Raw genomic sequence first — 143,328 nt, forward strand, 5'->3', positions numbered from 1 at the left:
TACAGGACTTGATCAAGATATGCATGAGCAATCAAAGTTGGTGCTTTTTTACTATACCCCTCTCTCTCTCTCTCTCTCTCACTCACTCACTCAAAATTTCCTTGATTTTGAAAATTCAACTATTGGGATTTGATTATTCTTTCCGTACATGCAGAACAACCAACTGTTGTGTTTGAGATTTCATAAGAAAAGAAACCAAATATGTCAGGTATTATTGGGGTTCCTTATAATATTTTTTTCTCGACAGGAGTAAATTTCATGGGCTTGGGATTTGAAATTGGTAATGACTATTTTCCTTCTCGTACACTGTAGGTTGATGCAAATAATCACAACTTTTATTGAGAGGATCTAATATTATGCAATTATGCACGTTTCTTCTTTGCCTCTCAACAAAATTTTTCCTTTACTCCCAACATTTGTTCGTCCAAGTTAAAAGGTAATTATTTTTTCTTAAATAAAATGTTTAATTCGAATATTATAAATGATAAAAAGTAACTTTGAGCGAGTTTTACCTTTTTAAATGATTTCATTTAACTAAATTTAAATTAGTTTATGATTAGAAAAAACTTATAATTATTTAAATTATAATTAAATTTTTTAATTAATTAACATTAAAGTGAACATAAATTTATAATTATTTAAACGTAAATCTAAACACACTTCTATTGTGTTAAGAAGTGAGTTAATTACCAATTAACAATGTTTGGTAAATATTATAAAATTAAATTTTTGTGTTATTGTGTAGACTCATCATAGAATCAAACACTTACTTAATCAGAGTTGAATATAATAAAATATTAAGGTGTCAAATAAATAAATAAAAAAAACCTTTATATGTTTCGCTGTACATGAAACCTAATTTATGATTTTTATTTTCAAATAAAAAAGATAAAGTGAATTCCACTCATTCTGTATTTCCTCTTGAAGAATAAATAAAGCAAGAAATAATACCTTGATTGTGCCTTCACTCTTCTGTAAAATTCCTTGAAAAGATGTCTATTTATGAACTATAAACAGAAAACATGATAAATAAAGCAAGAAATGAAATGTTCCCACTTCACTTGTGCCTTCACTCTCCTGTAGTTTCCCTACAATTTTAAAGATTTGTGATCATTTTCTTGTTCAAAAAACATGGATCTCTTGTCACAAAGAACAATATATTATATCAAGCAATCCTGTGTATTATATCAATAAATCATAAAAAATTTTAAAATATAAATCTAAACAATATCTATTAATTCTATGTATTTATTATATCTTTAAAATTTCTTTAATGTTTGCGTGTTAATTAAAAAACATTGATGGTCATCTAATCTAATTTAATCGTCAAGGTGAATAGAAAAATGTTAATAAGTTGTCAGTAATAAGCAAAGCAAAACATGGGAGTTAAGACTGAGAGAAGAGAAACTTGTCATCTCTCTCACCCATCACTATCCCCATAAAAGCTGAATGGCAATATAAATTCCATATATAGACTTCAACTTTACAAGCTTCCAAGATTTCAAAATTATGATGCGCATAAATCAGAACCACAAAATATATATATATATATATATATATATATATATATATATATATATATTTGTCCAATAATTGATTCTGAATCGTTAAGAAAAACATAGATTTTGCTATTTGAAATATCCTTTCATAGGCCTGTCTTTGTCTCTTACTTGTTTAGTTTCTGTCCGGAATTCCTCTCTAGTTTTGTATGGTGTAGCCTTAAATGCTACAATTGGTTCGGCAAATTGATCAATAACACGCGTGATAAGGTGTTCCTTGAATTAATTTTGTTGTCTGTTTTTCTTTTATTTTGGTCTGGGTAGCAGCAAAAGAGCAAATAATTGTAGTTGATATTTATAATTTATTATCCCTTATCCATTCTTCTTTGAAGTAACATTAATTTCTCTCATTTTATAAATCTTTTAAGGAGTTTATTGATTATAAAAAGTCACTTAATTTAATGTATGTATAAAACTATAGTTTCACTGTTTATAAAAATTAAAAGTTTTATTAAAAAAATAGTATTTAATTTAATACATTTTTTACAAAATTAACAGCCTAACTTATTTAATTGTTTTTTTTTAAACAAAACCCTTTTTATTTCGTTTCAATGGCATGTATATATACGAGAGACTCCTAATTTTATTTAGGAATTGGATCAACACTTTGAAAAGGATGAGAAATTTCTTCCACGTTTATTATATATGGTGAAATTGCCTAACGATATAGAGCCATGAAATACTTGATTGAAATTATAATTTCACTATTGTATAAAACATAATGGTTATTGAAGAATGTTAATTATTGTGCAGAAAGATTTTTTTGTAAAAGCTTCACGAATATAAAATGGTTAGACGGTAGTGAATAAAAGGTGGACGAAACTATTAATTTTCGAGTCATTTAATGTTTTGATGACCTATGTACTGGTATCAACATTTATCATTAAAAATGATTTTAAATATTTAAAAATAATATTTATTAAAAAACATATTTGATATTTATTATCAGTAACTAAAAAGCTTATGTTATTTCATTCTGTACGTTTTCAAATTGATGAGATATACTCATCATATTAAATGGCGCTTTCAGACTTTTATTTACCTTGTCATATTTATTTATATTTTAAAAATATATTATTTCTTAATATTAAATAATATGATTAAACATTTAATAATACTATTTTTATAAAATTTATTTATTTAATTATAATTGTTAAACTAACAATTAAATTAATTAATTTTATATTTTATAAAAAATTATTAAACACTATAAATATTCAAGTCTAACACCTAATATCAATAAATTTTCACTTTTTTTATTACAATATACTAAAAACTTAATGTGTCACCGTTGACTTTTGAATTATGAAACAAAAAGTTCATATAAAACAAATTTATTTTAAAAATAAAAATATTTTTACTTTGATAAATATTAACTAAAAAATTTTAAATATTGATAAGAGATAGAAAATAAAAAATATTTTTTAATTTTAATATATCTAGAGCTATACGTTATTTTTTTATATAAAAAAAGTTGCTTATTAAAATTTCAACCAGTGTCTTAAATATATTAATTAGCAAGACTTATTTTCAAGAAATTAAAGTTGTTTTTAATTATAATTTAACAGTACATTTTATTTAGAACAAAAGATAAATAAATTTTTAATAATTATTGTCATGTCTTAGTATGAACCTGACATGACAAATTAGCGAGATTATCAATGAGCGGCAAAACTAAGATGAGAGAGAGAGGGATGAGTTTCGATTTTCTTGGAGAGTGACGTTGTTGCCTATGTGATTCTCTATATCTGAGTAGACCAACGAATTTGTGGTGGACATCAAACATTGTCAAAATCAAAGATGAGATTTGCATCCATCTTCCCTGAAGAGGATCTTGTCTGTCATTAGCTAGTTTTTATTCTTAGCATGACGTACGGTAATAAAACCAAGCTCTCCCAGGTTTGAAAATCAGATAAACAGGTGACATGTACGTGGGCGTGACTCACCAAACTTAAATTGCTGAACAAGATTCCTACACTGAACTGATCTTGAGGATGTTTTGGTAGAATGACACCTGACCAATCCATAAATAACCCAAACCAACCCAGGTTTTGGTGTTGGAGCATAAAACAAAAGAGAACGAGAGTAAGGGTATGCATGATTAAAGAACAGTCCTGGATTTCACTTGCCGTAGCTTCTTCAATTAGATCAAGAAAGGCACGCGTTGTAGCCTTACTAAGGCCCAAGCCATCCGAAAGTAGACCCACCCATCACCACTCATCCATATGCCTTTTCAAATTCGCTTCAATTTGTACAAATTCTTTTTTTTAAAACACCTAAAATTGACACACATTATACACTCTTTTTTTTGTGTTATAAGTATGTCTACATTCTAAATTCTAAAGAGATATTTACAAATCTTTCTCCATTATATACTCTATCTTTACTTTCTACATTAGTAGAAATAGTACCGACACTTTTTATTTATTAAGTAGTTATCTTCATCTATCATGATCATACAAACCCATAAGAGATTCTTTTCTCAAGATAAATCCAAATAACTACATAGTCACTCGTCACATAAGCCTTTCCATCCCTAAAATGCTGCTTTGTTCCCTTATTTTCTTTTCTTGGCTTCTATCTGGATTAGTTCATGATTCTTATTAGCTTTAAGTCTTGTCAATTTCTATAAATAACATTTAACTATTCGATCATTATCGTATCCAGAGGTGGTCCTTGTCTGTCTTGTATTTGTCCCCCATCCTTATAACTTAAATTTTAATTTCACGGGTCTAAAGAAAACATGGTTAATTAATCAAAAGGTACACACTATCCCAAGATAATAAATCGTTTATTGGATCTCAATCTCGAGCATATTTTCATCTTCTGGATGCATCTGGTGGGCCCCATTTTATTATAAAAAAAAACGATTGTAAATGTAATTGGTCACTTCAAATTAGTTGCTTGAGTTTCAACAAATGGTTGCCACACTAAGTGCCGTCATGATCCGAAGATTCATAGGTCACATTCACACTTACATATTATATGGATTGTGATAAGGTATGACAAGAAAATGTTGTGATAAGGGGTCCAAAAATTATGGTGGTGACACTTGTCAGTCGCCCAACATGCATATGGTTCTTAGTATTCTTATCATGTTGTTTTCAAGCTCCAACCGAGTGTTGAGGATATAATGGTCAATTTGTGATTTGACCTGTTTTGGGATCAATTTTTTATTAGTTAGGATATTTTTTTCATGTGGCTTCCTAATAGGCCTTAAGTTAGCTGATTTAGGAAGCAATTGACTTTTGATTGAGCTTTTCTCTAAAGCATGTTTGGTTAAAAGCCTATTTAACTTTTCATTTATTGATTTAGGCCAAAGGAGCTCATTGCTTCAGATAGATTAATCCCATGAACCTCCTGCCTACTCTATTAAGCTCGAATAATTGTAGTTAAATAAAAGTAGAACTAACTTGTTAATCTTTAAGTTCTTTAACAATTTTTAAACAAATCTGTACTTTTTTAAAATTTATAATTATTCAAGTACATAAAATTATATATTCTTTTAATTATTTTTAAACTAATATATTTTAAAATACAAAAAATTTATTTAAATAATTTTAAAATATTAAATAATTAAATTAGAAATTTACACTCGCAATTATTTGAAACCTTTTAAATAGGTCCTTGCATTTTGACGGAACCTTAATAAAATTTCAGTTAAGATTTCGATTAAAAATAACTACAAATTAAAATGTTTAATAATATTTTATCAAGATAGACTTATTCAAAAACTTCAAAATAATTTGAGAAATAATTAATTAATTTAACCTTAAATAAAGTGATGTCACACTTGTATGCACAATATGATTAGTTCTGAATCTTCCATATTGGAAAGAGACTTGAGAGTTTGATTTATTTTCTCTTGTTACCGATCTTATTATTACCGATTGAAAAAAAAAAAGTTACCATGTTTATCTATGTCAAAAAATAATAAAATCAAGTAATACATATCTTCAAATATTTGAAAAGTTTAATTATGATTGTAATTTTTATATATTATTAGTGTAAAATTTTTACACTATAAATCAATTAGAATATACATTAAAATGATTTTGATATTAATTATTATAAAATTAATTATTTTACTAATATGGCAATCTATAATTAGATAATAATGGAAAAATTTTACATTGTTAGTGTATTTAAAATAATGTATTTTTTTATTTATATATAATTCAATTATTACCAATACTTTTGAGATACTAGTTAAAAAAATGAAAGAAAAAATTTATCATTTATAATACTATTAATATATACCAATCATGACTTTTAATAAAAATTTCATTTTTTAGTATATGTCCTTAAAACAGGATAAATATTTAATAAATAATATTTTTTATTAAAAATATATTTTTTTTATAATTTTTAACATATTATATATATTTTTTATTATTTAATTTTAAACATATATTAAAGAAATTAATTGTTTAAGTAATAAAACTAAAAATTAACAAATAAATACAAATGAACAAAATTAATAATAAAAAAAACATGATTTTGGGTAATTGACAAGGCAAATGAAAGATGCATATGAATTTGAAGAGTTGGCAAAACGATGACAAGTTTCGTTAAGTGAAGTTAATTTATTGAAAAAAATTTGTGTGTAATATATTTTAAGATAGAAAGATTATATTTGAAAGTTTAAAAATAAAAATAAAAAAAATTTGAAGGAAAAAGAAAGGGAAGTTAAATCTTTTTTTTATTTGAACATTTAATATTAAAAAAAGATAGTAAAGAGTGATAGAAGGTTTAATTATATAAATGATATTATATTTTATATATTTTATTTATATTTTTTATTTTTACAAAAATTTAAAAAATAAATATTTTTTTCTAAAAATTAATAATTTTAAAAAAAATATTTTAAAAAAGTTAAAATTTTATTTATAAAAGAGTATTAGAGAATGAGAGAGAAAAAATCTCAAAATAAAGAAACTCAAAAAACAAAAGTTGTGAAAGTTTAAAAAAGTTTAAAAAATTCATTAAAACTTGTTCTTCTTAATTAAACAAATTTTAAATAATAATTAATTTCTCTTAATTTCTCTTTCTCTTTTTTTTTTTTTTCTAAATACAACTTTCAAATATTAAAAAATTAATTTTAACTTGCTTTAAATTTAAGGACATGGCCTTTAATTTTATTTGAAAAAATAGAATCAAATTCAGCTGCCACATTCGATGCATCAGAATCGGTCTGACTTGGCGACCAATAAGATAAAAATAAAAGCGTGAAATGGATATTTAAAGGACAAAAGGAATCTCCCCATTTTGGACTAAGCCTTATCTCTTCTTAGGAGTTCGGAACCTTTACCCATTGCCCATTACCCTCTCTTCATTATTAATAATATCTTCATTCCCACGTTATTCTACTGCTTATTCTTATTATTATTATTATTATTGTTATGTTTTCATCCTTAATCCCCTAAATTATTCTTGCCAAAATTATTATGTTGTACTTTTCCTTATTCATTTTTGTTATTAGTAGGGATGAATGAAATATTATTTGTCAAAATCATTAACTTTATATAAGGTCATTTAAATTTAGTCTTCTGAGCCTAATGTGTCAAATTATTTGAACAAATATTAATAATAACATAATGTATACCATTTTTATATTAAATTTTAATTTAACACTTTAAAAAATTGTTATTTTGTTTCAAAGTTTAAGTTAGTTACTTTATAAATATATTGTGTTCATTAACTTATTTAATTAAGTAAATTTAAAAAATTATTTTAAATATCTTGTTAAAAATTATTTTTTAAGTTCAGCAGAATTTCAAAAAAGCCATATTCAGATTGTTTTATATCAAATAAATACAAAACTCATACCATACACTTAAAATATAAATCAAGCTCAAATCTCGTAGTAAAACTCCTCTTAATTTAATCAATTTCAACGCTTCAGCATTATATAGGCAATAATTGCATCATTTATGAGTTCATTTTTTTTTCTTTTTTTCTTTTTCTCTATCTCTACTCTTCTTATCTATTTCTTTATCCAATCATTTTGATATTTTTAAATTTTTTAAAGGACAATTTTTTTTTCATTTCTTTTGGAAAATGGAGAGAATCCAATTTTCATTTTACTTTCATATATTTATTCTGACATTTTCTTAAGATTACAACATTATTGGTAGAGAGAATTTTTTCTTTGATTCCCACCTTTGTTTGGTTAATTTAATGACTGAGTGTTATGAATTTCAGACATTTAAAATAGTTAAATCAAAATAAAACTTACAACATTTTATATTTCATCTCTTTCTAAGCTGCATACGTTCTTTTTTTCACGACTGGCTTATTATTTAGTTCAGATATAAGAAATAAAGAATTTTTTTGAAAGAACTGTTTTGTGCAATTCGCGAGTACTTATTTTATATTCTTATAATATAAAATCAATTTTCGAATAAATTTAAAAGGGAAAAAGAGGCCGTTATATGTGTGACATATAAAAATGAAATATATAATTTAAGATTTTGTTATTGTCAATAAAAATTGAGAATAAATAATATTTATTGTATTTTTATAACTTTAATATAATAACTGTATATTTTTTAATTTATGAATGCTTAAAAGTTATAATTTATTGAGATTTGTTTGACTTTGTAATTAAAATTTGAAAGTCCAAGTTAATTAGTAGGTGAAATATCTTTAAATAGAAGTTTGAAGTGCATTAAAAATTAAAAAAACGTTATCTAAACACAAGAATTTAATCGTGAACTGAAAGAGGAAAAGAAGACTATGAGATATAAATATGTATAATGCTATAGTTGAAATGAAAAGGAATGTTGATAAAAAAATAAAGTTGAAAAGAAAGGGGGAGAAGACTTTCTTTGGGTCGTATAAGATAAGATTGCTTTTTGTTAGAAAGTAGGCTTCCATGTCTTGGATTATCCCGTGCACGAGTATATTGAGATAAATTTATATATATATAATATGATATTTTTAGATTTAAACCTTTTTTCAAGCTTATCTAAATATTTGAAAGTTTAAAAGATTAATTTTATTTTGAAAAGATAGAAAGAAACATAGCGTAAATGGAATGTGAGAAAGTATAAGGAGGAAGAGTGGAGTGTGGGTCCGTTAGTTTTGATTGGGAGGTAATGCATTCATATTTGGTTGGTTTGTTATTGTGGCAAACCCCAGTGCGTGAGGAAACCAACCGCCATTTCTTCCTCATTTTCTCTATTATCACTATTTCTCATTCAAACTACCATTTTAATGTTATAATTGATCATTATTCTTAGCCCACTCATTAAGAAATTAGAAGAAAAAAATGTTTATTAAAAATTATAGAAATTTTTTTATTTAACATTTATCGTAACTAAAATATTAGTATACATTTAACAATTATGTTAACTTTGATTTTTAAGGTTGACTGTAACTATTTATAATAATAATTTTTTGCTAAAAAATATTATTATTATAATTTTATATGCTTAATTGTAGTTTTAAGTCACTATATTTTAACATTTCAGTCATTTTGGTCATCCTAATTTTAGTTGCTCAGATTTAATTTTTTAATTATATTTTGGTTAGTTATTAGATACAAATTTTAAGTGAAAATTTTAATTTAAATGTTTAAAAATTAAAAATAAAGAAATCGAAATCGTACGTGTTAAAATATAGGACTAAAAAGCAATTAAGTCTAAATATTTTTTCTAATGAAAACTTGTTAATTTGAACTTTAAACAACTTAAATTCAATCTTAAAAGATGATACTAATACTATTCCTAAAAATTAAGAGAAATCTTTCGACTTTCGGTCACCAAACACTTTGTAGATTTGTTCTGACGCCAATTCTAGGACAATCTACAAACACTCAGGCACAAATAAAGTAGAAAGACATTTGTGAGTTGTGACTACGACTAATAACTACCACAGTACACTCCGACTCTAACTTCTTTTGGTGACATTGACTTCCAACACTGTCCTCAAACTTTAAGGTGATTATTAGACTTTAATTACTTCATTCACAATTATTATTATTGTTCATACTTATTAGCGTGTACTGTACTCGCAGAAAGTTTCAGTTTCGTAATTCATTCATCATAAATTCATAATGTCTCCCTCTGATGGATCACCCAAATGAAATGGTTTGAAAAGCAAGCATAAAAATAAGAGCAAAATTTGTGTACAAGGAAATGGCCCAAAGTTGTCTTGGGTCTAACTCATCCAGCTCACTCCAAAACAAAGCTCAACCTAATTAATCCTATTTTTTTTGTGTAATGCATCAGCATTTTAAAAGGCCTTCTTTGACATCTATAATTTGTTACGCCCAAGTTATTTATTGAATATTGTAGTCAAATCAGCAATTTACTACTTTTTTTCACTTTCAAAGTCCTAATCATAGTTATTGTCATTATAGTTTTTAGTCTCAGTAATCTATACAACAAATTAAGGATGATATATTTTGAAAGTTTTGGTTATTGCCTCTCTTTTATTTTTGGAGTGTTTATTGGTCAAGTTGTTATTTGGATTTGTATAGAGTTAGATAAATATTTATCTGAAAACTTTGATGTTGTTTTGGAATTATCATCATTTTTTGTCAGGTATGTATTAGAATGAAGAACGAAAGTCAAGGTCTGAGCTGTTAGAATTGCAAGGTGTTACTTGGATTATGGTGATCCTCCATTCGATCGTCATATTCAACGGTTGGGATTTTGCAGGATATTGGCTGCACCAAAACCTTGCTGGAGAGGATCCAAAGTGATATGTACCGTATCAGGTGTTTTTGTACAAGGTAATTTCTAAACTATTTGTGGGCATAACACTTGTTGATGAAAATAAAAGACTCGTTGAGTTTCAGAAAGCTTGGCTATGATGTTAGAATATAATTACAACGGTTGATTAGAATACTAACAAATAAAATTATGATAAAATATATGAATATGTTTATCAAAATAATTTAAAATTTCACCTATTGATTACTTTGGAGGAATTAAATCCGCATGTTAGACCCAAAAGGCATAGATTTCCATGGTTGCCCATTTTTAGCTTGGTCTGGAATCCGGCACCACAGGTAAAGTCCATTCATATACAGTTCAGTTTGCCAATTAAGCCATACCTCTTGATTTGATTCATAGATTTCTGTTGAATTTCTATCTAGACACAAAATCCCATGTATTCTCCAATGGAGTCTTCATTAGATTTGCTTAAGTTTCAATTCAGAAGATTTTAAGCTAGCAGGCTTAATTAAATGAAAACATTCCTTATAGCACCCTCAATCGCCATTTCGTCCTATACATGCAATTTTCATACCTTCTGTCATGGGAGTTGGGAAGATGCTTTTTACGTTAACTCTATTGCATCAATATGACCTAGTGGATAAAGAATTAGCAGAATAACATAACAAATCTAAATGGTAACTCTCTGGACATAGCTTTCTCTCATTTCTTATTGCCATCAATCTTGAACGTCTGAAAAAATCAAGTTAAAGGGCTATGATTTGAATGGGCAAAATCTGATATTTTCTTGATTTTTTTAAACTAGTGTGAGTGAAAAACTTCCCCTGAATGAGTATGATGTATCTCTATGCATCTAAATCAGTGGATTAGAAAGCACATGAATGCTTCGCTTTCAAGTATGATGTCTCAAAATACATCAAATAATTAATTGGTCACCATGGTCATCACTCTGCCATTCCTATAAACATCTATTTAACACCCTCTCTCCAAGTATTAGAAAGCATTTTATACTGCTAGTAGTCATCATCTTCATCTCTTGACCCTAAGAACCTCCTCAAAACTGCAGCAGCAGCACCAAGAAACATAAACAGAAGAATAGTTTCAAATCCACCTCCAACGCCTATTGCTACACTGGGACCTGGTGCATAGAAAGAAAATGGAGACCATCCCCAGCCACCATAGAATGGCCCACCAAAACCATAGCCATAACCACCTAGCGGAGGCGCCACCGGAGGATTGACATAGATGTTGGTCCTATCAATTGACATGAATTTCAGATACAAGAACTTCATATGGTCATATAAGTGATACGTGTAATATGGAATTAGCGAACAAAAGTTCCAATGTTCTATCAAACTATCCAATCCAAAGTATAGAAGACATTTCTTTTCTTCCAATATGATCTCTAATGATACTCCAGGATATGGATATTACACATCAACTATAACTAAATAGAACAGTTCTATCCAGTATACTACTGAAAGATATATAACATTAACACCTTTGTGCCTATGATATATTTTTCAGAAATAGAATCCAACAGAAAGACTATTAATAATTGCGGCTTTGGTTATAACTTATAAGAGTATGATAAAGTAACTAAAAGCATAACAGAAAAGATGAGTATTGCAATAATCATAACAAGCAAAATAAAAAAAATTAAAAACAAACCTAGAATTGTTGTTGATTCTTGGTGAGGAGCGGGGAGCTGATGATTTGAAGGCCTGGCCACCAATTCTACCACCAGTTTTGGCAGCTGAAGCATCATGAATTGAGCCTAGTGTTAACACCCCAGCGGCCAGTGCAACCATTGCTAACTTTGCCAATTTGTTCTCATTCTTCCTGTTAAAACAATATTGAGTTAAATTAATCCTAATCCTAGGAAAACATGAATGAAAAGAAAAAAAAAAAACATGTTATGTTTGATGCCTTGGAGGTTGTTGGTCATGTGAGGGGCAACTGCGGCAAACAGTTTTAACTGAAGGGAGAGTAACAGTGGTGCTCCTAAACTTTGGCTTGTGGGTGAGTGGAATAAGGGCGTTGGTGAGGAAGCTATGGTGTGAGGAGGCTATGCTGGACATTTCTGGAATCAACCAAGATTTTGCTGTCAGATGTGAATCTTAATGTGAATTGTGATTGTTGTTTCGTAATTCTCTTGTGCTCAAACTCCAACAAACCCTTTTTTTTTTTATCACAAACCAAGCCAAGTTGTCTTTCCTCATCCTTTTTCTTGGTTCTCCAGATGCCACGCGGCACCTTTGCTTATTATAAATCTCTCAATATAATCCGAGTTCCATGAGAAGAATTATTAAATAAAGTATTTTTAAGAATTAACTATTTTTATCATGCGAAATATGTTTTATATTATATATAAATTTAAATTTAATTTTATAATTTATATTTGATTTTATTTAATATAATAAAATATTTATTATTAATCATTATATTTTATTTTTCAAAATTTAAAATAATTTAATAATAATTTTACACTATATAAAAAATACTACTTATTATTATGCTTCAATTTTAAAAATTCTTTTGTCTAGTATTTTCCTTTTCATCCCAAAAACAAAAAATACCCCTTTCTGAAAATCTTGGCCCAATTATGTTTTCTGTCCTAATTCAGGAAAGAAAATATTTCCAAAGCACCTACCCAACCCAAAGAATAAAATAGAATAAGATAAAATAAAAATGACTTAGTCAAAATGATGTGCTTACAAATCCAATATAAACTGGGCCTTCAAGCCTTTTCTGCTTTGTTCCTTTGTTATATGGGCCATAATCAACAATCCTACCAAAAACAAAAGTGCAAACCTTGCTAGGTGGGTTTTTTTCGCAAAACCCTTTGAAATATTAATTTTAAAAGTGATTTTAGACTTTAGTTTTTTAAAATAATTAATATATTTTAAAAATTTGTTTTAAAAGAATGTTATAATTGAAAAAAGGTTGTATAACAAGAAAAGCCTCTTGCTAGGAAACAGGAGCAACATGGAATGTATGGAAGTGGGCAGTGGGTGCTGTTTCCAGAGTGTCTCTCACCTCTGCACATTATTACATTGATCATCCGCTTTCCATCCATTTTGCATAAAAAACAAACTAATTTTATTAAAAATAAAAGCAATCCATTTTTTGTTCAACTTTTCTTAAAGAAATATTTATTCATTTCTTTTAGTTTTTGAGGGAACTTCAAAAGGATAAATAACAATTTCTCCAAATTTAATCTGAACGAAACATACTAATAAGAAGTGCTCTAACCGGTGATTAGAAACATTGTCTAGTACCAAAAGAAAAAGACAACCCCACTTGAACTAAAGTTAAAAGAGAAGAAAACCAGGACCATGACTTACATTTGACCAAATCAAATGTAAATGCAAATTCAAATCCTCCTGTTTGAAAACAGCACTGTTGCGGACAGTTCATAGAGACCACGAAACATATAGCCTTAAAAAAGCTCACAAATTTTTTAAACTTTCTTCCCCTTTAGCAAGCCTCTATGCTGTAGAATATGTTCCATAAATTGATAATCGCCAATCCAAGAGTGACATGACAGAAATTACCGGAGAAGAAATGCTACAAGGTCTCAATGTCTGCTTTGCAAAAGACGCAAATCGCTTCTGCTGAGAAGTGTTTACCTTCCTCTTAAGCAACTTGAGTTTTGTTGACTATCTATCAAACAAGTGATTTAACACTTCCACTTTTTTGTGAAACTGACAAAATTAAAGGTGGTGTGAATGCATGCAAATGTTACACGATGATAAGATTTTTTTTCAAAAAAAATAATTGTTATTGTGTTAACAAGAGGAAATTTCAATCAACAAAATCAGACACAATTAATAAATAATTCTATCTACGTTTTGAAGAAATTAATCTTTAGCTATCAGCTTTGGTTCCAAAAGAAAAGGTTACTGCATGATTTACAGTCACATGAATGATTAACTCTGACTGCAATTACAAAAGTTAATTATTAACTTTTTAATTCATTATTATTAACAGCACTCTAGTAATTTTAAAATGTTTTCATAATTGAAAAGATAGAATATTATAATATAGTTTAGATATGCATTTGTTCTAGTAGATTAATGATAAATGTTAATTTTTTATTTGAATATAAAGAAATACGTTAATATTTACCGTTGTACATATTCTCTTGTTAATGAATAATGAATGCGTGGTAGCTTTTTTCCTTTCTTTATGGATCTTAAAAGCTTAACACAAAAAATGATACTTAATCTTCAACCATTTCCCCTAGCTTTAATTTAAACCAATCCAACCACTCCACCTCCTTCGTTGCCTTACCGTTCCCGCAACTCTCATCAATGGCTTCCTTTTTTAATCTTCTTCCCATACACTATTACAAAAGATTTCGATATTGTTTAGTAGTCAAGAGATTGCAAGTGATTTTTTAATATTCATATTTTAACTAAGAATGAAACTAGTAGTAATAAAAAATATTGTATTGAATACATACTAAATAAAAAATTATCACATTACGCACAGTAGAGTATACAAAATTCTATGAAAACTTGACGTGTAAATAGAAACTTGCTTACGAGTTGAGTGCTAAAAAATTTTGGAATGTGAAATGAAGGAATATGACGCTGATAGCTTTTGAATGTGAAAAGTGATTGATAGTCGCAATCGAAAGATGTTTGGGGAATAAGGATTGATGTTGCTTCATCAAATATCCAAAGACTGCGATTCGAGCGTAGATATTTATTTATTGCATCACAAAAGTGTCGTAAAAAGAAAATGCCAATTCATGCCACTATCAAATTAGTTATCGTTTAGTTAAATAATTAATTTTATCCAATGCTTTTTTATTTTTTGATTTGATAAATTATCTTTCGGCTTATAATTTGTAATTAACTTTTAAGTTTGACAAATCTGTGGTGCCTTATTAAATAAATCTATTACTGTTTACAATTTTGGTGCATTAATTAAATAGTAATAAGCTATGTGCAAGTCAATCTTTCAGTTATTGTTTTGTTTATATATTTAAAAATAATCTTATATGACTTATATAAATATAATTTCAATAGATTATTTTGCAAAAATTGAACTGCATGCTAGGATAAATTTGGTAAAAAAAAAGAATATTTCTGAGGTTATTTGTTCAATTCTTGCCTTTGTCAAAGTTGATATTCCTTACACTTAATATCTTGCTCAATATTTATTATTGATTGAGGTTATGCCTTTGTCATTAAGTTATCTTACATCTTCTCAACGTTTGTGTTTGCTCACAAAGTGAATAGGCTTTTTAAAATTATGCAATAGACTTCGATGATTTTTTTTCCCATTTTTTAAAAATTAAAAATTATTTCAAATAATTAAATAAAGTTTAAATAATAAATGCGGTGACTAAATATTATCACATATTTAAATTTTATATACCTACTTATAAAATGTGCCAAAACTTTCTATAACCTAAATGTACCAAAGCAATCACCTCTAAATTTTAATTAACTTATCAATTATTAATTATTAAACTTTAAAATTCTAAATGTCGAAATAATGGAACTCCATAATTATCATTAATCAACTCTAACGCATGATATCTATTATTTGACACACAAATGGCTAATTTGCGCTTTCTCTTCTCTTATTTTGGTGCAGGAATGGACAACGTAAGTAACAACACGCATTGCAACAAAGAAACATTTATAGGAGAATTCTTCCAAAATCAGCTGGGACGAACTCATCCAAAATTGAGAGATAATTTACTTTTCGTTTTATTTCTAGTTAATAAGATAATATATAAATTAAAAAATCAACAATGTCTTTTTTTATATTAAAGTTACTCATGCTTTTTAATACAACATTTATTGTAGCCTTTTCGTTTGTGAAAAGTGTATGAATTATTTAAAATTATATAAAGATAAAAATATAATTAAAACTATCTTAATTTTTAAAATTTTCTAAAAAAACAGAGAAGTAATTTAATTTTCCCAATTTATCTTTTTAAATAATCCAATTTTTCCTACTCTTTATTTGAAACATTTCATCTTTTCATTCTCAATTTATATTATTATCTCACTTTCTCTCTCTCCTCCCCTTATCTATATTTTATACATTTATTATAAAGTAAAATTGTAGCGCAATCTCTCAAATTAACAATCTATATATTTAAATACACTATAAAAAGAATTCTGTTTCTATCTCTTAATTTATAAATAACTTTTTTTGCCAAAATTTAATGTTAATTAACTAATTTAACATTTTCCAAGAATATTTTATTTTATCCAAATTAAAAGTGTACCCCATACAATTGAAATAATTCACTCTTTCCACTGTTAATTCAAATAAAGAATTTTCACATCCTCACACTAGAATTTAATGTTGTTTCGTTACATTCTGTAACCATCACATATCTTGAAGATGCTTTTCTATGTAACTGGTTTGAAATCTAAAACCTTAGTGGAGTGGGGCGAATGCTTGATTCCTCTACCCTTCAGTTAAACATGTGTACCTTCTGAAACGCAAAATCCAAAAGTGTAGCCCCTCGGTCTCATTATGGAAAATTTGTCTAGTACTTGAGCATTAATGATATGTGTTTGTTCCTTTATAAGGGCCATAAGAAAATGTTGATCATTTGAGCAACTCGCGAAAAAGCAAGCCAGTTGTATCATAATTTTTTACCTGCTGGCAAGGGTCTTAATGATGCATGACTTTGCTGGTCCAAAAAGAACACTTCTTAGATTCCGTAAACAAGGCCAAAGCAAGTGTTCAGATGCAGTGGTTGTGAGAAAACAAAGCAGAAGATCATTGAACACAGTACCTTTTTGCGTTAACTCTAACATACAAATGAAAAATATGAAGTTACAGCTTTTAGTTTAACTGACATATCTTTTGCAAGTGTAAATTATTGCCCGTCTATATAAACTATACTAAAATAAACATTTTCATTCAATTGGAGATAATTGGAGAAAGAACCATTGTTATAATTACTACTTTCTTCTAGCCGTTTTTTTTTTCCATTCTCTTCTCCCTTAAACAGTAGGAAAAAAAATATGCATGTAAAACCATATTCAAATTATACAACAGTAAAATTAATTAATGTAACATAGCTTCTGGGAATTGAATTTAACATAGCTTATGGCGTAATTTTTGGAAATGCAAGACACATGTAAGTTAACGCGTTTCTGCCAGAAGGCACTGAAGAACATTCACCTGCATTTGCAAACAGCTTACATAACTCTCAAGCTCTGCAACCATTTGTTCATCACACATTTTTTCTGCCCCTCCAGGTATCAACCTTCTCAACCTCTTCAACTTGGTGTTGATGTCCTCATCTTTATCATCATCATCTTTTTCTTCGGCTAAATCCCTTTTAACTTCTGGCATGTCCTTGGATTCACACTTGCTCCCCAAAATTTCCACCTGGGACTTTGTGCTAGGGTTTGAAGAGAAACCCAGTGGAACATTTTCATTTTGGTCATAACCTCCTGTACCAGCCTCATTTGATTCAACAAAGCTAGTGTTCTTAACTGCATTGACATGATCCCTTTGGAGCTTCACGTTAAGGCCATTGCTCCATGCAAAACCTTGGGCTGACAGCACCATTGCCATGTCCACTTCATACTTAACAGCATTGTTAATATCACAATGGCCGTTATCTTCTATAGAACTCTTTTCCTTTATCTTCATCAATGCTGGAACTAAATAGTTCAAATAATTCCTAGTAAATATAGACTGTACTATTTTGCTTGGTTCAAGAGAGTAAACACGCCTGCGTTTAGCTCTTTGGGCCTCCATTCAATCCAGCAATTAAGTTGGACAAGAATGCTGCCAATGAAGAAATCAAAAAGACCTTTTTGTTCCCTAAAGAAAAAATTTAAACAGTAAAAGGGATTATAGAAGAGGATGAAGAAGGATGGTTGGTGTGATAGTGGAAGAAGATGTAGGATAAAGGGGCAAAGACAAAGCAAAATAATAATAGGACATAGTGAAAGTAAACGAGAGAAGGATACCGAAGAAGCTTGCTTGTCAGCTATATATGATAGGACATAATGAAGGTAAAATAAATAGGCCTTTAAAGTACTAGTGCTTGTTCTGGGGAGGTAACAATTGAAGGCAGTTGAAGTTATTGGTTCAGGAACTGAAGTTCACCAAAGTTTCCTTGACCAATGCACAAAATATTAATTGGAGTGATATTGAATTATGATTACTACCACAAGTAAGTAAGAATGAAGGCACAAGCTAGCAGAGAAATTAAAGATGGCCAGAGGCCTAGAAACTGAGTCCAGGGTGAGAGTGATTATAGGGAGTGAGTAGTGCACAGCACAAAGATTTGTGTGCAAAATGTTGGGAGTGGTCTATTTATTTAGAATGGCACATGGACTCACATGCTTCTTGCTTTCCACAACTGCCCACAGAAAGGAGTCTATCGCATCCCATGTGCACTGGAAGACAAAGACAACAAAACCCCACTATAAATGCCTTCACATGACTCCACCTCTTTAACTGGTACTCTTTCCCTTTGCTCTTCCACCCTCTCCCCTACTTACAAACCTTTTCTTCTCATTTCAAATCAACCAGCTCATCCTACTCCTACTCCTATATCAAGGATGCATCAAGCCACAACTATTCTTCTTAAAACCAGCAATTAAGAAATTTAAAATACAAATATTATTAATATATTTTATTATAATATACTTTTAGTGTAATTTTTTTTATAAAAGACTTTATTTATTATTTCATTTTAATCAGACCCAAACTTAGAATGATTAGTTTTAAGAATAAACTTTAGTAATATTACTACGTTGCAACGATTGTAAAACTCGGTGTCTCTTCATACATAAGGCCAAAACATATGTCCATTAGAAAAAGCGAAAATAAAAAAGTTTCATTTAGGAAGCTAGATAAGTTGATCAAATCATTGACCCTCTTGCTTACTAATATATATGATCATTTGCTCCTATGAAAATATCCTACCCCATTTAAGTATTCTTTAACCCAAGAGGAAACCATAAAATGATAAAGAATTACTAAAGATGAGAAAAGAAGAATAAGAAGAAAGTTAATTCAGAAGTTTTTCCTTTTTGCTTTAGAGGATCCTATAGCTGATAGATTCCAAGTCTAAAGTAAAACTAAATGCCAACCACCCTTTGAACGTTTGTGGGACAAGTATGCATGTGAAGAGTCTCAGAACTGGGATTATTAGTATAGGGTACGCTTCCGATTCTCATAGTTAATAATTGTTACTACTTATTGGTAATCGATCTTATTCTACCTGAGGCGGGAACAGTGAGGCTATGAATGACATAACCAAGTGTGTGGGTAGGGCCATTTGGCATGTCAAAGTTGAAAAGCAAGCATGTAATTAACCGTGGCAGGAACGAAATTAGGCACTAACATTAATTGAATGTTGGAGTAGTACTAGAGATTGCCTTGACGAGTCATACACAATTAACGGGTAAGTGAAATTGTCAGAGGGCGATTGATTGGTCTATAGTGGTATAGCTTTCTTGAATCGTGAATTGTGATGAAGATGGAGAAATAGTAATGCTGTACTCACATTATGGAGATGGAGAAGTTGGGGATATAAAAACTCCAAAAGGTGACAAGACATCATAGATGGAGAAGCTTGCTCATTTTTAATTATTTAATGTAAATTAAACCTCAATTATAGCTTCTAATTAAAATTGCACGTATCTTTTACTTTAATTTCTAATTTGATAACATGTTATTTTCTTTTATTTGTATTTACGGTATTATTTTATTAATATTAAAGATATTCAATAGGTTAAAAAAATGATTCTAAAAATGCATATAATTTCAAAATATAATAATAATAATAATAATAATAATAATAATAATAATAATAATAATGTCGTTATTATTATCTATATTTATTTAAATATTTCAGATTATTTAAATTAAAAAAACTCAGGGTGACTCGAAGTCTAACTAATATCACTGAATAAATTTTTTAAAAATATTAACTTGGCCTACTTAATAAATAGATATACTCTATTGGGTCTCACCAACAAATTATCTTATTTTCACTCCTAATAGTTACAGGAATTTGGTTTCAAGGCTCAAATGTATCCAAATAAATTATTTATGTCAGTAAACATTTACACGAAGCTATATATTAAAAAATACACCAAGCAAATAACATGCAACTACCCCACATACAGAAATACAAATGACGAAGATAACTTTGTAATAAGGATGTGCTTTCTTTATATTAATTAAACCTCTTTATATTTATGTTAATAAAAAAATTTTGCCTATAAAAGACTTTGTAATGTACCATGAGAATTATATTAATTTTGTAAATAAAATGTTGGGAGAAATATGCTCTTCTCATCTCTCGTTTTCCCTGTGTGTGTAAGATTTGTTAAAAGTATGCCTCAGTGAATAAAATAAGCACCATCAAATTAAGGAATTCTCTTAATAAAATTTGACAGAAGATATTATGACATGACCGAAGAACTTTTTGGCGAAATCCCTACCAACCTAATCGTATCTAAGATTATAATTCTTCCATATAAATAATATAACCAGTTAAAGTATGGGATACAAACAAAAGAGAAATAGCATGATCTCCAAAGAATGAATATTCAGCCAGGCTATATATAATTAATCTGGCTATGTATGTTGCTTATATAAACAAAAAGATTTAAAAGATATGGTTGGATTTTGAGGGGCACCACATGGGGACTTCACCCACGAAGAGTTTTGTACTTTAGCCTAATTGTAGGTAGTGTAGAGACGTATAGTTGAACAGTATCATCACGTGCAATCTATGCAGTTTGACTTATTTAATAGGAACAGTTTCAGCATATTCTACCTCAACACATATTCATGCTTCCCTAATACCCCTCCAAACCATAGGCACGGATGGATCCATGGCCTCTAATTCTGGATAACAAAGTTGTCTGTACGGACTCCACCCTTTGCTTTTTTTTTCTTACCTGAGGAAGAGGTTGAGAATGACATTGCAATGCTTTCTTTGTCACGAGTTGATCGATGTGAGAGGCCATAGAACCATAAAGAGGCAAAATAATATTTTCTCTGCGCAGTTTGATTTGCTAATGACTTCACATGAAGTTGGTTAGAGTGGCACCTATGTATATATATCCACATGTGCGCTTCTCCTTCAATATCTCAGATTTAACCATTGCCATAGCTCCTATATTTAGCTAGTTAACAACTTCCATGATTTATAAGCATGAGTTGTGATGTGAGATTGGTGTTACATTGATGTCCCACACATTATACATAGGATATTATTTAGAGCAAAAATAAAAGTACTTGTTATGTTTGTTTAATATTTATTTTTAAAGCAAGTAAAAATATTTAATAAATTGTAATTCTTAATCAATATCTTTTAACTTAAAGTACTCATTATCAGGATTTTATATGAATCTGAAATATGTCTTAAAAGTACTCAAATGATCTATATTATTTGTCAATTGTAATACTTCATTTCCTTAAACTTGAGATCGTGTTGATGATGATTTATTTTGATTTATTATCATATTAGTTTTTATTAATTTTTGACCCCCACCCCCTAAAAAATCCATCAAAACTCTTCTTCTTTTTTTCTAATTTTAAAATTAATATCAAACTCCACGTACCACATATGACTAAGCAAAGAATAAAATTAAGTCCTGTTATTAAAAAAAAAAAACAGACATCAAAAAACTCTAAACCAAGCTCAGCAACCATTTGCTGAATAAAATTTGGTTTATTTTCAGCATTCATAAAGTTTGATTTGATCAGGTTAGAAGTTCGTATGTTAATTTAATATCAAAGACTTAGACGAAAGTTATTTCTTTAATTTATGTGCTTTACCTAAATTGTAAAGTAAAAGCACAATGTTTGATTAGTTTGAAAAGAATGTCATTTTTATTAAGAGGGAGTTTGAATATATTTTTTCTACAAGAATATATTAGATGAGAGTTTACTCTAAGCTTAACCGTAAAATTTGCCGAAATAACTTTAAAAAACATTTTAATAAATTGTGCATGAAACATAAAAAGTTTCATAAAAGCTCTTATTAACGTACACGTACTTTGTTACCATAACTTAAAGTCGTGACCTTCACCATGTCTCCAGTATTTGCATTGCACCAAAGTGACTTCAAACATTTAAGTCTGATCAATATCATAAAACAAGGGGAATGGGTTTGCCATTCGTACGGACGAGGCTCCCATACTTCAGACTAAATATAATTAGTGATACAAACAGCAAAGCCATTCAGATGAACTAGATTAGATTTTGAGAATTAAAAGTTCTCGGGAAGCCTTGTGTGTAGACTTAAGGGTTAAGGAAAATCATTAAACAGCAGCAACTTGGGAGAATTGTCACTCGTAAGGAGAAAACGAAGCCAAACAATTAAGAATGTCAAAATCAGTTAAAAGCAAGAAAACGGATCCGAAAGCAATAATGAAATGGGAACGAGGTGAATTTTGATTTAGCAATTAAATAGGACATATATGTGTTGGGCCATACAAATTAAACTCAACTCTAAAATACCCGCAAAGCAACTTCAAATTGGGATCAATTTGAACAACCTTATCCTATTCGCTTGACTTAAGGCACACGAAATTGTGCATGTCAAAACGAAGTAAAATTGTCCATCAATAGTTTCATATGTTGAGTTTAATTGATTTAGTATAATGAAAAAATCATTTTTTTTGTGATTGACAATTTGATGTATTCAGTTCAACAACTGAATGGGGTCACATTTATTAAGGAGGGAATCGGCAGGTGTCTAAGTGGGTAATTAAACTTTGTGCCAAATCTTTTGACTTTATTAACATGATGACGAAAATCATTGATGGACTTATATTGCATTGAGGGGGTAGTTGTCCCTATTAAGAATATTTTTATTATTATACATCGTATATGGGAATTACTAGTTTTCGCACGCTCACGAATAGGTTAAGCATTCTTTACATTTTATTTTTGACTAAAAATCCACCCTTTTCTTTGTTAAAATGATTTTTAATTGTGGACAAATGTGTCTTTTGATTTTTCAAGTTGAATTACTTTCAGTTTCGGACTCTCCAATCTCTATTCACCTCTTCTATTCCTCAGATTGAGAAGTTCAATTCGTATTATGTGTTACTTTGTTTGCATATATTTGTACTAAGGTTGTTCGGGAAATTCTTTTGCAATATGAACATGTCAATACATGCATAGTTTGACAGCTTTCTTAAACTCACTCCTTTTCTTTTTTGAAAATTTATTGGACTCTTCTGTAATTTTTTTAACTACTCCATTTCTGAGCATGAGATTGATATACTGTAACCAATTGATACATTTACCTTGATGGATGGTCAAAAAACTACATTTTGCATTATTTGTCACAGCTTTAGCTGCATGCCCGCATGTAGGTGACTGAAACTAGAATGAACTTCACTACTTGTGACATATATCTCCACTAAAGAGAGATTAAATAAAAGTGTCTAATTGCGTATAGATAGAAGATATTTATACAAGCTAATTAAAGAATTTAGATACAGAAAAACCCTTAATTTTGTAATAACTTATAATACTCTCACGAGCATATTCTTATAAGAGGAAACAAATTTAATCGGTATTCATTAAAGTGACTTCGAAGTTCTAAGTTCTCGTTTGGCCAGGAATGTAACGTAATTTTAAATCACGTTTTATAACATGAAATGGAATTTGTCATTGAAATGAAAGGCTTGAAGAGAGAATATTTAATTGCACAAGCGGCCCAATAAGGAAGTGTCCCTTTATGTTTCATGAAAATCAATTCGGAATTTGTTAACTTCATGCATCAAAGGAAGAAGGAAATATATGTCAGACTTTTATAATACCCTCCACACAACAACTGGTAAGCACAATATTCCTATTTTCTTTAACTGTAAGCATTTATAAAAAGCACAATATCCCTTTACTTCATTACACTATCTTTTCTAATGAGTGTTTCCTATAGCTATAGGTAAGCAACTATATAAAACTGAAAGCAACTCATGGTTTTAAATTTTGCTTGATGCCGGATAAAAACTTCCAGATACTCTTATTTCTCTAAATTTAAAAAATCCCAATATTGACATAACATGATTGATCACTGCCACCTTGTGACATACAATTGAGAACACAGAAATGAGTAAGCACCCAAAGCTATACGAAAGCAAGGAAAAAAAAGCAAGAACTGAAACTAAACACTATTTTTTGGCCCTATCATCGAATCAAAAAGAAATCAAAGACATCCATTTAGCCAGAACTGAAAATTCATGGAAAAGGGTAAACAAATTGGAAAAGATATATCAAAGGCAAAGACATCTTTGTCTCTTTTTTCTGTTTGAGGTATGCCACTGAATTTGGGTGCTTTTGCTATCTACAATTGTCTACTGTTTTCTCAAACTGTGTAGTGCTGCTGGATTGTATCAATGTCCAAACCTTTCAGCTTCACCACAGACTCAACATGTCCCTTAAGTGTGTGAAGCTCACGAAGCCTGAAAGTGTAGTGGAAAAGAAAGAAATTTTATGTATTAGTTTCTCTTGAAAGCTTTCTATAATAGTGATTATAGTAATTTTCATAAGTGAAGGACTCAAGGGTGTGATTGCTTACCTTGCAACTTCAGCTCTTCTCTTGGCTTGCTCAGCAATCTCTGATAGTTCTCTATAACTGCTCTTCTCATTGAAAATACCAGAAGTTTCTGGGGGTTGCAGTCCATGCAGGGTCCTCTGAGCAAGAGCCCACTGGGCTTCCCTCTCCTCCTTACCATAGTCTTTCTTGGTGGTGAAGGCAGTCTGTAACACATTTTTGAAACAACAATTCATATCAGAACTATTCATGAAAACTTCCAACATTAAAGAGAAAAAGGTAATTAGCAAATACCTTATTTTCTAGCAGGTTTAACCAAGCCTTGCCACTCAATATGTAACGGATGGCAAACTTCATCAAGTCAAGTGGAACATAGAAGACAACACTGTAGAGCCAAATGACTCCTGCCCAACCCCAACCAATTCCTTTGACCTTTGCAAAGCCCCAGTCAGCATATACTGCTATGATTGTGGCAATCTGCATGACCATATGAGCATGAGTTGTAAAAAAAACATCCACTGTCTATTTGGAACACGTTTTGGTTGCATGACTCTAAACAATTCTGGGAGAATAAATGAGGCATCATCCTTACCAACTGAGCAATAATGAAGGCACCGACTAATAGCAATCCAGGGCGTTCAACAAAGGACCAGCTGCGAGAACGGGTTACAAATATCAGAGCCTGGCTGACTATACTGACTTGTAAATACAAAGCAGACATCATTTCATCGTGTGTCAGGTGTCTAACTCCAAACTTGTCCTGCAAAAAATGATCAAGGATATGTTATTTATATGAGTCTAAACAAGAACTTGAGTATATTCCAGTTGAATATTTCTTACAGGGAAGAAGTCGGTTTCTTTCATTGCCCAGAAGAATATGACAGTCATCAGTGCCAAGTAACTTCCAAGAACAATCCCAGTAGCAAATATTTCTTGCAGTTTCCAGCTATCAGGCAAGGGAGATGGCTTCACCCTGTCCTTTGAAATTGTCATGATTGTTCCTAATAGCAAGAAAATTAGTGTGTCAGACATCCATTGGCAATAACCATGATCAACTTAATTAATTCAAGTGTAATTCAGGGAAATATCTGATAAGAGCTTAAGAGCTTTACCGTCATTCAGAATGGCAATAATCAAAACCATGAAAGGAGAGAAGTCGAATTTCCAGATCAGGGCTATGAACATGAAGCCAAACTGCATTCAGAGAAAAAAGAGAAAGCAAACTAATGAATATTCACCCATTCATTATCATGATGATGTATTACATATAATCATAATGTTATCATCCACTTACCACTATACGGATAGTTATAGATACAGCATATATCTGGCATAAAAAGAAAATAAAGCTAGGTGTTAATTTAGAAACAATGAAATCAAAAGAGAATGTTTATGAAAAAAGCAGACAGCAACCAACCGTGTAGTTCTTCATTCTCTGAAAAATAGCTCTACTGGTTAAGACTGCACTAATAATAACACTCAATCCAGGTTCTGTCAGAACAATATCAGAAGCACTTCTTGCAGCATCAGTAGCATCAGCAACAGCAATTCCAATATCAGCCTTCTTCAAAGCAGGAGCATCATTGACACCATCTCCAGTCATTCCGCAAATGTGCTTCCTCTCTTGCAACTTCTTTACAATTTCATATTTGTGCTCTGAAGACATAATAAATAGGAGATGATGAGGACAGAACAATGTATACCATTTCAAAGAACAATAAGAAAAGGAAAGGAAAAATAAATCATTGTGAACTAGCAAGGAGTGTGAACCTGGAAATACTCCAGCAAATCCATCAGCCTTCTCAATCAGCTCTTCAACTGGAAGTGCAGCAATATTTGCATCTTTGTCTTGACCAAGCAATGAAGCAGATGGGTACATATTAGTTCCCATCCCAAGTCTTCGGCCAGTTTCCTTACCTATAGCAAGTTGATCACCTAGAAAATAGAACAAAACTCAGGATATCGAGGATGTTTGATAAAAGAGAGAGACTCTTTCTGAAAAAGCAAGGGGGAAAGAGTTAGATCAGTTACCGGTAATCATTTTGACATTGACACCAAGATGTAGAGCTCTACGAATAGTTTCAGCACTGTCATGTCTAGGGGGGTCAAACAGTGGCAACAAACCAACAAATTGCCATGGACCACCGGCGCTTTCTTTTGTTTTCTCCGGAACTTCCTGCAATAGTAGCACAGAAGGACCAATGAGTTTAGTGAAAGGAAGTGCAAAATTTCAACCCAAAATTCAAACATGAAGACTAGTCATAAAAACCTGTCTAGCAACAGCAAGTGAACGAAGCCCTCTGTCCGCAAACTTGTCAATAATACCATGGACCTTCTTCTTTGCATCTTCCCTAAGGTTACACAGGGTCATGATCTGTTCATCAAATAAAATTCATTAGCATCAATGGAGCAACTACAAATCTCACTAACTACTCAGAACAAACTGAGTTACAAGGTTACCTGCTCAGGAGCACCTTTGCTTGCCCGGTGCCAATTTCCTTCAGCATCAATGTAAGTCAATGCAGTTCTCTTGTCAACAGGATTGAATGGGAAGAAGTGCACCTCTCTTATCCCAGCCCTTGCCTGCAAAAGGCATAAAAATTTGTTAAAAACAATCAGTCACTTAAACATTTTTCTAACAATTAACTGAAGTATAGTAATTGAAGTAATAGAACTGAAGTTAAACCTCTTTTGGATCAGCAAGCATTCCAACAATGGCAGCATCTATTGCATCCTGGTTTTCAGTCCTGGAAGCCCTTGCAGCAAGAAGGATTACGTGTTCCTTGTCCACACCCTTTGTAAAAACCTCAATTAAGTTCTTGTCAACACTCAGTTTGTTAAGTGTGAGTGTACCAGTCTTGTCACTGCAAAGAACATCCATACCAGCCATTTCTTCAATGGCAGTCATTCGCTTTGTGATGGCACCTTGCTGAGAGAGCCTGTGAGAACCAATGGCCATTGTAACAGACAACACAGTGGGCATGGCAATAGGAATTCCTCCAATCAAGAGAACCAAAAGGTTGTCAATTCCGTCTCTGTACTTGCGGTGCTGAATTGGGTACATGACTATGATCTCAGCAAGCATACCAACTGCAATTGAACAAATACAGAAGTTTCCAATTGCAGTAAGCACTTTCTGGAAATGTCCAACTTGGTTAGTACTATCCACCAGATGAGCTGCTTTTCCAAAAAATGTGTGGACACCAGTTGCAATCACAACAGCTTCAATTTCACCTTGTTTACAAGTTGATCCAGAGAAAACTTCATCCCCAGGACTCCTAGTCACAGGAAGGGACTCTCCAGTCAAAGCAGATTGATCAACCTTCAATGGATCGCCCTCCAGAAGACGAGCATCAGCAGGAATGATATCTCCAAGTTTGATGCTAATGATGTCTCCAGGGACAAGAATTGAAGCTTCTTGCTCAGTCCATTTACCATCTCTAAGAACCTGCAATGATGAGAATTCAGTCAGTCACTAAAACAAGCTTAAATTTGTTACTTATAATTGTCCAAACAGCTCCATAGTATATAACCTTACAACAAAACCTTGACTTTAAAGTTCATAGTCATGACCAATTAGTTTTGTTTTTCAGTAAATGAGATGTAAGAACTCTTATTCATAGTTACAAAGTACAGATATTCTCTTAGTCTTAGCCTAACATACCTTTGTCTTAGGAGCAAGACCAGCCATAAGAGCAGCAGCAGCATTACCAGCATTATTTTCTTCAATAAAACTGATAGTTGAGTTGATCAGCAACAAACACACAATACCCACAAAATCTTGCCAATCTGGGGGCTTGCCATCACCATTTGCAAGAGCAATTGCCATCAAAGCAGCAGCTTCCATGACCCATGACAGAGGATTCCACATGAACCCAAGAAACTTCAGTATTTTGCTTTCCTATATCATTAAAATTGTTAACAATCAGCATTTGCATTTAATAATTGTGTCTTAGAGATAATTAGCCAATGCATCATAGAGAAAGGAACCTTTTTCTCCTCTAGCTTGTTTGGCCCAAATATCTGAAGCCGGTTGGCTCCTTCGTCCGATGACAATCCTTCTCTCGTACATTTCAATTGCTGAAACACTTCCTCAATAGGAATACGTTCCTGTGAATTAACAAATGAATTCCTTAGTACATTTCCTACATGCATAATAATGCAGCAAATTGAATCACTTCTTGACTACCATTTAGCAATTGCTTATTTTTTAAAGTAAAAAATTTATGAATGCAATAACAATGAGATTTAAGATTTTTTATACTTGAGGTTTAGACGTGGAGTTGCTTTTCTATACTTGAGTTGCATTTCAAACTTATTTTGCTACATCAAATTACTTATCTTCCATATTTTGACAATATTGACGTACCAACAAAAAAAAAAATAACAAAATACAGGAATATAATAATATAAAAAAGAAAATGTTAACATCATTTTAAACATTCAGAAGTAAAAATATTTTATTAATATTTTTTTTAATAAAACCCTACCACGTTTAAATGCTTAAAATCAGTCCTTAAACCCAAAAAAAAAATGTTAATAGTAAGATATGTAAAAGGCAACAAAGATAAAAGTAGGAATGCAGATCTATTTAGACAATATCTTACAAAATAATTAAAACCAGATTTGTTGTTAACAAGAAATCTTTAAGAAACCATTAAATCAGAAATAGCCATGTTGTTCCAAGAGAATAAACAAGTTTCTGCTTTTAACAATTAATTTATAGAAACAGAATCATTTTGATTTACGAGCGCCAAAAAGGGAAGCAAATTTATTTTCAAAACTTAGCTTTCTATTTCAACGCTGATTCTGATTGCAAAAGTCAGCAGTATGCAACTGCAACGGACAACTGTTGAATTAGAAAGATATAACATAAAAGCCAAACAGGTCCCAAGGGAGCGTGATTCACGACCAGTGGCTCGCGTTCCTCAGACGCCAGCAATCACAAAAGCGTTGACTGACACACCCCAAAAGGTATGTGTCAGACTGAACATTACAACGATCCCCATGTTCATGTGTAACACCTTGCACCGCCTTGGATTAACGCCAAAATTAACTTTGTATTCAAATAATTAAACAAATTAATAGAAATATTATTATACTTTTAATGAATTTTTTTATTTGGTATGCGGTACCCTCCATAGACACACAATGGAAGGTCTAGTCGAAAATTGGAAGAGAGGTGGAGGGCAAATTGGACATTTAGAAAAAGTGAAAAAGCTACTCTTGTGGTGTGGACCCTATTTGTGTCAGAACTGAGTATTCAGAATCGTTAAATGATAAATGTAAGAGTTACTATGGAAACCGTTCATCAATGAGCAGGATGATGCGCAGAAGCGAAGAAAAAAAATGGGGGGCCGAAAGTACCACGGAAAAGTACTTAAAATTCCCTCCTGCCAAACACGGCGCAGACATAGAAAGAGACAGATGATAGGTATAGAAAATAATCACATGTACACACTACACACCCTTGACAAATGAGAAAAATATAGAGCGTGTTTAATAAGGTACACAATAAAAAATTATTTTCTAAATTTTGAGAAAACATAAATTCATATTCATTTAAATACGAATATAAACATGTTATAACACATTAAGATTCACAAAAAATGAAATAAAAATTGAGTGAAGCTTTTAAAATTCATTTCTCGAAAAAATTAAGTAACATTGTATTGTTATTTTAATTCTCTAAAAATATATTATTATTATTGGCATCAGTCGATAACTATAAAAGCACTGACACGAGAATATTTTATAGCCTAAATTTTGAAAATTAACGTAACGTTTCAGACCATTAAAAAACTGACTGAGAGATTAAAGTATTTAAAACATTAATATAATCAGTAGTTTACAAGATTAATAATTTTTTGGTGCACTACATGAGTATTATTAAATTAAAACAAAATTTTTAATAAATAATTTTAAAATTGAAAGAAATACTTTATTGTATTAAATCAAATTAAAAAGGAAGTGATAAAAAATTAAATTGATATAAAGTAAAAGTAAATATATATTATAAAAAAATTACTTTAGTTTATAAATGAATACTAAAGTAGATAAAATTATCTGAAAGTGCTGTGTTTGAAAGTTAAAAAATGAAAGGGAAATTTTTTGAGAAAATATAGCATCCTGTAATTGCGGGTTGCTTTTGGAATCATACCGTGTCCCTTTCGGAGCATGTGGCCTCACCTAAACTCAGACCCCTCTACAAGTTGATTCCTTAATTTTTCCCCTCAACGTAACAGACAGAGTTATATCAGAAGATAATAATTTCTTTATTTTTAATTCCCTTTTCGTGTTATGCTAATCCCATTAAGAAATTAAACCCCTACTTTAACTTCTTTTTTTAATTTGAAAAAAAATTCCAAACACATACCGATGATTCAAGTGAACTGAGAAAGCAGATAAGTTAAACCGGGGAAAAGGAATGAGAAGAGAAAGAAGGGAGAACCAGAATTAACAAAAATGAGTTTATAAGAAGTTAATAAAAACTCAGACCTTTTTGCTCCTATCTTACAAACTCCGAAACCAGAGTTATTACTAAACGAGGTTAAGGAAAATCCATGTGATTTGAAAAGCGATTAAGGAAGGAGAAGCGAATGGAAAAATAAAAACAGGAAAACACGCATGAAAAGAGAGAGAGAGAGAGGTGGAATATACCAGATCAACGGTCTCGTTCTTGATTTCCTCGAGGCTGATGGGCTTGTCATTGGCCATGATTGTTGAGAGAGAGATGAACGGAGGAGAGAGAAAGGAGTGGCGCAGTGATGGAGAAGGTGAGGATGTGAAAAGAGGCACTGAGCTGTGCTTTTATAGCCAAAAGGGGCCTCACAATTAAGACTCAGAATTCCTACACAATTATGATGTTGACCAATCTCGTGCCTTGGACTTCTAAATCTTTCACTGTAATATAATAATCTTTTACGTTAATCCTTCATCAAGTTTATCACTGTTTAATAGTAGTATTTGCTAAGATTCATAAGTGACCATCACTCAGTTTTTTCACTTTCATTTTATTTTTAAATTTAATTTTATACGGTTTAAAATTTTAATGTATTGTATTCAATTAAAAATGTCTTTTTTATGTGAGTATATTTAAATAGCTACTTATTTAATTAAGTATTGATTTAATAAGTTTTTTAAAATATTGAATTAATAATTAAATTTATTCAAATAAATTTTAAAATATTATCTCTCTCTTTTTCCATTAAAAAAAATACAATTATCTCTTTTTAAAATATTAAACTTTGTACACGTCTTATAATAAAGATAATGTGTTTTGATGATATACAAATATTTTACGTTATTTTTAAAATCACAATATTTCGGGTTTTACTTTTGAAAATGTTGATAAAGGTTATCACTGTTAAACAGAGCATGAGGATAAGAACATTCTCTTTTTTTTGCTTTCGTCTTTTATTTTAATTTTTATACAAATTTTAATGTATTGTATTCAGTTGAAAACCTCTTTTTGTTTAATAAGTTAAATTTTAAATTTATCTCTCTTTTTTGCCAATAAAAAAATTATCTCTTTTTAAATATTTAAAGTTTTGACTTATTATTTTAAAATCTTATCTCTTTAATTAAATAAATTACTAACAGTATTTACCACACAAGATATATTCTTCTTACGCTCTATGAAATGTAAATGTTTTGTAAAAAAATCATATACGTAATGAAGACAATAGATTACATTAAAGAGTAGCTAGCATCTTATGTAACCACACATTGATATTATAGTGAGTTTTAGATGAATACTAATCAATGTTCTATGGACCATTGGTTAATAAAAACAGGATTTTATAAACAATAATATCAAACAAATTAGTATTTTAACTTTTAAAAAATACAAATATTAATAAAATAGGTTAAATGTCTGTTAATTAATATTTGTAAGACGTTTATCAATCGGACTTTTATCCGATTGTCACTTTATCAGAAAAAGTTTATATATGACAATAAATAAATTTAAAATAATAATATTGATGATATATTAAAACATGATTAAATAATGACGAAAATTTATACTTGAATTGTAATTAAAGTATACAATTGTAGCGGTGCCATTGTAATTTAACAAAAAAAAAATTTACATCCATATGTGATGCAATGAATATGAATTCTGTATTGGGATTTTTATTATATTTTTTTTCCTATTTTCTGATGATTCTGACGAGAAAAAGTGACATGGATCATGTAGGGACCGCTTGAAAGATCCTTTGAAGCACATAAAAGCAACTTATTTATGAATATTTTGCTTCAAAATTTGATTGGATTATTGACTATATTTATACATGATTATCAGCTATTTAGGGAGCTTGAGGCTTTCAGAAATAACAAGTTTATAAATTGTATTCAATAATTAAATTAATTACTTTATAATTTACGTCCAGTGCTGCTTTTCATGTCTAAATTTCACTGTCCATTATCTGGATTTGAACTCTGATTCACCCCTTAAAGTAAACTGAGCCCGGATACTCAGAATTACCAAAAAAAAATTTTTTTTAAGTCAATTAATGAGTTTCTCTATGTAAACACAAATTTAACCGATATTATTACATATTTGGTCAAAAATCATAAAAATATATAATTTAAAATTTAATTGATATATATTAACAATAAAAAGATATTTACACTATTATTCAATTATAAATTATTATGTTGAGAATTATTAACTTTTAAAGGTTGTGTCTACCATAATTTATAATATAAATATATTTACATTAATAGTGTATTGATGTTAAACTCTTATATTTATTTGTTTAAAATAAACAGTTAAAAATAATAAAAAATTTAATTAAAAGTATAAAAAACATATTATCATTTAATTATAAATTATTATATTAATATAAATATTAATTTTATAATAGTTTGTCTAATCGTTTTTATTTATTATATATTTTAATTAATTAATGTTATAAAAAAATTTATATTATTCATAATGACTACTCTTAAAAGTTTGTTAATATAATACTTGATTTTGTTTTTAATGAAATTTTTCATTTTAAATAATTTAAAAGTGCTTATTACTATATTTGTAAATTTTAGAAGATATTTTATATTTTTTAAATAATGTTATTTTTTTAAAATAAATTACTGATTCTATTATCCATTTATATAAAATTAACAATAATATTTATTTTATGTGTGAATTGTAATAAAATATGCTATAATTTACAAGATAATGTAAAAATTATCTAATTTAAGAGTTGAGTAATTTAACATATAATTATTTTAAATTAATTAATTATTTAAATCATTAATTTGTGGCCGAATAGATTAACATGTTAAAATAGGATATAATACTATATTTATAATACGTTTAGTTACAAAAGCATAAAATTACTTTTACAAGTTAAACGACCTTTTCTTGTTCCATTATCTATCTATCTTCATTTTTTACCATCGACCCAATCTTCATATCTCAAAACATTAGAAGTAATATTTGCATAATTAGAGTAAATCTCTAAATTTTTTTAAAAAAACTGCACCTCACCCATATATAGACAATTAACGTTTCACCGTAATTTTAAAAAGATTTTAAATGTTGATTGTATGATGTTTTCATGTTCCGGAGATACTAATTTTAGGGGAAATTTTATATCCAATTCCTAAATTAGAAAAAAGTTTATATGTAAAAAGCAAATACAATAAAAATATTAATTTTAATTTTAGAATTTAGTATTTTTTATATTATTATTTAATCATATATTGTTATATTAATATAAAATTTAATAATAAAAATTATACTATTAATGTATTTTAATTGACTAATAATATAAATTTTGTACACTAATAATAAATTGAACTATTTAAAAGGTAATGATAATTTATTAAAATATTTTGTAAATATTTAAATACTAAAATAAAAATATTTTTAATGTGTATTTACAAATTTATAATAAATTTTTATTAAATTAATAAAATAAATATATTATTGAATCAATAAATAACATTAAATATTGCAATTCTTAATAATAACTTTTTAACTCTTATTTAAACATAAACCGAGATTAAAAAACTGAAACAACGGGAGAGATTGACCCGAAACGGAGTTGGTCGACAAGGCGAATTGAGAGGTTTAATGTACAATAATGGAGGGTACGTGGGCCCCACTCATATCTGCGCTGAAGAAATTCAATGCAGCATATTCACACGAGTCACTTTGCTTCACTCCATTATTATGAACTATTCCAAAACATTTTTTAACAGTGTGTTTTTTATTATTAGTAATTTTTTATTTAAACTATGAAAGAGGCTAATTGAATTAAAAATAAAATTTATTGCATATTTTTCTATATATTTTTAAAATAATTATTTTAAAATATGTAATAGAAAGTACTACCATGCAAGCACTTCGTATTACTCCAATGCTACCGCTACCCACTCTACCGTTGATCTATCAGAATCAGATGCGCGCAAGCCCATCGTATGTGACTTGTGCTCCTTCAAAAGGGTATTGTTTTTTACTGGCTTTTTTTTTCAAAAGGTATATAAGTTAGTCTCATAAAGTTAGAATTTTATATTATGTTAATTTTTTATACAAACTCTATCAATATAAAATTTTAATTATAAGAGAATATAAAGTTTAAAAAATTTAAAATACTATACTAAATTATTTTCCTATTTACAGTCCATATAAAGGGAACCAAATTGTCGTCCCTATGAGAAATTGGGAACATGGCCGCCTCCCTTTTGCTTCAACGCACGTTTGCATCGCATCCTTTTGACTTCAGGAAATATTCTCTCCATCCTTTTTATAAAAAATAAAATAAATTTTTTAATTTTTATTATAAAAATAAATAATAAATTTAAAATACATTAATTATCAAATATTTTTTTATTAGTATAATTAAATATATAAATTATTAATTACATCATTTAATATTATGAATATTTTTAGAATAAAATTTATATTTATAAAAAGCATAACATATTAAATTACTTTCTTTAATAATGGTGATTTAGCATTTTGTTTTTTTATAAAAAAGATTGAAAAAACTAATATTAATTAAATAATATTTTTTAAAAAGCATAAAAATATATTTAATCTTATAGTTTTAGTGTATTTTAATAAATTATTTATTATATACTTTTTGTGTGTGATTAATTGCATGCATGCCATAACTTCATATGATTTAAATTTTCTATAACTTTTTCAGTTACCATACTTATCATTTTCCAACCTCTCATGTGCACGCAGCAACAATAGTCAATAGTACCAAGAAAAGATAGAAAATGAATTTGCATTTTCAATAAATCTAATGGTTATTCTATAATTTATGAGTTTGAAACGGGCAAAATTTTATGAAAAATGTTAAAGGAGGGTTAGTAATTTATTTTATAATATTTGTTAATATGTTTTAAATCATTGAATAAAATTTATTAAAAATTATAAAAGTATGAATACAAATTATTATTTTTTTATTTTTAATAGTTTTTAATTAAAATTAAAAATGTGTGTCTAACAATTTTTTAATGAACAAAAGTTAGATGCATTTTATAGATATTATTAATGTTATTTTCTAATTAAACTTAAAATTTTATTTTGATAACATATAAAAGTTTGCATTAAAGGTGTATCATTAAATATCAATACACATTACTAAAGTAAAAACTTTACTCCTCACGAAAGAATAACGCAAATAGTAGCTAGTACATTTAAAATTTGTCCTTTAAAAAATATAATATTATCATAATCACTTTGCATATAATGACTTATTAATTTTGTTCATATTGTCATTTAAATTTGAGTTTAAGTATTAAAAAATAGCAAATATATTTTTAAAAAGTAATAATCTAATGTAATAAATAATTTTTTAGAAAAAAAATACCTTTTTATACTTAAATTCAGTCATAAATATTAAAATAAAAAATTGATAAAATTAAATAATATTTATATTTAATTTTAAAAATTGTTAAATATCTGTCATAATTATTTGTCAATGTACAAGTTTACGGTACCATGAATTTCAATATTTTTATAATACTTTTTTCTCATATAAAATTTCTAAATTTACCCAATAAATTATTTATATGAATTTAATAAAATCATTTCCTTTTTCTTGAATAAATTCCGCTTCTAATTTTGGTGATAATTAAGACTCAAGGTTTTGAAAATTTTCATCAATTAAAACTGTTTATATTCAATTTATTTAAAAAGTATTTATAATTGAAAATAACTAAAATTTGAAAATCCATATGCATTTTTTTATCCTTTACACCTGGTGAAAAATAAACAAAGAATCACATTATAAAATAAAATATTAACCGTTGAAAACAAAAACCATTTAAGGATTATTTTTAAGGCAATTTAAAATATTAATGTCCCGTCTATAATCTATTTATTTGGAACATATGATTAAAAAAACATTTTAAAAATAACACTCCTTTTTTACCAGACAAAATCTTACATTTTCTTTTTAATGTAAATAAACCTGTTAACATCGGTGAGTAAAACCACAAACAAGTTTTTTCTCTCTACGTTGATTTAAAACATAACTACTAACTAATTTTAATAATCCTTTTATTAATTTTAATCTTTAAAAGATGGAATAAAATTTTAAATAGTCCATCAATTGATTTCAAAAATTCATTTAAAAATCATTTAATTTATGTTGATGTTTTCTGAATTTGATACGATGATTTAAAATTAGCTGTTATGCTGAAAGTTACAGAAAGAGATTTTTTTTAAAAAATATATAGATTGATCTGTATTAAAATATAATGCATATTAATTTTTTGCGTAAATGAAAGTGTAATTTTTTAAAATATAAAAACTTTATAATTTTTTGCTATTAAAAAATATTCATGAACAGAGTGGAAAGTAATATGCTACATTTATCTCAACTACCTTACATGTTTAATTTATTTATATTTAATTAATCTCCAAAGAGTTATTGGTTGAAAAAAAAATTGCTAGACGTACGTCTATATGTGGTACGTACACACTCTTTTAATGAATAGAAAATAAAGTAATTAATTAAAGTGATATATCCGTACATTAATTTTAATTTATTTTCGATAGATCCCATTTTAATATTTTATATTCGCGCGGATCTAAACTTGTTCCTTTTATTCTTTTTCATTTCAATAATTTTACATTGAGAATTTTTATCAAATGAAAAAGAAAAGGTAAAAAAAAAGAAAAGAACTTATAATAGTTGGTGCGATTTTAAAGTGAGATTTATTTTAAAAGATATAATCATTAATTAAAAATGAACAATTAAAATTCGAATAATTATATAATTTATCACATAAATGTATGTATTTAATTACAATTTTAATTTCGTTATTTTGTTAATCTTTACTCTTTAAAATGACTCTAGTTTAGTGGAGTCAAATATTATCAATACTATAAGTTTAACATTAAGTCTTATTGATTATGTTATACTAATATTTCTAAATCACACATTTTGTTTTTGGAATCCCTAGATGACAACATATTTCTAGTTACACCTACGTTTTTGTGACGCAGTGATTTTCTTTGCGTTGAACTCTTTCATTAACATCAGAGCATTTTTTTATTGACTTTGTTAATTTCAGATTTTAAAGCATAATATAACAAATAATCGATTCCTTAATCTGAAATTGGTTTATTTATTATATAAATGAGGGATAGTCCACACGCATAGAACAACAAAGAAGTAGATGGGGGAGGCAGTTCAATTGGTATAAAGAGGCATCACCATTTCACATTCATTAATTCAATGGTCAACTTTGAGTTTAAACTAATATTGTAGTGCTGTTTGTAATAGACATGACAGAGGGACAAATAATTATGACTTTCGTATATTCAGAAAGAGGGTACTTCATGACTAGGAACCCCTGGCACGCTTTTATTTACCATTATCAAGTGGTATTTGATTTAATTAATCTATGCCTTAGTTTATGTTTGTTTTTATTTTTAATTGCAATTGGTTTTGTTATATTCTTCTTTGTTATTAAATGAAATTTTAGGATAAAATATTTAGTTTAAATAATTAAAATTAAAAAGATATAATCACATATAAAAACTAAAGTGTAATGAAACATTTTTTTTTATTATGAAAGAAACAACAATGAATGCATTTCCTTTTAACTTGGGAGGGTGGTTGCATGAGGAAAGCCTCAAGCAGGCGTTTGCAAATGTTCTTGCAATTTCCACAAATCAAGATAACATTTTTGTGGAGTTTGTGAGTGAAAATTTCCAAGCTTGGCGTTTGTTCAACTAGTTTTTGTATTGGCTTTCTCACGGTCAAGGTGGTGATGATGCCCACATGGACTTCTCTGTGTATTATTTAAAAACAATTAATTCATACCAACCCATTCCTATACAAATCATGAAAGTCTTTAGTTACCTTATTCTTTGTTTTCAAGGTTTACTAGTCAAAATGATAAACTCAGCCTAATTGCGGTTCAAAGCAAAGGATTTCAATGAATTGTAAGAGAACTAATATACGTTAGAAGATAAAACTGTTATGGTCAGCTTTTCAATTTCTTTGTGTGAAATATATATGAATTGGATGTTTTTTATGAGTACCTTTATCTTGACATAAACATGCTTTTCTTGATTAGGTTTTAACAAATAAATTAATGCGTGCACAATTGACCAAAATATGTCATCCAATTACCATGAAACAAAAAGAAAGATAATTCAATTAAATTATACATCTAAACCAATAATAGCACCCTCTCCCTTTCAAAGCTGACAGAGTGGAGGATCAATGATCAATGATTAGTTCCTAGTTCCAACATGGCCGAAGCTAATCAAATATGACAAATTACAGCGAAGTCACAACAGAAAAAAAATGTAATCATAGAGTCCATATACATGCACACATAATTTGCTAATAATTCTGTCAAACTCAAGCTTACTTGTTTTGGTCGGCTATGAATGTATGCTTCTGAATAGTAATCATCAATTATGGTCAATTGTACTATATATTGAGGAAATCCATTGAAGTGAGTGCTAAAACAAGATCATTCGTGAACCATATTCCGGGAACATATGCTTAATTCGATGCTCACATTCATTTAATTTTAGTACGTTTGTGTGTGAGAGAGACAAATGACTCTTGCTTAATCACCGAGACTCGCGCATGAAACAACGCTCTAATTGTAGCATACACAGTTAAAATTAATTAGTTGGATTGCTTCACACACTAACATGTAAGCATGTGAGGAGACATGCCATTGACGAATGCTTATATCTATCTCACATGAAATTCATTATTTGTTCAGGTATTCTTTGATGGGTAGGTATCATTTATATAGTGTTGTGCTATGTGCCTTATTATGTACTTAAAGAAAGTAATCTCTCAAATTAAATACTTGATGATGTACGGAATATAAGAAGGTAAATACATTTTATTTACATAATTGTCATTGTTTTTCTTAATATAGCATAGATCACTCACTCTCGGAAAGATAAAAAAGGAAAACTTTTAATTAGTATCAAGTTTATTTTTTGTCTATTAATTCTTTTAGGTTTTTTTATCACCACTTTAATTTTCATTTTTCCGGTGAGCAAAAGGTATAATTTTCTTGGTCCAAATCTAATCATGCGTGCTCCCATGCAAGAATGATAATTTACCAACGAAAGGTGGGTGTCCTTTGGGTCTCCCCTAACCTCATTTTCATCCAACACCTCCTCAAATTACTCACAATTAACCATTGGGTACATGAGAAGGCGCACACAGGTTGCCCCTCTTACGGAAAACAATAGCAAATGGAGTGTTTTCTTGTTACATATGCTTCTCATACATCCATAATTCCAAATATGCTCTTAACTCTTAAGTTACCCACTTGGTGGATTCATCCAAGTCAATGTACTTTGTTGTATTTTTGTACCTTTGTTGGACCTAATTAGTTGTCCCTGGCATTGCAAACCTAACTTAGGAAGCTATAGTCTCATAAAAAAAAGAGAGTATTAAAGAGAAATGAAAGCCAAGAGCGAGTTATTGCCTCTAAAAAGCAAAGCACGTCAAATGAGAGTTTCAGGGTAATTGTGTACGCACTCATTTCTGTCTGCCTATGCTCTTTTGGAGTCATTTCATTACCCACTTTTCATTTTGGAAGATTCCCCGTTCGGATATGGAACTATTCAATTGATGGGTATAGTTTAGAATATAGGAAGAGAAATTGAGGGTAAAAAGAAAAGGAAATGAAGTTGTTGAAGATCGTTGATTTTCAATTTTCTAGATACGACTTTGAAAATTTTGGGGAAAGTGAGAAGCACATAGCATATACTTTTCCAAGTGGCCCATTTTCTTTCTTGTCCGCTAATGCCATATAGATATTCCACTACCACAGCCCCCTCTTTTTTCTCCTACTTTCAATTGGGCCTCTCAATTCGTAAGTGGAAATGCAAAAAAACGTTACATAACAATATGATCAATCCATTGAAGCAATATGCTATTATTATTATTATTATTATTATTATTATTTATAGATATTGGGTCCACAAGATTTTCAAGCCTAGGAATTATTTTGGCAATGCGGCAAATGGTATATGATTAAACTCAATTGACGTACAAATGACATAACAGGTTGGCTTTTCTGTCATTGAAGGGAAAGGAAAGGAATTCCCACTGAACATGCCATAAGCCAAAAATAAATAATTTTTTGCTCTTATAAATTGCTTTTCCCATGAACTCATCCTCTAAAATGAAGACGGCTAAATTACTCTTTTCAGGCTTTTGCCCCTTGTGAAACTCATGTGGAGGCGATCACTAGATTAGTTGAAAAAAGAGGAAAAGGATATTGACAGATATATTATATATGAAAAAAAAATATATATATATAGGGCCCTGAGTCAGTTGACAATTCTTAGAAGGAAATTAATACACCAAACTCACAAGTTACAGATAATAAATATGAATATGAGACCAACCTGATGACCAATGACTATTTCGTTCGTGTGGGCAATTTTTTATTTATTAATTTTTCAACCACCCTTTCCTTGAGTACCCTGTTTCATACTTGCCTTTGTAGGTCCCCAAATGAAGAGCTTTCTCCATCTCCATCATGGAGCATGCTCATTTCATGCAAATCACTTTCCTTTCAAAAACTTTTGTTCTTTGTCTATACAGTAAGCACCTTTATCAAACAAAGGCATTACACTAAAACCAATGTGCAATTGAACCCAATGATGCTGTCCATAATCTGGGCTAGAGTTGGACCTAATTGGCTTTAGAGGTTTTTATGCTTGAGCAAAGCCAACACTGGGTGTTTTAAAAGTGGAAAATCTATAATAATATACTCCAAACATAACTTTTAATAAAAGAGAATTATTAATTTCTTGGTATTATTAGTTAATGGGACTTTAATTTAATGACATGGACGCATAGTTATAATGCCCACTTTTCATAATTTTAGTTTCTTTTTGTGAATTCATAATTTTATTTGGAGTGAGTGTAGTGCACAAGACTTTCTTGAAGTTTGGGCTTACAGCAGATAGCCATCCAATTTACATGAATGCAATGACATTACGAGACTGCCAAAGAAAAAAAGGACCCGACCTAAAAAGAGAAAAAAGAAAACAAAATAACGACATTAAAAAAAAAGAAAAAAAAAATGATATTGCTTGAAGCACGAGTTTGTCAGTTTTTTTAATAGTAATAATAGGTAAGAAAAATTATTGGCGAAACTACCGAAAACAAAATTCATCCCTAAAGAAATAATTCTTCATTTACAATGCCAACCAAAACCTTAAAACTAATGTAGAGACTCAATGCTGGCCTGTGACAAAGGCAGCACCGTTTAATTAATTAAACAGAACAAATTACGAAGTCAACAACGTTGCTGCAACATCATCTAACAAAAGGAATGAGGAAGTATTCTGCGTAAAATAGCTGCATCAAGAAACAAGTTATCAATACAGGATCATGTTCCACTTTTTAGGTGCTAGGCCAGAGGATTTAGCGCAAACAATTTGGAAATAAATGTACAGATAAACTGGAAATAATTCATGCCCTCATGTGTCATGCGCTTTGAACAAAGTTGAATATTTTTACCAGAATATAAAATTAGACCAATATATGACTAAGTTCACCAAAATAGTCATACAAATTCATGTTCACAAAATAGGTTGTAGCTATAGTTATACATATAAATTACCTTCCAGATAAACATGTAGAAGGAAGTTATGGAAGCTTTACTTTTCAAATCTACAGATTTGGCACGAAACCAGAGAATTGAAGCCAGAACAGCGTGTCCCAGACCCTAAAACATTAGCAGAGAATAAATCTCAAGCATTGCAAAAATGTTCAAACTAGTTTACATTCACTTGATTGACCCAAGCTATCTTCTGAAATAATGCCTCCTTCAAATATCAATTTTAACTTTGACACTAATATCAAGATTAAAAATTTGGAATACTCTTTGCAACATGGACATATTTCCTAGTGACATAAACTAATAAATTTACAAAATGTTGATATTAGCCAACCAATAAACAGTAAAAATAGAGTATGAGAGGGCAGGCCGGTATATATATAAACTTCCTTGCAACTCGGTAGTCTAAGCTAAATAAACAAAATCACAACCCATCCCCAGCACCCTGGCACAAAACAATAACTGCTTGAGTGGAAGGATACAGCACTCTAATAACTGCAACCTATACATGTAATGACTAATAAGCATATTACCGTCACAATTTTGCTCCAGAGGCAAGGAGATGCTGCTCCCACCAGGAGAGCAACTCCATAAGCTATTTCAAGAAGGGAAACACAAGTCCAGAATACCTGTCAAAGAGTAGTTAGAGACAAACAAGGGATACAGGAGGGCAATCAATTTTGCTGAGATTTTGCATTGGAAGAACATACCGGCTTCTGACCTAAACGTACTGAAAAAGATTGAATGCCAAATATTCTATCTCCTTCAATGTCAGGTATATCCTACATGAAATTCAGGAGTTTACATTAGTACATATATTGAACCAAAAGTTTGATTGTGAATACAAGCACATACTCTATAAAATTAAAGACCTTTACCTTAAACAGTGCTATAACTACAGAGAAGAAACTCATAAATGCTGTGGCGAAAATCAGTGGTCTCGAAAAGACAGCAGCCCTCTTGTACACGTGAGTCTGGACATTGTTACGAGTTAGCAACCAAAATCCACCAATTTCATAGGGATGTATATTTATTGAATCAATGGAAAGTTATGACAAACTTGTCACATAACATACTGCCAACACTACTATTGTTAAAATGCACTTGTTTCTTTCATTTTTCCCTTTCATGTTAGATTAATCCAGAGTTAAAAGTCTTTATTTTTAAAAAGAATAATTAGCTCTAGGAGAAAACCTGCATGTGAAGAAAAAATGCAAGTTGAACTATTACTGCCCGAACAGCTAGAATGCACATTGCTGCAAGCAATGCAAATCTCTTCCATCTCAACAGGGGCACCTGAATTTTTTCAAAAGACAAGTTCGTAAAAGTGAGGCCGTCACAATCAAATAAGTTTCCTAAATGAAGTTTATTTAAGTCTAAACATATGACACTATTTTCCCACAGGATTGAATGAGGGTAGAGTAAAAACTATATCAGAGATTACACATGGTGGAAATAGATTCAGAATCATTCGATACCAGTAAAAACACAATTTTTTTATTTGAGCATAATCAATATCAGACAGCACAGCTACTCTCCTATTAGTGTATTAAGAATTTATCACTTGATTAATTGCTATCGCTAAAATATGAATCTCACATGATAACAAACATTATTACTAGTGTTAGAAAATTTCAATTCTTACATTTATGGCCAAGAAATTTGAAATGCAAGTATTATGCTGAGACCGAATAAGTACAACAATACTGCTCATGTAGATTTTCAAATTTAAGACATAGTATCCTAACCTTTACATAACTACGCCTTTAATATATGAGGGGAGAAAGGAAGTTTAAGTGCAATCCAAAATAACTCACATTGATTGAATAAGCAGTCCCTAGCACAAAACTAACAAACAGAGCCCAAAACAATGGCCAGGAACCTACAATCCAGCCAAGCCAAAAACTCTGTAGAAGAGAATAAGACAATAAGCCTCCTTCCCCCTGTCGGTAAACACTTGTCTTGAAAAATATCATTGAAAAAGAGAATGAATCAATATGGTACCAGAATGGAAAAAGATGCAACAATAATGACACCAGTTCCAAAGGAATATTCCCCGGATGCCAATGGAAGATATGGCTTGTTTATCTGCAGTAAAACACATAGCACAGATCAATAATAAGACAACCCATATGATAGTTGCTAGTTCCTCTGAAGAAGTTTGTAAGCTGTAAGAGGTTGCACTATTATTGACCATATCAAAGGCTACAGCAATCGGAGAAGCTTAATAAACTAATATATAAACCAGAGATTTTGGTGGTCAAAATTAGAAACTGCTCAAATAGTGCTTGTGAGCACAGAGATTCTTGTATGCACCTAGTCTATACGTCTCTGAATATCATACTTCAGATGAACCAGACAGTAATTCTGTGACTATCATTTAAACATTTTAATTATTGGAACAATGCAGAAGTCTGAAAACCACACCAAAATAAAATAAAATTATGAGCTATGCAGATTGTTTACTTCTTTTGGGAAGTTTCATACCTTATCTATTTCAACATCAGACAATTGATTCAAACCAACGATATAAATATTCATAAACAGGGCAGCAACAACAGCCTGAAACATATTAAAAAAAAAAAAACTCAAAATATTAGCAAAATTAGAGGGGGGAGCACTCGGCTATATTAAAGAGAAAAAGCATATTTAGGGTCTCACCTCCAACAAACCAGTAAAAAATGGTAGAGATATATCTGATAATTTCTCCACTGCAAGGAGAGACACAGAAATTATGCTCAGTGCCTGCCAAAACACAAATAAAGAAAGCCCTTTTAAAACCTTCAGAATATTACATTTATCCATAAAAGTGATTCATACAAACGAACTATACTAAGCATTTGAGGATTCTTTCGAAGAGTAATTCTAGAAAAGCTTGAACTTAACCGTGCCAATAACAGTGTGTGGCCTGGAAAATCTGTAGAAAGCATCCAAGGAATTTCTGACAGCGTCCAAAATGGGTTTTGAATGAAAAGATTGAGATTGAGATTCAAAAGATTGTCCAGAGGAAGCTTTCACAGCATATTTTCTATTGCATTCTTGAGATGTAGACCCTCCCTCAATCCCACGGTAATGATAGTTGAAACTTGGGCATCGAAACCGCAAAAAATTACATTCTTTTTGGATTTTCCTTTTGTGCCATGAAGCTTTGGGTGCATAAGAACCTAGAGCAGCACCAAAGGTAGAATGTTAAAATCAGTGACCACACAGAATCAAAAGTAAAATTTGTTTATCCCTTTATAATGAATCAAAGGTAAAGAAAATACTTATGGAAATGTTGCATTTTAATTAGCTTACAAATTGAATGCAATGATAAGAGCATTTAGATTGAAGAAGGAGACATACGAGTGGTGATTGAAGGGACATTAGGAAAAGATCGAAGAAGCAGCGAATCCATTAATACCGTTGCTGGGTCAGAATTTACTTCACTTTCATATGAACCCACCAACACACACTTTCACTTCCTTCCTTTTCTCTTCCCTCACTGCAAAGTGCAAAGTGAAAGATACCAAAATCAGATTTTTTTTTTCGAAATACATATACAGGTCACTTTCTGAAAGAAGGTACAGTAGGATGCCACGTCTCATCTAAATACTGAGATTCTCTTACCTACTCAACTAATACTATTACTCTCTTCCCATTTCCTCTTAACTTCAATGCATGCCGTTTTTCACGCTCTGCACTGAATTGCTAAATTCAACTAAATCTTTAAGAATCGTCATTTGTCACCTCTGTCATGATTATTTTTATTTAAGTAATTTTTATTTATATAATTTTTTAAATGTGTTTAAGATTAAAGGTTAAGAATGATTAGATATTAATTATTATAAAAAAATTATGAGTTGAATGTTGTTTATTAATTTAAAATAAAATTAATTTTATTTTTGAAAAAAAAGTATTTTTAAAATTTTAATATGTGCTCTTGAATATATTTAAAAAATTATAACTTTGATATAAATATTTAAAAGTGATAATAGACACATTTAATTTAAAGAAAATTTATTGACTTTAACTCAAGATTAAAGATTAAAAATAGTAATTTTTCATTATATATTTAAATTCAATGTTAACAAAATTAATGTTTAAATCACTACAATAAATTTTCATGTAATAACTTAACTGTATTTAGTTAATAAACACACACACCCTTTGACAGTGCAGGTGTAGGGTTATTTTCATATTTAATGCATTTCGTTTTTTAGTTTTAAAATGTCTATTTGATAAAAACTATTGAGTGTTTTGAGACTTGGCCGTTTAGTCTCTTGTGTTCATTAATTTCATACAAGTCTTTAGGCTAAGGAAAAAAAACAACATTTTCTAGTACAATGATTCTCTTGTGTAAATAATTAGTTGGGCAAGATCTGTGTGTCTATATTGTTTTTATTGATTTTAGAAAAAATTATATATGTACATGTAATATGATAAAACCTGAAAAGTAAAAATTCCATTAAAAAATATTTAATGTTTTTAAGTAATTTAATGCATTTAATATTTAACACTATGTTTTGGGATATGTAATAAAAAAAAACTCCATTAATTTTATAAAACTCAACTTATCTAATATTTATTAAGAGAAAAATACATACAAAATTTTACCCGATTTTTTATGTGAAGTTCGATACACATGATATATAATGATAATAATTATTTACGATTTTGTTAATCTAAGCACTGATTAATACTATTATGATTTTAATTTTTACGATTAAAGGATCATGCCTTCGCTTAATTGTTTGAAAGTGTTGATCGCCATTAATATAAACCCGTAACCTCGTGGAACTCCTCTTCCGTGAGAACTTGGCCAATCATGCATTTTGATAGTGAAGGCTTTTGACTTCAAAATGATAACGAAGCCTTTTATGGCGTATCTTTGTCCTATGTATTACTTTTCTTGCCATGGACGCCCCAAGAAACAAAAACAAAGAATTTGTCAAGTTAAATAAATTTTAATATTTAAAAGGCAAACAAAACAAAATTAATTAAATAGAACAAAGATATTATTGTTTATATTAAAAACATTTTTGCATAAAAAATATTATTAGTAATCAAATTTAGTATTTTTAAATAATAATCTATCAATGATTAAATTGAATAAAGTAAGCTTAATTAGAGTTTGGAGGAAAAGACAGATCCAAAAATGAGGTACCAATCGCAGTAGAACCTAAGAACTTGAGTTACTTGTAATACAATCTAATCCAATAGAGCTGAGAGTAAACTGTTGCCATAAATTCAAGCATGACATTACAATCTGAGAAAGACTGAAAGACAGCGATGGCTTGTAGTGTTTAATAGGAATTGCATAAATATCAATAAACTCCCCCATAACCTGATTGTCTAGCCTTAGCCTTATTTTTTCAGGTTTAATATAATTTTCTGTTCTCATCGCACTCTATTTTCATCCTATTCGTTATTGATTCTTGATATTCCAAAACAAAAAGTGATTCAATCTTCAATGTTACCAACCATTTAAGGCCATGAAAAGAACTAAGATTTCATATAAAATAAATGAAAATTAAAAATGACATTATCGATGATTTTATTTTAATTAGACTAAAAAGTTCAAAATTTTCATGTTGAAAACTAGTTTTAAAGAAGAGATTGAACTTGAGAATATAATTATTCACGTAAATGGTGAAAATTTATTTTTTACTACACCTTTGACACATCCCTTTGGAATAAATAAAAAGAATTTTAATGGAAGGGAAAGCTCAATAAAAGCTTTAGATATACTTTTAGTTCTTGTATTTTAATTTATGTGCAGTTTTAATTTAGTCTCTGTTTTGTAATTGTCTAAAATAAATTTTTGATATCAATATTTTATTCAATAATTAACAAAAATATGATAAAAATGTAATATATTATTAATTCATACAAATTTTAAAAAAAAAGTTTATAAAATATTTAAATAAAAATCAACCTATTTTTTTTAACATTTCTTTTTATCTATTGGAAACATTTTTGAACCCTTCTAAGCCCGTTGCCAACGTTCTAATATACACTAAACACAAATTATTGACACTAATTAATTCCTTTTTGAGACATGTAAATTTTGGTCGATGTAGGATTGGACCCTTTTCACCTTTGATTTTTTTTTTTCTAGGATCACGTCCTCGGAATTTGTATTAACTTTGGAATGGTAGACTTGTCAAATTGTTGCCTTCAAGTTAGTGAATTTGTCCCCCACATAACCTTTCATACATCTTCCATTTTAACATTCAGCACATATATTATTTATTTAGTGAATATTAATTTATTTATTTATAAAAAAATCATATAAAATGACAGCTGAATAATGAATTACCCGTATGTTATACAAAACACACATATATAAAATGTGACAGAACATAAATTAAAACATATATAAAATTTGATATACTGTCACTGTAATTTGTTTTCACATTATTAATAATTAGAATACATTATAAATGTGATTTTTATATTATTCTTATTATTATAAAATTAACAAATTTTGCTCATACAACAATATTTGATTGAATGAAATATATATTTTTTATACTATTAGTGTATTCAAATTAAATATTCTAAAAAATAATTAAAATATAAATTTAAAATAAAAATAAGTGTTTTAAACTATAAATTAAAATTAATTCAATTATTAAATATTGTTTTAATTATAACTTATCCCATTATCTCTATTAACTTATAAATATGTCTTATAATACTGTCATCAACGGATTTTGCAGGCAAGGGTTCATGCAATGCAGGAGGCTATTGGAGTTCTCTCAAAGATGACCATTAATGGGATTTGATCAACATTTCTCATGAGGGCGTGTTTGGAGTTGTGATTTTGTGCGGATTATCTGCGAGGATTGAATGGTAAGGTAGGAGTTTATGTAATGTGATTCTCTCATGCTTACTTTGTTGAGAGTTTAGAAGAGAAAAAAAGAAAAAATAAAAAAATTAATACAAAATTCTCAAATTAAAAAAAGTTGAAAAATGAGATTACCAAAGTTTTCGAAAGTTTCTCTTATCTAAAACATCTTAAACAAGGATAACGATCACAAAAATGTGACTATCTTTATTTATTTCTTTTTTAAAAACTAACTCCCAAATGGCTTAAGATTCTTATCATTTTTTAATTTTTTTTACCATGTCTCTTAACTCTAAAAGAAGCAGCTTTTGTAGAATCGTTCTTCCGGGCATCTTTTCACTCTCTCTTTGGGTTTCTGTTTTGTTAATATCTTGGTTTATGCATCAAATCTAGTCCTTTTGGTAATTCCAGTTGTCCTATAAAGTTAATATCAAATTAATCTAGAAATATATAATTTTTTTCTTTCATTTTTGTTGTTTATTTTGGTCCGAGTTTTTAATCTTTGCACGTGCTAGATGTTGAATGCACCTATCTATGAGAATAAGTTCCTTTTTTTTTTGTTAGATGTTGAATGCACCTAACACAAAACACACAAGTATTGGTATATTTGTTTCCTCTGGTGAAGTAAATAGCATTCAACCGAAACTCTTGCACAAAGGTTAAAGTTCTTTATGCATCCTGTCAGACAAGAAAAACATATTGGCATGATATGAAATATAAATGTATTGTCTACTAATTGTTGACGGACTCAGAAAATCTAAAAACGTTGGTGAAACAAACTGGAAAAGCTCCATGCATGATGTTTCGATTATATATCATCATCAGTCATTGTCAACACACCTTGTTTGTGGTCATCAAAATAATTTATATGATTGGCATATATACTACTAGTATGGTCCATACACAACATCAGATTCACGGAAAGATAACATAGTCCAACTACTAAACCTATAACATAAAACACATTACCAGCTTATCAGAAAAATCCAAAAAGCCAAAGGTTACCTGAGGAGTGCTATGGCAATGGTGGTGCTGTCTGATTGTAGATAATCCATACACAAGTCAGAACTGATGCGGGAAATTTTTAGTGTGGATGCACTGGCTGCTTCAATGCTTGATTTCCATATAAGAGCTACACAACTTGAACATGCAAGGGATTGCTGTAAGCAATTTTAGTTCTTGATAAAGATAAGTTTGTCCTTTAAATATGAACCTCCCCATTAGTCTTTGCCATACCAATCACCACATGTCATTAAGAAAACTTGCATCATTGCGCCTGAATAAAGGTATGTGTTTAAGATCTGATAGCAGAGTCTTTAAATTGTCAGATATACATGTAAAACCAATGCCAGAAGTAAGACACCAAAGCAGAATATGGAAGGACAATTGGCACATTTATTGTTGGAAGCTTAAGGTGATTCAGTGTTGAAGAAGACTGCTTAATGGTCTCTTTAGATATAATGTTTGTATCAGTTTAAATTGATATTCTGTTGAGAAGTTCCATATAAAATATCATATTTCTTTGTTTCAAAACATGATAGCCAAACACAATTACGCATTAGAGAAATGTTAGTAATTTTCTTTCCAACATGCTTTTTAGTTATTACTTGAAATTCATGCTGGTCTCAGGCCTTATTCAGTGGCTCCTGATCCCAATTTACTGTGTTCCACCTGTCAACCTAACAAAGAGCGTATTAAAAAGAGTACGTCACCCACCATAATACTGGCATTTCTCTTACATATTACACAATTCACAGATTGCAAAAGCAATTTTATGATTTAGTTAAATGTCATTTTTGTGGTTGCTTGGTAAGAAGATAACTAATACACGCGCCCGCCAGCACAGAATAAATAGAGAGAGAAAGAGAGAGAGTTAACTTGTGAACAATGGTGAGGCTAAGTATCAGAATCAACTCTATTTAACTTTCAGCATTCTATGGTTCATTTATGAATACAATAGGATACTAATCTCCAGCTGCGCGCCAAGAGCAGATAAAGAATAGAAGAATATGGTGCTTGGCAACAAGAATCATGATTTCTTCAGCCGAATATAACAAGTGAATAACTTTAACCCTTTGGTTCCGTTTAGATAAAAATGACTAGATCTTTGTCTAGGATTTGTTTGATTGCTATTTGATGCTTCTTAATTAAACCACTGCTGAAAAATGAATAAGTACTTTGAATATAATTATGGGCTTTTAGACTCGTCAGTTATTCATGTTATGGTATTTTAATTTGTTTGCACATTTCTTAATTTGTTGAAACCTGAAAGCTTCAATTCTTTTCAAATAGATTAGCTGAGTAATATGAGCAACAGTAATTCAAACAACTGAGTTCTAATTCTTTATGTGGACCGTTGATGGATGCTGACGTTGAGGGAACAAAAAGAGAGAGCAAATTGAATGGTGATGGTGTTTAGAGTAAGGAAAATTTTCTAAATTATAAAAAATAGATTATGTTCTTTTAAAGAGATTTGGAGAATCGTAGAGTCTCTTTCAAGGTCATATTTTGAACAGTTTTAATAGAATATAAAGAAACTCATTTTTTGTAAAAAAATAGGATAGACAAAAAAATAATTCTAAGTCCACAAGACCAAAGGCTTTTTCAATCAGTTTTTGAAAATTTTCTAGTCTATAGACTAAAAATAACTAAAATTAGTAAAAAAAAAAGACTGACAAGAAAATTATTCTAAGTTCATAAGACAGAAAGTCTTTCGAGGAGTTTTTGAAGATTTTCAAGTACCTAACACCAAAAATTGCTCAAAAAACAAGAAGTAATAAGAAAAATATTCCGAGTTCATAGGATTAAAAGTGCTCTCAGATTTCTCATAAAATTAGTCAAAAAGTATAAATTGAGGGAGAAATTATTCCAAGTCTACAAGACTGAATGAGCTCTCAGATTTCTCTTAAAATTGCTCAAAAAATAGGAAATTGCAAGAAAAATCAGTTGAAGGTTCAAAACACAAAAAAAGATTGTGGGCGATAGCAGTTATGAAAGAAACCACAATGTTAGCACGATCAGAAGTAGTCATGAATAATGGACAGTAACAATTGAAGACAAACACGTATAGAAGGCAGTTACTGAGGAGTGCTTGCGAAAAGAAGAGAACAATGGTGGTCTATTTTCCTATAAATACTACAAAACATTATTTTTTAAATGACGACTTTTTACACCCAGATACTGCACAAAAACTCTCTGCACGCTAAAATTTTACACCGATCCAGACACCAACTATTAAAAAACTTATGGTAGTTATTGTTTATTGCTAAGAGTCGTACATTTACAATTTACAGTTTAATTCTAATTTATTTACTTCTTGTTCATTTTACATTATTTATTTTTGCAATTATGTCTTTGTTTAGTGCAATTCTATAAACTCTCTTATGTTCAATTTAAATTGCTTTTTGTTTCATCATTATTTTACTATTTCTACTTAAGTTCACACTTTGCGATGTTAATTTGAATCATTACGTTAATAACACATTTAAAAGCATAAAATTTAATTTTTAAATTATTTTTAGATTTATTTATTTACAACCTATGAATTTTTACCCTAATCAAATGCACAACCGATAAAAAATATAAAGGTAGGCTTAATTGAGATGAGTTGAGTGAGATTAAATTATTGGGAATAGTGACCTATTTGATCATAATTCCATGTAGGGGAAGAAATTGTAAGAGAGAGAGAGGGGGGGGGGATATTTTGCTCCAACTATATATATATTCCTGTAGGGTGTTGCACTGTCCCATCACGCATGTGATCGCATATGCAAGGATTAATTTTGCATTAATTTATAGGGACAGCTCCATGAAGAAAAAAATGGCCCCACGCACCATTTTATGTGCTTCCCTTTTCAATTGTGACAATAGAATGGAAATAAATAACAAATTAATGGAAATAATCAAATTCAACAAACTATGAAATCTATACTAAAGCAATTTCTACCAAAAACTAGCGAGTAAAACTATTTTGCTATGACTAGTGCAGTGTTCTTGATTTAAACGACTACTAGAAGTATTGAACATAGCATTCTAAGTATGTGACTTTAACTAATTTAATTAGTTGCACCACTTGAAGAGATTTGTATTATGTTTAATTTCATGTTAGAATCTAAGTGGATTTTCATTTACTTAGATGCTCCTAGTTGTAATTTTCATATTAAATTTGTTGAAAAACTTTTTAACGTGCTTTTAAACATGCACTTAAGCATTCATAAATCATAACAAAGGCTTTTAAAATCATCATCAGTTGCTCGCTTTTTTTTAGGTAAGTCACTGACTACTAGCTCCTACTTTAAATGGTTTATTTGTGCCCTACGGTTTTGCATGGACCCCGAATCAACGATAGAGGAAATATAAAATATGGAATAATCAAATGGAAAGTTCATGTTGATCTTTTTATGTAAAGTGTGTGTCCTTACTCATAAATGTTTGCAAACATGTGACATTGAAATAGGCCACGAGGGCAGTACGACGAAAGAGTTATGGTTTTGACTTAATATACGTACATGCTCGAGAAAATGACAAAACAATATATGTATATACACACACATGCGAATACACCAAGTACTTGAATACGAAATTATAAAATCAATTAACCAACACACTCAGAGATAACAACATATTGGATAACGTGGCCGTTTTTTTCTTCCAAAAACATAACCAGATAAAAAGTAAAAAAACAAAAGGTGCCTTTTAAAAACAACTCCAATAGATTAATTCAATGGACTATATAATAAGGTTTCGTGTTCAACAAGTGATCAATTTTTTCACTGTAATGTAAGACGCATGGGAACCTTCAAATATTTTTTAAGTTCATCTTAAACTAAAACACAAGCTTCTTGTATATATATATATATATATATATATATATATAGACACACAGACACACATATTTTTAAAGTTTAGAATGGTTACGAATTCATTTCATGAGGGAACCCCGAAAATTCTAGGATCCCAGTTTTCTTTGAATCAAAATGAAAGCATATATATTTTTTTGAACATTTAGTGAGCTATCAAGCACACATCCTATTTGATGGGGGCAATGTCCCCTTGCACATCGAATCAATCCTTGTAGATAATACTTCTCTTCAATAATCTCAAGCAGTGGAGCGTGATGGTGGTGTTACCTGCAAAAGTACGCTAACGTACAAGTTGGTATAATTTTAAGTGAAATAATATTGAAGAAAAATGATACTTATTTGAATGAGTTGAATTTGGGCTTACATAGGGCAAAAGTGCAACTGAATCTCTATCCTATGTTTGGGGTCATCTTTCATTGTCATCTTAATAGATTTTTCTTAAAGTGGACTCTACTAATAACACTCCACAAGAATATTTCAAAAACATGCACAGTAGTCATGCTCTCATTAACTTGACCCTTTTAGATGAAGTATACCCACTTAATACGGCGGATGTAAACCCAACTGTAATTAAGTTTTTTTTTTAAAATATCTTAACCATGTTGGCTAGGTCAAAACATTATTCTTAAACACACAAATAGTCTTACTAACAATTAAGTTTTAGAAAGTTGTACTATTTGGTTACAAAGAAACATGGAGTCTCTAATTACTAATATGAAGAGAAAAATGATATAAAGTGTGTTAATTTGTCTTTCAAGTACAACCCAATAAAGCATTAACCTTCACAACGTAAAAAATAACATCACTTTAAACACTCTTGTCCTGTTCCAAGAGCGTTTGTTTTAAAAGGAAGAGAAGGCACTTGATCCCCATGACTTGACTTGTTTGGTTTCCAATTGATACGAAACACAGCACGTTTTGAACGAATTAAAAATCAAATAGAAGCTGGACAAAAAATGTTAAAGATCGGTGCTAACTTTTGCAAAGGCTGCAATAGCATGTGACACAACCAAGTTTCACAGCTCTTAGAAGTACTGGGTGTTTGGTACTGAAAATTATGGTTCATAAAAACAGTACTACACAGAACGGATTCCGTATGCTTCAGGGCTAAACCACAGAGAGTAAAATACAAAGCAACACAATGAGAGGGTACATTTGGTATTCCAGTACAATTCATTATACTACCCAACCCTTAACTTTCGGAGTCACTAGGAATTACGTTTGTTTCCACACTCACAAGATCAAATTCTCTCCATGGCCACATGTAGGATCACTTGTGCATGCCCACTTTTTCCTTAATGCATTATTTGAATAATACAAAATAAATTTAAAATAATATTAAATAAAATTTTTTAAATGACTTGTTTTTATAAAAAAAATTAATTTTGTTTATCATTAATAACTTTTTTTTGTATTTAAATCTCATTCTAAGTGTATTTGATTATTGTTTTTATATTTTTAAAATATTAATATTTTTTTATCAATAAAAGCATAACAAAATAAAATAAAATTTAGTTGTATAATTTATTAAAATAAAATTTATTTTTTTGGTAATTTCTAGTTACTTGCTTCAAATATTATTTTAGTCTTTAATGAAGGTGATGAAAAAAAAATGTTGATTTATATTATTTTGATTAAGATTTTGGAGAGGTGAAGAAAAAGGATGGGAAAGTGTACAAAAGGGTAAGTGTCGGAACAAAAATAGAAGAAACCTAGCAGAAAAAATTGGCCAGATTTTTCCAACAAACCAAAGGCGGTGGCACTTGTATGTGGAAGAAAGAACCTCTTTCTTAAGTTAATTACCAAACGCAGCTACGCCACTCGTTTTATGCCTCACCCTCTTTATTCTTCTTCTTCTTCTCTTTGGTCGTTCTTGGATTGATTCAGGTGATGGTGTATGGGTTGAAGGAATTGAGATTGTTTCCGGAATGGAGTGGGACAGCAATTCCGATCTGAGCGGTGACGAAGAGGAAGGATTCCTACTCAACGATGCAGATTCCCCTCTCCCTTTTCCCTTTCCCGTTCAAAACCTTCTCCAAACGGCACCGTGTGGCTTCGTCGTCACCGATGCGCTTGAACCTGACCACCCTATTATTTACGTCAACACCGTTTTCGAGATGGTTACCGGTTACCGGGCCGAGGACGTTCTCGGTCGCAATTGGTCAGTTTCCTCTTCCTGCTTGTTTTCAATGCTAGGTTTAGGTTTGGCTCTTTTTTCGCGCCGTGTTTCTCAGGCTGTTTGTTTTGCATGCTGTGAGGTGAGGAGGATTTGTTTAAGTCAATTGTGTTGGAGTGAGATTTGCTAGGAAATGGATATACTCTGTTTTGATTATGCTAAGGAGGTGATTTTGCTGCTGTTGTGAGTGTTGATTAACGAGAGATATTGAACTTGTGCTTATGGTCATTCTTGTAGTCCGGATAGTTTTTAGGGATTTCTTTGTTTCTGTATGATGAGTGAATCTCGTTGCTTTTTTGTACTGTGGAGTGAAGGGCTGGGAATCTGAACAGACTGAACTGAAGGCTGTAGGATGCTTTGGGTATCAGAGGTGTTCGAATGACTTATACTTGCTAATATGTATGATCTGGAATTACAGTGTGTTATCTGCAAAGGTTTAATGTTAATGTCCTATTCTTTTCATAGGTTCAAAATTATCCTTCCTTAAATTAAATTTCTTACAAAAATTGTGAGCATTGCCTTGACTGTGTTTGGAGCTTGTATAGATAATATTTCTGGATATTTTTGGGCCTATAAACAAGTGTTTGGTTTTTCATGGTTGATACCGTAGGCAAGGGTGTAGACTTGTTAGGATCCACACATACTTGATAGAATATATATCTTCTGCTCTGATCAGGATTAAGTCAATTACAAGCACATGATGAGGTCAGATTGTTAGGATACACTCAGGTTATGTTGAGAATATGTGGGAGATTATGAAAAATTTGATGAAAAATTCATCCATACTATGGACATCGTGAAGTGTGATGTGATGGCAGATGATGTAAACAACGACCAACTGCATTGCCGCATTGGTGTTCAGGGGATTATGAGAAATTAACCTAATGGTGAACATGATAAGATATCAAACGGTATTTTTTTTCCGCCATGTGTTAGAATTTTTTTGAATCAAATGAATTCTAAAACTCCACCATTCGTGAACCACTGTTAAGAAGAGATGGTTGAAATACAAATATGGTCAGTCTGGAATTTTTTTTTGTGGAATATAGAAGTATACCAGGTCTTCATGTATCAAAAGTCTTAGGATTAGGCTGCTTGTATATTGGAAGCTTTTGAATGGCTAATACTGAGATGGATGTTCACATATGCTACTGGTTTTGACAGTGGAATCCAGTGTTTTAGGGCTGGCCTCATTACTGTATTCTGATGAACTGTTATTTTTCATCACTGAACAAATGATTCTTTATGGGGAGGATCTCAACCCATAGTTATCAATAGTAGGCTATAGCGGCGTTACAGCTGAATAGTGGATCGGAGCAGCCATAGACCACTATAAAACATGAATAGCAGCTGTAGCACTGCCATAGTGGCATTGGAGTAAAACTTGAAAAAAAAATTCATTTTTTTCCTTATAAAAAACTGCTTTGGGGGATTTTTATTTTTATTTTTCACTTTTATTGTTATTGTTATTTACTTGTATGTTTGATATTCTAGTATGTTTCATTTGTCCTATTGCTTGCAGTGAATCAATGATTCTTTGATTAAAATTTCAATTTCATCCCTAGGTTAGTTAGCGTCAAATATTTTAGTTTCTAAAATTTTAAAAATATTATGTTAGTCCTTGACTTTCAACTTGCATTTTAGTCTTTAGATCCAGACATTATCAATAGACAGTAATAAAATGCTAAAGTAACATGTATAATTGATTAAGTGATAAAAAAGACGTCATATATATAGTTTGTGTTTTCATTTCATTTTAGTCTTTAAGATTGTCACCTACTAGATATTTTAGTCCTTAACAATGACTACACTAAAGACTATCTCAATCTAAGGAAAGCATTTGAAGATCTTCAATCTCACTCTTTCTTTCTCTCTCTCTCTCCTCTTATGGTCTGACCTCGATTCACACTTTACTTCGCTTCACTAATCCTCACCACTGCTTCAACCTTCTCACATCGCTCAAACAATCACATTCCTAATCCCAAACCAAAACCCTAACCTCAATGTCTGACCTAACAGACCAAACCCCAAAAGAAGTGAACGTTGTTTCAAGCTGGTTTGTGCCTAGGTAAGAGCGCTGGACCCCAATGAGAGATGATTCTAGAAGCATTGGAAGAGTTTCATAGGAAAGGTAATGGGTTGAAAGATGGGGAATTGAGGAAGAGTTGTATTATCTTGCTGAAGCAATTCAAGAAAAGTTTCATGGGTTGTTCTAGCTTCCCCTAAGGTCTCACTTTTGGGGCTATAAAAACTAGATTTTGAAGAAATGATTGCCTATTTTTGGCTATTTTTTGAGATTTCTTGAAAAATAAGCTTTTTTTTTTTTTTGGCGCACATCATTTTGAATCTGCAGCGGATTTTTGAAGGAGTGTGGTTGTAGAAGCTTGGATTATTTAGATGGGTAACCAAGTAAGTTCCAATCTAAAACATGCCCCTCTTCTTGAAATATTGACAAAGATAAAACATAACCACAAGAGGTAAAATTGCAAAGGAAGATGATGGTGGAAAGGGAAGGAGAAGATTTGAAGGTTTGAACAGTGAAACAATGTCTTTTTGCCAACTCAGCTTTCACCTTTATTATTTAACGTGACATATCAGCATTTTATTACTGTGTATTGATAATATATAAGTCTAAGGACTAAAATGTCCGAAGAGATGGGATTAAGGGCTTAATGTGACATATTAAAAATTTCAAAGACTAAATTATTCGATGCTTATTATCTCAAGGACCAAAATGAGGGAGGGTTTAGTTGTGATTCTTTTGATTATTATTTCTTAATTTTTGTAGGGTCAATGATGCATTTACATTGTTTTGTTGTGGGTACTTGCAACTGATCAAGTACTATCGTGTCTATGATTGGTTGCAGTGTCATTAAATGCATAATAGTATTAGTTTGTTAAGCTATTATTATCTCTTAGTAAGTACTTTGTTATATTAAATTTCGGCTTTGAATCCTCCTTGGTGGGAGAGCTATGTGAGGATTTTCAGTGAGGGGTCTCCTCTCCAACAAAGTCAATGAAGCATATTTCCGTTTAAAGCCTCTTCTTGGACTAGTATGGAAAGCACCATTTGTTTTTAATAGCAGAGTCCAATGGGGAAGATTTATCTCCATTCCCAAAAGGAAGTTCTAGCATAGCTTTCACATTGTAGGATCACTTCAATTGTTCTTATTGGGATGGACCCCTTAATATTCAGTTGGGGCATCTATGTGTTGCTCACTTTTCTTATTCTTGCCTTTTGAAAGGATCACCAGCTCTAAAGTTGGTATATTATTTTCTATTGATTAGAAATGAATTATAAGTGGTTGAATTCCAATGCTTGATGTTAGGACAAGATTTTGTATCCTGCTAAAAGTTTATCATTTCTGCCCCTCCCCACTTTCTTTGAGTCTTCAGGCTCTTGTTTATAGGGCAAGCAAGTGATGTGTCTGAAGCATACTTTGCCACATACCTCTATATAAGGAAAAATAAGTAGAAGAGGTATATAAGAAAACAAGAGATATGTGCTGGCCTTTTAGCATGTTTCTTACTTTGTTAAGTCTCTATCAGTCTATTGCTTGTTAGTTCTGATTCAAAGTGATTTTGTTTTAATCATTTCAAAATATTTTGCAGCCGTTTCTTGCAGTGTCGAGGTCCTTTTGCTAAGAGAAGGCATCCATTGGTGGACTCAACTGTAGTGTCAGAAATTAGAAGATGTCTTGAAGAGGGGATTGAATTCCAAGGTGAGTTGCTGAACTTTAGGAAAGATGGATCTCCTCTGATGAACAGATTGCGGCTGACACCTATTTATGGAGATGATGAGACTATAACACATGTCATTGGAATCCAGTTCTTCACAGAGGCAAACATTGATCTTGGTCCTGTTCCGGGTTCTACAATTAAGGAATCTGCTAAATCATCTGATCGATTTCATTCTGTGCTTTCTCCATTGCGTCCTGTTCCAGCGGGGGACCGGAATGTATCACGAGGAGTTTGTGGGATATTGCAATTGAGTGATGAGGTACTGTCTCTCAAGATACTTGCTCGATTAACTCCTAGAGATATTGCATCAGTTAGCTCAGTCAGTAGAAGATTGTATGAGCTGACAAAAAATGAAGATCTCTGGAGAATGGTGTGCCAAAATGCGTGGGGCAGTGAGACTACAAGTGTTTTAGAGACGGTGCCTGGTGCAAGGAGACTTGGATGGGGTCGGCTAGCAAGGGAATTGACCACTCTTGAAGCAGCCACATGGAGGAAGTTGACTGTTGGAGGTGCTGTTGAACCCTCGCGCTGTAATTTTAGTGCTTGTGCTGTTGGTAATAGAGTTGTCCTATTTGGTGGTGAAGGGGTTAACATGCAACCTATGAATGACACCTTTGTATTGGATCTCAATTCTAGTAATCCTGAGTGGCAACACGTCCAGGTAAGCTCTCCTCCTCCTGGCCGTTGGGGCCACACACTTTCATGTGTTAATGGTTCTCATTTGGTTGTATTTGGAGGCTGTGGAAGGCAGGGGTTGCTGAACGATGTGTTTGTTCTGGACCTGGATGCAAAGCCTCCAACATGGCGTGAAATTTCTGGATTGGCACCTCCACTTCCTAGATCATGGCATAGCTCTTGTACTCTTGATGGCACTAAGTTGATAGTTTCTGGGGGATGTGCAGATTCTGGAGTACTCCTGAGTGACACTTTCCTCCTTGATTTGTCAATGGAGAAGCCTGTTTGGAGAGAGATACCAGTTGCATGGACCCCACCTTCTCGTCTGGGCCACACATTGTCTGTTTATGGTGGTAGGAAAATACTTATGTTTGGGGGTCTGGCCAAGAGTGGGCCCCTGCGATTTCGTTCCAGTGATGTATTCACAATGGATTTAAGTGAGGAGGAACCTTGTTGGAGATGTGTAACAGGGAGTGGCATGCCTGGTGCTGGAAATCCTGGGGGCATAGCTCCTCCTCCTAGACTTGATCATGTTGCTGTTAGTCTTCCAGGTGGAAGAATTCTGATATTTGGTGGGTCTGTTGCAGGTCTTCACTCTGCCTCTCAGCTATACATTCTTGATCCAACTGATGAGAAGCCTACATGGAGAATCCTAAATGTACCCGGTCACCCTCCAAGATTTGCTTGGGGACATAGCACGTGTGTTGTTGGAGGAACAAGAGCTATTGTACTGGGTGGTCAAACTGGGGAGGAGTGGATGCTAAGCGAGCTCCATGAACTTTCTCTGGCGAGTTCTGTCATCTAATCCAGTAAATAAACACTGCTGTAGTGAAGGGAATACTATATGGCTCTGCTTAAAATTGTGAAATCAATTTGAGCATAAGTTGGCGGGAAAGATTGTATTGGTCACTAACTCGACAAGCATTGCTCTGGTCAGAGCGTGTGTATTAAGTTGTTACCACATTGCGTTTGCTTGTATGGTTGGTTCTGACTGGAGAAGAACTTCTCATTGAGTGACACGAGACAATGTTTTTTGTGAGGTTGTGTGAGACTATACCCTTCAGTACGCATAATGAATTATTCTTCCTGAATAGATTACTAGTGGTAATATATTAGGGTAGTTTCTCACTTGATTTCCCATGTGTTTTGTTCAAATTCTGTAATTTGAACCACGACAAAGGAGAGAAAAAAGGAAAAAAATACCATTGTATGTTCAGTCCCGTAATTAGGTCTACTATATTTTCTGGAAAACTCTACTGCTAATCTATGCTTCTTAACACGGGTGATCTGACAGTTCTGGAAGGCTAAATCAATGTAGTGGAACAGGTATGCCTGAAAAACTTTGTATATTGTTTGTTTATTTATTTAGATAGTGGATAGTTAATAGGATTGTACTTTATATCGTTGTCGGCGGGAATGTAGGGCAAGCTGGGTTTCTGTTGGATTTCATTCTATTGGCGGAACAAAAATTCCTCATGGTATCAAGTTTTTGTAACAGCACCTCTGCATGTTTTTTCAGAATCTGGCAACGTCACCGACATTTTTTAAATATATTTCTAGAATAAAAAAACGCTTCCAAACATGTACCAATTATCCTTACTTGTATGTTTGATACCTTTCGTTTGAGTTATATGTAAATTTTGTTATGTTTTAAGATTGAGTAAGTTACAATTTTAAGTCTCTTAGGGGTAGATTAATTTTTTATCATACGCATGATGCTTATTTTAATTTACTCATATTAGATTTATTTTATTTTTTTAATTAGATTGTTACTTGTAAAATAATTTATTTCGACCTTATCATATCTTCTTGTCAGTATACTGTAACCTCAAAAGAACTTATCATATCGTTTTTAAAGTATTTAAGTATTGCATCGAATATCGATAACAAATTTTTTAAAATTACTGTACATAAAATAGAGAGCGATTTGGTTTAAAAATATTTTTATTTTTATTACTTATTTGTCATAATATTTTTATTTTACTTTTATCTTAATTGACTTGGACTTTAACTAGCCATATATTTTTATTTTTTTATTCTTAAAAAATTATGCAGTAGTAATGCAAATAAAAAATGTTTTTTCAATCTAAACGGTTTCGAATATTTATAATTTAGTTTTCTTTTTCCATTTGCCTTAACATTTTTTTTAATGTTATGACTTCCACTCGTAAGAACTACATAAACGATAGACAATAGATATTAAATTGAAAATAATTAAATGTATATAAAATAAATGGAAAACATTTTTTTATATAAAAGATCAAACTAAAATGAGTATCGTGCAACAATTAAAATATATTTTGACCAAAAAAATTTATCGTCAAAATGATTTTGATAATTGCATAATATTTTTAAATACTAAAATTATTTTTCTCAAAAAGTTAAAAAAAAGTTGAGGAAAAACTCCTTGAAGAAAACCTCTTGAAATTTGTTCACAGCTGATGGTTTGAATAGGAGGAGATACTGCGCGGGGCATCACTGTCTGATTAAAAAAGCTTATAACTGAAAAGTATCGACGAATAGTGCTTGAAGTTTTTCCATTACTACTACTTTGTAAATGGCTTTATTATGACAATAAAGTTAATTGCTTTAATGTAACGCAGTAATAAATACATAAATAAGAAATAAAAAAAATAAACGTAGAGTTGGGAGAAAGAAAGGAATGGAAAGCGAGTACAGTAGAGTAGAGAGAGAGAGAGAGAGAGAGAGAGAGAGAGAGATAAGAAGAAAAAAGATCGAAATCCAAACCAACTTATCACTCAGTTCTTTCACTCTCCCCCAAACCAAAATGCCGATCAACAGCGATTCTACGCCGCCTCCTGTGATCGGCAAAATCGGGCCTTACACAGTTTTCATGACCCCACCATCTACTCCCAGTCCCAAACCCTCCTCCGACCCCATTATTCATTCTCCCAATAAGATCGTTCCTCCGCCGCCGCAGATTCCCAAAACCCCTCTCTCCCCCAAACCCCTCTCCGATGCCTCACTTTCCACCTTCTTCAAAAACGCTGTCACTAAGGTCCAAACAGGTACCTACCCACTTTACTCTCTTCATTTCTTAGGTTAGCTTCTCTCTCCTTTCCCCCAAAGCAAAACCATATACCTCGCTATTATACATATATTATAATAAATGTAAAATCCATGTCGTTTTTTATTATTGGAATTTTCAATTCAGCTGTTCAAAAGTCTGACTCCAATAATATCTATTTTTAGAAATACCTTCATCTCATCTCTGAAAATATATATCACTCTCTGACTCAGTCTTGTGGGATTCTTTTCCTTTTATATTTTTTTGATACAAGGATTCTTCCTAGGGTTCGTTGTGCTCACATTTTCTTCTCTCTTGTCCTATTCTCTTTCGTTCCAATTTTTGTAGTCGAACCAATATTTACCACTTTTTAAACTTGTTTCCCGTTTTTTAAGTTTCATATGTTTTTATTCTTCATAAATATATATAATCTTTTTGGGCTATGGAAATTGCTGCATTAAGTAACTTTGTATATACCCATTCTTCTCCGTTTCACTAAGTTGTGGCTGGGTATTTTATCATAACACCGCATGTTGTGTTTTTCTAATTCTAGTAAAGGAAATAAACGGATCTAAGTAATTGTTCTGTTACTTATGTATGTGGAATGGTTTTCAATCTTGATGCGGTATTGTACTGTCTCTTTCTAGTGTCTTGGATTTCACAAGAATCTATGAATAAGCATGTATTGTCCCTCTTTGGTTGAGGTTTTGGATCATGTTTATTCTTCTAAGTAAATGCCCATTACCTTTCCTTTTACAGCCCATTCAAGTTTGGATGATCATCTGGCACGTTGGTTTGGATTGAATCAGTCAAAGTATCAGTGGGCTCTTGATGATTATTATGAGACCAAAGGAATGGTAAGCAACTGACTGATACTAATTATGTGAACTTTCTGGTTGTGCCTCTGCTAGTCTCCAAAACATGCCAGCGGCACCTTGTTGACAGGATTGGAATGTCATTCCCTTCCTACTACATTTTGTGTATATTAAAAAAAAAAAAGAGTATCTTTTCTTTTATGATGCCACAGTAAAGTACTGAGAAAATTTTGCTTGTGGTCTCAATGTTTTGTGATTTATATTACATGCAATTGCTTTATTTGTGGGGTTAATAAACCACTGTGCTATTTGAGAAAGGAATAACTGAGAGTGGGCTTTGGTCTGAGTTTGTCAAAGGTAAAATAGTATTTGAAGTCAAGTCTGTCGTTTGGTCACATGCGTTATGTGCAAGTCACTGTAAAAGTTACAAGTTGAATCTGAAATAAACATTTTAAGTAAGGGGTAATGGCCTCTTCCCTGGTTCTTTAAAATTTATGTAATGATTATTATCATTATTGTTCTTATTCGTCTGTTCGATTTATGAATACACCAAATTGAAGTCTTATAAAACTTGAATTGATGTGTTACAATTTGGAGTCTGGTGAAAGTTTCTAGAGAGATGAGGAGTTTGTGGAACATAATAGGCTCTCTTTTTGTGGATACTTATCCACATTGCTGCCCTTTATGGTGTCAATTTATTATGGATTCTGTTATGAAGGCTTACTTTCTTTATCCCTGAACATAGCAATGTCTACTTCCAATACTATGTGTTGAACAATTAATGACAGTGATTTGGGATCTTGACCTTTCTGATTAAGAGTATATGCCTTTCTTTCTAGGGATTTTATTTTACTACTAAATGTGTCGCTATCTGGTGTACATAATCAATCCCCCCTCTCCTACAATTTGAGTTGTAAAAGAATGAAAGATTTTAACTGATATGATATATCCTCCCTGCTTCAATAACAAGTTTGAATTTTGTGTGTTTTTGCTTTTGAAAGTTTGATGCGTGTTGACTGTAGGAAAAAGGAGACATAAAAGTGAAAGAAATATCAAGCAAAGTACAGAGTGTTTGACTTGCTTAGAGCTGGTGGTAATACTACCTTTGTTTTGCAATATTTGTTATCCTTGAATTGCAAGAAGGATCTTTTAACTTGGCGAATGGTATCATTATGCAGGATTAATCAAAAGCGAGGCATGAAGACTCTTGCTTTGAGTATATTTATACCTTTTGTATTTACATGTGGAGTAGAACAAATGCGTCTGATATGTCAAAGAGTTATTTGATCTACATCCATTGATCTGATTCAATGGTTATTTTGCGACTCCTGCAGTCGAGTCTGATTATTTGGCAGTCTGTTCCTGTAATCTAATTATCAAGTTATTTTCTGGGGCAAATGTTTTGTTCTTAGTTTCAGTCGTGCTTTTGGGCTTCTGAATCTCGGAGCTGTTTTGTATTTGTACTTGGTTAAGGGAAAAAATTGACAGTTGCCTTCTCATGATGATTATCTTATCTTTTTATTTGCCTTATGAATTCCATAAATAGGTGAGTACGAATACTAACACAGAGACATCATTCTCATCGTCAATATCATCTTCGAATAGTAATTTTGAGAAACGACTAATCTTAACGGTTGTAGCCAGATGGTCGGTTTCTAATTGTCTCTCTCTCATCCATAATTCAATTTTACAAAAAATTAGAAGATTGCTGGCCTTCAAAATAACAAGGTACAACAATCTGGGTAAATGAGATTTTAGACCGATGCTAGATTTGGAGAAAATTGCATATAATTAGGAGGGATGCATTTACCTTGTTTTGCAACTAATATCAAATATCCTAGATGCAATATTTTTTTCAAGCGATAATTATTAGTGTAAAGATTTTCCTTTTAATTTGTTAGTTGTCATATCACGGATCCAGTCATAAATTTAGTGGACTAGAGTGTCACTTTCTTTTACTAATGGCATATGCCTCTAATTTCCGGAACAATGATCTTCGGCACATGGTACTAGAAAAGTGAGAATCTAATGTGTGTTTTGTTTTACGCACGCCTTGTTTGCCGTGTTGCAATTGCAAGTTTCGGTAATGCATCATGTATCCTCTTCCATGTCACTATTTCTTCTGTGGAGGAGTATTTTATTTATTTTTATGTAACACTACGGTTTATTAATGAAGTCCCATATTAGCAAAACGTGTCAACAAACTTTATATATTAAGCAATAGATAGATGGGTTGTGCAGAAAGTAAGCGCGAAACTTTAGTTTATAATTTTTCTACAGACAGAACACATCTTTTGGGCCGGCTAAGCTATTTTAAAAACCATTTACTAGTTATTGGACTTGGGATCTCTGGTCAGTGGTGAAAGCTTGAAGGATTTCTTATATATAGAATCTTCTCGCTTGTCTTTTGTATCCACCTTTCATGGGAATTCAACAATTTTGCATCTTTCTTCGCTTTATTGTTGCTTGCCATTAGTTTTAAATATCCACATTTTCTTGCTATAGTCTTGATTAATGCTACTTATGGAGATGGAAGTGCCAGCAACAACTTGGCAGGCTATTGCTCTTGTAGTAAGCTTCGGTAGAATCTTTAATTTGTTTTTTTTTTCTTCTTCATACGTCTACCCTTTTTAGATCACAGGATTTCTGACTAAAGTATGACATATATTGCAGTTGGATTTTTTGTGACCATAATTACTATGGTTTTGGTATGCCGAAGATTGGCTCACATAGGTAGCAATAGCATGTCTGCTAGATCAGGTTCTGAATTTCCCACATTCAACATGGACAAATTTCTAAACGAAATGGAAAAGGAGAAGCCATTGAAATTTACCTCTGAGCAGCTAAGATTTGCAACTAACAACTTTTCTAACAAGTTGGGGAATGGGGCCAGTGGTGCAGTTTATAAAGGAAGCTTTAGTAGTGGAACCATTGTGGCTGTGAAGGTTCTACATGGGGATTCTGATAAGAGAATTGAGGAGCAGTTCATGGCAGAAGTCAGCACTATTGGAAGGGTTCACCATTTAAATCTAGTTCAACTCTATGGATTTTGCTTTGAAAGACATCTGAGGGCTCTAGTTTATGAGTACATGAGCAATGGCTCTCTTGTTTGTTTCATGAAAACAAGACCATAAGATTTGGAAAGATTCATGAGATTGCAATTGGGACTGCTAGAGGCATTGCTTATTTGCATGAAAAGTGTCAGCAAAGAATCATTCACTGTGACATAAAGCCAGGTAACATTCTCTTGGATGAGGAGTTCTCTCCTAAAGTGGCTGATTTTGGTTTGGCCAAGCTTTGTAATAGGGAAAACACTCATGTATCTATGACCGGAGGAAGAGGGACTCCTGGTTATGCTGCACCAGAACTTTGGTTTCCATTTCCTGTGACTCACAAGTGTGATGTTTATAGTTTTGGGATGCTGTTATTTGAGATTATAGGTAGGAGAAGGAATCTTGAAGTTGACTTTCCTGAAAGCCAGGAGTGGTTTCCAAGATGGGTTTGGAAAAAATATGATCATGGACAATTGTGGGAGTTGAGAATAGCCTGTGAGATAGAGGGCAAAAATATGGAGATTTTAGAGAGAATGGTTATGGTAGCTCTTTGGTGTATTCAGTACAGGCCAGAATTTAGACAATTGATGAGTGCTGTGGTGAGAATGTTGGAAGGTGCAGTGGATATTCCTAAACCTTCATGTCCTTTTCAGCCCATGATGAATGGTGCTCGCCCTGCTCAACTTGTTCATTCAGGAGACACCTACAATACTTTGGATTCAGCTTGTGTATTGACGTTAACTGGATCTAGCATTTATTGTGCTACCCCTATCACGAGAAAACCAGAGATTAACATAACATCTAGCTAAGAGGGTAGGCGAGATATCTGTTTCTTTTGTACAATCTATGTACATTATTTGGTCTCTTCACTTATGATTAATATAATTTTTTTATTCTTTTGGTTAAGACTTGTTCTGAGTCAACAGCTATTTAGTCCGCATATTAATACACAGTCAGCAACTTGGATGGATCTTTATTCCATCATTTTAATTCTGGACTAGAAAAGAAAACTACCACCAATTTGAGGATAAAATAAGATTATTTATCTTGTCCCCCTTTTTATTACTTCTAAAATAATAGGTACACAGCTCCTTTCCTTTTTTTTTCCCCTTCTTAAACCAACTGATAATTTAAGTTTATCCAGATTATTTCTCTAGTGATTTTAATAGAAAAGAGTCAGAAGCAACAAACATAAGCAACTTGGATGATTTACCATAATTATTTGGTGGCAGTAACTAGCAGTTGTATCATAACACAAACTTTCACCCTTTCCACTGGCCATGAACAATGATTTACCACAAGCTTTGTTTCTTTTTGCTGATTTAGTGATTTTATGAAGCTCAAAGACCATTTCTTCAGAAGAAGCTACAATCTTTCAAGTCAAAAATCGTTGGCAGATCTGGTGATTGGTTCATGAAAAGCAGAAACGTAACATTAATTGTCAAGAAATAATATATAACGTAATTTGCATGTAATACAAAGAAGTTCAATTATTCATGCCCACACCAATGCAGCAACGTTCAAGGTATTTCTTAATACAAATATCTTGATCTTAAGATATTTCTTAATTAATGATGAATTGCCACTAATTTAATATATTAATTCTACTATAATATTTCTCTTCTCCAAAAAAAAATAATTTATTTTATCATTAAATAAAACTAAAAATGGCATATTAATGATAATATAAATAGACGCAACTGACTCTTATGAAAAATATTTTTTATATATATATTTTGAAATTATATATAACAAAATATGATGTTTTTTGAAAAATTATAAAAATATAATTTTAAAATTGTCAATAACAATTTTTGGTGTAAGTAGAAAAACCAGAAATAAAAAATCGAAAAAATGATGAAGTTTCAAAAATTGTTAATAATAATTTTTTAAAAAAATATTAAAAAAATAAAAGAATTAAAAAATCATCAATAATAATCTTTAAATAATAATAAAATATTTTAAAATATAAAAAATTAGTTAAAAGTTGTCATTAACAATTTTTGAAGAAAAGAGGTTAAAGTCATTATTGACAATTTTTGAAAAAAAGTAATATTTCTGTAATTTTACCAAAATTTCTATATTTCAGTAATTTAAAAAAATCATATTAAAAAAAAAGAGGCCTAAGTGAAAGACATTTAAAAAATGTAATGATCAAGAATTATTAATTGAAAATTAAATTTAAAAATCATTACAAAATTACTTTAGATTTAAGTATGATTTTAAGATCATAAATTAAAAAAATTATATAAACTATTTAGGTAATTAATAATTTAAATTTAACTTAAAAAAAGACAGAAAATAAACTCGAGAGAGAGGAAAATTCTACTTTTATCTAAAAAAGATAGTCTCTTAGTATTAATTAAAAGATATTTCTTAGAGTATATATATTATTGATTTGAATTAGATAGCTTATATTATTTAATAATTTTTTATAAATGAACCGTTAAATTATAAAAAAAAAAAAAAAAAAGGTGTAATTTCTGAGTGAGTATGCCTTACCTCTTTAAAGCGAAATTAGGGCCGAAACCCTACAAGCGGCAGTGGAGGATTATGCCGTGGCGACCCTCTTCACTCTTTCTCTTATAACTCACCGTTCGCCTCCGCTCTTTCTCTTTCTAAGTTTCGGTTGCATCAAAACGCAGCGTTTCGACAGCATGATAAGGGGAGGCCAAACCTACGTTTCTTGCGCTCCGGCGTTCTCAAACGACGGCAAGCGTCTTCTTATCGGCAGCGGCTCCACCGTCTCCGTCTTCAGCACCGCCACCGGAATGCTCGGTTCCTCCTTGGAAGGCCACACTGCCACCGTCACCTCCCTCGTCGTCGTTCCCACTTCCAACTTCTTATGCTACTGTTGGACCTCTTCTCTCGATGGCACTGTTCGTTACTGGGACTTCTCCGTTCCCGAATGCATCAAGATTGTTAATCTTCACTTTCCCGTTTTCTCCATGGTAACAATAACACATTTGTTAACTGTGGTTGGTTCTTTGATTCTTTGAGTTGAAGTAGCGAAAATTAAAATCATAGTGTTCTTTCTTCCTTGCAAACTTTAAACGCGACTAACGTGTTCGTTAGTTGTTATTGGTTCTGAATATTTTAAAGTAGTGAATATTGTAAACCTAGTGTTCCTTGTTTTATTAGATTCAAACGCAAGAAATGCTTTGTCGTTTTGATGTTTTGGTGTCACGTAGGTTCATGTTTTGATTGGTTTGTGATTGTGGATTGAGAAAATGGTGGCTGCGCTTTTTGTTTGATGAATTGTATGTACTTTTAGGTGATACCTTCAATATTATCCCCGCCGGAAGAAAACAGGGCAAAGACGCCTAATGTTATTGCCTATGTGTCTGTTCAAGATACGAATGCACAAGATAATCGCCCCAAACCTCGTCGTGGACAGCTCAGGAAGTGTAATTTGACTAATCAGACACTTAGCAAAATGATCTTGAAAGAGGTGAATTTTGATGAAAACTCTCGTGCAGTATTTTTTTAAAATTTAAAGGATTTTCTTGTGATTATGGAGGACTGGAGATTGCAAATTATAGAATAATCTCAAGGTATTGATTGCGTATGTTTGTGCATTAATGGATCCTGGACTAACGCAATTACATTATGATCATGTTAGCTTCTGGCATTTTATAGACATTGACCAAAAGGTTGAACAATGCAGAAGTCAAACTCAAGGAACACATTCTAACAAATTTCAATCAATCAAGGGCTTTTCTCATGTATTTGCTAATTATGGACAGCTTATTTTGTTGTTCTTTAGAGTATTCGCTTTTGTTACCTTCATTTAGAGCAAAACACAATTGAATACAATATTTCCTCTAACCAGAGATGATTTGATTTCTCTTTATCATCTTTTGTTGTCAATCAACATATATGGGACTGTAATTTAATTATTATCTATTGTGGTTGCTCAAGTGCATGCATGTTCTTTTCCTTTTTGGCAGACTGAACGACCCGAATCTTTAACTATTAGTCCCTCGGGAAAGTTTTTGGGTATAAAAGACAAGCGCAAACTTCATATATGGAAAGTTCCTAAAATGGACTCTGATTCTGCTGTGTCTAAGAAGATTACCCTACATCATACAAAGACTTTTACTGTTCTTGCATTCCATCCGACAGAGAGAATTGTGGCTGCAGGTGATGTAACGGGAAGAATTTTAATTTGGAGAGGATTTGGTGCTCAGAAGTTGCTTGACAGTAGTGGACTTGTGAACGGAAGATCAATGAATGATGTGGAAGATAAGCCTGGGGTAAGGGAAAATGATGATGCTGAATCATGTTCCACATGGCATTGGCACTCTGCTGCTGTGAGGCTTCTATCTTTCTCTTCAGATGGAGCCTACCTGTATTCAGGTAAATTATGATGCCTGAAATAAATAATAGAACCACTGAATTGGGGAAAATTTGTGTGTTAGTATGTGTTGATATTTTTATATATGATGTTCATTGTTTAATTTATGTTATGCTTTGTTGAGCTATCTAAGTTATTATTTTTATGGCTTCATTTGATATCAGGTGGGAAGGAAGGAGTTCTTGTGCTTTGGCAGTTGGACACAGGAAAGAAGAAATTTTTACCCAGAATTGGATCTCCACTTCTGTATTTTGTAGATTCTCCAGATCCATCACTTTCTTCGGTAAGGATTTCTATGTAGTGGAGATTAGAAGTATCTGGGTCTGTCCTGATGACTGGCTCATTATACTGTTTAACTAATTAAGGGTCTGCAGATATCTTGTGCAGATAATCAAATTCATATATTGAAGATGCCTTCAATGGAAATAATAAAGTCTATTTCTGGGATCAAGGTTTGTTCCCATGTTTGAACTCTTTGTATTCTAGTTTCTCAGCTCAAAATGTCCTAATATTATTCCTAATGCACTGAAAAGCCTCTGATGTTGATTATTGATAGAGTGCATTTTAGGAATTATTTTGTTCATTTGAAATTTAAACTATTGACCATCATTATAATTTTCTCCATTAATAGACTTGCAAGATTTTAACACCGTGGCTATTTTAAAGACAGTGTTTGATTTTGTCAAAGTGAATTTTTTAATTCCCTTCCACATCCAACTGTACTGAGAAAATATAAGAACTGTTATGCTAAAAGGTCTTTAGTCATTACTTTTAGAAAAGTATCCTACAAGAACAATGAAAACATGATTTTGTTTTTTATCCATTGTTTATCAATATATTAATATATTTTCCCAGTTACTCATATGTAAACTTTCATTTGCTGGATATAACCTTTATATCACACTTTTTGTTTAACCAGCCCCCTTTATCTTCTCAAGATATATGTGAAAGTCTTTCCAGCCGAGCTGCCTTTGACTGCACTTCTGGTTTAGTGGCTGTACAAACAGAGAACTATGGCGTCCAATTCTACAGCTTGTTTGCTAATCGAGGACTTTATGAGGTAATATATTTCTCTAGGGGAAATTAACCGTTATTGCTAAATTTTTATACAATTATTCTGAGTTAAAAAACTAGTATTGACTTACTGTCTTGCCCAAGGTAGTTAAAATCAGGATTTTACTTCAAATTGTTAAGGGAAGTAAATATTGTAAATCAAAATGTAAGATTTTACAAAAATCATATATCCATGCATATAAATTCATATCATGCATATAAAATAGCTGAAACTATAAAAACCATATTTCCATCCCATGTTTGGCAGAATTTGCCCTGAACCTTCATAGTTCCTTGAATTGAAAATCTATATTTCCATCCCACATCATCCCTGTTTCCACTAGCATTCCGGAGAACCAACCTATGAGGCACACTTGAAGAGCCAACAGCAGTGGAGCTGTCGGTTGCAGTTTGGACAGACCCAAAACAACCACCACTAAGGTTTGAAGCCATTCGTGGACAAGATAAAAATAAAATTAGAGCAAGATGAGAAGAAAACAGCTAACAAGCAGGATTGGGGCAGGGAAAACCACCAAAGGATAGTGAAGAACATGTGATTAAATGTTGAAACCAAGTTGCTCTCGGTCTAGGATTCAACGAAGAAAGAAAGGAAGGATTGATTTAGGAGGGTGGGACTTAGTTTGCACTTAAATATTAGTCGGGTCGGGCTCGGGTTATGAAGGATTTGGGCCAAGATCCAAACCCTACCCCATGATAACATGAAATCGGATCCAAATCACGATTTCACCGATTTATGATTTAAAACCTGATATCACTCTGATTTCACCTGGGAACAATTTTTGCTGGATTTGCATCATTTGACTGATAATAATCGTATTCAACTCCCGATTTTAACTACCTTGGTCTTGCCCTTACCTCTATATTTGTGGGTGCAGAATTGGGGTAAATTGTATTTTTGTTGTTTCGATCAATTTTATTTCTACCTCTTTTACCCCTGGTTATTTTTCAATATGATGAGGTTTCAGATCCTTTTGACAATGTCTGAACAATCTTCAGATATATATCAGTTTGTTTTAGCTGAAGTTTTCATTGTTTCCAATTTGTGTATAATGTTTTGATCTTTGGTCTGGTATTTCTAGCCTAATTTATAATTTCTTTTAAGGTATACTAGTAGCATTAAAATTTGAACACATGGGATGTATAATGTTGATATTTGTCATTTTGCAGGTTCAAGTCTGTGAAAGAAACCATCAACCAGTTGATGAGGTCATGGTATGTGAAAGTTACATATATTTTCTTCTAATTTGATATATTGACAATCTTGCTTATTAGTATCCTCACTTGTCTCTGATAAAGCATTTGGTTAATGATTAATCTTTTTAATGGAATAATGTGATTATAGGTGGTAGTGACATTGGTGGAACTGTCTGTAGATGGCTCTATGATGGGTACTGTTGAAGTCAAGCTTCCTGAAGAAGGAATAGGAGGTCTTGTTTGTTTGAAATTTTGGGATTTGGATGATGACAAAAGATTTTCAGTATCCACCCTTATTTATGAACCTCACAGGTGTGGCCATGTTTTATTTTACAATGGTTATAATTGTGCCTGCATAATGTTAGATATAGCAGTGACTTAATACAATGGCATGATTTATTCAATTATTTAAATTAATTAAACTGAATACTTAAATCTCGGACTTTACATTTGAATAGAAGAGGATGTTTGGTGTTAATTAATTCGTTTATTTAAATAAGACAAATTTAAATTTTGAGTGGAGTTTAGTTAAAAATTTTCAAGTTTAAGCTTAACTTAATAACTTGTTTGTGTCTTTCTTTCTTTAATAACTGTTTTGAATTTTTTTTTTATCAATTTAAGTATTTAAAATATATATTTATATTAAATAAAATAAAATAAAAATAGTACTTTAAAAATAAACATTCAAAGAATTAATTTACTTAATAACTCTATAAATATTAAATTTTGTCAAACTAACTATTAAAAATTAAAAATTAATAAAATATATATAGAAACAAAAACAAACAAAATTATAATTTTTTAAATAAACCTAATAAGTAAATTTGAATGAGCTATAAATAATTTAACTAATTTACAACTCTCATTCTTAAGATATTGATTAAAAAATTAATAAGTTACCTTTTAAAATTACATTAGAATGTATTAAAAATTATACGATGGTATATATATATATATATATATATATTTTATAATTTTAGCAAAAAACATATTGTATTTTTCAACTAATATCATAAAAAAATATTGGTAGTATTTTTTTAATTAATATAATTTCTGATAAACTTCAACGAATCAGCATTGTGGAGTTGACTCATACCTACTTATTGACAGGGATTCTCATATTTCTGCTGTTGCTTTTCATCCTACCCGTCATATGGCTGTCAGTTCATCTTACGGTGGAGATTTCAAGGTAATTTTGGATAACTTCTTGTTATTCATGCTCAGGTTGGGATTTGTTTTTAAAGACAATTATTTATTTTATTTTTACATATTTTAGATATGGGTCTGCAAGGAGGAAATTCGACAGAAAGGCGAGATGCTTCAGAATTCTGGTTGGATGTGCCATGCTGTTGGATCATACAAGTATATAATTTTACTATAATAGCTAGAACTAATTAATATATGCTTGTGTAGGCTATAGATGTTGAAGGAAAAACCAACCAAAACTTTATTGTTTTAGCTTTGCCTTCAATATGCAAATTCTAAATCACCTCTTATCTGATGGGTTGTAATAAATTGGATAACTTTGTTGAACAAGGTTGTTGTCATTTAAATATTGGAAGGGTGATATGTTATGGATATCAAAGAAGAACAAATCAACTAAGTCTTTCTGCAAAATTTTTAATTAATAAAAGAGAAAAGGTTAGTGGTGGCATGAACACCTTGCTGACTCCCCATAATGGGCTGCAGCTATTTTAATTATTTCATTTATTATTTGTTTGTTGTCTTTAGACTTGGAGTGTTGCATTTGATTAAGATTATTTATTTGCAAGTAATCATATTCTTCTGTACGACTAGCAAAAAATGATTTTACTGCTGATTACTTGTTTGAAATTATTTTGATATGATTTACTCATTGTCATGTGGATACATCATTTCCTTTTGCAGAAATAAAGCCATGAGAGCTGCTGCTTTTTCAGCTGATGGTTCCGTGCTGGCTGTTGCAGCAGACACTGTTATTACATTGTGGGACCCTGATAAGAATGTGCTCATTGCTGTTGTAGGAGAGACTCCAACGGTAATTTCTGTTTTTGGTATTCAAGCATGCATCTCTGTATGGTACTGCTTTTTTGCTCATTAATTAGTACCTGTACTCTTTCCCCCTTTTTTCTTATTTTCTTGTATTTTTTCCCCAGCCTATTGCGAGTCTCACCTTTGCTGGAGAGTCGGAGTACCTTCTGTCTGTTTCTCATGGTTCAAAACCACAGTTGTCTGTTTGGAGTATGTCGAAGTTAGCTGCAACTTGGTCATATAGGCTTCTAATTGAAGGTTTAAATATTTTATTCCATTCCCTGTGATATGCTGCCTATGGCCTTACATGTCTCTTGTATTCAATTTTGGAAATCATGTATCATTCAGATTTCTACCCTGTTTGTCTTGCAAGCATTAGCCACTTGTGTTAAATTCTTTGATATTTTCCACCTTTGTTCTTTGCATATCAGCAGACACTGTTCATTGTTTCTAAACCTATAACTAAATGATGGGATTCGCGTTGATCTGACAGAATTTTGATGCATTTTCATGCAGCTGTCTCCTGTGCAATAGATCTATCATATTTTGCTGCTCTTGCTCTCCTTCCTGAATCAAATGAACGTACATTTAAAGGCGATGGAATAATCTTATTATTCAACGTAACAGATCCTGTTCCTGTGGCTTCCTGGTCTGTAACTAAGGTACACTCCCAGATATGCCCCTCTGAAAAATTCTAACATACGATTAAATGCACATTGGTAGTTCCCTTAAGGAGTTTATTATGCATAGCTCTAATGAAGGAATATATGGTATTTTAATTCTTCTATTGCATTTTTATTCTGTGAACTTGCACTATATGTTAAATGTTAAGAAACATTGCACAAGTTATTACATGATGCATAAAACACCAAAAATTGTCAACTTTTCTTATGCTTTTTGATATGTTGCATCATGTTTGACATAAGGGGGATGGTTCCATTTCGTGAAGTGGTTGTTCATAGGTAAATGTTACTGGTTTTTGTTCCATGTAACATACAGAGTAACGTGAGTCACACAGAATGGAACTTTCACACTTCATCGTCTCTTCAGTCCAAGTTGGAATATATACCGAGTACAATTACTGGAGAAGACTTTTGGAGACAAACTTGTAAAACATCTAATGTTAATTGCTGATAGCAATAAAGAAATGATTGCAAGCTAATTTTGTGCATTGTCTTAGAGATAGATACTAAATTAAATTTTGTTTTTCCTTTGCTCTTGGCAACATTTAGGGATGCATGGTAACATTTTAAAGAATAGAAATACATCATAATTCAGATTGTTTGAGTTGCATTCATAATATTTTTCAAAATTGATTTTTTTATCTAAATTTTTTGCCTGTTTAGTGTTTGACAGAATTCATTATTATGCTGGATGATTGATGGTGTTTGGCTGTTTCTTCTCTCTTATTGTTTTCGTTCAGGCCAAGGGAGGGGGGCTTGCTTTCCTCAAAGGAGATCCATCTGAACGAGTGGTTGTTGATGGGAAAGCATCGCAGACTCTGCTTGCATATATAAATGGAGATCGTGAATATGTCCTCTTTGATCCACATGGCAAAGAAACCTGTGAGCTTATTATGACTAGGCAGGATGATCTTGTTTCACTTGAAGAAACAGGTAAGATGACTTCACTTCTTCATCTATTGTGTTTTGTTCAGGTTTTATGCTGCTGGGTTTGCCCCAATGGGTTGTATCTGTAAAATACTTCCACCTTTTGGATGGTGGCCTTTGTATGCTTGCTTAAAATTTTAGTTCTTCGTTTCCTCCTTTCTTCCATTATTTCAGGACAATTTGGATATACATCTATTTATGGAGAGCTACCCAAATTTGATTTGAAAAGGAACGAGGCTTCATCAATTTTATCTGCTGCATCTGAGAGGCCTTGGGAAACCATATTTAGTGGATCGTCACATATGCTACCACCCCTTACCAAATTGTGTTCGGAATTCTTAGAGTCCCTACTTGAAAAAAGGACAGCAACTGTAGAATGACATACTACATGCATGCAACTCGGTTTAAATTGATGATTGGTTCTTTGATGCTACTTCTCGTCAGCAGAGCTCAAGAGGAATACTGGGCTTGAACGTGAGGTAGTTGTATTTCCCTCCAAGACTGGTGTAAACTCTCTGCCTTCTAGCTACTGCCGCAGACTAGTCTGGCGTCAGCAATTTTTCACTTACCTTGGAACTGTTTGTCCAATTAGCTGATGCAGTAAAAGATCGGACAACAAAAGATTCAACTTTAAGTGGTTGGTTATATGGCATAATAGTATACCTGTGAGAGGTTTCCTCTTCCCAACACCCGATTTTGCCTTTGTTCTACTTAATTATATATTTTAGTAATATCAGTTCCTGGATGAACCGAAATTTTGACAGTAACGAATGATGATAAATTTGCAGGGTAGCGATCTTGTAGGCTTGTAATCAATGTGAATGAGTCCTAGGTAATACGGCGATTAATGCTATGGAAGCTACAGTTCATATGTAACAGTATTGTGAATTATAATCAATATAATAGCGATTAATTGTTTTTACCCTCTCTACAACTCCTCGTTGGTCAGCATTGAAGTATCATGTTCTATTTATTTATCTTTTCCCGTAAAAATTATATCTAGACATTTACTCACAGTTAGAGGGTATTAATACAAAATTTCTTTTGACGAGTATCCTAAATAGTAAGAATTTTTTTAATATGCTATAATATTAAATATTTTTAATTAGTTAAAAGGTATATTAATTAATTTTATATTTTCAATAGGATTTTTTTCTTTTTTTTCCTCGTAATCTGTTTTACTAACAAGTATTGTCCCTGATATAATAAAATCTTTTATTTCCCTGCTGGACCAGTATTGTGCCTAAATGAGTGGCTGTGATACAGATGGAGACATGGAAAGTGCAAAGGGAAGATAGGACCACGTTACTGGTGAATTTAATACAGCAAACGACTGTCAAGAACTTTTAAGACATTGTTTTAATTTATTGGACAGGGGTAACTGCTACCGGAAAACATGTCAGAAGTTGATGCAACCATTGTGCACACTGTTCTAATCCCCTAACTCCATGAGATGTTCCTCTCAATACAGCCTGGGCTAATACGTATTTTTCATGTCTTTTCTCTTTTTCCTTTCCTTGAGCAGCTGGCTCACTTGAGCCCAGTTTGTTCATCGGTTTAGTGCAAGCTACGTAGCATTGATTTGCGAATGGACTATTTGATCACGACTACCCCCAAAAAGAAAACTATTTGATCACTTTGCTAATTTACAAATGGGGTTGCACATAGGCCTTCTGTTTTGACAATTACAGGCTCCAATTCGTAAATATATTTTTCACTCAATTTCAAGTACCCCTAAGATAATAAAATGATATATTATGTTAAAATTATTAATATTTATCCTTCGTTGCATTATCTTTGTCGCTGCACCACTAATTCCTCGTAGTCTTTTAGAAGTTAAACAACCTTCAACTTAATGGTATTGAAAAGTAAAAGATATTTTGATAATTTGTCTAAGATTCATTCTCCTTACTTACCGAACAACTTTTTAGGCTGTTTGAGACAACGTTCAACTAACACATGCATAAATGTAACTTTTCGATTCATTAAACTAATTTTGAAACAATATATTTGCCGTCCGAAAAGTCTTACCATTTCATCATCATCTGCCGCTCATTTATGGTTTTTGTTTGTGTGCAACATATTTTATAGCACGGTAGGGAGAGCTGGAGCCATTTCTATCCCTTTGTTTTTGTATGTATAAATAAAGTGGTGCCGCTAATAATCTTCTGATTGTTGTGTATGAAACTGAAGATGAATACATTAATCGTATCTATAATTTGTTTTTGGTACATTGACAATATGGGGAAGTTCAAATTTAAGATCTCTGCTGAAGTTACTCATGCCCTTGTTGACCATTGACACATTTAAGGGTTTAATAGAAGATACTAAAATATCATATTGTGATCACCAAAAATATACAATTTAGAACATAATATATTTTTCTAAAATGCATTAATATTTGGATGTATTAATTTGCCTCGGACAACTTTTATTTGTTTAATGCTAGCTATTGCCCAATTTCAATTTTTTCAAATTTTCAATCAATATTTTTGTATTAATATTAAATATTGCATTATTTTTACATTTTTGTTTTATAATAATTTTCAAGGAAAATTGTAAAATTAATTTATCTTGCTTTCCTCAATATTTTCTTGTTAACGCAGAAAAATAAAAATGTCAACTGAAAATAAATATAAAACAAGACAAACACTCCCGTATGTTAACATAATACCTGATAGACTACGGGTGTGTTTAGTTTCACGTTGAATTTCATGTGATTAACATTTACTCCTTTGTAACATGATTTTATGAAAAAAATAATATTTAATTACTCTTTCAAATAGTTAATTTTGCTTTCAAATTCACATTTAATTTAGCGTGATAAATTGTATTTTTTTATGTTAAGTTGAAAAACTCATTACATTTTATAACAAACTTATGAAAAAAAAATTTAAACATGAGTTCTATTGTTTTAAACTCATTTTTAAGTAAAATTAATTATATAAAATCAAATCCATTCAAACTCAATTTACACACACTGAAACACGGTACATATTTTTTTTTTTCACCTGCGCATAGAAACAAAGAAGCCCTTCTCCTGTGTAAATTAATTCCTTGACTAGCAACAAACAAAAATAATTTTTGCCACACTCCTAATTTACCCCCTCAAAAGCAAACGCAGGAGATGCAACGAAACCAAAAGTTCCCTTCCAACATGATTATTAATACATCAAACTCTGCTAAGGATTCGGTTCTGAATATCTGCATGCAAATGTGTTCTTGTGAACCCCAAATTGATATTGATATTTACTATAATATTTAACATCATATGCATTCACAAGTACATGACAGATCTACTGAGCCTTCCAATTTTCAAATGAGGGATACTGGCATTCCGCATATGGCAACTTGCGTGACAGCCAATAATCCATGAAACTTTTTGTTCCGTAGTTATTTGTTTATTCTTATGCTCTATTATGTTTATATAAAAACTACATTGATTCTCAACATGAAATATCTTCTCTGTGAAAAACTAACCTCGCTGGAGTTTTAACTTCAGAGTTTTATTCCATTGACATTCATTATTGTTAAAATATATTGGTTACAATAGGTAACTAGTTCAAATGATATATACTTGATTTTTTTTGAAAAAAAATAAGATCTTAAGTTTGGATTTTATGTATAAAAAAATTCATTAAAAAAGCAATTCTATAATATTGTAAATGTTCTTGACTTAAAAATTATTATCTCTGTTAAAAGATAACTATAATCTAACCAAAATAAAACATATCGGTGGTATTTCACTATCAAGAAATAACATTATAGAAGACATATAAGAAACGTAATATAGTTAACTTACACTGATCATATTAAGATGAAAATGCCAAAAGCAAGTGAACTACTTCTAAACTTTGCGCACACAATGTGTGTAATGTACAAAGAGAACCTGGAATGTGAATATTTTCTTTTTATTACTTCTTGAATGCAGTAAGCTGAAGGTGATTAGACCCTTTGGCCTAATTGTTACTTCCCACATTATTATATTATTAGGCTTGGAAAGCTTGCATTAAGATTTCAAATGGATTTGTCATATGGTGTTTTCTTTTTTTCCTTGTGTAAAGACCAATTATTGCTAAGCATAATTAAATTAATTCCTTTTTTAACCAAAAAATATCACAATTAAAAAAATATGAGCCATGATTATACCCGTTTTATATCCAATGTCTCTATCTAAACCTCTTGATTCTCATAATATTGTTAGTCACATCGTGTTGAAAAATTGCAGAGAGTGGACCTTAAGGACCCAATTATATCTGCCTTGTTTCACAAAATCATATTATCAGTGAATTGATTAGTGCACGAAAAGAACCTTCATCTGTTCTTTTCCTCTGAAGTTACCAACATATTGGAGTTCACTACAATAAATATTTCACATTCACAAAAAAATTATTAAGATTGATTAGATAGGAGTAACACAGGCACAAGAAGCTAGATTTGTGAAGCGTGTATATATATATATATATACATGTAATTGAAAGATGCACCTAAGTACTTCCAATGGAGTCAAGTAAAGACATTGAAAAAGAACTGTCATATTCATATTCAAGATCCTCAAAACCCCAGAACTCTTCCTCTTGCTCCTCTTCTTCCTCTGGCATTTTCCACTTCTCTATATCCATCTTTCCCTCCTCCATTATCTCTAATACCTGTCAATTCAAATAAATTAAATACTATATATTATTATTAACATTTAAAAGGAATAAACTGTTTCAAAATCTCCATCTAACTACAATCACTGTTGCAAATTTCTATGCTAAGAATTTTCTGACCATTCACCATTATATGCACAGTGTCAACCATTATTGTCGTGTGCGTGATTCACAATAAAACAAGAGGCCCACCCTCCCAATGAATTGCATGTCTTTCATATGAGTGAAAAGAACAAATCTTAATTATATAATTATTATTTATACATATTTTTAAATTCAAAGTAATGAGAATAATAAATGTGACTCATGTAACTACATATAAGATGAATAACATTAAAAATTAACTAAAGTTGTCACTTTTTGAAGTTATCATGTAATTTGTATGTTTTAATAAGGATAATTTATAATAAAATAAAATATAATAATTAAGATTTATATTTATATCTTTGAACTAAAAAATATTTTCATTATTTGATATTTCTTATACGTGGGACTGCGTATATATTATCTGCTGTCTTGCTAGCATGCAGGGTTAAAATTAGGTAGGAGAGGACATCAAGTGATCAATCAATTTGCAAAATTAAAAAAATGCTGCCATTGGCATAGAGAAAATTAGGATAAATATCTATTCATGCGTCAGATTTTTGACTGGTGAAAAATAATGAGCAAAGGCATCATAATAAAATAAAATGACAGTTGACAATATGGCATTATATTTAGAAATTTCGAAGCCAGGAAATATCTATACTTTATTGGTAACTTGGCTACCGACTAAAAGGCAATAATTGGATTGGTGAACACGCCACACATCCTAATAATACATAAATATGACAATTTGACAAAGCTTATGAAGATTAACTCCTCCCAGAATAAGAAACATGCCACTCAGAAGATCCATTAATGCCATAATAATAATAATAATAATAATCTTTTTATTGCAATAAACCATATGCCATGCAAAATTTTGGACACGCCAACATAAGCATGGTTAACTAGAAGACTATTTCCACGAAATTACATACATATATAAAGTCTATATAAAAATTCTCTAATTAACTGAATAAAAGAAAATGCCAAGTGGACGAGTCGCAATCTAATTAACTACAAGAAAATGTGTGTTATTTGTGCAATATCATGGTGGTTATACCAGTCAAGGGTAACCAAATACTTTCCTAGTTAATCATGTCATGACCAAAACAAAATTGGTCATTTGTTTCCTTGGGGTGATGAAGATTGATGGAAAGGACTTGTGACTTATGACTTCATCGGTTCAGCTTTCATTTCTTATTTCTTAATGTTAATAAGTGTCTTTAGATGTTGATTGCAAAAATCAATAGCAAAACATTTTAATAATATTTATCATATTTAAAATATTTGATACTTTTTTAAACAATTAAAATCACTCAATATAGTGTGTTTGTTTGGAGTAATGTAAGTAAGTTAAATAAAGCATAACAAAATAGAATAATATTTTTTCATGTTTGAATTGTTTAAAATGAGATCCAATAATGAAAAAGCTCTGCTACTTCCGATTTGGAGGCATAGGATGCAGTCATTTTTCCCCATTCTCTTGTAAAAATACTCAGATAATGGAATAATATTTTTTTTCACTTTATTCTATTTCACTTCATTTCAGTCTATTTCATATTATTTTATTAGACAAATTACATCTGTATCTTTTAAATTTTAATAAATTTTATCTAATATCTCATTCTTTTTTTATACAATTTTTTAAAAATTTATATAACCACATAATGTCTTTCTCAATAACACTGACTTCTCTTCATTTCTTTCATGAAGGTTCTATAAATTAAAAAGATCAAAGTGATATAAAAAAAATATATCAAACAACATTTCGTTAAATTTTAATAAATATGAATATAATTTACCCTATGTTATTAAATTTCATTCACTGTTATATATTGAAACAGAATCTTAATATACTCATTAGTAATATCCTTTCCTAATTTTACCAACAATCATTAAAATGGTATCTTATTTTGTTTATTAATTTTTATGAACAATCGGAAGTTCTTCTACCATAATAAGTGAAGAGAAACGTTTAAGCTCTAATTATTCTTCTAGCATTGGTCCCCTCATGAGTAGAAGTAGAGCCCGAGATCCTTAAAAAGTATTTTTACATTGTTTTTTCAAAGTTATTATTTTTAACTTACTTGAAAATATTAAAATGAATCTTTTTAAAAAATAATAATTTAAACATATTTTTCAATTAAGAAAAACCTAGTTTTATTTAAAAAGAAGGAAAACAAGCAGGTCCAAAGGCAAAGAAACAAGTATAAGCTACCTCACTCATGGTAGGTCGCCAAGTTGAAGATGCCCGAATGCACAGTGAGGCAGCAAAGGCAAGTCCTTTTAATTGTGTAATATCATAAGCCCCTTCAAGCCTTGGATCTACCAACTCTTCTATCTCACCCTTGTTCAAAATTGGTTTAGCCTGTTTATTCACAATATATATAGTTAATGTACGCAAAATGTTTAATTAATAAAACTAAATCAATTTAAAACCCATCATTAGTCTAGCCAAAAACTAGAAGAAACCTAAAAGGCATTTCCAAAGGGATACGTCAAGTTCATGAGATGATAAAAGTCACAAGAATAAAAGGAAAAAAGAGGGACTACTCAACCTACCCAGCTATGTAAGCTTTGGTGAGACCCATCCACTGGTTTCCTTCCAGAGATAACTTCTAGCAAGAACACACCAAAGGCAAATACATCTGTCTTCTCATCCACAACACCATGCAAATAGTACTCTGGGGCCAAATGTCTACGAAAAATAGAGCATTTCCATTTTTAAATCAATTTTCTTTTTTTGAAAAAATATAGTACATTAATTAATAGCTATCACTGAAGGATCTTGGAAAAGAAGAGTACCCAAATGTCCCTTCTATTGGAGCAATTGAATGATGAGTCCATTGAGATGGAAGCCATTTTGCTAGTCCAAAATCAGATATCTGCCACAATTATAACATAGAGCTCAGTAATAAGAATAAACCCATCAAAAGCACACTTTATTTGGAATATTGATTCAGCTGAAAAAGGTAAGTAAAGTGCAGATTTAAAGGACCTGTGGTTCCAAATCTTTGGTCAATAGAATGTTTGAGGCCTTGATGTCCCGGTGGATAATCCTCCTCTTGCAACCTTTGTGCAAGTAGTGAAGGCCACGTGCAGTTCCAATAGCTATTTTATGCCTTGTTTTCCAATCTAAAGGAGGCAACTTTTCATCTACAAAGAAAATTCATGCACTATTTAGACCCTTTCTTTTCTACAAACCCAGAAGACATCACAAACTTTAATGCCAAAATTTCAATTTTTATGATGAAAAAAGGTTGGTTTTTTTTTTTTTTTGTGGGGGGGGGTGGTGGTTATAATGGTTCATGTACCATGAAGAAGAGTGGCAACTGAGCCTCTAGAAGATAGCTCAAAAACAAGGTAAAGTCCATTGTCAATACAACACCCCAGTAGAGGCAAAACATTGATATGGTGAACATGACCAATTGTACCAATCTCTGTTAAAAACTCCTTCTCCTTCCTCTCATCCCTAGAAGTTCTTGTGAGCCTCTTCACTGCAATTTCCTCACCATCATTCAGTGTTCCCTTGTAAACCTCTGCATACCCTCCTTTTCCAACCAAATTTTCTGAGACAAGAACAAAAAAAAATGTCAACTTTCTACTCCCCGAAAGAAGAAGAAAGAAACACACTTGAGTTTTCAAAACAAGTCTGTCTCAATCACCTGAGCTGAAGCCACTAGTTGCATCAAACAACTCTTCATAAGAGAAACATTTCCAAGTGGGTCTTTCAGAAGGTTCTTCGTGCGGAAGAATCACCAAGCTCTCATCGTTTTCTTCACCAGTTGAAACTTTAGGACTCAAAATATGTTCCCCTGAACCTCGTCTTCTCAAGGAGAAGAGCCTCTTCAAGCTGTTGCTCCGAATATACCTCATTACAATGAAGAACAAAACAGGAAACTCTGTTTCATGCAGAACAGAGGACAAGCGAAATAACAGAGTGTTTTGACTCTCACGACATAGACACACACAGGCTCGTTGGTTTTCTTAGTTGGAAGGTGTGGCGTGGAGAAGGGCCATGTACTGGGGAGGGACCGTTAGAGGGGCTTAAATGCTTTTGTGTCGTGTTTCCATTTTTTCAAGATACAAATACTAACAAAACTTACAAACTAAGGTCGATTAAACTTGCGTGCCTATGGGTTCCAATTTCGTGCGGGTGGGATTGTGCCACCCTATTATCCTCTCTATTTAATTCCCTTAATTCACCCAATTAATTGCTACACCAGACCAATGTTGGTAATAAATCTATCACTAACTCACTTTTCTTTAAAATAATATGTAATACATTAATAATATTAAATAATTAATCTATAATAAAAAATATATATTATTTTTAAAATTTTATTACATATTTTTTAGATATAGAATAAAAAAATTGAGCATAAGAAAATTTTCTATCCTTGTATTGTGCAATAAAAGAATTGCTAACATTAAACCTCTTAATTTATTTATTTTCCTACAAATAATGTGGATGTTCAAAGAAAGGCATGTTTTAATGAAAAGAAAAAAATGGAGAGAAACATGACGCCATATGTGAGTTTGTGATGTGCTACTATCGATCCTAGTGGATATAGCCACATCCAACTGGTAATGGTTCAGGTAAACCACTTCGCATTTATAATGGAAAACGAGCTGTAATGACTAAGTTGCCTCCTTCTATTACTGTCAAATTATTTTCAGACCCAAGCCCAACTTCCATTTTCTGAAATGTCTCTCCATATTCAGATTAATCCAAACGCTTAAAATTATTACTTTTTTTAAAGTAAAACTCAAGTTATGATGATAAATTTTTTATATGCTAAAAAAGTTTATGTTAGTTGCCCATCTTAACAATTACAAGTTTTTGAGATTCTTTTTTTCTCTTCGTTGGTAGGAGTGAAAGTGTCATGAAATCCTGCATGATACATGCTTTGGCATGTGATTAGTTTCGCCAATCGCTTTGTCTTGGTGGTAGAATTGAGAATTGACAAATTTTAAATAAATAATTCTTATGTTTCTCAAATTCATCCTAAAATTTTATATTTTGATATATATTTTTTTAAATAGTCGAAAATTGAGGCTGTTCGTGTAAGGGTTCCATGTGCCACAGTCCATAATTTGGTGGGACTTAAGTGCATGTGACAAATTTATAATCCAAAAACCAAATTAATGCTACTTTACAGAAGCTGTACCAAATTTATATATATATAAGGAACCTGTACCCTATAACCATCTTCATAAAGTGAAAAATGAAAAATCTTAAAATTCAAAAGACACTTAAAAGAAGGGTAAATAATCATAATAATTCACGATTTTTAGCAAATTTTTAAGTCTGTCCTCAAAATTATATCTGTTAAGTATTTTAATTCTTGAAATTTTAGAATATTTTAAATTTCTGATTGAGAAAAAAAATATTTTATTTTTATTTTATGAATAAAAAAATTTAATTGAATGGTATAATATTTTGTAAAGTTAAAGACTAACAAACAATTTTAAAACTTTCAATATCTGAAATGTCTTTCTCATATAATTTTGAGAAATAATTTTAAAATTTACTCCACAATTTTTATTTTTTTTAAAATCTTATGCACAACAGTGTTACAGGATAATCAAATTAATCTCACACCATCTAACTAAAAGCAATTCACAGTCGTCACTAGCTAAAAGCAGCACCGGATAACGATCAACAACAAATGTAACCAATTCGTACGTAGTCATTGAACAGGTTCAGTATGTTCTATGTATGCTCCTTTTGTTCATTTCAAGCAATAAGCGACATGTTGTTATCCGTTCATCATTAACCAAAAGAAAAGGTCTAACGTAATAATAAAAAACAAACAAGCAAACAAAAGAGTTGATTTCATCCATTAGGTAATCTGCACTCTTGATGATAACGATTATTTGTTATTTATACAATCCATATATATATATATATATAATTAATTATCTGAACTTCTCATTAATTAAATTTAAAATTGTAAGGATATTGACAATGATTTAGAGGTTTTGGCACATGATTTGTTTTCGTTAATCATTTCTTCTACTTAATTTTCTACAAACCATGACATCGAAAGATTTGTCATGACGCAGTTATACAAAGGCTACAGAGACTGGTGAAGGAGCTTGAAGCAGAAGACATTAACATCCAAAGGCCAAAAATTTCCACAATATTAGTATTGGTCAAGCGTTGATTCCATGCTAATCTATTGTCAAGGAACTTGGGTCAACGTTGCGTCAACAAACGACTGACTTTTCAAAGCAGGAAAATGGTTTCTTTGAATTTGAAGTGAAGTTGCTGATCTCTTTGTTCGATAACCATTTTCCAAATTCCTTTAATAATTAAAATTCAGAATTTACAAATTGTGTTGTTGCTCTTTTTCTCATTCTTATATTTCAAGATAACATATTTTTATTTTTGTCTCTGTCAGTTTTTTATTTGAATACAGAAACTTTTTGCCATCTTAAATTATCAGTCATATTTAATTTGAAATCAATGCAGTCACGAGCTTTAACATATCTACCTTCTGAAATACATAAAACTCATAGATAGTGTAAATATATGTGTCTATGATGAAGATTGAAACAAATGGCAGGACCACTGCTGAATCCATGGTGATATTAGTTTTGCTTTCACCAAAAACTTGGAAGTTAGAAGTGGGAAAGGTCCCTTTCTGGCCAACTACTTATAAGGTTGTATGCGCGTGTGGTCACCTTTGGCCATTAAAGTTCCTCAGCTGGGAGCACATGAGCAATCTCCAAGGAACTGCAAGCTATGTTCAGATGTGCTCTTTCTTTTCTTTTCTGCTTTGCTCCCTCTTCACGAGCTTCACTTTCCTCCTTATAGTAGCTGTCTTCATTTATTTTAACCATTTTTTTAACACGTATGTAAGGAAGTATAGTAAAATTTAATAAATGATATTTTTATTAAAAATTATAACATTTAATAATATTAATATATTCAATTCTATAATTATAATATTTTTTTTATTATGTCTTATTTTTAAAAAAAATATTAAAAATTTGTATACTTTAATCGTTTTAGATATATTTATTATTTAATATATAAATATTGATAAAATAGAGGATAAATTTATAGCATATAACTATTTTTTATTAACTTTGATGAATTATATATTTAATTATTATAAATAGTATTAAAAATATTATTTTAATAAAACAAAGGAATAAAATTTTGAGAGAAACCAAATATTGGAAAATAATTGATCAATCACGTTCTCCTTAAATAAGATATCTTTTAATTTCTCTTCCTTCTGGGAGGGTTTGCAGAGAAGAATAAGAACAAACTAGGATGAAATCAATGCACTAATGTGATTGAGTTATGAAAATGTGATATTTCGTCTTTCATTTGTTTCTTTCCATTTTTATACAATAGTCTTTGATTCTTGGTCAAAAAGATCATTGGTTAAAGACAAAAGAGTTAAAAAAAATGATGAAATTTTAATAAAATAATTTCACTGTTGGGTGTTGGAAATCGTGGGACTGTGGGAGGGATAAATATAGCTTACCAGCTTTAAACTTTAGTGTTCTCCAATATTTGGGTTTCTTGTGTTCACCAATGTAAACCAACAAAGAACAGAGACCGATTTACGCGTGCAAGAAATGCTTGTCATCAGGGAATCAATTCAAGACGCAGTTCTGCATGCCTGTGAAAACTTTTTAAACGAAAACCCTTGTTCGTTTGCTTAGTGCCAAACTCAATTCTTTCTGTTTTTTACCCTGACTTCGAACATTGGTTCCAATTCTTCAAAATAATGCAACATGTTGATTGTGTTTCAAGCAATCATGGATATAATTAATCATATTAAAGTAAACGTTAATTTGTAGATAGTTAGTGTGTGTTTGAAAATAAATTAAAAAATATAACATAAAATTTTCAATTAGTAACGTTAAAAAAATGTATATATTTATAAGATAATTGACCATTCTGATCATTAAATGATTTATATCACAAAAAATATGTGAAACTTCAACTCAGATTTTTAATATACCTTTTATGCGTGCATATTACATAACTACACCAATAAAAAATGGCAGATTTAAGGATAAAACTTGTTTTATTTAACTAATCGCTGATAAACTCATTCCACAAACAAACAGATGTATATGTATATCATACATTTCATTTGACTATATGAAAGTGACATAATTCATAGACAGTGAAAAGCTCTTGTATGTTTTTATAAGTATCTTTTTTTTCTCTTTTATGTTTTTATATGATCCCTGCCTACCAGTTTTGTTTTTCTTTTTCTGCTTTTCTTTTGTTGGTCAACTTTTCTGGCCGGAGGATATCTGTGTGCGAGTTCAATTTTATGGCGCGGAGAGTTGACGGCTGAACCCATGACCAAACCTTAGCCGCCGTTAAGCTTCAGCCTAACTCACATTTGAAAATGGGCTTAGCAAAATCAGCAATTCCAGATTGTTAGAATGTGGCTACTAGCAGTATTCAAAGCCTAACTAATTTATTAAATCTGAAAAATCTGAAATAAAAAATGTAAAATCAATTACACTGAATTTATTCAGTTTAACCTGTTATCTGGAATCTTGAAAAAAATGTACTATTTGAAATTTAACTCATCTAATTGAATTAAAATTTTGTATTGTTTATTCTCATTTATGAAATTTCCTGTAGTATATTAAGTTGAAGTTAAGTTTCTCCCTTTGATCTAAACATTTAACATTGGATTGATATGATTTATTTAGAACTGTATATAAAATTTGTTGTGTTTATCTAAGTTTTTATTTATTGTATGTGTTAAAGCAATTTAGACTTTATTTGATCAAATTATATACATATAAGAAAATATAATAAAAATTGATTTAATTGAAATTGATATAAATGATATTATATTGGGTCAATTTTAATTTATTAAGAGAACTAATTGACTTTATAATATTATAAAAACAGTAATTAAATTATATTGGTTTTTCTTTTTCAAATTCATCCAATCTAGTTGCAGACTTTCCTATTGATTATTTGCTGGAGTTGCTTAGTTAGTAAATGTCCATATAATTCACTCCAAAGACTTCGATTTATATCTTTTTATTATTTTTTGAAACAAAAACTCGAGTCCTTCTATGTACACAATATGCAATTTAACAATTGAAAAAAACTATTATGCACTTCAAATTTTCCATTAAAAATAAGACTAATATCTCTTACTATAAGAGTTGTTTTAAAATATTATGTAGAAGTAGGATTATCATTTAAAAAAGAGTATAAACAATTTTAAGAAAACGATTTGAAAAGAGAAGCCATCTCCATCACAAGTTTCCTATGTTCAACGTTGTTTTTTTTTAATTACGTAGGTGTATCCTTTAAAATGTCAAAATAGAAATGAATAGGTCAAAACTAATTTATTTGTAACTAGGCTGTTTCATAGGGTACTTATTTTATTCGTGGGGCGCTGATTTACTTATATTTTTTAGCCGTCAATTTTAACTAAATATGCTATAAAATAATTTAAATTTTAATTCAAATTTAATTTGGTCGTATATGCTCGCCTATAATAGTATTACTTTATCACAAAATTATAAAAAAATGGACAGCATGTTAATAGAAAACGATGTTACAACAACTGAACCAGCTTTGAATTCAAAGGATTTGAGTGCAGGACTCAATAAACTTCGAGTAACTTGCATGGCTAATGCCATTCTTATTATTATAGTGCATGTTCTCTGTGACTGTGCACACAATTCGTGGGAATAGTATACAAATGAAAATCCAGGAGTGACGACACCTCTCACCCTTGCGTAATTGATATTAAACATGCCCCAAAAAATATTTATATGAAACATTCATACGCAACCAAGCAATGTTGTAATTAACTATTAGCTACAATGGACTGATTTGCTAACACAAATTTAAAGTTCAAAACTTGATAAAAATATGGTACAACTTTTTTTTTAATCTCAATGACCGGTAAGAAGAGCATGCAGAGAACAAAACTCTACCCTCTGCTGCGTAGGATGACTTCATAATTGAGAAGTGAAATGAAGATTAAGAGCAGTGATCAACCCTTCACGGGGGTACTTTCTATCAGTTTTATATGAAGAAGCATAATTGCTAAAAGGAAAAGCTAAGAATTTGTAAGCAGATAAATGTTCATGTACTACAAAAAAGAAAAAAGTTGAGAGTTAAGATTATATTTTTATGAATATGATATTTACCTTTGTTGAAATTAAATAATTAGAATTAATGTTATGAAACATTATTTTTCTGTACAAACGGAATTATTTAATCTGTTGGTATGATGCATTAATGTATTATTAGAATAGACCTGCAATATTAAAATTTTAATTTTTTTGGGAAAATATTAATCAACAAACTCTAGTCCAACATTAAATCTTTAGTATGTAACGATTTTTTTAGTGTTTCGATATATAGTTATGAGCTTTGTGATGGAAAGAAAAATTTGTTGATAGCTTAAGAGACTTTGAATGGATGAGTAGGAAGATAACTTGAAATTTGTGATCGAGAAACTATAAAATTATTAAAATGGTGAATAACTGTGCTATTTATTCTGTATCGTAAAACAAAATGAACTTGTTTGCTTCCCTAATTAACCAAGATAAGAAGGCAAGTAAAGCTGAGGTATAAAGTTTTGATGTTTTATTTTTGAGTGTAAAAAGGAAACGTAACCTAAGAGAGAGAGAGAGAGAAGCAATCAGCATCTGAAGTAGGGCAATAGCCATTAGGCAAAATGGCCCGTTTATTATAGGGCTTAGCCAAAGCGGTCCATGAATCCAAAAGCCACCTTACACCATGACCGATCGCGACCGTGACCGTGACCGTGACCGAGCTCGCGATAGAGAAAGAGAACGAAGACGAGACAAGGAGGACCGTGACCGTGACCGTGACCGTGACCGTGACCGAGCGCGTACCAAGAGATCTCGTTCGCGTTCACCTGAGCGTGTCCGTTCCCGCCACGCGCGCTCACCTGACCGTTCGCGCTCTCCCCCCGAACGCTCCCACCGCCGGCGCCACCACCGCACGCCTTCTGCCGATCCCCCGAGGAAGCGTCACCGGAGAGACTCGGCTGAGGACGAGCATAAGGAGACGAAGAAAGCGGTGTCGGACTTCGTGGATGGCATCGTGAAGGAACAGCAGCAGAAGCAGAAAGAGAATGGAAGCGGAGAAGAAGGTGAGGAGAACGAGGATGAGGTGGAGATGATGAAGATTTTAGGGATTCCCACTGGATTTGACTCCACCAAGGGAAAGCCTGTGCCTGGTGCTGATGTCAGTGCCGTCAGAGCCGTCACCAAGCGCCAACCTAGACAGTACATGAACCGCCGCGGCGGATTTAACCGCCCGTTGCCTGCTGAGAGGAATCGCTAGGGTTTTCTCAGGTGTGTTCAATTTTCTTTCCTTTCTCACTAATAATCGTGTATGGGTTTTTTTTTGGAATTTGCTGGTTGCAGCTTGCGATAAGGTTTGGATTTAGCTTCGTTCAGCGTTTGATTGAATATTGAATTGAGTTGTTTTCCTCATTCAGATGATGATGATTAACTGAATGTTTTCCATGTTTTAGTAATACGGTAACAGTATGGGTTTTTAAGTGTGCCGTTCTTTTAATGCATTGCATTATGCAGTTTAGTATTCATGCGTAGGGTGAGGTTAGCTCAATTTTTGTGTTTGTTAGCTTTGTCAAATTGTTTAATCTTTAGCATTGATACAGTTAGTGTTTTATCTATTACCTTACCGGGGCGATAAGTCCTGATAAAATTGGAAGTTGTAAATTCATTCAGGCACTCTTTATCAGTTTACACACAAAATGTAGAGTTTCATATCTATGATAAATTACTTTCATCTTTCTCCTAGGCTAATTAACTCTCATCAATCAGTAAAATTTTCCCCCCTTTAAAATAACTGCTGTTATTTTCCATTCAAGATTAGCCTTAGAATTAATTACTCTCCTTGTTACACTTGCACAATCTCACGATCCTCCCTCCTATTTTCAAAACCTACGAAAACTTTCTGCAATTACCATTGACACCCATTCTCTCCCTCAATATTCCTTTCTTCAAATTTCACAAATTTTGGCTAGAGGAAGTTAATTTGATTTTCAACACATAGGAGAGGTTGATGTAATTAGAGAAGAATGTGTGAGGGGTGAGAGTAACAATATAATATACTCTTAATATGCAAACATTCAGTAATTTTGAGTTTTTTTTTTAATATGTGTAGTAATTTGAATTTCTCTAAAAATATGTATCAATTTCAGGTGTTTGCTGTTTTACAATCTGTGTTATACCATGATGGTGCAGTTTGTAATGACTGTTAAAGAAAAGTATTTAGGCTAATTACATATTCCTAGTTTTGTGTTTCAGAGGTTGTCATTTAACTCCTTTATAAATTCATGTCAAACTCACATGGCATTGTTTAGTCGTTAGAAGTTAGGCTTAATAGTGGTTTAGTGCATACATGTTCATTCTTAGTTGTAGACACTAATGACTAAACATTTGTACAAACTACAACGAGAAGATTCTGGCATGATAGATGAGGAGTGACAAATCGATCACAATTCTTGCATAATGCACATTCTCTTTGTAGTACTAGTATTATATTCAATTATTCAGGGATTCTATGCTGCCAAGTCCTTCAGTATGGAAAGCAGCACCATAGGATGCATAGGCTGGCAAGACATCTCTACCTTGTACTTGGATATGCAATATGGGGTACTATGGCATACTCCCTTTCCACTCACAGTAGCAGTAAATAAATGTGATTATATGTGCCCGATTCAAGCATGGTAGTGGAAAACAGACAACGGATGACCCTCAAGAGATGAAAATTCAACCCCCCCCCCCCCCCCAAGCTGAATTTACTAGCAGAATTCTCCCATACCCTTGCCCTAACTGATTTGTCCCCTGTATACCTTCTCACCTTAATTATCTCTTCTGTGTCTTATTGACTGGCACTCTTCCACATTCTCAGGTGCTGCTCTTTTCAGCCAAACACCCGTTGGCCCTTTTTATATAGATATTTCCAAACTTAGGCCTAGGTTCAACATGGTTTGTTGGCAATTGATCCATTTGGTAATGCAGGTTGCTCACAGACTATTGAGAATTGATGGGCATGTTGGAGGGAAGTAGTGAGTTTTGAACTTCAGATTTGTGAAGTATTTTATTTGTTATTTTTGGCTCATTGTGGAATAAACTTATCTTTTTCTGAAACATTGTTTAAGTTTGGAGACTGCTGAGAGATCGTGATTACAAGTAATTAATTAGACTGTGGAACATAAGGTGTGAATTGTGATAGGATGTAATTGCAATAATAACTAAATTTTGCTGATAAAGTTGATATTACATAAGTGGGCTCACTGCCGAAGTGCATTTATTTTTTTCGTGTTATTTTTGTTGGACAGAGAGATGCTATGTTACTATGTTAGATTTTCAAACTTTCGAAAGGATAAGCTGTGTTATTCATGGCTATAAGAATAATGATTATTTACTATCACTGTTATGAAAACCCTGTTTCGAAAAGGCCACTGCTTGACATTAACATGTGTTTATGGTAATTTTGATTCACCCTCCTTTGAAATGAAATATTCTATTACATTCTTCATTTGTATAATTGGTGCTCCTAAACTTTGAAACAATATTGTGCGAAGGTTAATTTCCCTGCATTCATACTTTTCGTTTACAGCAGTGTTGATTACATGTCTTTTTGCTGTAACATATAAAAAGTTACCGCAAGATTGTCTGTCTATGTAACTGCTTGTTTTGCACAAGAAGAGTGATTTTGTATGAATTAATTTGTGCAAAATTGTTAGTCCAAGGCTTATGAATGAGTCGGCCATTATTTTTTCATTTGAATTGAAAGACACAAATCAGACTTCCTTATACTTGTTGGTGTGCATTTCCTGAGATGTCTTTCACACTATTAAGCACTTTTCCTTTGCCTAATCAATTATGGCCATTATTCATTGCAGGTGAGTGATATCTTTTGGTGGGCTTTGAATCATGTAGAAATTGGAACCAGAAACCCTTGGTGGGACTCAAATGAAAGCTTGTAAGAGTTCCACCAGTTATTCGTGTCTTCAATTTAATATCCTGTGGCTCAGTGTCCCGTGTAATTGGTGTTAGGCATGTTTTATTTTTAACCTCTAGTACCATTCAAAGAATTTGCCAAATTTTCACGCGTTATGTTGATTTAACTGCATGCCTTGCGCCTTGGAATTCACATATGCTTTGATTAAGGAGTCAGATGATTCTGGATTTCAATATCATGACTAAAGGATGTGGGAACCTGTTGCTCTCCGTCCTAAACTAGTAGTTTTAATGCTATATCCCAATACCTATGTTGTGTACACATTCAGCTTGTGTTTTTGCGTTTAGAGGCCTAAGACGTGCGTTGATGGTAAACGCATCGTAGAGTAGTGTAGGGTTCAACGAGAATAGTTCAGGTTTTAACTCATTCCCAAACATGCACTTAATGTAAAAAGCAAGAGTAATATTTTGTTTGATCTAGGACCTAAGAATTCTCCCACGAGTCATGAGATGCATGGGTTCTGATTACGGAGGTATCTGGATTCTGCATATCATGACCAATAGATGGGGAAGATTATTAACCCTAACCTTAAACTATTATTATTCCCTACTGAATAATTCTCATTGAGAGCTAGCTGGATATGCTGCAAAACGGCATGGATTTGTAACCGGCCGTCCCCAATCGCACCCCTCATCCTCCAGGCCCGACCAAATAAATCTGAACTATTATCAGCAGCAAGTACTGAAAGTTGTAAGGTGTACCAGAATTCAATTTCACCGAAGGAACCAAAAAACAAGAATTATGCTAGTACGACAAGACATAGCTTCTCTCTCTCTCTCTCTCTCTCTCTCTCTCTCTCTCTCTCTCTTGTAGATGCGAAGGGAGAATGGCATATATGCCCTTAGAAAATGTTTTTATCAACAGGGACTTCAAAGAAAATTCACAGCATTATGTGCAAATTGATCCTCCAGATTAACTCGCTTAATTAAGTATTATTTTTCGGAAAACAATGTCAAGATTTTAACCCGGTAAGATTACGTGATTTAAATTGAGTTTTAACACAAATGTTTTAGTTTACAGTTATTTCTTTTAACGTAACAGCTTTTTTTTTTTTTTTGGGTGTATGTGTACAATTTATCGACATTACAAGGTTCGGGCATTGAATCACATCTTGTATAAATGTGATACTATCCAAATTAACAACTTCCTTATTAAGAACAATGCATCAATTATTTTATCTGTGCCTCATCATTACATTTTTGAAATAAAAATAGAACATCCAATATCTTAAAATGAATTTTTTTACATTTAAATAATCATTAAGAATTAAAATATATTAGTGTTTCTAGGCAAGGTAGTCTGGTGAAGAGAGTAACTGGGCCAAGTATTTTTCCTAATAGGCAAGTCTTGAATGACGTGAGATTTGTGCTAAGTTATCATAATAGTATAATTTATTATTACTTATATATAAGAAGTTGCCAAAAGAAAAACGGAAGAGTAGGGAGAGAGGGAGAATAGAACATGGACTCCCCTTGTTTCCATTAGGTAATCAGGCGTTGGCACTTGGCAGTAAGAACGCTTTAATGTTGCAATACTTAGGTTTTTTAATGGTGATTTACTCATTATTTGACAACTTGCCTCTTTCTGTCCATCGAGGACCACATTCACGCTTCCCTTCCTAGGAAACGAGGGGCCCAGATATCAAATTGATGATAATCTCCTAACCCACTAACTCGAATGCTTATGCGAAATATTGTTGTTTGTGATCCTCAATCATACAATGCACACAACTCGACACATAACTATGGGCTAGTTTTGCTACAGGATTGCATCTTTCTGTTTATGGGTTGGTTTTGCCGCAAGGATTACATATTTAATCCCTCAATCCTTCTTTTTACCAAAAGAAAAATCATGAAACACCTCAATCCTAGGGTACATGGAATCCATCATGTGTGTGGGACCAAAGCAAAGGCCAGATCACTTATGCCTATCATAATCAATGGTTTTGATAAAGGAAACTCCTTTAAAATAAATTTATATAAGTATGCAAGTAAGACAAATGGTAGAATCAACTTAAAATTCAAACCAAACTCAATGTCTGTTTCAAACCAATGGCTGTAACTTTCCAAATCCACCTTATTTATTCCACTAGATGAGTAACAGCAAACTTTAATTACGCTAAAAAAATAGAAAGAGAAGAAAAATAAAGAGAGATATTATTGAGAATTTGAACAAGGATTTGAAGATAAATAAGAGCAGAATGCCTCAAGAGCTATTGGTGGTAGCAGGTTTTTGAATGACGAAGGCCATTGATTGCATGTGGCGCTGGTTGTCAAATGCTATGCAGCGTATATATGCATTTGGATATGCCCTTTTGCATTCATGGATCTCATTCAGCACTTGGGAAGAGTCGGTGCAACCAAACATTGGTAGCTTCCACAGTGTCCAATACCTCCCATCATAGTAGCCTGGCATATGGCTGTTTTCTCTACTAATATACCCCAACTTCCATGTTCCAAACAGTATAGAGGTCTATATTAGTTGTGACTAAGATTTACAAGGATCCTTAGAAAACTGAAACATTATATTTCAGAGGAATCAAAATAAACAGTTCTATTGTATCTGATTTTTTTAAAAAAAAGAAAAATCTAGGATATGATCTAAAACTAACCTCATCAAATTCAAGGCAAGGTGTCCATCCCTTCTTGAGCATGTAGTCAATCTCCTTTGCAATGGATGCATCTGATAGGGGTGGTAGGTAGGACAGTGTTTCAAACTTCCTATTATTGATGGGATTCCATGTCTGTTTCAAGTTCAAACACATCATAGATTACAACATATTAGACAAAAAAAAGAGAGAAATAAGTTTTGGGGTACTACTAATACATGTAACCAACTTATCTAATTGTGAACAAGTCATTCTATTACTTCACCTTCATGCAGTGAGTTTTAGAACCATTAGAAACAATCTTCCTTTTCCAACCAATGGACCCTGCACTAGAGTAAAGATTTGCCGAGTTGGACTTCAAGCCAACGAAGCCAGAACCAGCAACCTGAGTTGCAAAAGTTCCAGCAGACATTGTACTCATGTGAGTGTTGAAACAAAATTTTGTTGAAAGAGAGGACAGGGGCTATGCAACTATGATTCTATAAATGACTTAAATCAATATTTGATCTTAGAAGGAGGCAGAATAGTTAGACAAAAAGACAAAAGAAATAGGCTTGGTGATACTGAAATGATGTATAAGTAGACGATGGGCACTAGAAAAGGGAGAGTTTAATTAGGCTACAAAGCTTTGATTTCCTCAACAGTTAAATAGTACAATTCCCTGCCTTTTCACAATTTTGTCAACACTTTTTGTGAGGGTAGGGGCCCGCCAATTCCTGGTGCTGAGGAATTTTTTCCATCAAGTTGAATACACGGTTTAACCATCTGAATAAAATAAACAAACCCCTTTTTCATTTGGCTTTTGTAGTGTACAAAAAACAAGTTTAGCTAGATGTGGACATTGTTGGAATCCCAACAACCTGCTCTGCTGGCCAAATTAAGAATGACTTCAATTTACACTAGTGAAACCGGCTTACAGAACATAAGTGCTTCTCTTGAACATGTATCACAACAGTGAAATCATTAAGTTCGTTTTCTTATTCACTTAAAGCACCAGTATTGTTATGGTAGTACCTTTCACTGAGCTGAGGCTCTAAATCCATCAAACACTGCCCATTTCTCTGTTCCAACACGTGATCATCATATATACCCATTAAACAAAGACCCCCATATCAATAGCATACTGTTAGTGAACATATCAGCCTCTTTGATTTGTGCACCTCCTCCCAAAATATCTATACTATAATGCTCTATGGATGGTGGGATGCCATATATATTATTCATACGTAAAATTAAATGCCAAGCTTAATTCAATAGATATTAGTTATCACTGCATGCGGTTTGAGTCCAACCTTTGGTATCTGTTCAAAGATTTTTAAAGGGCCATTCGATTCTTTCAACTGGTGACAAAACCTATGATCATAGCACTCCTAGTCTTAACATGTGTATTTTGCATGGATTTCAATCATTTTGGCCCAGAGCTCAAAAATTCATGCATTAACAAGAGATCTGTGGGGCCTCATTTGTACAAATCTTCAACTCACTGTAAAGGTCGATTCTCGCGTTCAAGCGCACACATACCATTGCGCTATAGCAAACATCGTTCCTTTGAGGAATTGAATCAAATATATTGTTAACATCAAGCATATATGCTGATCAATGTTAACTTAACCGTGTATTAAAATGAAAAATTGTTCCCGTAAATCGTTAAAACTGATTTTAAACAAATGAAAGTAATAAGCTTTACAAAATTGATTCATCATACTTAAAATAGCCTTAAAGATTAATGATTAACAAAATCGTAAAAAAAAAACTTTGTTAAGTTCTTTACCTCACACCTTGAAAGGAATTAATTCAATTATTGGCTAGATGATATCTTTAATAATAAATAAATCCATGGCTATGCTTTTTTAACCCAGGAATAACTGCAATAATCCAACAAGCCGTAACATTCTTACAGGTACTTTCGTGAAACACGCGACAATTAACTTATATCGCTCCATGCTTGACAAAATAGCACCCAACTAGCATACGATGATTCTGATCAATTCCCCAAATTCACTATCTGGGACTGAAGTAAAAACAGATACTGTGAAACACATGCTTTTGCATTTGTCAAAGAATAGACTCGCGGATTCTGAATTTCTGGAAAAATCCATTATCAAGATATTAGTTATTACTCCATCTTGATTAGCAAGAAGTATTGTTAATTATTGCTCACTAATGATGTATCAATATATCGTTCACTTAATTCGCACGATGGTTTAGTCAACACAAATTTTTTCCTTTACAACAAACTGGTAGAAGTTAAAGTTCTAGGCTGCTCCATTCATGAGTCTATACTTTTAACCAATTGGGCCCTCGTCAGCATAAAAGACTAGTAAAAATTATGCGTGAGAATTTTTTTTTTAAAAAAAAAAACTCTTCCGTGCTCAAGAACAAGCTGAACAAAACATATTAACGCTATTATTGTCTCCTTTGGCCAAAACTAAAATTTAACATAAATCCCCTCAATGTTACCTACCAAAAAGTGTAATGACAATATAGTGAGGAGAGAGTTCCAAATTGAAAAACAAAAAAATATCAATTTGAAATAGTAATGTATAATAAAAGTAAATCTAAAATTCTTACATCATCAAATGAATGATAATGCTGAATTAAATATATTTTTTAACTGTCTAAATGAAGAATATTAGAAATCTAAAGAATTACTGCATGGACGGGCTTGAAGCTTCAGGCTTTCAGGCTAGTAGCTGGACCTACAAAATCTGGTCAATGCCAAAGCTTCATGCAGAACCCCGCTGGCACCACTGATGTTCTTTTGCTGGAAATACATTCTGAGAAGGTGTCCACAAGTTGCTCTGCAAGAGAAGCTGGATCTTCAAGAAATGTATCAATGTATATTTTCACAATCCTTACTTCTTGAGGGGTTGCTCTTAAGCTGTACCAAGTCAGAAATTTCTGCCTGAAGTTCTTTTCTATATGTCCTTCACACTCTAACCATCTAATCACCTTCACATAATACTCGAAATCACGGTCCGAAAATCCGTTTGCTGCGCAGCCCTGGCCCTCATCTTGCCTTTCTCCACTTCTCTTCTTTGACGTACTCCCATCTTGGGGCCCCTCCCTTTTCCCTGGTCCATTTTCTTGATCTTTGCCACTGGATTTAGATCTACCATTTCTTCCTGGCCCATCCTTAAGTATTTCCAACTTGCATGGAGTATTGGGCAAGGCTCCTTCTGAGCTACATAGTAATGGCACACATTCCCTCGCCGGTAGAACAGGGGAATTCAAGCCATCATCAGTGCTCATGTCCTCGGTGACTTGTTCCTCTGAAGAATGCTTGTTTTCTAGCTTTAGCATGTCAGAACTAGGAATGGAGCCAGTCATTCCTCCAGCATGCTGCTTGTCTGACAAGGAATCTGCATCAGTGGGAAGTACCCCTCCACCTATATTGGAACAGTTAATAGCATCGTTAGATAAATTTCCAGAAGCAAGCTGGTTGCTATCCTTGTGATAAGAACGATAATTGTCAGCCCGGTTATCAGTCTGGTCACTATATGGATTACAGTTATTAGTTTCATCTTCCACTGATGACGGATTGGAAAGGCTGCTGCAGTTGGTTACTGGGCTCTGACTTCTTTCTGTAGCTGAGCAATTAGGGACTTCATCCTCACCGTGCTCCGTCGTGATTTGAACTTCACGCATACCCAATTCCCTCGAATCATTGGAAACAACTTTGAAACTGTATTCTGTACCAGGATTTAGACCCCTGATACTGAACCTTCTATTTGGTAGGAGTGAAGTGCAAGTTGGGTCCACGGGATAGTCCACATCATCACCTTTGCGATGCCACAAGGTGTAACCAGCAATATTTTCTTCTGAGGGATCTTCAGAACCCAAAATGACAGTGAGGGATGTGGCAGTGACTTCTTCAAACCTCACCATATTTGGAGCCAGCAAATGTGCATCTGAAAATGTCAAGTATGTATCCCACAGATGTCAATAATATTACCTTATTTGAGATTCTAGTCCTAGTGGTAAAAAATAATTTTGGAGGTCTAGTAATCATGTTTGGCTGCTGATCCCACAATTACTTTTGGGTGCCAAAAGTAGATTGACATTGTTACATGTGACCAAAAAAATATTGGTATCTCCACATTGGAATTTCCACTTTATTCAGTTTATCATAATAATATAGATGCACAAGGGAAATTGAGAAAAAGATAAAAATAAGCAAGTGATCACCTTGAATTGGTGGATTGGGTGACAAAGGCAAGACCCTTTTCAAAAGCAGTGAATCAAGTGATTCCAGAGCAAAACCACAGAGTTTCTGAACCTCAGGACCCGAGGAAAGCCTGTTCACAATCCCCCTACCAATCTTCACTGGTGAGCCAGTCAGTGGACCCACTTCAGGTTCAAGTTTATTCACTGCTTCATCAACAATTTTATAAAGCTCTTGATATGTTTCAGTCCCTTGTAAAAGTCTTTGGCTTAAGGACACACGATAACAGAGTATATCTACGCGTCTAGTATCCTTTGCAACCATCAGTTGTTTTTTCCAGCATCTAGCACATTTTAAGAAACAAACCCAGTTGAGATTGATCTTACCCTACATATTTCCAATTTTTCATCCAAAAAGGAATACACCATGCATTAAGGAACAACTTTACCATCTTTAGACTGAAAAATTACAATATCTTTGCTATAGTAATGAGTTAAATTCACTAATCACTATAGCAAAGCAATAAAAAATAACATTCAACAATTAATCTCTCTCTCTCACTCACGCAAAAATGATCATGCCAAAGACTCATCTTTAGATGAAAGACTGCATGTTTAAACCAACTCATGAACTAAACAAAGCCATGAGCCAATTTGCTAATAAAGCGGGAGAAGGATTTAAAAAACAAAGGAGACGGATTTCACTTATACCATTGATTCATTTCATGCAGTTAATGCAGATAATTCTGCTAACTAATATTTAATTGATCATGAGAATTCTAAGACGACCCCACTGACTTTTTTTTTTTTTTCCATTATTGTCTATTCTGAAAGTCTTTTGATGCAATTGTAAAACACAATCTTCTTGAAGTCGGATACATAATAATTTGCATGTGCGGAAAATCTCCAGTGTAGACACCCAAAGACAGAGAAAAACAGAAAACCATTAGCATAATTTTAAATGAATACATGATGCTATCTAATAAACTGAAAACCATCAGTATAATTACCCGAGTAAATCATTTACTTTCCCACAAGAGACACAGTAGAAGCCTCCATCAAGCTTGAGACGCTCACCATCTTTGCCAATTCCAGAACCGTCATGTTTTAAAGCACACTCAAGGTGGCATGACAAACCACAAGAAACACCAGGAAATGGAGTTTCAGAACTACATATTAACCACAGGCTAGGGTCTTTGTTGTCGTCATATTGATGACAAATGCAGCAAGAACATCTTTTGCAAAATGCATCTGCTTGATTTAGGGTAGCTTTGCAAGCTGAGTTTTTGCAGTATGTAGTATTAACCACATCACCACCATTATTGACTGAAATACCGTTAGCAGGAACAGGTACTCGAGAAGGATTCTCAATTTTTCTCTGCCTTTTGGCGGGCTTCTGACTATGAGCAGGAGAAGATTGTGATTCAGGGTCTGTTGTGATTTCATGACCCCCTGATTTCTTTTCAGAAACAATTTTTAGAAGGTTTTCTATAATTTTCAACTTTGTCAGCCCAGTATACTTTCTTTCTTTTCCCATCTCTGCACACAATATTTGCAAAATATCTTGACGGCTCCATGACTGAAGCATCTCGGATGCACCATGAGACCACTTAGATATTTCATATACAAGTTCTCTTTTTTCCTCCATACTCAATTTACTGCACTTAGAAGGATCAAGTGCAAGGCCTAGGATTACAGAAAAAGAAAACATATATCAGTACATTAGATAAATGTGAATATTCTAACTGTATACATTAAGGAGACAAGACTAGTTCTACGAAGACTCCTCCCGCAACTCTTATTCATGCTAGACATGTCATCATCATGGAGACTACAAGCAGGAATACTACATTTTCTAGATGCAAATTGAACGCAATTATCTTTAGACATACTTAATAAATTAGTCCTGTAAGTTATCTACAAGTTAAGGCCCCAAATTTGTTATAGTCTAAAATATTGACTACTTAAAAATTATGACCAAGAAGGCTAGAACAAGTAACATTATAAAATGTATACAATAGGAACTGGTTGACTTTGCTTCACAAGGACATCCCAACCACTTGAAATACGGCAAAACAAAAAGAAAAAAGAAATATTGGAGACCTCGTGCAACGGACTAATCAATAAAGTAAGAAGGCATTTGGACTGAACCTCCTTTGATCATTATTGAAGACTCCATACTCTCCTAATATAGAACCCAAAGACCCGCTAATTTAGTAGCTGGCACATCGTGTACCAAATTACAAAGTGACTTCATTCAAGCCTCCTTCCTCTCTTATAATGAATCAATGAAGTATTTTACACTGCTCAGGCCGTGTTGTAAGACCCCAAATGAAGAATCACAAAAGAAAAAAATAGAAACTAAGTCAAATAATAATAAAAGAAACACCTTTTCTAGAAAAAAAAAAATATTTGTTTTTTTAAATCAACAGCTAACCACCAACACCTAATTCTCAGAAAAAGCACACAAGAAGAGATCACAACAAATTAAATTAAATCAAACCCCAGAGAAACCAGATATATAACAATGCTAAAACCGCATACAGATTAAACAACAAGTGGATCGTTAACTTCAGTGGTAAATTAAGTCCCACGAGCCTGAGCATAGCACAGAAAACGAATCCTTCAGGGAATTCAATCACCCCAGTTTCAACAGACCAACATAGTGGCATATACATGAAAATTAGAAGAATAAGTACGCAAGTTATAGAGGCTTTACCCTCAAAAGAGGAATCCGTAGCCATAGCTATGCAACAAGAAGGAATCACTCATGCCACCACATTACCACCAAAAGCCCAAAACTTGTTGTAACCTGCACAACACAAAATCCAATCCGCATCATGGGTCGCCCTATATAAACCCAAAAACCATAAATTGAAGGGGGAAAAAATCATCATCACCCGAGAGAGAGAGAGAGAGAGAGAGAAAATGAAATAACAAATACCAAGAAAAGATGCTTGAAATTCTAGAAGAGAGAACGAATCCATTAACCGAAAATTGGTCTCACACACAATCTCTTTCTCTCTCTGTGTAAAAGAAGGAGATTGGAAGTGGAGGACCTTGCTTTAGAGAGAGAAAACTTCCAATTGTAGAGAGAGAGAGAGAGAGAGAGAGAGAAAAGTGCTTGCGTTGTTTGTTAGATAAAAATCAATCAATAAATAAAATAAAATAAAATAAAAAGAGGTGCATGCTATTGTGTTGCTATTGATATTGCGATACTCACTCACTCAACAACAATTTTACAATTCAGCTTTGGTTCTGTTGGAAATTGGAATAGTCCAACATCCTAATTTACCAAAATATCCCTCTTTTCTAGTACCCATTAGGCGACCCTGCATTTATATTTTGGTGTGTCCTAGTTATTGTACTATCCACATACACCATATCCCATCACTAACCTGCACCATAAATTCATGCATCAGAAATTTCAAGAATACACCTACATCCATAGGGAGTGATGTGCCCTCACTCGCCATTGCATGACAATATTTTAACTACGTCTTGTCTATTTTTATCTTTATTTGTTGTCAATGATATTTTTTTACTTTTTGCAAAATTATCTTCATATATATTATCAGTAATTAAAATGTGACTTACAAACATTGTACTTTTAAGTATGGTTTGAATATAAAGAATGTAATGAGCCAACAAGGTGCATGAAATTTTAATTATGATTCTTACTTTGTTTGATACTCGAGTTTTTTTTCAACTGATAATGGACACTTTAATGGTTATTAAATCTCGATGCTTGTTTTTTATGTATTATTTATCTGGATAAAAGTGTATGACAGTGAAAATTCAAAGAATTAGTTAGGAATACTTATTTTGTTAATACTTTTAATGATACTGTTTTAAAAATGCTTTTTTTATTTTTGTGGTATAATAAGGATTTATTTGTATAGACAGATATTTTTCTTTTCTGAGAGAGGGACAAAATTATCCATATAGCAAAGGCACACGATTGGATAATGGGGAGTGTTAAATTTTGTTGGCATGGCAGAGCCAGGGATACCCACATGTGTGATCAGAGTCAACAAGAGGGGTGATATGGTCAATTAGCATTAGTTGTCCCACAAATTACTGCAGTGTAAGGAAGAAAGTGTGGGGTTTATTATTTATTTTAAATTTTTTATTTTTTTTTTTTGAGAGAGAGAGAGGTTTGTTCACAACTTACTTGTACAGTGATAGTGCTGGGTGATCCTTTCCCATCTCACACCACTCACTCCCTCGTTTGCAATTGGTTTGTAGCTTATATTGCACACCCGACATATTAATAATGCTTGCTTTCTTCTACATTGAAAAAAGGAAAATTAGATGTTTAACATGTTCTATGGTTGTTGGTTCTCTTCCATATATGGTACTGTACTTAAGAGATATTACTGCTTTAAGCAAATTTATGGTTCTGAAATGGGGGAAAAGATTGCATTTTTCACCCATCTGTACGCTCCTTTTTTTATGATTATGGTTTTAATTAGTTCAGAAAAACAAGATCCTTGCTACAATGCTTAAACTGGTTCCTCAAAAAAAACAAAAAATCCAAGGTAAATTATGAATAAAAATCGGGGATGTAATATGAACATTTGAGATTAATAATAATAATAATAAAAAACATGAAGATAACGAGCCAGATCCCAACCGAATAACAGACTATATAAGATGAATATAATATTGGGGTGGAGCATTATGAATGGTCCAAAGGAAATGAAAGAAAATGAAAAGAAAAAGTAGATTATGGTTGAAATGAAAATGACATTTGCCTAAATTAAACAAAAGGTATAGAGATAAGGTGGTGCGGCAGATGGCGCCGACGAAATGAATAATCATGCCATGGAATGGCTGTTTGCTTTTGCTTGTCGATTTTTCAATAAGACTCACTGTATTAGAATCTCCTATTTTCACACTTATTATGCAAAAGTGTTAAATTTTATGTATCATTTTCAAGTTTTTTGGCTAAAATTATCATTTTTTTATTTTTATTTAATGTTTCTTGACTTTTTATGTTCTCAATCTTTTAAATTTTTGTTTTCATCAGTTAAAAAAATTTAATAAATTTCCCCATTATATTGTTATGATTTTCAATTTTAATTTCTGTACTTAAGTTATTTAATTTTAAAAAAATTAATTTATTTCATGTATGTGTTTCTTAATCTTTCATATAGAGAACCTTTCATATTTTAATTTTAACATTAGTTTTTTTTTTCAAAAATTGAAATAAATAGCAATTAAAATTTGTTAATTTAAATAAATAAAAATATTATTTATATTAATATTAAATAAAAATATAAAAAATATTTATATAATATTCACTAAGCATTGTTTATCATTTATTTATAAATTTCATGATCTTTAACTATAATCTTTCACGTATAATATTTGATTTTTTTTTCTTTTACTTTTTACTGGTTATGAAATGTACAAGTTAATAGAAGTCATAAACTACAAGAATTTAACCAAAAAAATCATATAACATCTTTAGTAAAAGAACTTTTATATTATAGATAAATAAATTATTAATAAAACATAAACAAAACATTATAATTTATGCTATTTGTGATAAGCATCGTCCGACCACAAATATTAATATATAAAAATAGACAATGTTAATAAATACATGCATGATTACAATTTTTTTTCTGTTTATTTTATCCACCTGCTCTAGGAAATTTAAATTGGAACAAAAGCAATATTCATTTTTATTTTTTTGAGATTAAGGATAAATCTAAATAAATAGTTTTATTTAATAAATTATATTTAAATTTAAATACAGATCTTATAAAAATAAACAAAAATTCATTAAATTTCCCTGAAAAAATTATATATTAAAATAAGACAAAAATAATTAATGAAAACATCACCCTTTTTAATAATAAATTTAAATAAGCTCTTTATAAACTCTTTCAAACATCTTTAAAAGCTAATTATCAGTGTACTCTTTTCTTATTTTGTTATATAAAATCATTTCAACTAAATTATACAGATTAAAAAAATTATCAAAAATAGTCAATGTGTTGATCTTTTTTAAAAGTTAATCATAACATTCTGACTTTATTTGTAGTTAAAGTTAAATTTTATTATTATATTAGTTATAAGAAGTCATAAAGAATTAATAACAAAGACAATATATATCCAAAATAATAAATATTTTTAAAATTTTGTAAAGAATCTTGCATCAAAGATTAATAAAAAATATAAAAAAAAGATCAGATAGAAAGGATGGAAAGAGCATATGACTTCCATGGATCATTGAATTAATCAATGCCTTAAAACGTACAATGCATGTGATTGAGATAATAAACAGTTCGAGTCTTCCAGATCCGGGTTTTAATTTCTTTGTTGGCTGGTTTTCTACTTACTTAATGTTATCTCTGTGGATGTTCAAACAAGTTACTCCCAAGAAACTAAAAACCCAAAACTATCATAAATATTGCCCCCATGTGCTTATAACCCCAACTCCCAAGACTAAATAAAAAAGTAATTCAAAGCGTTAACGTAGTGATATGAAGTCTGGTTAATTATATTCGCATGCATGTAATTGATCTATTTAGATTTAAATTCTATCATGTATAATTCTCTTTTACTCTTTTAACTTGAAAACATGTCATCATCTCTGATCTTAAAAAAAGAAAAATCCTTACAGTTTTGCAGTATTTTTAAACTGCATTAGACAGATCACATATAAATGTGTGCAAGGATTAGTTGCCAATTATTGTTTAAATAATGTAAACGTCAAGGGTTATATATAATAATGCAATCCCTTCACAAACAAGCTCAAGCGACTTTTCTAAAGCAAAATAAGATTAGGTTATTCCAGCTGGCAGCTGCCATGCAGGTGAAAAAAAAAGAAAAACTAGCGTTGGAAGTATATATCAAAGAACCATTTGTGTATATATAATCTTTGCGCATCTCGATCACTTATAAATTATGAAAGGAATATATCTTGTTTATAGCTATGTAAAGATTTGGATACATTTTACATATACGATTGGGAATCATTACTAGTGATATTATAATTAATTATCACTATTATTGGCTTGGCTGTTCCATAAAGAAATTTCTATTGGTGGCCATGGTTCACCAACAATTATTATCCTCTTTGTGGTCCTCTTGTTTCATTCATATTTTTGGGTGGTCCTTGTCATCAATGATGACATGAAAATCATTGCATTCCTTATAGCCTTATAAGTTTTCCTTGCTATCTATAAACGCGATTACTTGTCCAAATCACTGTGTGAAATAATTAGCCCCAAAAGAAGAGTTACTGTGTGAAGGTAATTATAAACTCCAAAGAATTATTATGATTACTAGAATAATCGTGGTGAAAAGACAAAGAATAGTAAGGAGGAAACTTTGACTTCAATTCTTATACATAGGTCATGTCCCCACCAACTTTTATCACCTCTGTTTTGCTTATTTGCCATTTATACTGGATGTTTGGACATGGTTTCTGTTGCAGCTAGCAATCACAATAATTAAAATAGTCTTTAGCTCCGATAAATTCAAATTATATTTCTTGTGAATGAGAAAATAATTCACCCACAGCCTTTACAATATGTTTACATTTATGACATGCCCAATAATACAAAAGAAATATAATAAAGTCACAATTCATATATAAGGACACAACGGAATCAAAATGTAATATTGAACTAACCAAGAGTTGGTAGACAACATAGAAAACAAAAATAAACGCCGAATAGTCAAGTCAAGATGGTTCTAGATTATTAGTATTGCTATTAAAGTAAAAGCGATTTGCTCATCAATTTGTGACATTATCATATTCTAAAGATCATAAATCACTTTCTACTTGGTGGTTGAGGGGTGTGTAGGTGTGTGTGTGCAAAGAAAAACAAATGCAATATTTTAACAGTTCAATATATCAACTTTTCGATTTAAACTAATATGCTCTGTCATTAAAAAGTTTTATAAGCTAAAGCTGAAATAATTTAACAGCTGAAATTTTTATAGGATCTTCATTTTCCTAATATAAAAGGCATGGATTGATTAAAAGTAAGAATATTGAGGAATGGAATTAAAAGAAAAGGAAAATTAAACCATTTTGGTTGAAGTACTACTTCCTACACTGGTGCCTGCTTTTGGGTGATATTTGTCAAATACAAAAAGCACTTGTTTGTGTTATGATATACCATATTTTCACGTAAAATACAAGTCATGAATATCCTTAAAATCGCCTTAATCAAATCAGGGAGAAAGTCAGAAAAAGCCACACAATGCACAATTATCACACAAAGATGTGACAAAAAAGCAGAGCCTAATAAGGGGGTGTAAAAGTATGCTTCAAGAGGAAACGTCAAACGAGAGGAAAAAAAAAAAGCCAGATAGAGTTCCCTCACAGTCTAACCCATAACTATAAATGGCCTTAAAGTAAAAGAAAATAAAAATTTAAAAGCAAATTGTTCATATTTTATATATGTTTCTGCAAAGTGAAAGATTCAAAAAGAACCACAAAAGAATATGCATGAAAGTGAGAGGCTAATCGATCAATGGTTGATCACTCTCCACTTTACACGCCAGAGCTTGGTACGTAGCGATTACTTACAAAATCTATTAGAGCTGCGTTTAGTGAGAAAAATGGAAGTAGAAAATTAATACGCATAGGTATTAATGGATTAAAAATATTCATTTAATTATTGGTGTTTTGATTACTTTGTTAGTTTAATTAGTAATAGAAGTGAAGGAAAAAAGGGTATGATGGTTGAAGTATAAAAATAGAAATATAGTTGTAATCATGCATGGAATTATAAGTGTAACGATGAGGAAACTATAGAAAGCGATTTTTCTCTTTGTGTGTGAAAGCAGCAAAGGTGCCAGCAAAATCAAAGGTTAGATAAAGATTACAGTTAAAAGCGTACACGTTGTGTCTATTCAAACTTTAGCATTTTAAAAGAAAAAATAATTTAGTTATTTTTGTTGGATAATTGGACCTTAAATTTAAAGGGTCCATCGTGTTCAGAGACGCATCTTGGTTATCCAAATTACCTTTCTCTTAACATATTGATTGTCAATGATGAGTTCGAAACAATCTGTCTCAGCCACGCCACTTTTTCGCAACTATAATGATGGAGCAGAGTCTACAATTTCTTCCACTCCGTCAACAGAGCAATTCTCTGTTTTCTTCTCTCAAGGACACTTTCTCATGCTTTATATTGTGTCAATACGTGTCACATTAATTAGGTTATATTTGCAGAGCTGAATGATTTTTAATTTTATAAATAAAAATTAAACTATTTGGTCAGAGTCGATAAAAACTATTTAAATTTTTAAACAACCTAGAAACAAATAAATTATATATATATTGTGTGTGTTTGTGTGTTGTAACTTTTTATAATATTTTTTATTTTAGTCTTTATTTTTTAAAATTATTAATTTTAATTTCAACTACTTATATACTTCTTATAAAAATGACACACGACATAAAAATTAACATGTGTCAATATTTCTCACATATTCATTTAATAATAACTAAAAACTTCAATAAATAATATTATAGATATCAAAATTAAAATTTATGTAACGTGTGTAGACGACATAAACAAAACATTTAAGAGTCCCTCCTATCAGTAACTCTCGTTACTAACCGCTCTGTTATTGGCTTGCTCCGCTCTGTTATTGGCTTGCTCTGCTCTGCCTTTTCCATGTACTGTAACAGTTCAGTCATAATGCTACGATGGCAAATACATTAACTGGCTCAAGTTTACCTTTTGATATATATAACTTCTCACGTTTACATTTTATCATTTTATTTAACTTATATTTAATAAATTATAATTTATTATTTGATTAACTATTTAATATAAATCAAATAAAATATTCAGATTAAACAAAGATTTTTAAATTTACATCAATACGAGAGGAACTTGCTCTTTTATATATATATATATATATAAGAAGGGGGAATCTTTGCACACTCTTCCTTACTTTGGCCGAAGGTATTTAAGACAACCATGAACCACGAGTTAACAGTAATGATTAATGAGTTATTACTTTTTTTCTAACAACAGCTTAGGCCAAAATCATTTGCATGTGCATGGTTTGTTTAAAGCTGTACGTGCTTTGCCACCTATCACCTCTATATATTTTGATAGATAGACATATTCTCACTTTTATTTTATTTTTATAAGATTTTGCACAAAATTTAGTCAAGTTTTAACGGTTAAATTAATAAAATAATATTTTATATAAATATATTAAATAATATTAAAATACATAAATTTTATGCGTGTTGCATAGATTTTATAATGGAAAGATGAAACAATTTCACAATTACAATGGACAATTGTGTAGCGAGAAAAGTCTAGCTGCAAAAAATTAGGTCAAGTCCAGCTACCCTCTTTTGTCTCCACATGCTTTTTTTCCTCCCTCCATGGCAAGACATCTCATGGCTAATTGTTGTACGCAACACAAAACGAAAATAGTAGATTGAGATTAATCCAATTGTTTAGTGAATGATAATAAAAGAATTGATGGGGGTGGTTCACCATATCATGTAATTTAACTTTTCGTACAAAATCAACATCAAAGGTTTCCTCATTACAGTGCTTTTGTTTATTGCTTCAAATTCTTGCACCAAACATATAATTATTAGAATATTCTGATTTCACAATAATGCAGACACAAAGAAACACAGCCAATTCCCTATGTATATATGCACGACAGCAGGAGAATAACAAGCAGCCAAGTTTTGGAGCACCGAAATGAAGTGGGGTATGGAGACAGAGTCACAATTGCAATCATCCCACTAACATTTAATATTTATCGACAAATTGATAATCTATCCAATTAGAACCAAGTCCATGTTTGATACATACCACTACAACAATAGATAACGTAATTATAAGTAGTAATTCGATGCATGCGATACGTGGATTAGTAAAATACTAATTACTATTATCATTTTATTAATCTTTTCACTCATTAATATTAAAATTAAAGTTAAAAATTTATATAAAAAAATCATCAACTTTCTAAAAGCATGTAGGTGCAAAATAATAAAAACACTTTTTTAAAAAAGACCTAAGAAAGAAAAGAGGAGTACGTTTAACATAATTGCGTTAGAATTGTGAAAATCATAGAATAGTCACTGTATATTGCTAGTGAAAATAACATATTAAATTATTATTAATTTATTGAAGTATTATGGCATCACTTCATTAATCTTTTCTCTCACTTTTCAATACCAAGGTATAAGGGAGAAAAAATAACGCTTTATATTTTAAAAGGTGAAAAAAATTATCATTAATTTTAAAGTTGATTTTAAATATATAAAATAATGCATTTCATTAAATAAAATTTTTATTATTGTACTTTTTTAATTTTTACGTAATAAATACTCACTTTTAAAAATTTTCCCTACAAAAGAACATAAGATATATAAAAGAATACATTTTACCACTGTATTATTTACTTATTCGTTTATTTAGTTACTTTTCATTAAAGAAACATATACTGCTACCAGTTGGAACGAGGAGAAGGGTCTTGAAATCTTCGTCCTACTTACAAACACCATTGATGAACTAGGAGTACTACAATATTTCTCTCTCTGTTTGCTCAAGGTCGATCTTCGAATGCAATTGTGCTGTTTCTAAATAAAATAGCAACTTGATGATGAGCACTTTTAAGTAAAAAAATATTCAGAAGAAAAAGTCCATAATACTTTTTGGTTTTCAGTGAAAACCAGCATGGTACTGACCTTTTATTTCTATCTTTCTAGGACACAGACAAGCATGCATACGAGTAATAAAAAGTATCCCCAACTAACATCACTTGTAATAATAAAAGGTAAAACCAGGAATAAAAAATCAATTAAACAGATCAAAGTTTTGATTGATGATATATATACGTACGTACTGTGGACACAAACTGCTTCATAAACTCCTTAGATACACCTAATTACCTGAATTCAATGGTAGATTGGTATATTTCATGCCTGTGATTAAGCTATGAGTTTTTATTTTATTTTATTTTGTTAATAACTATAAACATATTGCATTATTTTCACTCTATTTATTAATTGTTTTAAAATATGACCATTGGTGAAAACAATATACATTTTTTAAAATTAAAATAAAAACAATAAAAAAAAAAGGAGTGAAAAAACCCTCAATTTAATCTAACCACACTAGCCCTTGAAAAAGTTTACTTGTAAAATTAATCTCTCAAACAAAAATGCCACCCTTTTAAATATTTTATTATCAAATTATTTTTAAAAAAAATAATCTATAATCATTAAAATAATCCTTTAAAGATCTAAAATGTGAATGTATTCATCTTATAAAAATTTAAATTGGTTACAAAAAAGCTCAAAAAATTAATTTGATGATGTGTTTAAATCTTTGAATAACTATACTTTGATAAAATAATATGATATTTTTACAATTATTAGTAACAAAACTACAAACTATTAATAGTATTATATTTTATTTTTAAAAATAGAAAACTATTTTTAAAATAGAAATCAAACGTTTTATTTTTAAACTACTCAAATTTCTGTCCATTTTCCTAGAAAAAAAATCCATTTTCATGCCCATTAAATTAATCTTAAGAACCGGATATATGACATTTCTTTCAAGCTACTTTTGAAAGGGGGGAATTGGTAAATTGTTCTTTCATGTGTCAATTAGTGCACAACCTTCTCTCTCCATCTTAATTAATTAATTTTTTTAGTATTTAAATTTTTTTAATTATATTAAATTTTTTAATTTTTTTAAAAATATCATTTATTAATTTTTGTAAACCATATGTATCAAATAATTCTATTCGAGCATAGATATTGTATATCTTTAGACATGTACTGAAAAATGATAAATTAATTGGGGATTTGATTCCCCAATACAGGCTTAGTGAAATTAGGATCAGATTCAGCGTCCAATGGCAACAGCCATAATCAATAGTGAGTGGGGCTTGAGATACCATTACCATTACTATAACTCCCCATGCATGCTTAGAAGTGTAATAGAGCTAAAAAGTAAAATATGAAGACATTTGAGTCAAGTTTCCTGATGCCAACCACACAATCACATTTTCACGTGAAGTTGCCTTTCCCTTGTCATATATACTCCTCGTTCCATGCAGTATTGTCATTATCAATTTACCATTTTTTTTCCCCCTCATCTTTTAGTCTCACGGTAACATCACCACAATTACACAAAGATTATCTTAAAAGTTTTTACAGGTTCTGTCTGACAATTTTACACTACTTGGCATAAACTTTAAGAAGTTTCGTCTTCTGAATCTTAGTTATGTAAATGAATAACTAATAGTCTTAAGATTTAAGATAAGTTAATTAGTATTATAAAATAAGAAGCTTTTGAACGTTCTCCAAATTTCATTTTCCTACAGCTTATCTTGATTCAGTATACAAGTTTCAACGTTTTTATTTTATTTGACATTTTGGCCAAGACAGTTTTTAACATTTGTACAAGTTATTCCTACAAAATACTCTGGTGTACAAACGATAATATATATATATATATATATATATATATAATATTTTTTTATAACAGTATAAATATAAAAAAATTTATATTCGATCTGAATTTTTTATTTAACTTATATCTAAATATCAATAAAGTACTAAATTATAACTCGTTAAATGAAAAATTCAGATTAAGTATAAGAGTTTTTAAATTTATATTAATATATAAATATTTTGAGTATTTAATTGTGAAAATTTTTATAAATTACTTTCAAAATCATTTTTTTAAAAGATATTTAATATGTCAATATTTTTAACATTAAATCTTATGATTTAAAAAAATAAAATAGCCTCTGTTTGGACTTAAATTCTGAGTATCGACTGATGGGTACTGGGCCGTGGTTTTGTTAGGGGTTATTCGTGTTATTGACCCAACAAGATAAATTCGTGTAGTTTCTCAAATATGTGTTGGCAGTGTTGCACATGTATTATTTAAAGAATTTGTCTGATTACGAAAAAAAGAGTGAGAGAAATGACAAAAAAAATTAATTGACCTGTGTCTGCGAAAAAGAAACAAAGAATTTGACCTATGATAATATCAAATTATTTTAACGATGTTGCTTCACTTTTTATTGCTTTTAGATAGGGAACCCTCATTTTATCAAAAAAATGTTTTTATTAAAATATCATCATCTGATCAAAAATTTGTTTTTTTTTTTTATCTTAGCTACCAATAAAAATGTAGACAGATTTCATCGCCAAAAGTTAGTTTAAAATGACTTAATACTTTACACTTGAGATCAAAATTTAAACTCTTCATTTTACCCCTTTTATCTTTTTGGTAAATATCATTAAAATTGTTATTGCAATCTATATGTTTGTTATTAGTATTTATCTAAATGTTCATTTTTAATTATTTATGCTGGGCTTTTGATTAAGCTCATATTAATCATATTAATGCCCATTAGCATTAGGCCGGCCAAACATCTTTTAAAATGTTTGAACTTAGATGCAATTTTTTAACATGATATTAGCGTTGAGATCATTATTGTGCATTATCTAAATTTTGATCTGTAGCCAAGCTATGCACTTAGGCTTAAAGTTGAACAGAAAACAAGCAGCAAAGATAATCAATGTAAATTGAAATATCTTGAATACTCATAATAATATATATATATATATATATATATATATATATATTTTGGTGCATAATAATAATATAATAATTTGCAAACATAGTTCTGGCAGCTATCAAATTGTGGAATATGCAGGCTATAGCTTTCAAACCAACAACTGTTTTTGTCAATATCTCAAAAACTTCAGAAGATCCACGTTTTCAACCAAATCACGGGCCAGAGGCCTTTATGCAAATAGTATTTTTTATTTTTTTTACCATTTTATTCGTTCACCGTATTAAAAGAATGGGCCTTTCACTAATTTGTTGACGATTTGCTCTTCTGTATACTTTAATTGATTGGGCTGAGTTGAGTTTGAGGGCAACAACAAAAATGTTACTCATATAAATTTTTTTAATTATTTTAAGAAAATAGAATCTTCGCAACCATGAGTCATTTTTTTTCTTCTCTTCCAAATAATAATGTGCCTTAAATAAGAAAAAGGTACGGTGCAAGTAATAAAAGTGATCACTGAACTTTAGCATATCTACTTCTCATTGAAAATATTTTGACTTTGAAGCTATAGAGATGCCAAGCCCTATATAGTGCAGCTCCCAGCGTTCTTGGATTGAGACTAAATTCACTTAAATATCAAGTATTCTCCAATGCTATAAGTTATATTTTTCACGTAGTTTTAAAGCGTATAACTTGGTTTGTAACAAAGGCAGTGTAGGCATTTTAGCATTGCATGCTAAAACAACCAAAGCATGGTACCTTTGTTTAGAATAGATTATCGGCAGGGATCAACAGGGACACCTTGTAGTGTGTATATATATATATATATATTCTTTCCATGTTTTTGTAGTTTTAATTTACATCAAATTGTTGTTTGCTCACTTTGCTGAAGGATCTGTTTCTGCAAATTTCTGGAGAACCTTGTATATGAATTGGTTTTGCTTTTGGGCGCCCACTGCATGCACTGGGACTTGTCAGGGATTTTGTACAAGCTTTTCTGTCCACAATTTCACCTTCATCGTTACGAATTAAGTTGAACAATGTGACCATAATTTGACTTGTTATATATGCCAATTTACTAAATACGCTCTATCAAATTGATTCTTAAGAAAAATTTACGTAAGGTCTACAACTAACCACTTTTTGTCAAAATAAAATAGGAAACAGTAATGTTATCCTTGACTTGAATTTAACCATTTATTCTATTTATTTCAATTCATTATTAATGTTTCTAAATAAAAAAATTTCTTTAAAATAATAAGAGATTCATATACTATTCAATCTCAAAAATGAGAAAAACAAAACTCACCATCACTAGAAAAATTTATTATGTAATAAGATAACTTTTTTTTAATAGTCCTTGTTTAACAAAAATAAATTATTAGTATAGATTTTAAAGATCTGTACCTGAAAAATAATAAATTTTATATTAGCATTTGATATATTAATATTTTATGATAATAATGTTATTTGCCTGTATAATACATCACGCTATTAATTATAAATTTTCTACTTTATTCTTTTTTTTGTATTTTTTTATAATCTAGTGTACGAAAAACCATTCTCCATTTTTATTAGATTTTTTTAATAATGATTTATTAACTTGTTTTATTATTTATTACATAACATATGTGCTAATTCATATAATTTAATTAAAATGTGGCATAGACATAATATGTCATTAACATCATTATATTTTTTACATGTATGAATAAAATGAGGTTTAAGGTTAGGATTTTAAAATTGAGACAAGTTATTTTCTGAGCCAGGTCAAATGCCACATAGGTAGATAACAAAATAATAATAATAAAAATAATAAATCATTAACAAAGTGGCCATACAAAAATAGAGAAAAAAAATTAGCAATTTGTTTTAAAAAATGAGAGACTAAATAAAAAATTAATAATTTTTTTTAAGGATTAAAAACTTGTTTAAAACTATTATTTTTATTAGAAAAACATTATATTATAAAAATTAATTCAATATTAAATCATTAACAGATGATACTTTTATCATACATTTCGGTCTGAAACTTCACGTCAACAAAAATTGAAAAATATGTAAAAATAGTGTTAAGAAATTAAACATAAAAGATTATGTACATTTAAAACAATGAATATTTTTTTAGTCTTAATTAACATTTATCATAAAGATAAACTAAGCAAAGAGAGAGAAAGAAGATCTAGGCAATCTAGTTCTGGCATTCAACCGCACGCTTCGCCGGAGCACCGTAGTCAGAAAAGCACGTGAGGGTTCATCGACGCATGATTATCATAATATTAACAAATGATTATAATAATTCCGTCTACACAGTAATTTAAAAAGTGTCGGAGATACTAATTATATAGATTTATAGATAAGCACAATTTGTCATGGTGTCCTTGATCCACGACTTCTTGTTCGCATCTCGAAAGGCAAAGTTCCTCTAATCCTTTCATCATTATATTAACAGAAAAAGAAAAAAAAATCAAACAAACAAATAGTGGGTTTGGTTGCTAGCTAGCTAAGATACTGCTGCCTTTCAATTCTTGGCCTCAGTCAAAGGTACTCACCGAGTAAGAGAGAAAAAGAAGACATGTAATTAATAAATGAATAAAGTTAAGGTGGGTGTTTGTATTATCCTATGGCCGACATAACTTGTTTGTAGGCAAAACATATGGGGAACATAGATTGTGACTTAACTCACCCACAAGAAAAGCTACAAAGAAAGAAACAGAAAAAGAGGTCCCCTACGCACAAATTTAACAAAGAAAAAAAAAGAAAAAGGAAAGGGTGAGCTTTATGCAGTTTTACATTTGACTATCATTTTGTTCCATTTCAAAGTGTAGCCTTTTTAAGATATCGCATGTGCCTGTCAACTTGGTTTGAACGCATAATTTCAGTTAGGTTGACATAAAGTACTAATACCAGCTAATTATCAAATACTTTGGTGCAAATTAATCGATGCCCACTCGCGTTTTTCTCTCTGTGCCTCTACATTTAAATATTGAAGTTCTTATTTTGTGTGGTAAATATTCAATATCCTTCTCACACTTTAAACCTACTTGACTTTCATGTATAATATATTTCGGTTTTCTCTATAAATCATTACAATGGCTTATATCTGGAAATAAATTTAAACTTGGAGCCTTCTTTTTAATTTGAAAGACATTCATCACATTATCTATAAATGCTAATCTTTAACGGTGATTACTAGGGTTTCTACACTGGAGAATAACTGCGATGATATTTATCTTTATTTATTTATAATAGCGAGTGTGGTATTTTGTTTAACTAAAACATTTTAAGAATTTGTAGGCAAGCTTTTGAGCAGACAAAGGCTCATTTGGCGAACATATGCAAGACCTTCATTATTCAGGGCAACATATTTCTGGGACTTTCATACCTCTATAGCTCCTAGCCACTGGTACCTAAGTTCCTATAATAATGCGATTCGGATTAAATTTTTTAAGAAGGAATGTAAAATAATGGCTATTCAAGACTCATATGGAGAGACCATATATGTGAGATTTGCATGTGCAAACAATTGCAAATACACATATTTTTATGTGACTCAAATTAACGGATAAAATTTCCCCTAAAAAAGGCTGATAGCTAATAAGGCTCCACCAAGTTGCGAAGTAACTAAGACATACAACTTTGACTTTATTACTAAGTTGTGTAATCACCACGGGTATTATGAGCAATAAATATCTCTCTCTCTCAAACTTACTTCACTCTCAGTTTAATAATTTTGTTTACAAATATTAAAAATTAATTTTGCACACAATTCATATAGTCCAGTTGATTAATTAAACAGATAACTCTGGTCAATTTGTTTCATGAAAAAGCAGCATGATTAATTAATCGAACTCGGTAATTGATTGATATTAATCGATACCCTATCCCCACCATCAACGTGATGCGAGCATATGATATGATAGTTAGAAAATGCATGATATCAAATAATTATAGAAGCTAACCGCACGATCTGAGTAATCTATGCATCATTAAAGGTAAATTAAATTCGTTTTACTATTTAGTTAATTGTGCTGTGTACTCGCGGTTAAATCGGTCAGCGAGGAAAAGGGGGTTCGCATTAGGTTACCCTCATGCATGGTAACAGTTTCCATGACACCTCTTTTCATCATATATAAAACGACCAAAATATTGGAATATTCTCTCTCTTTTCGTTATCGTTTGTGGCAAAAGATAAAAGCTTGCTCAGATTAAGGGGTTGGAATTAATGTTATCGGAGAGTTACTCAGAAACATATCGTATTCGTGCTATAGCTTCCATTTTCAGTACACTTCGATTCAATATATGATAGTGCTTCAAACAAAAAGATGCAATAGTCAAAACAATGGTCAAAGATGAGGGCATGGTGGGGAAGGATCTAATAAGCGCCGAAAGGTACAGAGGGCAGTCATCATCCTTAGAGGGTTTAATAAGAGACAAGAAAAGACACATTTTTTTTGTGATCCCTTCTATTCCCTCCTTTTCTTATTCTATTTTTCTTTGAATTTTTGAACTATTTGTCTCTAAACTGAAGTCCAGTTGTAACTATCTAAAAGGGAGGGACCCATCCAAAAAAGTTCACAACAACACTTAACAATATTATGGTTTTTGTTTCTGTCCTATGTGTATCATGATCTAGCTAGTTACGCTTTCTTTTTTTTCACTTTTGAATTTTGATTATCCAACTTTTGGTCAAAATTGTGCTCCCTCATAATTAGTGGCCCCCGACTTACCTTTCTAATGTAAATAGTACTGAAGCATATATAAGACCAATTATTGCAGTCCTCCTAGAGAGTTTGAGTTTGTATACACGCTGAACTGTGGAGAGTGGCCATTAGGATCGTGCAAACGGGAAAGAGAAAGAATAGTTAATTACAATAAATTGATGTGCTACTTATTGTAGAACAAAAGTTGGAGAGAGATAGAAACACACTAAAAGGCTAAAACATTTAATCTGACCAAATAAGGTTTAATGAACTACCTGGACATTTTTATATATATAAAAAGCATCTGGTTTAATTGTGTAGGATCTACCCTTTAAGAACTTGTAGTACGTCGTACATGAATTATTTATACATCATAATTCATACCTATTTTTAATATTTTTGTTTAAAATGAGAAGTGTTGAAAAGTGTAATTTTAATGTCATTACCCAACTAAAAATGAAAAAGTAATATAAAGGTAACGTATATTTAAAACGATGACTTTTTTAAAAACTTGTTTACCTTACTAACGATCTTTTTTGTTGGTGGACTGTTTTACACCACCTAAACGAGAGCTCAAGTTGAACTATCCGTGACGAATTTCTTGAGCAACAAAGTTTGACCTTTGTTTTGATTAAGTCGTAAATAGCTTATTAAACGGGAACATCTATCTGAAATGAATACAAATCATTATATTCTGGATATCTATTTACTAAATTAAGAACAACAACTATTGAAACCGTTGTTACGAATTAAGTGCAAGAGATCGATGTTGCTTATGTTTGCTTTATATTTTTGTTTATCATGATATTATTATATGACTATTTAAAATAATTTTGTAACTAAAAGATAAACCAAAAGAAATATGCACTATTTATAAAGAAAGTATTTTGAATAATTTTTCCTTCTTGGTAAAAAGTAAAAGCAAATGACCATGACGCTTAAAGTACAGAGTGTGCTTGCATGTGAAACAAGTCCAACCGAAAGAGAAAGAGATGCGCACTCACAATAAACGCCAGAGTTCAAATTCTCCCGAGGCTACTCAGCCACACTGAACCTGAACGAATATAATTTCAGCTTTTTCCGTGGCACATAAGTCACATACCAGTAACCATATGGACAAAGATGTGTCCCTTGCTGCGTCACATTATACTAATTAAGCACTTAATTACACATAAGTCATCAGGTCAAAACTAGAGAGAATAAATAGATTTGAGAATTAAGAGGTCAAATTTAAAATCATAAATCCACATGCTAATTGATTTGTGCACTTACTAATTTTAATCAATTTTTAAAGAACACAATAAACTACTCCACTCGGACACACACCTAAATTGATGCGAATTTACCAAAATAGGTTAAGACACAACATAGGTACACCAACACAGGCATTAAATGCCTTTCACATAAACGGCAAGTAGATACTAACATAAATGAAATGAAAGGGATCACAAAAGGATTTCTTTCCCATTATGCTCATAAAATCATGTCAGTATATATTAACAAGGACAAAAGGCTAAAAGCGAAAACGAAAAATAAAAAAAAGAGAAAGAAAGAAAACGGAAAAGGAAATTCATGGAAGACTAAACAAAGGAACTTTGAGTTAGTACAGTGTCAGCTAGCTAGCTACGTTGTGATGAATTATGACTGTCAGTCCAACTCATTCATATGCTAAAGACTAGTCCTTCCTTGCTGCCTTGCATTGCATGCTAAAATGCCATCACCACTGTCCTTCCCCTTTCATCATTATATGCACAGATTCTCATCCCACCTCGTGCATGAGCTCATTCCATGCCAAATATTGGAGTTTGAAAGAGACTGGGTTTTGCATGGGTTTGGAATGTGTGCAGGGTAGGTCCAATCCAGTTTCCATAACCAGAACCACTCTCATAACTACTATTACTATTTAAAGAAAATATGGGCGTGGCGAATGGGATTGAACAGCTTGAAGAAGTAGAAGGAGAACCACTGTTTCCACCTCCACAACCACCACTTTGTTGCTGAACATAGATTCCTCCACTGAAAAACGCGGCATTGTTATCATTGCTTGTGTTTGAGGGACAAGTGGAGAAGTCCATGTGGAAGGGTGTGGTACTAGCAGTGGCATTGTTGGAAGATGGAAAAGAGGTTGTTGTAGTAACATTAGTAGTGTTCCTAACGCCACTATTTTCAAGGGAAGGGTTATGATACCCCAAGATGGACCAGTAATCTGAAGGGTCTTGCTTTATGGGTATGGCAAAGCTTAAAGTAGAGCTCGAAGGTTGATGTGATGCAAAGGTTACGGATGAAGCTGATGATGGATCTCGTTCATCTGATCGGCTTGCATCGTGGCTTTTGCTCTCAGATAGACAATCTGCTGAATTCTTGTTCTTGCTAGATAGACCCCCAATGGGAAGTGTGCTATTTGCAATGCTCTTTACATCATAACGACTCATGTCAAAGTTTGTGACAGCATTTAGTCCCCGAAATTTGATAGCTGCAATGTCATAGGCTTCTGCAGCTTCTTCTTGAGTGCCTAATTTTTAAGTAACGAAGAATGCCCAAGTTAATAATGAATAAATTGCTACAATTGTCAAGTCAGAAACTATTATAACAAACAAATAAAAAAAATATATAAGCACATGGGTTAGTGGTAAGGGGTTTGGTTAGATTGCGAGAGATCGAAGTTCAAACCTCATTGTCGCCCATTAAAAAATAAAGGGGTCATCATCTATAGATTATATTTTGTATTTTGTAAATAAAAAATTAGCAACTTATTTCCTTTTGAAGAAAGCACATGTATGGAGGGGATAGAAAGCAACAAAAAACACAATAATTGATGTCAACATATGGAAGATATGCGATGACTCACTGAAAGTGCCAAGGTAAAGGTCTTTGTTTCCGGCAACTCTGCCTATTCTCGCCTGCCATCGGCCATGCTGGTGGTGCCTGAAACCAAGATATTAAAACACCAAATATTATTTATTTATTCATTCAGAATCCAAGATATACGCTAACGACCAAAAGGAACGAAAATGAGGCCACAAAACGTTAAAACTTAAAAAGTACAACTCCACAAGATAGACATATACCTCGTCACTCCTCTGTAAATTGAGGCCCCTCTAGAAAAACCACTGCTCTTCCTATAACATGGAGTAAGGTAAACAAATTAAACATGCCCATGATAATTCCTGTAACCATAAAAAAATAGCTCGTACTATATTTTACCTTCGTAGAGAAGCAACAAACTCTTGCCTGGTCATATTCTTCATCTCCTCCAGTTCCTTCTCATAGTTGGAAATCTGCGAAATGCAAACAAATAAAATATGGAAATATAGATCATCAACTTGGAGTGTCGAAAAAGACTACGAGATGAGAGTTGCATGTAATAAAAACAAAAATAACCCATTTACTGAAAATGAAAGGAATATCCTTCTACTACTCACAGGAAAGTTGGTGGTGGTGGTTGGACCCCAGTACTTGAGAGCTGCGAGATCGTAAGCTCTAGCTGCCTTCTCTTCCTTGTCATAACCACCTATAAAGAAGAAACAAAAGAGTCATTTTTGAGCAAAATGATTATTATTATTACCCATGAGAAGAATCTGAATCTACGAAACCCGCAATCAAATTCATGATCATAAATGAACAGGAGAAGGAGGAATAGAATATAAATGCTTTGTGAAACAGAATGATGAGGTCAATGTCTACAGCAAACTATGCTATGGTATTTGCAAAGTAAAGAAACAAACTCACCCAAGTAAACTGAAACCACATAATGAGCAAAAAATCCCATGGGTCAGCAATCATTCGCCAGGTACAAAGGCCACGCAAAGAAACAAAAGAAAGCACGGTCAGAATCTTCAGCAACAACATTCACTCACATAACATAACACAAAATAATAATAATAATGAATAAACAAGCGCACGCACTGTTGCACTATATCATCCTAGAACCTAGATAGACACGACACTACACAAACACACTCTGCTAGCAAACTAGCAAGACTCCAAAAAATATCTACAGCAATATAATGCTTATATGCTTGCAGAGTAATCTGAACCATTGAGAAGGGTTCGCATTGGGATTTGAAATAGTGAGCCACATTCTTTTACTCCCATTTATTCCGGTCACATTTAGTGGACCGTTCCCACTCTGTATAGTTCAGTCCCAGATCTCGTGGACCCCGTTCCTCCCCGGCGCATGTTAGATACCACCACTCTTTCACAACAAAAATATTCATTCATTCAAATTTAAGAAAAACAAACGAGAGAGAAAAAACAATAACTAAAATTAGCATGTATTAATAATAATATTTTTACCTTGTCTACCTTTCCTACTTTGTCCTTCCCTTCTACAACTATTATCCCAAAGATGAGCCTCATATCTCCCGGTCCATCTATGTCTGAAAATTAAAAAAAAAACATTAAATAAATAAATAATAATGATGATAATAATGAAAAGATGAAAACGAATAATAACAATAATAATATACCGTGTGACGCCGCGGTAGATGGACGTGCGTTGGCCGAAGGTGTCGACGGTTTTCTTTGGGGAGGGCTTTCGAGGTTCGGTGGCGGCGAAGCCGCGTGGGAAGCAAGCGGCTATTGTTGTCTTCATCTCCGAATCGTATATGTTGTTGTCGGTGGGGAACTGTGGAAGGTTTGGGGGTGCACACGTGGAGGTGGTTGTTGCGGCAGAACCGCCCAGAAAATCCTCGAACTTTGGTCCACCAGTGAATATGGAGAGGTTGATTGTTCCTCTGGCGGTGCCATCGGTTGCCTCCGGCGATGCGTCCACGGTGGTGCTGCCTGGAATATATATACATAAATAATATTTTTAGGAGATTATTTTAGTGAGAGAAAATAAATAAAGCAATAGAATATATATTAAGAAGAGAGAGAGGAACCTGTGAGAGTAAGAGATGGATAAGTGAAGGAGTTGAAAAGAGAGAGGTGAGAGGAAGAGTGTGAAGAGGGAGGATTGGGAAAGTGATTGGAAAGAGAGAAAGCGAGGGAGTTGTTGTTGTTGTTTGGCGGTGATGAGGAGGAAGAGTCCATGGTGTGTGTGTGTTTTATGTGTCGTGGATCAACGTGAAAAGAGAGATTATGGAGTTGAACTTCAGTTGGGTTCTTTGGAAACTGCGATCTTATAGAATCTATTTGAGAGAAAGAGAGAGAGAGGTTGAAGAAGGAGAGGGAGGGATTATGACACAAATATAGAGGTGGTCTAAGAGAGAGAAACTCAACTCAGCTGCTGCTTAGGGTTGCACCAAAAACGAGGTTCTTTCTCTTAGGATGGCTGTAAATATCCCACACAACAATGACATTTCTATGCTATAACTTTCAACCTTTTTTATTCTCGTTTTATATTTACTTGTTATAGAAAAAGAAAGAGAGAAAGAAAAATGAGATACAGAAATATGATAAAATAATTATTTTTCTTTTTTATTGCAAAGGATAGTATAAAATATGAATTTAAGTGTATAAATAAATATAATTTTTGTTTGATATATGAATGCAGAATGCCCATGCCTTCCATGCATGTGTGTATCTTTTCTAATGTATCCATAAAATAATTGTAAGTCTTGTAACCGACAAATACTAAGCCCTTCTCAAACTTTGGCAGCTATATTGCCATCGTAAGACAATTATGATATGGATTTTGATGAAAATAATTATGATAAATAAACAATTAATAAGGGCTGATTGGTTAAAAAATTATATATAAAAAAGAATTTATAACACATTCTTAATGCAGTTTATTATAACTTTAATAAGAAAACATTTATTAACTTTTTAACAAGTATTTTTAAAACGCCTTTTAATAAAGTGAAGTTAATTTATTTAGTGAAAAATTTGCATTAAAATATTATTATGTAATTTTTTTCCGAACAGTGATAACTATTAATTATGAGTAAAAATTAGTTTTGTGCTGTTTAAAATTGAAAATAGCTCATAATTTTTTACAATTATTCCAAATTATCTTATAAAAATAATTTTTATAAGATATTATTATAAATAAATTTTATATGTTTAAATATGAAAATATCAATTATTTACTAACTATTTTTAATCAAATTTTGTTTAAAATTAATTTTTAAACTAATGATGTTTAAGTAAGCTGTTTATATTGTATCAAATTAGTTTTCATTTTACTAATAATGTTGTGTATATAATATTGTACAAGAAGTATAGAGTTTGGGTGATCTACAGTATATTTTTATTATTGAGATTTATCTCTATCTCTATATGTGATCATTGGGTGATGTATTTTATTATCATTTATATTAGACATGATTTGATTCATTGTGTTGAAATGAAGGAAGGAGCAGGGAAAGAAAATATTAGCATATTGGAAGGCAAAGTGGAAGCATTTTATAGGAAGAATGGGCGGTCGCCCTCTGTCTTTGCCCAAGATTAGAAAGCATTGCTTTAGGGGTAAAGAGAGAGAGACTTCAATGTGAAGCACATACGCAATGTAAGTATGGGAGTATTAGACATTTATGGGTCAATTAATTTAGGATACATAGCGACAGATCAAGGCAAACAATCAACTACTAATAGATTGATTGTAAAAATATATTTTTATATATATAAATGTAAAGGAAATATATGTGTATATGACATGATGATGCTTTGGCTAATGGTAGTATGTAGTGTATGATTGTAGTGAAGCAAGACTGAAGAAGGGGGGACACGGTGACCCATCACCCATTACGGGGACGACTCTTGAAATATTGAGATCACTAAAAGAATGATGAACATGGTTGGTCTCTTTATTCATTTAATTATTAGAGTGAACATTTTTTATTTATTTATCACTAAACAATTTCCTCTCAAAAATCGTAAAGTAATCAATCTATCCAAAATCCTGTGTCATAATAAAACCCACATGCACAAAACTATGGAGGTCTGTAAATTAAGATAAATGATCAACTATGGTGGCTATGATTTCTAAGAAGATAAACTATTTGAATAACGACACATATATAGTCACATTTTCCCACTATATATGTTATCATCGTGAGTATCTTTCTTTATCTATTTTTCTTTACTTTAAACCTTTTGATATGCACCAGCACCCCACCCCCTTTATTTTGACTACAAGATGGCCTATTGGCGCCATATCTTTTCCGTACTCACACCGAGCCCCTTCATTTTGCATTTCCTTTTGTTTCAGTAAACAAAATTCTATTTTTCCCTTTAGAATATTGTTAAAGAGAATTTAAAGCACAACATATAAGATTATAAACATTAAATATACTTTCAAACATATATACAAGTTTAATAAAATATTTGTAACTTTGCTTTATCACTTCTCTACCCATAACTAGTTATTAAGCATTAGTAACTGTTTATACCAAAACTCAAATACAAAAACAAAATATAATTTCAATGCAGGCGTTTATCTATAGAAATCGAAGTGCAAAATACAACTGAAGTTCTTAATTTATGCAATCGAAGTTTAAAATATCATTTAAATAGTTTGTTTTATTTTTTAATGATATTATTAGTTATTACTTAAACTATGTGCCAATATTTGTGGTGAAATAATATTTGAATAAATTTAAAAATTAATAATTAGTATTGAAGAAAGATTGGTTTACATAGGACTAAGTTAAAAGCTAGCTACAAGATATAATTTCTGCGTTGAAGTGAAAAATATATGTTAATATGGGATAACTACACTAATCTCATTTAAGATTACCACTGTTAACCATATGTACGTATATGCACTTGTTTAAAAAATTGCACTTCCTTTCATTATTTTGTTTTTTTATAGCTACTATGTGTATTGTATGTAAAAAAGTAATTAAGAAAGATATGCATAATTTTATTGGAAATGATTAACAACTGTTTTATATAATAGTATAACGCAAATATAGTATATTAGTATAAGTATAATTGACACTAACTTTGAAGTTTTGAATATAATCATCTCTAGAAATTGTTTTAAACTTTTTTTATGATAAATACTTTTAAACATAAACTACTTCTACTTTCAATTATTTTTTATAAGAATTAATTTTATAAAATTAAAATAATTTTAAAATGTTTGTAAATATTCACTTAAATATGAAAATGCAGTTTAATTAATTCAAGTATTTTTAAAATAATAATTGATAAGCTAATAAAAAATATAAATAATTATATTATTTTAAGTTACATTTCTTAAACTAGCTCATTGAATTAGATTCATTTAGTGAAAAAAAACTGTTAAACTAAAACAATAAATACAAAATAACATAAAAATATAATATAGTTTAAATTTTATATAATTTTAGTTATAGATAAAATAGTATTTTAGTTAATGTTGAGTTCTTGGCATTTTTCTTTAAAGAATAGAAACTTTACGATAGATTATAATAAATAATATAAAGTATTTGATAATAAAAATGAATAACGTAACATTAAAAATGTTATTCTAAAAAGTATTGAAATAATAGAATAAATAGAATTATGACATGGTCACAAGGCTGAACATCACAAAGTGGGTACAGTAGAGATGTTTGGAGAGAATTTGGTATTGTAAATGTGTTGGTGATAACTTTTGCTAATTAAGATTGCATAAAATGATTTTCATTAAACCATTTATGTTAAAAATTTAAAATAATAATGAATTGTAACTTGTAAACTCATGCATTACTTCAAATTAGCATCTAAAAAATGTAACAAGTTAATAAAATAAACTTAATTATTGGATAGTTTTTAGGCAGTGTTTTACATACTTTTTTTGAGCTTCTCTTGTTATAAAAGGAAAAGATGAGTTGAACATAATATTTGAAAAGCTCTTAAAAATAAAAACCTTTAAAACGAAGAGAATGTTGGAGAAATCTTTATAAGGAAAGCTAATTTTAATTAGGAATTTTTAATTTTCCTTCTATATTCTAAATCCAAAGAACAAATAATATATAGTTCAAAAATCATTAATTTTAAAAGTAACTTAAAATAAATAGAAATAAATTTGACTTTAAAATAAACTTTTAAAATTTAAAAAGATAAAGACAAACACTGTCTTAACAAAAAAATAATTGTTTTTTTTAAATTATTTATAAATTTTAAAATATTTTATTTTATTTGTATTTAAAAAAACATTTTTTTTCTTTAAACTTAATCTGAACAAATTGTGCCGTAAACAATGCCATAAATTTTACTTATTTTGATTCTTGAGTTGGGCACTGGAATTGGTGCAGCTGCATCGCCGTGCGTGCATGTAACTCTGTGGACACGTACACAATACTTTAATGTTTAGGTTAAACAAACCACGACATGTGTCTAAAGGATCTCTGGATGCCATGTCACAATCTTTTTTAAGAGCAATGCTGAATCCTACGACCATTTTTCATATGATTTTTACAAAAATTATTATCTAGTTTAAATAATATATTAGAATAAAAATTAAATTAGTATTTGACAGAAATTAAATTTAAAATTTAATAATGATGTACATTTCTTTCGTCAATTTTTGTGGATTATTTTTTCAACCATCTGTCTTTTTCCTTTTATTTTTTAATGCGCGTACATGTATCATCAAATATGTGGATTAATGAGCAGAAATAATATAAATCAACTCTGTAATTTTTTGAATTTTAATAAATATAGTTGTTGTTATCTTTAGTAAAAAAAAATGATATAGAAAATTTTATATATATATATATATATATATATATATTTTATACAATAAATATATTTTTAATAAAAAAATTAACATTCACAGATATTTAAAATTTGTATGAAAAATTGAAACTAAAGAAATTTTGAATATTTTTCTGACTATTAAGGTGATAGTTGATAGATGATGATAAAGAGAGAGCAGAGAGAGGGGAAGAGAAACGTAAATCATTATCATATGGATGCCTGGTAGTGACAGAGCCAGCCTGCCCCGCCATTGCTAAGGTATGGCCACCAGCAAGCATTCATATATCATTACTACAGCCATGGACCTAGGACAATAAATTCCCCCTTTATTGCCATTAAATAAACGGTATTTATCAATATAAATATGGGAACATGTTTTATGGATCTTTTATTGTTTCTAGAAACATACATAAGGAAATCAAAATTCATTGCTACATATCAATTGATATTTTTAAGGATTTAATTAAATATTATTTATATTACTATATTGTTACATAATACAAATTATCAATTTTTACACATTTTTAACAGTATATTAAATTAAACTTTATTTTAATACATTATTTATCATCAAGTAATTTTTTTGTTAATAATTCACTAATAAAAAGCAAGTTTGGATCACTTGCAGGAGATATATGTCAGAATCTCTCAATTCAAAGATTAAGAAAAATACTTGCAAATTAAAGAGCTTAGCGTTCAATGCCAGTACATGACTAGTGCTCATGACACAACTCGTAGAGTTAATTAGTTCGTGATACACATTTTTAGATTGCTGCTAAGATCTAAGATTCTGGAAATGCAGATGGCAGCTTCAAATATTCAAAGTGTGGTGATTCAGTTTGAAAAATGGCAATTTTCACACTTCTCTATGGCTACAAGTTGGGTCAAATTCGTTTGATTTGTTGCTTGTGTCATGAATTAAAAAAAAACGACTTTTGTGATAACCCTAATGCATGATGAATAACTATTTTATGTCACTCTTTTTTTTGGTTTGGCCAAATTTTTTTTATTTGTATTAGATTTTTGTGTAATTTATAATATTTCATCCTTCTGTAATTTGTAATTTAGTTTTATAATATGTAATTATTTCTTCAATTTGTTGGTTGCGTTGCTTCAACTTTACTTCACTGATCCTGGAAAGGCCATTAAAAACAACCTGCAATAATGGTTCAATCAGAAATTCATTTTTAATGCAAATGGACTTTTTACAGCGATTTTTCTTAGAAACCGCTTTCCCACATACACTAATGGTTCCAGAACTATCATTGTAGCGTCCATACCATTGTGACTTCCTTCCCCTTTATGATCATGACATAAATACCAGCTAAAACCATTACTGTCACAAATTTTGAACTTTTTAAATGTAAATACTTATTTTCAGCGCAAGGGAATTGTATCTTATAGTGAATTTGAAGTTTAATACTTTTCTAAAGACATTAATAACTGTAAAATAACAGGGAGTATATTTCCCACGTTAATTATCTTGAGCTATGGCGAAACTATTCATAATATTCTATTTAATTCAATAAAAATAAAATTTGGATGTAGTTATTTAAATATTGTTGGTGCTATTTACTAGTTGAATTTAAACTTTTAATTTAATTTATTAAAATAAAACTCCAATTTTTATTGATGAATGACACTTAAATTTTCTCCTCTTAAAAATATTTTAACAACTTGTCTTGTGTTCTTTATTTCAATTTTGTTAATTGTTTAAGCTAGTTTCTGTTAATTTTTCCTATCATAAAACTAAGCTTTTTTGAAAACTGCATAACCATGTGCTTCGAGATTGAACGAAAACTAGTTTTCATGGGTGATTTAATGAGTCTAAATTATAAAAAGTACTTAATGATTAAAATTTAAAAATTAAATGCACAAGAAACAAGTGCAATATATAGTAGAAGATGACAAACAAAACCAGACAAAGATCACGAAAGACGGAACCACAACAGGTTGTCCGTTTGTCTTTTTCTTGTGAATTCACATAATAACAAGCGCATAAAAATATATTAATTATATATTAAATAAAAATGAAGATAAATAGGTTCTAGGGACGTAATTTAAATGATAACAAATTTTTCAGATATGTTTGATTTTGAGGATAAACTTAATGGTTTTATCTGCATCCTAACCATTGCTATCCCCTCCTAAAAATATAAATTTCACTCCCTTTATTAAGTCATAGAGATCCTTTTGGGTATACACAAGCGTGAATTAGGTATATGAACTATTTTTCATCCATTTAAAAAAGTTTTCACGATCTTTTAATAACCTAATTCCCTTATCACTTTCCTTTTCAATTCATGTAATCCTTTAACTTCATTGTTAGATATATGAATATGAATTATTAGTTGTTACTCAGAAAACATCAAATTGCACGTGTTGAGGCACACCGTTTATACCATTATTGGATAAATTGAAGGATGCTTTCCATTATTGGATGCGTGGTTTCTCATAGTTAATGACATTATTGTCAAATCAAAATTACGTGAAAAGCTTCTATACGTAAAGATATTCCTCAACTGAGTAAACATTAATTCTCTCCGCTAAGAAACAAGCAAACCAATGACAAGAAAGACATCAAACAAGTGAAGAGAACACAACAGAAAACTCCGATATGTGCCGACAGGATCATGCTGGAAATGGATCTTCTTGGCGATGCTTGTCAATTGCTGTTGACAAAAAATTATGAATTAATATAACCATTTAACAAAGTCTACTATCAATTTATTATTGTCGTATTAAAAGATCAACTATACATATATATTCCCTGAAATCTTTAATTATATATGCGATTTTTCTGTTTCGTGGTTTTAAGAAAACGACACTAAAAGAAGAAAGAGGTAGCTAGCTCTTCCGTGAGCAATTTATAAGAACAAGTGTGAATTGTTTTTTTTTTTTTTTAAATAAAGTAACAAGAATCGGATAGACACTATAGAGTTAATCACGTAACAAAACTTTGACTAAATCTAACACCAAAGGAAAAAAGAAGTCACTCTTCCGTAAGCAAAGAGCAATTAATAAGCACAAGAGATGCAATGATTTAAAAAAAAAGAGTGACGAGAATCGGATATGCACTGTCGAATTAATCGCGTAATAAACCAACGTTTCTCATTTTGTGATTTATCTTTCTATAAGGCATGGTAATATAAATGTTTGGATAAAAAATATATATAAAAAGACGTAATAATTGTACAAGAATAATAATATGCACGTATTCATACGGCTAAGTAGAATGTTAATATATTTGGAGGGAAAATATGAAAAAAAAAGGTCTAGATAAGAAAAAAAATTCAAATTATTTAAATTTAATATATTAAAATAATCCCCCTCGCTTTGTTTTCAGAAAAAAAAAAAAAAAAGCTTAAATGCAACTGGATGAATGGAATAAGGTTATATTTGGCAGCTTATAATTTGGTTATTATTATTATTATTAATTATCATTTGGATTTAATTGGCCTGAATCTCAAGAATAATGATGTTATTGAAATTTTTTTAAATTTTTAAGAAAGCGAGCAAACAACATATTTTAATTTGAGTGATCAAGGAAAATAATACTATTGATAAAATGGTTAAGTGAAAAAAGTAGTTTTTTTTTTATAAAATGAAATAACATTTAAAATGTAGAAAATAATAAAAAGAGATCGGATCATTTTAATTATGGTGACCAATGAGGAGTATCATTAATAGAAAATATTTAAATAGAAAAAAATTGAAAAATTTAAAAAACAGTTCATCAAAAACAACAAAAGTAATGTAATACATAGACAATAAATTTTTATAGAAGTTTTTATAATTTCCTTCATCAAATTATTTGCGGATCTTATTCGTTGCTTATCTCTCTCTTTTTTTATTTTTTTTCTCTCTTAAATTATAAAAAAATTATACATTTTTTAGAACTTCATTACTCAAACAACAAAATAGGAACAGGACTACACTCTTACCCTATTATTCATAGTGTTACATAGACGCCAACGTGCATCATCTAATAGAGAATTTAACTCAGGAGGAGATTCAAGTAGAGCCATGTTAGCCCAAGAGCATGAAGGAAATCAACACTGCCCTAATTGTCTGCAACAGCGTTAACCCTTCTTGCAAAAGCTAAAAAAAATAGTATATCTCACTATTCAGTCACGCTTAAACAGCTTTCTACGTTGTTGAAGAAGCAAACACTGCGTCCTGGGACTTGGCTCCACCTTTTCCATCAAATAAAATTTCCATTTCACCAAAGCCTCATCGTGAGTTCGACATCTCGACATAACTTGCCTATATATAAATACTTAGTTAAGCCTACCTCAAACCCATCGATGGCTCCTCAAATTGTAAATTACGGTTATTCATTGTTCCAACTTGGAGAGGAAATAATAGAAAATGGAGATTTTGGATTCAGAAAAAAAAATTATAAACATTTCTTCTTCTTCTTAAGTCAAAAAAGAGAAAAAAGGTGAATGAAAATATATTTATGTAAAATTGTTTTTTACATCATTTTTTTCTATTGACGTGTATCTAGGTAGTTTTTCTTTAATGTATCCTGTTAATTTGGCCATCAGCTTTCAAAAGTTGATGAGAAAGGATGGTAAAAAATGTAAGTAATTTATAAATCTTATAAGTTCAATTTCTTACCTTTGTTGGATGTTACAAAAACAGAAGAAAATCCTACTCATCAAGGAGGGTCTTGTTACTGTGTCTACTTCAATAGACAGAAGGATCAACTCATTCTTTTTTTTCGGAGACAAGGCCATGAAATAAGTGCTGCAAGTTTGATGGGACGACTGAAAGTTAGTGTGAAGCACCAGCACAGTGGTGCCATTAAATCAACGTGGTCCAATTTAAGAACAGTAAGTAATGATATTAGTTGGAGTGAAGCACCATCGCATCACTGCCAGTAAGTAATGAACTATTTTTTAATTTATTTGAATAAATTTTCTGATTAAAATAATTTATGTATTATTATATTATATATAAAAATTTATTAAAAACTTAAATAAATGACTTACTAAAACATACCCTAAATCCATGTTAGAATAACTTTTTCTTAGAGAAAATAGTTTATTTTTAATTTTTTTATAAAACTGTTAAAAGTAAACGATTATTTTTTAAAAATAACGTGAATTAAACAAATCCTAGATACTCGTAGCCTTTATATTTACTTTGACCGTTGGAAAATAATCCTCCTAAAAGTGTTCGGCTAAAGAAGAAAACTCTGTAAATATGTTTTTAATGTGCAACTGTAAACCCTTGAAATGTGATTGGTACTGGTGATTTTTGTTTATTAATACCGACAATAAATTATTTGAAACTTTTTTTTTTCGTATGTTGCATGTAATTTTGTGGTACTAATTAGATTAGAAGCCGTAATAAAATAAATGATAAGTAAAAATTATTGAATGAGAAGTGCAATAGACATTATTTAATAAAATATACATAAACTTGACCTAATATTACATAAATAACAAAATGATATAAGTGTTAATAAAAGGCTCAACCGCATATCACCGTTAATTTTTATGAGTTTTTTTAAAGAAATTGTCATAATATTTTTATAAGACTTTCAGTAAACTATTTTTTGCATTAATTAATTTTTTATAGAAATGTTTTTAGGAAGGGTAAAATGATTAATTAAATAAAAAGAGGGTAAAATAATGAGTCTCAATAAGGTAATTTAAAAATATGCCTATTTATTAATAAATTTAATGACGTTAATTAAACCAATCACGCTTCTTTTTTTTTTTTAACACATCATAATCGTTTATGATCGATTAATTTTTTAAAAATATAAATTTAGAGGACATGTACTTTATTTATTTTTTTAAAATAAGAAGCATATATAAAGCTTATTGAAAATTTTATTTAAAAGATTGTGTTATTAAAAACTGTTTTTCTTGTGAAATGCTACTTTTGTTTGTATTTGTCTAGAGAAAGAAGAAAACATTGTATATATTTGTCTGTTGATGTAAGAATTTAATGTTAATTGTTATATTTTTATTAATATATTTTGAGTGTCTATTATCACTCTCATGCGTTTATTAATATTCCTATTTAAGTAACGTTTTTATAAAATATCCCTACTATTAATATAGTTATTACAGAGGATAATGAGTATTGTAAAAAATGTCAGCAATATATTATTGTATACACGTTCTTTTAATATACTATTTATGATTATTCAATTTTAAAAATTAGAAGTATTTATCTTAAAATATTTTAACTTTTTAAAAAATTGATTAATCATATATAAAATAGGTTAAATAGTTTGTTCAAACGAATCTACTTCTACCATTCTTCAAAATTTAAAAGAGATTCAATAATAAAAGTAAAATAATTTTTATCAAATAATTATAATAAAAAATTAAACTATTTGGTTGGTATAATTATTTTTCTAAATAAAATAAAATAAAATGTAATATAGGATTAACTTGACATACATTTGATGAGGACATAAACGTCCCTTGGACATGGCCATTCGCCAAGCAGTGAGTGAAAATTGAGATTAAGACAGCGATGTCAAGATTCACGTCCCTTGTGAAATGAAAGAATTTAAATAAGGGATTAGTAAATAGAAAAATATATTTAGGTTTTCTTATAAAAAATTACAGTTAAAAAATCTGAAGTTTATCTTGAAATAATTGTGTATAAGGATATGGATGGATCGGAGTAATAGAATAAGAGAAGCAGGATTAAGCAAGAAATATGGTGGCTGGCTCCGGAAAGGACACTTTGACCCCGGACCATGCGGACACTTGTCTCAATGGTTAACAGAGAAGGTGTCTTATAGTGACTCAGCTACAGCACCACCAATCACCAACCCAAATTGCAAGCCAAGCAAAGCATACGTTCACATTGCACATGTGAGAGAGAGACAAAAGAGGAACATAGGAATAGAGATTAGGTAGTGGAATGGAAAACAATTGAATTTACTCAAAATGTAGGCAGCAGACAGGCAAGTCCTCAAAACCCGGATAAGAGTTAAAAATGCTTTTACACTAAGCAATCAGAATGCAGAAAGATAAAATGCCTTAAAAAACAAACACAAAAGGTTGCATAATGCTCAAGTTATTTGTAAGGAATAAAGAAAAAGTAAAGGGTTAGAGATTGGCAGAGAGTTCGGCGGGAATGTGTTCGCATTTGAGGGGTGATTCCCTTCAAATCTGCAGTAAAAAGAAAAGGACTAAGTTTAAAGGGTAAACTAATAATTGTGGACTTAAAAAACACCCACTAACATGCAGATTTTGCAACAAAAAGTAAGCAATGGGGGCAGCTGGCTTCTAAAACCCCTTTTCTTTAATTCAAGGCCAAATGCTTTGCCAAAACGGTCAAACTTTGTTTTAGAAAGCCATTGCATAGAGTAGTTTGTGGTCAGAGAAACGAATCATTCCTCACGTTCGCTGCCCATATCTTAATTTCTGTTTCATTATTATAATTATTACTTCTTCATCATCCCTCACACTCATCTCTTTGTATTTTAGTTTCCCAATTCTCTTTTATTTTGGTTGTGTTGTTTAAATTATTCTTCTTACATTCTTGGTTCGGAGAAAGGTCCTGTCTGATCATATATGATTTCAGACATAAATAAATGTGGGCCCAACTAAGGATTCACAATACGTGTGGTTGATCATGATTCTATTACAAAAGAAGAGCTCTCACAAGTGTATCAGAGGGTTGCTAGTGCCCCATTCTTTTTAAGCCAAAAAATATTTTCTTTTGGCGTTTTTCTAATTTTTTTTTATAGAATTTATTATATATGCTAACAGACTAACAATGTAGTACGTATGCTTGGATTCAGCGTGAGCATCTCCGTATTTAGACAAACTTTTTCATATTAAATAAAAAACTTAAAAAGTTATAATTAAGGGAGAAGAGCAAAAACGGTGCACCCACATGAGGGGTCAAACCTAGAAACGAGATCGCACGTGGCGTCTTGAGAGGTCTACCGCCTATGGAAAAATGATTCACCACCACAGCACGTGACTTGGCCACAAAGACTCTGCTTCCACGTGCGGTTTCAGGCACAAGACGAAGAGGGCGGTGGAAGTGGTGCTGGAGTGAAAATGCACGTGATGCTCGCGCAATTGTCATCTTCCACTTGCACTTTATAATGTGCATCCTTATATATTTATGATTTACAGTCACAAGTTCAACAGCTTCTAATTTTCTATTGATTCTTAGTTTAATATGTGTTCTATTATTGTACTTTATTACTTCTTGATGTAACAAAATTACTGGAAGCGAACAAAACCTTGTATCTTTGAACATCACAGATACCACTTCAGCCAGCACCCGTGTCCTCTGCCTTCAGTGCATACTTTTTTTTCTCTAGGTCTCTTATTTTATACACTTCAAAATAAAAGTATATCTATGCGTCTCACGTGCACATGGCTTTGACTATCGATTTTTTTACATACCATTGTGCATGCTTATAAGCTATAGGACTAGACGCATCCTATCCCGAAATTGTCACCAATTTGGTAATAAGCAGGCCAACGAACTTATTTGAGAACCGTAGTTATCAAGGCCCAATACTCGGCCCGATTACGAATCCTAACAAATACTTCTAGAGAACCATTTTGAATTAAGCCCATTAATCTCACTCTACGGCATCCCAAAAAAAATAAATCATTATTACAAGATAACCACGCGCCATGTTTACCAAAAATAAAACTACGTGCTACTGTTGACTAGAGTTACGATGAGCCCTTAAAACAGTTTAATCTTATTCAGTCTGACAAAAATCAGTTGCAAAATAGATACATTCCATATCATGTTATATTTGTTACCAGTTCATAATCCTAATAATATATAGTTATCATGTGAAAAGTATTTCAAAATCTAGGACAACTGCTGCTCTGCTTATATGTAACATCACTTGAATACAGAAAAAGTTACGCATGTCAACCATTGATGATTGATTTATAGTGATCATCTATAGCTTCATAAATGGCACCTTCCTCAATAAGATTTTTAATAGCCAGCCTGCAGAACCAGAATCAGAGTCAACAAAAGTTGGATCCCGTTAGAGAGAGAGAGAAAGAGAGAGAGAGAAGCAGAGCAAGGAGAGACGTGATTTTATCCAAAGAAATTCGAAGATGCTGTGCAATAAGATCACGAGGGACTCCCTCAACCCTTGCCCTGAAACATCAATATCAGAATGTTTACGTTGTGAATACCAGAAAACATTCAACATATAAAGAAAAATAAGTGCAAACTATTTTATAAGTAAGATTGTGTGATGGTTTGATACGATTGAATTAACCTTGAAATATGTAATCAAGAACTGTTAAAGTATTAGTCGTTTTACTGTTTAATTCTGTGCCATTGAAAATGTTCTAGTTGACTCATGGAAGATTCTATTTTGTTAAAAAAATTAACGGAGAACATCTGACATTCTTGGGAAAAAACATTCAGCCATAACAGGAAGGCGAATATAAGGATACATTTTTCACCACCCTGAAACTCATGGATACCAACACAGATCATGCCACAAAGTAACTCTGCTGATTCACATTCTAGGGCCAAGATGACAATTTACTAATTTATGTGCCACAAAGTAACTAGGGATGCACCATTCCTTAACATGCACTTTAACTCTCCAGATTAATTAAAAAAATCCTTTTACAACCTTTCACCAAATCAAACAACTAGAAAATTTCTTATTCTACTTCTACAGCAGACAATGCTTAGGTGTCGTAATGTTAACAAAAGGCATGTATGGACAGGCATGCATGTAACTTACAAAATCACAAGGATAATCCAACATTCAGGATAAAACAAATGCACCAAGAAGGGAGTAAGCTACATGTTTCAACAAGAGACAAACAAATAACATTAACAAAATCACTAAGGAAAAAAACCTGTTTGTGGGAAGATGCAAAACATCTAAGACCATATCTTCAACACTCTTCTGGCCATTGATATGTTGACCAGAGAACTGCAAAGAAAAACCAGTGAGGATATTGAATAAAAATAAAGTAAAAACAGAAAAAGTATGGTTCACTTTCTGACTTGATTTGGTAGAACAGCTTGAGCTTGATAAACTTTTGTGGGAGTAATTGGTGCCGAATTAGTAACATATTGCTGATTAGGGACACCAGTCTGAAGATGTTACCACATGAAACGTTAGAATACACACACACATATCGTTAAATTCATAACAATATATACGCATCATATCATGTCAAAATCAAACGTAAAATTTGAAATTCCATAACTAATACCCGTAACCTGGAATTATATAGATGGACATATATGCAATCAATGAAATGGTGGGCAATCTCATTAAAGTCAGTCACGGGCCTGAAAATGACACAAGGGGGTGAAGTAAAGTACTGAACTGCAAGCAAAATAACAGGACCTCCCCATCATTCACATATCACTAAGACAACAGGATAACTAGCCTCAGTAATCGTTGTGCAAATTATAGATATCCAAGACAATTTTAAAATATTAAACTCTAAAAATACAAATTGAAAGGTAAACTTTATGTCATACCTGAAAGAGAAAACATTTAAGGTCCTTTTACCCTGAAAACCTTTCAAGTGTCCATGGAGCCTCACATACATTCCATCCCTAATAATGAAACTAGAATATCAGT

The 143,328-nt window shown here is 31.2% G+C and overlaps 13 protein-coding genes and 1 pseudogene across 22 annotated transcripts in view; 5 read left to right on the plus strand and 9 right to left on the minus strand.

Annotated features, from left to right (window-relative positions):
• Window positions 1-10,665: 10,665 nt before the first annotated feature.
• Window positions 10,666-12,444, minus strand: LOC113847253. The gene is made up of 3 exons (XM_027476236.1): window positions 12,173-12,444; window positions 11,915-12,085; window positions 10,666-11,497 (listed from the first exon to the last, which is right to left on the minus strand). Exons 1-3 carry the CDS (start codon window positions 12,322-12,324, stop codon window positions 11,257-11,259), a joined length of 564 nt encoding a protein of 187 aa, XP_027332037.1. The 5' UTR covers window positions 12,325-12,444; the 3' UTR covers window positions 10,666-11,256.
• A 4,927-nt stretch (window positions 12,445-17,371) lies between these two features.
• LOC113874746 (transcription factor bHLH146-like) lies at window positions 17,372-17,995 on the minus strand. Its single transcript, XM_027512960.1, has one exon. It carries the CDS (start codon window positions 17,993-17,995, stop codon window positions 17,372-17,374), a length of 624 nt encoding a protein of 207 aa, XP_027368761.1.
• A 6,091-nt stretch (window positions 17,996-24,086) lies between these two features.
• On the minus strand, window positions 24,087-31,677 carry LOC113846150 (plasma membrane ATPase 4-like). Of its 2 annotated transcripts, XM_027474099.1 has the most exons (16): window positions 31,437-31,677; window positions 28,767-28,886; window positions 28,441-28,677; window positions 27,463-28,224; window positions 27,237-27,359; window positions 27,046-27,150; window positions 26,808-26,952; window positions 26,547-26,711; window positions 26,194-26,432; window positions 26,071-26,103; window positions 25,889-25,970; window positions 25,617-25,777; window positions 25,369-25,536; window positions 25,071-25,253; window positions 24,801-24,982; window positions 24,087-24,684 (listed from the first exon to the last, which is right to left on the minus strand). In XM_027474099.1, exons 1-16 carry the CDS (start codon window positions 31,491-31,493, stop codon window positions 24,588-24,590), a joined length of 2,859 nt encoding a protein of 952 aa, XP_027329900.1. In that variant the 5' UTR covers window positions 31,494-31,677; the 3' UTR covers window positions 24,087-24,587. The 2 variants fall into 2 exon arrangements, with proteins under 2 accessions (XP_027329900.1, XP_027329899.1); XM_027474098.1 differs by having other exon boundaries at window positions 24,208-24,684; window positions 26,194-26,711; window positions 31,437-31,546.
• A 10,629-nt stretch (window positions 31,678-42,306) lies between these two features.
• On the minus strand, window positions 42,307-46,382 carry LOC113845942 (homogentisate phytyltransferase 1, chloroplastic-like). Of its 3 annotated transcripts, XM_027473677.1 has the most exons (12): window positions 46,218-46,382; window positions 45,759-46,036; window positions 45,534-45,617; window positions 45,360-45,434; window positions 44,877-44,960; window positions 44,690-44,779; window positions 44,067-44,168; window positions 43,751-43,846; window positions 43,583-43,654; window positions 43,406-43,501; window positions 42,876-42,980; window positions 42,307-42,610 (listed from the first exon to the last, which is right to left on the minus strand). In XM_027473677.1, exons 1-12 carry the CDS (start codon window positions 46,267-46,269, stop codon window positions 42,569-42,571), a joined length of 1,176 nt encoding a protein of 391 aa, XP_027329478.1. In that variant the 5' UTR covers window positions 46,270-46,382; the 3' UTR covers window positions 42,307-42,568. The 3 variants fall into 3 exon arrangements, with proteins under 3 accessions (XP_027329478.1, XP_027329480.1, XP_027329479.1); XM_027473679.1 differs by lacking the exon at window positions 42,307-42,610 and having other exon boundaries at window positions 42,893-42,925; XM_027473678.1 differs by lacking the exons at window positions 42,307-42,610; window positions 42,876-42,980 and adding an exon at window positions 43,144-43,334.
• A 9,869-nt stretch (window positions 46,383-56,251) lies between these two features.
• LOC113848141 (adagio protein 1) lies at window positions 56,252-62,358 on the plus strand. Of its 2 annotated transcripts, none has more exons than XM_027477531.1 (2): window positions 56,252-56,727; window positions 60,355-62,358. In XM_027477531.1, exons 1-2 carry the CDS (start codon window positions 56,495-56,497, stop codon window positions 61,961-61,963), a joined length of 1,842 nt encoding a protein of 613 aa, XP_027333332.1. In that variant the 5' UTR covers window positions 56,252-56,494; the 3' UTR covers window positions 61,964-62,358. The 2 variants fall into 2 exon arrangements, with proteins under 2 accessions (XP_027333332.1, XP_027333333.1); XM_027477532.1 differs by having other exon boundaries at window positions 56,380-56,717; window positions 60,375-62,358.
• Window positions 57,151-66,497, plus strand: LOC113848142 (proline-rich receptor-like protein kinase PERK2). 3 transcript variants are annotated; one of them, XM_027477535.1, is made up of 5 exons: window positions 57,151-57,161; window positions 63,864-64,187; window positions 64,946-65,043; window positions 66,024-66,094; window positions 66,180-66,472. In XM_027477535.1, exons 2-4 carry the CDS (start codon window positions 63,947-63,949, stop codon window positions 66,075-66,077), a joined length of 393 nt encoding a protein of 130 aa, XP_027333336.1. In that variant the 5' UTR covers window positions 57,151-57,161; window positions 63,864-63,946; the 3' UTR covers window positions 66,078-66,094; window positions 66,180-66,472. The 3 variants fall into 3 exon arrangements, with proteins under 3 accessions (XP_027333336.1, XP_027333334.1, XP_027333335.1); XM_027477533.1 differs by lacking the exon at window positions 57,151-57,161 and having other exon boundaries at window positions 63,806-64,187; window positions 66,024-66,091; window positions 66,180-66,496; XM_027477534.1 differs by lacking the exon at window positions 57,151-57,161 and having other exon boundaries at window positions 63,826-64,187; window positions 66,180-66,497.
• Window positions 66,498-67,784: 1,287 nt separating this feature from the next.
• LOC113848450 lies at window positions 67,785-68,863 on the plus strand (annotated as a pseudogene).
• Window positions 68,864-70,539: 1,676 nt separating this feature from the next.
• LOC113845997 (WD repeat-containing protein 75) lies at window positions 70,540-79,229 on the plus strand. The gene is made up of 15 exons (XM_027473788.1): window positions 70,540-71,005; window positions 71,329-71,505; window positions 72,005-72,413; window positions 72,576-72,694; window positions 72,786-72,863; window positions 73,331-73,471; window positions 74,653-74,697; window positions 74,828-74,991; window positions 75,790-75,868; window positions 75,956-76,041; window positions 76,567-76,696; window positions 76,815-76,947; window positions 77,206-77,351; window positions 78,113-78,305; window positions 78,474-79,229. Exons 1-15 carry the CDS (start codon window positions 70,712-70,714, stop codon window positions 78,677-78,679), a joined length of 2,400 nt encoding a protein of 799 aa, XP_027329589.1. The 5' UTR covers window positions 70,540-70,711; the 3' UTR covers window positions 78,680-79,229.
• A 3,512-nt stretch (window positions 79,230-82,741) lies between these two features.
• Window positions 82,742-87,099, minus strand: LOC113847492 (probable receptor-like serine/threonine-protein kinase At5g57670). Its single transcript, XM_027476639.1, has 7 exons — window positions 86,704-87,099; window positions 86,353-86,607; window positions 86,037-86,194; window positions 85,844-85,923; window positions 85,601-85,736; window positions 85,257-85,406; window positions 82,742-82,948 (listed from the first exon to the last, which is right to left on the minus strand). The coding sequence occupies exons 1-7, from the start codon at window positions 86,912-86,914 to the stop codon at window positions 82,787-82,789; spliced, it is 1,152 nt and encodes a 383-aa protein (XP_027332440.1). The 5' UTR covers window positions 86,915-87,099; the 3' UTR covers window positions 82,742-82,786.
• A 6,634-nt stretch (window positions 87,100-93,733) lies between these two features.
• LOC113847867 (U4/U6.U5 small nuclear ribonucleoprotein 27 kDa protein) lies at window positions 93,734-97,302 on the plus strand. Of its 2 annotated transcripts, none has more exons than XM_027477166.1 (2): window positions 93,734-94,384; window positions 96,970-97,302. In XM_027477166.1, exon 1 carries the CDS (start codon window positions 93,801-93,803, stop codon window positions 94,371-94,373), a length of 573 nt encoding a protein of 190 aa, XP_027332967.1. In that variant the 5' UTR covers window positions 93,734-93,800; the 3' UTR covers window positions 94,374-94,384; window positions 96,970-97,302. The 2 variants fall into 2 exon arrangements, with proteins under 2 accessions (XP_027332967.1, XP_027332968.1); XM_027477167.1 differs by lacking the exon at window positions 96,970-97,302 and adding an exon at window positions 96,083-96,096.
• A 1,991-nt stretch (window positions 97,303-99,293) lies between these two features.
• LOC113847419 (ribulose bisphosphate carboxylase small chain clone 512-like) lies at window positions 99,294-100,108 on the minus strand. Its single transcript, XM_027476519.1, has 3 exons — window positions 99,962-100,108; window positions 99,700-99,831; window positions 99,294-99,533 (listed from the first exon to the last, which is right to left on the minus strand). The coding sequence occupies exons 1-3, from the start codon at window positions 100,106-100,108 to the stop codon at window positions 99,294-99,296; spliced, it is 519 nt and encodes a 172-aa protein (XP_027332320.1).
• A 1,938-nt stretch (window positions 100,109-102,046) lies between these two features.
• LOC113846627 (VIN3-like protein 2) lies at window positions 102,047-107,138 on the minus strand. 3 transcript variants are annotated; one of them, XM_027475105.1, is made up of 5 exons: window positions 106,805-107,138; window positions 106,580-106,672; window positions 104,871-105,546; window positions 103,885-104,204; window positions 102,047-103,607 (listed from the first exon to the last, which is right to left on the minus strand). In XM_027475105.1, the coding sequence occupies exons 2-5, from the start codon at window positions 106,602-106,604 to the stop codon at window positions 102,409-102,411; spliced, it is 2,220 nt and encodes a 739-aa protein (XP_027330906.1). In that variant the 5' UTR covers window positions 106,605-106,672; window positions 106,805-107,138; the 3' UTR covers window positions 102,047-102,408. The 3 variants fall into 3 exon arrangements, with proteins under 3 accessions (XP_027330906.1, XP_027330907.1, XP_027330908.1); XM_027475106.1 differs by having other exon boundaries at window positions 102,084-103,607; window positions 106,580-106,710; window positions 106,805-107,026; XM_027475107.1 differs by having other exon boundaries at window positions 102,084-103,607; window positions 106,920-106,986.
• A 17,681-nt stretch (window positions 107,139-124,819) lies between these two features.
• On the minus strand, window positions 124,820-128,159 carry LOC113847106 (AP2-like ethylene-responsive transcription factor AIL5). Its single transcript, XM_027475980.1, has 9 exons — window positions 128,009-128,159; window positions 127,595-127,910; window positions 127,422-127,504; window positions 126,855-126,863; window positions 126,548-126,636; window positions 126,330-126,403; window positions 126,194-126,244; window positions 125,974-126,050; window positions 124,820-125,637 (listed from the first exon to the last, which is right to left on the minus strand). The coding sequence occupies exons 1-9, from the start codon at window positions 128,157-128,159 to the stop codon at window positions 124,907-124,909; spliced, it is 1,581 nt and encodes a 526-aa protein (XP_027331781.1). The 3' UTR covers window positions 124,820-124,906.
• A 13,571-nt stretch (window positions 128,160-141,730) lies between these two features.
• LOC113874747 (replication protein A 32 kDa subunit B) overlaps window positions 141,731-143,328 on the minus strand; it is a 3,079-nt gene continuing 1,481 nt past the window's right edge. The window contains exons 5-9 of the mRNA XM_027512961.1: window positions 143,226-143,303; window positions 142,952-143,030; window positions 142,740-142,829; window positions 142,589-142,665; window positions 141,731-141,866 (exon numbers count right to left, since the gene is read on the minus strand). Coding sequence (XP_027368762.1) covers window positions 141,731-141,866; window positions 142,589-142,665; window positions 142,740-142,829; window positions 142,952-143,030; window positions 143,226-143,303 — 460 coding nt within the window. The remainder of the gene's footprint in view (window positions 141,867-142,588; window positions 142,666-142,739; window positions 142,830-142,951; window positions 143,031-143,225; window positions 143,304-143,328) is intronic.

The sequence above is a fragment of the Abrus precatorius genome, unplaced genomic scaffold (genome assembly GCF_003935025.1).
Source record: "Abrus precatorius isolate BTA unplaced genomic scaffold, Abrus_2018 Scaffold8, whole genome shotgun sequence".
Classification (NCBI taxonomy): domain Eukaryota; kingdom Viridiplantae; phylum Streptophyta; class Magnoliopsida; order Fabales; family Fabaceae; genus Abrus; species Abrus precatorius.

What these genes read in the sequence shown, in the direction of transcription:
- LOC113845942 (XM_027473677.1), bottom strand. Translation starts at nt 46,269, where the DNA reads ATGGATTCGCTGCTTCTTCGATCTTTTCCTAATGTCCCTTCAATCACC. An exon ending in GGACTGCTTATTCAATCAAT is followed by an intron (nt 44,169 to 44,689) that starts GTGAGTTATTTT and finishes GAAAAAATTCAG; the next exon opens with GTGCCCCTGTTGAGATGGAA. An exon ending in TACGTTTAGGTCAGAAGCCG is followed by an intron (nt 43,502 to 43,582) that starts GTATGTTCTTCC and finishes ACTCTTTGACAG; the next exon opens with GTATTCTGGACTTGTGTTTC.
- LOC113847253 (XM_027476236.1), bottom strand. Translation starts at nt 12,324, where the DNA reads ATGTCCAGCATAGCCTCCTCACACCATAGCTTCCTCACCAACGCCCTT. An exon ending in CATGACCAACAACCTCCAAG is followed by an intron (nt 12,086 to 12,172) that starts GCATCAAACATA and finishes TTGTTTTAACAG; the next exon opens with GAAGAATGAGAACAAATTGG. An exon ending in AGAATCAACAACAATTCTAG is followed by an intron (nt 11,498 to 11,914) that starts GTTTGTTTTTAA and finishes GTCAATTGATAG; the next exon opens with GACCAACATCTATGTCAATC.
- LOC113847867 (XM_027477166.1), top strand. Translation starts at nt 93,801, where the DNA reads ATGACCGATCGCGACCGTGACCGTGACCGTGACCGAGCTCGCGATAGA.
- LOC113847419 (XM_027476519.1), bottom strand. Translation starts at nt 100,108, where the DNA reads ATGTCTGCTGGAACTTTTGCAACTCAGGTTGCTGGTTCTGGCTTCGTT. An exon ending in CTAAAACTCACTGCATGAAG is followed by an intron (nt 99,832 to 99,961) that starts GTGAAGTAATAG and finishes AACTTGAAACAG; the next exon opens with ACATGGAATCCCATCAATAA. An exon ending in CTTGCCTTGAATTTGATGAG is followed by an intron (nt 99,534 to 99,699) that starts GTTAGTTTTAGA and finishes GGAACATGGAAG; the next exon opens with TTGGGGTATATTAGTAGAGA.
- LOC113845997 (XM_027473788.1), top strand. Translation starts at nt 70,712, where the DNA reads ATGATAAGGGGAGGCCAAACCTACGTTTCTTGCGCTCCGGCGTTCTCA. An exon ending in CTTACGGTGGAGATTTCAAG is followed by an intron (nt 75,869 to 75,955) that starts GTAATTTTGGAT and finishes TACATATTTTAG; the next exon opens with ATATGGGTCTGCAAGGAGGA. An exon ending in CATGCTGTTGGATCATACAA is followed by an intron (nt 76,042 to 76,566) that starts GTATATAATTTT and finishes TTCCTTTTGCAG; the next exon opens with AAATAAAGCCATGAGAGCTG.
- LOC113846150 (XM_027474098.1), bottom strand. Translation starts at nt 31,493, where the DNA reads ATGGCCAATGACAAGCCCATCAGCCTCGAGGAAATCAAGAACGAGACC. An exon ending in ACAAGCTAGAGGAGAAAAAG is followed by an intron (nt 28,678 to 28,766) that starts GTTCCTTTCTCT and finishes TTAATGATATAG; the next exon opens with GAAAGCAAAATACTGAAGTT. An exon ending in CCTTCATTATTGCTCAGTTG is followed by an intron (nt 25,254 to 25,368) that starts GTAAGGATGATG and finishes ATGGTCATGCAG; the next exon opens with ATTGCCACAATCATAGCAGT.
- LOC113847106 (XM_027475980.1), bottom strand. Translation starts at nt 128,159, where the DNA reads ATGGACTCTTCCTCCTCATCACCGCCAAACAACAACAACAACTCCCTC. An exon ending in CCACCACCACCAACTTTCCT is followed by an intron (nt 126,404 to 126,547) that starts GTGAGTAGTAGA and finishes TGCATTTCGCAG; the next exon opens with ATTTCCAACTATGAGAAGGA. An exon ending in CCTTTACCTTGGCACTTTCA is followed by an intron (nt 125,638 to 125,973) that starts GTGAGTCATCGC and finishes CTTAAAAATTAG; the next exon opens with GCACTCAAGAAGAAGCTGCA.
- LOC113847492 (XM_027476639.1), bottom strand. Translation starts at nt 86,914, where the DNA reads ATGAGGTATATTCGGAGCAACAGCTTGAAGAGGCTCTTCTCCTTGAGA. An exon ending in ACCAAAGCTTACATAGCTGG is followed by an intron (nt 85,407 to 85,600) that starts GTAGGTTGAGTA and finishes GTGAATAAACAG; the next exon opens with GCTAAACCAATTTTGAACAA. An exon ending in GGCGACCTACCATGAGTGAG is followed by an intron (nt 82,949 to 85,256) that starts GTAGCTTATACT and finishes TTGAATTGACAG; the next exon opens with GTATTAGAGATAATGGAGGA.
- LOC113846627 (XM_027475105.1), bottom strand. Translation starts at nt 106,604, where the DNA reads ATGGCTACGGATTCCTCTTTTGAGG. An exon ending in TACGGATTCCTCTTTTGAGG is followed by an intron (nt 105,547 to 106,579) that starts GTAAAGCCTCTA and finishes CTGTAATCCTAG; the next exon opens with GCCTTGCACTTGATCCTTCT. An exon ending in ACCCAATCCACCAATTCAAG is followed by an intron (nt 103,608 to 103,884) that starts GTGATCACTTGC and finishes TGACATTTTCAG; the next exon opens with ATGCACATTTGCTGGCTCCA.
- LOC113874746 (XM_027512960.1), bottom strand. Translation starts at nt 17,995, where the DNA reads ATGGAGGCCCAAAGAGCTAAACGCAGGCGTGTTTACTCTCTTGAACCA.
- LOC113848142 (XM_027477533.1), top strand. Translation starts at nt 63,821, where the DNA reads ATGGAAAGCGAGTACAGTAGAGTAGAGAGAGAGAGAGAGAGAGAGAGA. An exon ending in TGTCACTAAGGTCCAAACAG is followed by an intron (nt 64,188 to 64,945) that starts GTACCTACCCAC and finishes TTCCTTTTACAG; the next exon opens with CCCATTCAAGTTTGGATGAT. An exon ending in ATTATGAGACCAAAGGAATG is followed by an intron (nt 65,044 to 66,023) that starts GTAAGCAACTGA and finishes TGTTGACTGTAG; the next exon opens with GAAAAAGGAGACATAAAAGT.
- LOC113848141 (XM_027477531.1), top strand. Translation starts at nt 56,495, where the DNA reads ATGGAGTGGGACAGCAATTCCGATCTGAGCGGTGACGAAGAGGAAGGA. An exon ending in GACGTTCTCGGTCGCAATTG is followed by an intron (nt 56,728 to 60,354) that starts GTCAGTTTCCTC and finishes AATATTTTGCAG; the next exon opens with CCGTTTCTTGCAGTGTCGAG.